Genomic DNA, 144,179 nt, shown 5'->3' with positions numbered 1-144,179 from the left:
ATTATGTCTCCTTTAAACTTCTATCAGCAAAACGAAATTTCTTTTACCAAATGTACAATTTTCCTGACTGAATGACAAAAAGCTAATTCAAACGAACTATTATACCAATTGCCTTATAATTTAGTTTCATTGGGCGGCACTTGAGATTTTTATCTATTAGAGAGGGGTCTTAAAATCAAATAGCATCAATTAAATCAAGGATAATTGACAAATTCGCCTTTTACCGATAGCTAGGAATTAACTCAAGGATAGTTAATGCGAATTTAGCCTCCGTATCTCTGTCAGAAAAATGATATATTTCTTGAGTACCCATCACACCATAATTTGTTGTCTCTCCCTAGTCCCCAGTATTAATCCAAAAGAGAAAACTCTTTAAGAGAAAAAATAGCACTGAACGATATGAACTATTGCACGTAATATGGTAAAATAAAAATAGATAATTTTAAGTCAACTGCAATTAATTCAGTTCCAGATTTCAATCAAGTTTCCAAAATAGCTCATCCTAGAAACTCAATATTCCTCAAACGTTATCTAAGAAATAATACAAATCTATTTTCCTGATCTATGTCTACTACCTTATATTTTGTTTTGCCATTAGCCATTGCTATCAAATTGAGTGTCGCTGAGTCTCTTCTTTTCTCTTAAATAACATTCTGTAGCCATTTCCAATTTCTAATAAGTTTCTATAGAAGTTGTTCTTTTTTTTTGAAGTTGTTCTTCTTTTTTTGAAGTTGCTCTTCTTTCAAATTAGGGTGGGGGGTTTTCACGCCTGAAAAAGCACATAATTTATGGTAAGTAAACAGTCACATTTTACTATCGTGCTTATCGTGCTTCAGTATGGCGATCATCGAATCAGTTTCTTTTTAAATCGATGAAAGACGATCCCGGGAAGGTAGGCAGGAGACATGGGCATTCAATCCAAAACTCTAGCTTTTATCTTTTTTAACTAAGTGTTTCGCAACTTCACGAAAAACTTGAAACAAAACTTGAAAAATACACCTAAACAAAAAATCGCACTAAATTGAAGTGCTAAAAACAAAACAAATATTAAAATGGACCTCATTGACAGGGTATCCAGTTGCTTTAAGTAAAGATTACATAAAAAAAACTAGTTTTTTTAACTGAAAGTAAGGAGCGACATTAAAACTTAAAACGAACAGAAATTACTCCGTATATGAAATGGGTTGTCCCCTCCTCAACGCCTCGCTCTTTACGCTAAAGCTTTTAATTGTTTTAAAAAGTAGAATTGTGGCAAAGAGTCAAACTTTAGCGTAAAGAGCGAGAGATTGCGGAGGGGACAACCCATTTCATATACGGAGAAATTTCTGTTCGTTTTAAGTTTTAATGTCGCTCCTTACTTTCAGTTAAAAAAACTAGTTTTTTAATGTAATTTCTGAACGTTTTTGAATTAATGCATGTTTGATTTTGGCTCTCCACACATAAATTATTAAAATGAAATTTGCATATTAATTCCTTTTTTGGCTAAATGGCTTTCTCTTAGTTTTGATCAGACGATTTTGAGAAATAAGCGATGGGGAAGGAAGCCTAGTTGCCATTCAATTTTTCGGTTACATAAAAAAGCAATTATAAATTTTAATTTTTAACTAATTTTTTTATTAGTAAAATATATACGTAACTTAAGAATTAACTTACGTAACAAATTTTATATTCTTAAATTTCTATTATGTATATGAGGGGATTTGTACCCTCGTTAATACCTCGCTCTTTACACTAAATCGTAAGTTTTGTCCCAATTCTTTAAGAATGACCCCTGAATCAGAAAGGCTGTAGAATAAATAGCTGAAATTACTAAAAATACTATAGCATAAAGAGCAAGGTATTTATCTCCTCCTAAATACCTCGCTCTTTATGCTAAAGTATTTTTAGAACCCCTCATATGCGTAATAATCTCTGTTCGTTTTAAGTTTCAATGCTACTCCTTACTTTCAATTGAAAAAACTTTTCCATGTTTATTTTTTCATTGTTTTTTTTTTATAGTAATTTTAGAGAATCCTGCACCCTTTTCATTGAATTTCTGTTCCCCCATGACATATTTCTCCAAGGAAAGATCCTCCCACATATCCCCCTCCCCTCAACCCCACCCCCAAAACAAAAAAAAAATCCCCTGTAAACGTCTGTACACTTCCCGATAACCATTATTATATGTAAACACTGGCCGAAGTTTGTAACTTGCAGTCCCTCCCCCAGGGACTGTGGGGGAGTAAGTCATTCCCAAAGATATAGTTGTTATGGTTTACGACTATGCGGAACAAAATGGTTATCTCAAAATTTTGATCCGTTGACTTTGGAGAAAAAATGAGCGTGGGAGGGGGCCTAGGTGCCCTCCAATTTTTTGGGTCACTTAAAAAGAGCACTAGAACTTTTCATTTCCGTTAGAATGAGCCTTCTTTCGACATTCTAGTACCATTTGGTCGATACGATGACCCCTGGGGAAAAGAAAAAACAAAACAAAAAAATACAACAAATAAACACGCACCCGTGATTTGTCTTCTGGTAAAAAAATACGAAATTCGACTTTTTTGTAGATAGGAGCTTGAAAATTTTTCTATAGGGTTCTCTGATACGCCGAATGCGATGGTGTGATTTTTGTTAAGATTCTGACTTTTAGGGGGTGTTTTCCCCTATTTTCTAAAATAAGGCAAATTTTCTCAGGCTCGTAACTTTTGATGACAAAGACTAAATTTGATGAAACTTATATATTTAAAATCAGCATGAAAATCCAATTCTTTTTATGTATATTTTAGCATCGAAATTCCGCTTTTTAGAGTTTCGTTTACTATTGAGCCAGGTCGCTCCTTACTCGTTACCACGAACTGTTTGAAAGTAAGCAAGAAGACATGTTTGCCACAACCTAAGCCGTTACAAGATATTAAAGGCCTAATTAAGTGTTGCATAAAGATACTATCGAGAGGATTATCCGGGGCATACAAACAAATATTAGCCTAATTAGTGGTCAAATAAAAATTCCTAGAAACTGCTCCACCGTCTTTAATAATTATGCTACCTGGGTAAGTAACGCTGCTTTATTGACTCGAGTTTTCTTAAAAATAATTTTTCAAACGTATTCTAACCCCTTGAACTCGCAAAATCTCTAAAAGTTCATTCATTTTACCAACGTTTTAATTTTAGATGCTTAAATCATAATCATGCCTAAAGTCAAGAGGACTTATAATTCCGCTCTCTCACATTACCTTTGCTGTGCTCCTTAGGACAAAGTCCACCAGAATCATTCGTACTAATGGTGATAGAACGCCACTCCGTTGAACTCCTGATTTAATATGAAACCAGCTTCTAACCTCATATTCTATCTTGACCGCAGCAATGTTATCAAACAGTTCGTGGTAACAAACTGAAGTACGGAGGGACACGGCTAAATAGTAACCGAAACTGTAAAAACGGAATTTTGATACCAATAGATAGGCCTACATCAACTGAACCGAACTTTTATGCTGATTTTGAATATATAAGTTTCATCCAAATAAATCGTACCCAACAAAAGTTACGAGCCTGGGAAAATTTGCCTTATTTTCAAAAAAGAGGTAAACACGACCTAAAAGTCATACAATCTTAATGGAAAGCACGCAATCAGATTCAGCATATCAGAGAACCCTACTGTAGAGGTTTCAAGCTCCTGTCTGCAAAAATGTTGAATTTCGTATTTTTTACCAGAAAAATCACGGTGTTTAGGTTATTTGTTTTTTTTTGTTTGTTTTTTCCCCTAGGGGTGATCCTGTCGACCAAATTTTCAAAGAATGTTTTGAAAGAGCTCATTCTAACAGAGTTTAAAAGTTCTTGCGCCCTTTTTAAATGACCACAAAAAATGAAGGAAAACTGGGCCCCCTCCTGCGCTCATCCCATCAGGGGAGGGGAATACGAGGGAGGATATCTCCATAGAGGAATGTATCATGAGAGAAGAGAGTTTCCATGAAGGGATCGCTGGATTTTCTGGCATTATTTAAAAAAAAAAAAACAATCAGGAAAGTTTTTTCAACTGAAAGTAAGTAAGTACATTAAAACAAACGAAAATTATTAGGCATAAAAGGAGGTTGGTCCCCTCCTCAATACCTCGCTTTTTACGCTAAATTATTTTTTGGTAATTTCAAAAGAGCTATTTATTCTAATTAAACGGCCTTTGTGATTCAGGGGTCATTCTTAAAGAATTGGAACAGAATTCGAAATTTAGTGTAATGAACGAGGTATTGACGAGGGGACAAACCCTCTCATATACGTAATAAAAATGTACGAATAGAGAAGTACTAATAAAATCGTCCGTGATTAAAATTAGAAGTTCTAGTGTCCCTTTTTAGTAACCAAAAAATATGGAGGGCAACTAGACCCCTCCCCATCCCCTTTTTTCTCAACATCGTTCGATTAAAAGTTTGAGAATGCCATTTAGCCAAAAAAAAAATAATGTGCAAATTTCGTTTTAATTATCCATGTACGGTGAGACAAAATCTAAACCGGCCTTAATTAAAAAACGTTAAGAAACTAAATAAAAAAATAATTTTTTCTAACTGAAAGTAAGAAACGACATTAAAACTTAAAACGAACAGAAATTACTCTGTATATGAAAGAGGCTGTCCCCTCCTCAACGCCCCGCTCTTTACGCTGAATTTCAACTCTTTTTCACAGCTCTACTTTTAAAACAATAGAAAACTTTAGCGTAAAGAGTGGGGTGTTGAGGAAGGGACAGCTCCTTTCACGTATGGAATAATTTCTGTTCATTTTAAGTTTTAATATTGCTCCTTATTTTAAATTAAAAAAACTTGTTTTTCTTACTAAATTCTCGTACACAGCTCTAATTACTTTATTGTATTTGTCTGGTATACCATACAAGGACAAGACCTTTGCTCTTCTATCAACAGAATTGAACGCTTGTTCATCATCTATAAAACTAAGGAATAAAGGTGTTTTATCACCGAGGCACCTCTCAATTATTAACCTAAAAGGGAAAATTTGGCCATTTGTCATCCTCAGTACGTTCAAAGACCACACTGTTTTTCTCTCATAAACTTGTCTACAGCATCTCTCAGTTTAAAGATCATAATGTTACTAAGTAGTTTGCTGCCTACAAAGACCAGGCTAATGCCTACATGAATACAACACTCACTCTTACCATCTTTATTATACAGTGGTTTAATTAAGCTTTTTTCCTGAAATCGCTAGGTACTTCCCCTTTTCCGTAATTCATATTAACAATCTTCAGTAATTTATTTCTAACCTCAGGACCACCATGCTTAAGCAACTCATCTTATAGTGTCTAATCCGGCTGAAACATTTTCCCCTTTCTTCCAGTGATTTTCGCATTAGAAATTGAAAGAAGAATTAGGAAGCTAAGAAAAGCAACTGCCTGTCCTTTAGATACCCCATTTCCCCTTATTGTGTTGCGGAGCAACACTACTGCTTTCGTAGGTTTTTTTTTTTTTTTTTTTTTTTTTTCACCATGATCAGCGACCAGTAGCTCCGAAGTGGTAAGAGTTAAAAATTTGAGATTTTTCAGAGGGAAGGGAAACGTGAAACAGAGTAAAAAAGTTCCAGAGAAGCTCCTAAAATTTCTAACAGTTTTCCATAAAAAAAATAAAACCGTTTTTTTCTTAGAAACTGTGCGTTCGATGTTTGGCGTCAAGTTAAGACGACCCTAGCTTCGGAAATAAACTTGTTAGAAATACAGTTATGCTGAACTCATGCAGAACTTTCATTTGTCTCTTCGAGAACCGGAGCACAAAATTCCGTTGCTCTTACAGATTTCCCGGAAATAATTCCGGAAAAGTCCATCTCGTTCCGATTTTTTTTTGGAATTTTCTCAAATTTTCGATTTTGATGTTTCTTATATTTTTATCGAGTAGTGCTATGAAAAGTATGCAAGAAGAAGTGAAGTGTTCTATATACCAAGTTGCTTCGTTCTCTAAGAAATAATTTCCGAAGTTTCGACGTTCTAGAGGTAACTTCTGTTCTGGACCAGCTAGAATTTTTTTTCCAACGCGGTTCGACAGGTCTCGATCTCCTAACAACTGGAGCTTACAATAGTTTCTCCGAAATAAAATTCCTTCTTTGGGTTTTTCTATTTGGAAGTTTTGTCATGCCCTCGGGGCAATTTAAATTTTTTGGTGAATTTGGTTTGTTTTATATTTTCCTAGTTTAGACCATCAAAAGTTAAGCAGAAAACTATAAGACGTTATTTCCGTATCTCTTTCAGATTTCCCGGAAATAATTCCCGAAATGTGCATCTCGAAACATAATACTTCGAATTGGCGTCAAGTTAAGACGGCCCTAGTTTCGGAAGTAAACGTTTTAGAGATAAAATAATTCTCGTTTATTTCTGGACCAGCTAAACATTTTACCAAACTCAGTTTAGTAGGAGCTCGAAATAAAACCATATCAAAGATGCTTCAAGATAACAATCGAAGCCGCATTAGAAAAATGTCCTCTGAAGGACATAATGGAGACTGTTGCTCCGCAACTGTATCCCGTAGGGCACAGTTGCTGCAACACTTCCCGTTGCACAGGCAACGGAGGTCTAGTTTGAATACTGGTTTAGAAGGTGTTTATCCAATCTCGTTTTTTCTCCTAACTCTACAAAGAATTTTTTGTTGATTGGCAGAGAGAAAAAATCCTTCCTCCTCTTATAGACCTGGGATTATTCGGGAACCTCAGTTCCACATCTACCTATAATCCTATTGCTTATCTTGTCAATTTAACTGACAAAATTCCACAAAAGTCTAATACCTGACTTAAATTAATTTCCATTTAAAATCCAAAAATAGCATTTTAATTGGTTAATTACAATGCATTAGTTCAAAACTTATCACTGAATTCAATATTGACCTTTTCCTAGTGAAATTGGTTGCCTCTTTTATATCAAATAAATCACAAGCAGTCAAATACCATATTCATTGCTTACCCTCCCTGTTCCCAATGGAATAACCCAACGTACTTTCCAAGTTCGACTCCACAGTCTCGCTAAGGAGTTTTCCATGAATTGAAATATATTGATGAGCTTATGGTTTTTGAAACCTTCTAAAAAAAATTAATGAGTATCCTTATTAACATTGCACAAGATACCTTCCTCAATAATGCCAATATGTTTCCTTAACACTAGAAGGGTAAGCATTCGTAAATTTTACGACACCAAAACACGTTTTGGCAGTTACCATGGAAACGGAAGCTTTGCACGAACCCACCTCCCATATATGCTAATGCAATGATTAGTCAATTCTTGTGCTGTAACCAGGGTTTTATTATCTGAACTGATTGGGGAGATATTAAGGAAAAGTAGCAAAATTTACGAAAGCTTTACCATCTACGTAACTTTTTCACCTGTTCAGGAAAACTGATATTTTTATTAAAACTGTGTTATTACAAAGCTTTTTCGAACGATGAGGTCCGATCAGTTTTCAAACGTTGTTTACAAGCTTCATCGCAAATTTCGTCAGGTATAGCATAGGAAGATGCTGAATTTAGCTATTTTCTGATTTAACATTATTGTTCCCCTATCTGGGGAACAAATAGAAACGTCACGCTTGACAGCAGCTTTACATCGGTTACATTTGCAGCAGAACTTCTGAAACAAGAGCTAAAAACTCATATGGCACTTTTGACGAGGTCGGAAGAGCCAAGACCAAGGACCTCATATGGCATGAGCTCTAGCAAAATTCTAAGAATCAACAGATTGCTTTAAAGGGAAAATCAGAGGCTTAATGCCGGTCGGGATTAAAATAAGAACTCTGAGTCACGAGGTCCTTCTAAATGTCAAAATCCATTAAGATCCGATCACCTCAATTTTTCTAAGTTTTCCTCTCCCTTCAGCCCCCCAGATGGTCGAATCAGGGAAAACGACTTGATCAAGTCAATTTGTGCAGCTCCCTGACACACCTACCAATTTTCATCACCCTAGCACGTTCAAAAGCACCAAACTCGTCAAAGTACAGTCTCTCCACCACAAGATATACTGCTTGACTTCAAGATACCAAAAAAAATATATCCATTGTGTCCGGGGAAAATTATCACAAAAAATTCCTGTTTTTTACGCTTGTACTGACCTCTTTTCAACTTCAGAGTCTTTTTTTCATATTATCACAAATATTATATGGCCCAAAGTTTATTTAGGCGTTTTCAAATTTTTATTGATTGTTTTTATAAAATGACAGTACATTCATTTGTCAGTTTTATATAAGGAATTGTTTATAAGCCTTTTATTTGTTGTTCTGCTTTTGTTTTTACTTCAGAATAGAAATTCGGCCCATCCAAGCGTTTGAGTTATTTTAAAAATAAATTTTATCTTACCTTTTGCATTTGATGGCGTTTGCATTTGCTTAAATCTTCTTTTTAATAAAACAATATTTTTTTTTTAATTTGAAAATTTGAACCGTAAGCAGTTACATTATTCAGCTCTAACTTATTGACTATCAAATTTTAAAATTGCCACTAATGTAACAAACTTAGTATATGTCCCCTTTCAATTCCCCTTCTTAAAATTCTCCTTTAAATTTCTATCAGCAAAACGAAATTTCGTTTATTGAATATACAATTTTCCTGACTGGAAGACAAAGAGTGGATTCACATAAACGATTATGGTAGTAATTGCAAATTCCCAAGAACTATTATACTAGTTGTTTTACATTTTAGTTTTAATGGGTACCTTTTGAGATTTCTATCCCTTAGACAGAGGGGGTCTTGAAATCAAATAGCATCAGTTAACTCAAGGATAAACGGTGAATTCACCCTTTATCGATATTAGGATTTAGCTCAAGAATAGTTTGTGCATATTTGCCCTGAGTCTCTAAGTAAGAAAAATCTCCTAAGTAAAAAATTATAAATAAGAAATATTTGCTAAACACCCGTCACAGCAAAACTGGCAGCCTCTCCCTAATCCCTAGTAGAACTCCAAAAGAAAAAAACCCTTTAGAGAGAGAATAGCAGAGAACGATGCTAACAAGTGCAAATAATATGCTGATATAGAAATAGATAATTGCCAGTCAACCACATTTAATTTAGTTTCAGCCTTCAATCAAGTTTCCAAAAATATCATCCTCCGAACAGATCCAACATTCCTCAACCGTTATCAAAGAAATAGTCCAAATTTTTTTTCCAGATTTTCCAGATGTCTACTACCTTGTATCCAATTTCGTCATTAGCCATCGGTATCAAATTGGGTGTCTGAGTCTCTTCTTCTCTCCTAAATAGCATCCAACTGCAAGGTTTTATAGACATTGTTCTTCATTATTTTAAGTTGCGATTCTTTCGTATTACGGTGAGAATTCTGCGCCTGAAAAAGCACATATTTTATGTGAAGAAAACAGACACATTTTACTACCGTGCTTGCCTCATAACATTGTGCTTTGGTATGGCGATTAGCGGATCAGTATTTTTTTTTAAGCAGGTGAAACACTATTCCGAAATGGTGAATAGGAGACATGGGCGGGAACCAACACAGGGGGTGGCACCCCCTCCCCCAAAATCCCACGATTTGTCTTAATTTTAACACAATTTTCTGATAGCTCTCATAGAACAAGGGATTGGAACAATTTGTGCCCCCCGAAACACATTCCTGCGTACGTGCCTGGACAGGGGCATTCAATCCCACCACCCCTTCACCGCAAAAAAACGTAGTTTTTTATTGTTTGACTATAGACCACTAAGATTGTTTCGCAACGAAAGACTCGAAACAGAACTTGATAAACATCTAACCGAGAAATCGAACAAAATTAAAGTACAATAAACGAAACAAAAATAGAAATAGGTTAAATTAACCAGAGGGTATCCAGTAGCTTTATAAATGCAGAGTAAAGAAGGTAAGCAAGAAGACATAATTCAGTGTTTAGTATAGATAGCATTGAGAGGATTATCCGGGCAGATAGATAAATAGTAGCCTAATTAGTGATTAAATAAAAAAAAATTCAAAAAAAGTTCCATCTAGCGTTTGACAGATCTAGCAAATTTGTTAGTTTCAGAAGTTGAGATCCAGTACTTAAATACTATGGTAATATTGCTTTACAATTACACCAAAAGAACTGAAGAAACATCAAATACCAGACATGGCGATGGTCACTTTTTCTTCGACAATAGCGCAAAATTTAACTGTTTTAAGTTACAAAGATCTCATCGAGATTTTCTTCATTCAAAATTACGCAAGCATTACAACTTATAGTTTAGGAAAGAAAAAATAAACAGGAAAAAAAAAGTATACAGTTAGTTTACCCATCAGATACATTTTCAAAATTTGATAATCTCCGCTGTCACAGTTACATACTACTCAAATCCTCCTAAAAGACACCCTCAAAACCTAAAAAACACCCTCCTAAAACCTTACCTAACCTTCTAAAAGAATGACACGCAGTCCCTAACTATAGGCAAAATGAATTGGAAAACGACTGTTTGCATATTGGGATTTACAAAAAATATTTGCAATTGCAAAATGACTTAGTGTTTGCTTTTAGACGGAGAACTCGCAAAAAGACATGTTAGAAGACCAAGCTTTGTGCTCAAAAAGCCAAGTTGAAAAGAAATTATCTTTCTCATCGAAAAAAAATAAAAATTCGTGGATTAGTGTATCCTGACACAGTACTGTATATTTTGAAGATATATTACTAACTATATTAGGGCTCTTGTAAACATCGCATGAGCAATGGTTTTATTTAGCCTTGCCAGTCTTTTTTTTTAGTTTTATGAACGGTTTGATGGTGACAGGTTTATATAGGTTAGATTTTTAACCCATTTGTAAGATTAATAAATTAATTTAACCTAACTTTTACCATCAAAGCTTGCATAAGACTGAAATTGCTGATTCGCAAAGCTAATTGAATCGAAGCAGAGAAACGGGAATTTCAGACAGTCAACTGTCAATGATGAAGTTAACCAGACTTCGGAAATTCGAAGTAACAACTTTACTGCAATGACTATCCTTTCTTCTGAAAAAGAAAGATGGAAGTTCGGGTCGCTCTCTAGATACAAACCAAAGGAGACTGTTAGGTGTGAAGACTTTTTGAATCACCTTTTTTTGTGCATTCTGTACAACTACAAGAATTCACTGCGGCACCAAGCTGCCTATCACCAACATAGCTAACCACGCTTCTCCTCCGTACCAACTTATCTAGAGCTACCCTCTTTACACCCTTCAAATAATTTCTAATTTCCCTTAAATCCTCCCAAATGAATTTGGCTGCCTAATTCGGAGACGACTTGCATTCCCTTTGGTTCTGGATAGATGGCTAAAAAGTAGAATATTTGATTGTCTGCCATTTTTCATTCGCAGCACGTCTCCTAGCCATCTCAACTTTTCTCTCATTCTAACACTTTAAAGCAGTGTCGAATCCAATTTTCCCTAAGACTTTTGGTTTGAAACACGATTAGTCCGGCGGGCTCACTTAAAAGAGTATTTATCTTTAAATGAGTTCCACCGGTTGGGGCCAGGGATGTGACCCCCTCCCTTTTCCAGGAAAACTCCGAACAATTATCAAAGTATGAAAATGAGAAATCAAGTTCTCCCGTTTTTGGAATTTCTAGTTTCCCTCCTTGTCTGAACTCGCCCATCCAAAATAAATGAGGTAGGTAAAGAAAAAGGTAAAGAATACGCCGTTGGACTTTACAGTCCCTATCGGTGGTGCTCCTCTCCGTTTCTTGGCCCATCAGCCAGGAAGTGCGATGGGGGTGGGGGGCCAACCATCCTGTGCTTTCGTGCACCTTTCCTGTTAACCTTCAACAGCTTTCTTCAGGTACCCATATACAAATGGGTTGACTCTGGCTGAGCCTACAGAGTCACAACACTGACCCCGTCCCAAACTAAATAATTGGGTCCGTTCAAAATAAATACGACAAAATAAATCATGCATAATGGCGCTTTTCCCGGCCTGTCAGTTTTACTGGTAGAATAGACTTTTTTTTAATATTGAAGTTAATTTTCTAAATTTTTAATTGATCAAAAAAAAAAGTAACAATAATAAAATGGGGCTCCAATTACCTGTCAATCCTTCATAAGACCCCTTCCCTGTTGTTTCATTAGAATAATAACCTTTTAGAATATTAACCTTTTTTAAAGGTTCTAAAAAAAAGAGTGCATGGAGGAGGAAACGACCCCCCTCATATAAGTCATAATTTCTGTTTGTTTAATTTTTAATGAATCTCCGTAATTTCAGCTGATAAGACTTGTTGTTTTTTATTGAATTCTGATGGTTTTTAAATAATGCCAAGAAATCAAAGGGAAAATTCCTTTTCCCAAAGGCAAATAAATTGATGGAAAGATCCGCCCAAGAAGCCTATATGATCACTTTGTTCAAAATGAAATCCCCAAGGCCGTATCCAGGACTTTTGTTTGGGGGGTTATTTTTTTGGTGAGGGACAAAAATCTTTGAACATCAAAAATGTGAAACTGATATTTAATCTCTCTTGATTTCTGGCCCACGCTGTTATTATGAGAATAAAGATGATATTAAACCCCAAAACAAACAGAACTCATTCCGTATAGAAGGGGGACTCATCCTTTCTCATCTCCACCTCCGTCTAATGGTTTTAGTAACTTCAGAGGATTCTCATTCGATCAGAAATTAAGGCTTCTAGTCCTTTTTATAAGTCAAAAGTGAGTTGAAACTAACCTGCTAAAGGGAGGGGTGGTTATGGGTATTTTCGAGGGAAGGGGCATTTTTGTACAATGACAGGGTGGAGACATAAAATATAAAAAAGATAAAATAAATCTGGCTTTAATGGTTTGCAACGTCTGATTTTCTATGTTTTTGTGACAAAAAAAAAACAGAGCTTGTTTGTGAATCATCTTGACAGGGTTCTATTTAATGACTTTAAAACAAATAACTCCAATGAGGTTGAACATGTAAAGATTCTAACTTGTGTTATACCCAATACTATTGCCTCATATTTATAGAATGTTGAAAAACTGAGTACGGTGGTTCAGTTGAACGAGGGTTCAGTCAAACGAGGGTTCATTTGCACGGGGTAAAGTGGAACTTTGGTTCAGTTACACGGTGGTCAGTTACAGGGAAGATTCAATTATACGGGGGTTCAGCTTCCCGGAGTTCGGATGCACGGCGGTTCAGTTAAACAGGGGTTCAGTTAAATAGTATTGAGCTGCATGGTAGTTTAGTTTCAATGAGTTTAGTAGCAAGGGGGTTCAGTTTCAGGGTGGTTCAGTTATAGGGGTTCAGTTGCTTGGGGTTTAGTTACACGGTACTTAAGTTACACGCATACCGTTTATCTCTCTGAGACTAAGCTAATTATCTCCAAATGCAGACAGACTCCAGTTTTACTAGGATCAAGAACTTGATTGTGGTTGCTGTAACGCGTAAGTACCGGTATCTTAAATAAATATAATTAAAATAATTAGATCATGATAATTAACAATAATTAAATAATTTTAATGGAGAATTAATAACATTCAAAAAATAAATATTAATTAACTAATAAATTTAAAACAATTATATGAGAATTTTGTAAAAATTTTGCCAGGAAATTTTGTGAGAGAGGGGGGGGGAGAGGAAAAATTGTGAATTCTCGATTTTTATGGTTTCCATGGTCTTGAATGCATACTATTGTTCATGTAAGAATTGTTCATATAAAAATTCACTGCGAATAAAAATGTCTTGAAAGCACTACATAAATATAGTCCAACGATTTAAGTGGGAACCTGAGTTAAGTTGGCAATTGATCTTGAGAAAATTTCAAAGACATTTTTCTCAAAGAGAAGACACTTTCTCTTTCCGTGATAATTTAATAAAAATTTAAAGCACCTGTATCTTTTACTACGAAACTAAATATAAATAAAGCAATCAAAAGAATGCACCGGCCTAATTCAACATGTATAGCGTGATGTTCCATCTCTGATGTTCCATTTGTACGATAATAACAGTAATTGCCCTATCAAACGTAATCTAACTTTTCTAACCTTGTCCAAATATGTAGCCCATATTAGGCTATATATTTCTAATCAGATTCAGCGTATCAGAGAGTCCTACTTTGGAGGTTTCAAGCTCATATCTGTTGATTTTTGTATTTTCGGCCAGAAAAATGATAACGGATGCGCGTTTATTTGTTAGTTTTTGTTTCCTCTTTTTTATCAGTGGTTATCGTATCGACACAGTGGCCCTAAAATATCGAGAGAGGGCTCATTTGAACAGAAATTAAAAGTTTGAGTGATATTTTTTAGAGGCCAAAAAGATTAGAGGGCAACAAGGCCCCCTTCGACACCCCTTTTCTCAAAATCGTCCGATCAAAATTTTGGGTACTTTCGCGTTAGTCCGGCAACACTCAAGAATTTTGCGGCTACAAACCGGTTTATCATACTGTATACGGAAACGATTAGCTGATTGGTTCACTGAAATAAACTGCGTTGAAGCTATTTTCATTTAATATTTGAAATATAGAAATGGTATTTTGGTAGGGTTAGGTATTTAATATAATGTGTTCTGGTCTCGGCGGTCCCCTTTCCATAATTATTTGTTGTAGTTTCCATGATTTTGTTAATAAAGTATTATATTTTCATCACATTTTAGGATATTTGATTAGAATTAACCTAACTTCATTTCTTGAGTGTTGTCGGGCTAACATATAAGTACCGAGTTTTGAGATAGCCATTTTGTTCAGTATAGTTGAAAAGGAGAATTTATATGCCTTTAGAGATAACACGACCTCCAATAGCCCCTGGGGAAGGGTCTACGCTATAAGATTTGCCGATTGCTCACGTAGAGTATTTGTTATTGGGAAGTATGCATACATTTTCGGGTAAGGGGTGAATTTTCTCCAGAGGATTTTTCCACATAGAGAATTTTCCATAGGGAGGGAAGTTTCCAGTAGGTGAAGTTTACACTGAGGGAAATTGCCAGAATTCCTATGTGAAATTTTTCTCATGTCTTGCTTTCTCTTTGTTGACTCACTTTTACGTGAAGAGATGTTATGGATACTTGTTCAGGGTAAATTTTCCCCAGGATTGAATTGTCTAAAGGATATATCCGTTGGTGGGATATTTCCGTGGAGGTCGAGCCAGACTTCTTGACATTATTTTTTTTAAATCAGAAATTAAATAACAAAATAAGTTTTTTCAACTGGAAGTAAGGAGTAACATTAAAATTTAAAACGAGCATAAATTATTAGGTAAATGAAGGGGTAGCCCCCTCAACAACACCTCGCACTTTATGCTAAAGTTTGAATTTGGTCCCAATTCTTTCAGAACGAATCCTGAAACACACACTTCGTTTAATTAGAACAGTAAGAAGCTGTTTTAAAAGTTCTCGAAAATTTTAGTGTAAAAAGCGCTGTAAAAACATTTACAGCACTACCTCCCGTCTCGAATGTAAACAAAAAGAGCCGAATAGAAGAGAAAAATTGGATCAAAATGGGCAGTTCCCCAGCCACGGCACCCGAAGTACTTACGACAGTACCCGCCCACCATCTACCAAGGAACGGTTCTTGTTGGGGTAGAGTAGAGTCGAAGTGCCTTCAAATGTGTTGTTAACTAGGCTAAAAATGTTCTGCATAATATGAAGCATGAATTATTCTCTTAACACTTTTCCTTTTTGGTAAATTTATGACAGTATATGTCATTGAATTACCAATAAAGTGAACATAACACTCGATGTCTTTTTTAACGCTCTTTACGAATATAATAATTGTTTCTACTGTAAATTCAAATTTAAGCACTTTTTGACCTAACCTAAACTAACCTTATCATATATAATTTCGGCTCTGAGAAAATGTAGCATTATTTTGTCGAAAACGACCAAGAAAACAGAGCTGGGAAAAAGCAGTATTATTTTGTCGCAAAATGACCGATAACTCATACTGTAATTGAAAATTTGTCATTTTTTAGAGCTAAAAAAGTGGTTAAATTTGAATTTGCAATAGAAGCGATTATTATATTCGTAAAGAGCATAAAAGCGACATTGAACTGTATGTTCACATTATTGGTAAGTCAAAAATATGAATTTTTATAAATTTATCTCCTTTTTAATCAAAACAGTTCCATTTGAAAGTTAGCCTAATATCTTCATTAATGATTCTAAACGATTTTTAGATAGCCTATTATAATTTCTTTCATGTGATTTCGAGGGGAATAAATTTTTACAAAAGAAAATTTAAACATAAAAAAAGTAATTTAAAAATATTGCTCTTTTTTTTCTTGTGGAGAGAATCAAATCTAGTGTTACCAATATCAGTCCTTTCACTATGAATCAATACTGCTTTTATTCCTATTTAAATACTGCATAGAAAACAAACAACACGGAAACTCAAAAAAAAAAAAAAAAAATCAAATCATTCCACTTTGACTCATTCAGAATGTGTGAATCAACTTGATTGATCACAGCAGTATATGAAGATATTGCCAGACATTGAATAAAAGAGGCCAGAATTTGACGCACAACTGTCTTCATGCATAAATCATGTCTATATATATATATATATATATATATATATATATATATATATATATATATATATATATATATATATATATATATATATATATATATATATATATATATATATATATATATATATATATATATATATATATATATATATATATATATATATATATATATATATATATATATATATATATATATATATATATATATATATATATATATATATATATATATATATATATATATATATATATATATATATATATATATATATATATATATATATATATATATATATATATATATATATATAATTTATCTCTTTTTATTTAATTTCTGATCGTTTTCAAATAATGCCAGGAAATCTAGCTCCCCTTCCTTGGAAAATTCCTCCTCCCCAAGGACAATCCCTCAATCGAAAGTTTCCCACGTAAAAAAAACCGGCCCTCTCCCACCAGGAAAATTGCTCACAGACAACTCCATTTTAGCTGAAAATTTCCCTTGAAATGTTTCTTGTGGACGGTTCCAGGAAAAAAAGGTCCTTAGCGCACTTTGATTTGAAAAGGTTGAATTAAAAACATACCTGAAATCCCTCCTCCACAAAAGATATCGCACAAATAACCTGCCCTCTAGTAGAAAGTTGCTCCTACAGAAAATTCCCTCCGGAGAATTTATTCCGTAGAAAATTCTGCCATGACGAATTTCTCTCGTGAAAAATTTCCTCTCCTACGGAGATTTATTCTAAATAACTTCAACCCTTTCTGACAACCTTCCTGGCTTTCATGGGGATTTATCATTACGAACTAGTGAATATGTTTTGTGTGTGTGTGTTTTTTTTTAGCATCTGTTTCATTTTCGTTTCTCCTCTGTTTTTTTCCTGGCCATAGAGCCTTACGGGGGAGTCTATGTTGAAGCGGTTTTGTTGTAAAATTTATTGGTTGAAGAAAAATGGTTGATTGATTTCAATTTATAATGAACTGTGACACTTTATACTGAAAAATTGCCGATGCATGGAAACATGGGGGAAGGGGAAGAGGGAGGGGTGTATTAAGTGAAGACACGAAATAGATTGAAAATTCTGAGGTATTAGGAGGACATATGAATTCCTTTAAATTAAATCACCCAAACAGGCTTAAGGGCAAAAATCTAAATGTCTAACTCTAGCGAAAATTTCCATCACTCACTTATTCAATTACTTCTTCTTATTGGTAATTCCAGGCTAATTTATATAAAGAAAGAAAACGATCAAAAACGGGTTTTTTGAGGGCCAAACGAGAGTATTAAAAAAATAAAACACACAAGCAAATATTTCGAGAGGACAACCGCCTCTCTTCTTCAGCGCGAATAAAATAGTATATTCAAGGAACATTTCTTTATATTATGTAAAATTTCCTTATATAATTTTTTTTCTTTAGATTATGGCAGGCCAGTGTGGCTTAAGAAATTATTTTCCCGGCAAAGTTAAGGGAGCGTCATGTCCTCAATGAATCAATGTAGATAGTTATGTATTTATTTAGTTTCACAGTAATACCTTTAATAGCTTGTTTATTTCTTGAGAAGCATCATCTTTATCAGGCTTTGAACTCGTTCTAGAAAAAAATCAGAATCGCCACAAAGCCACTGGAGGTGGCATGCATTTAGGAATGAGACACAACTTCATAAACGAGGAGACAGAACTAGACTTCTATTAAGTAATGTAAATAATTCTATAAAGTAATGCAGATATATTATTCAAACTGTGGTACCGGAATACACTTCCAGAGCTCAGCCGATATTACATGGTAGGTAGGCTACACCTTAGAAATCAAAAAGCTATTTAAACATCTTGATATCTCCTATGATTTGAAGCGTTGAATTGCGTTGAACTATTAACGAAACTGCCCTTTCTCGCGGAACCATCTCTTGTACACGCTCATTTCAATCGCTTTTGCTTTTTCAAAGACACTTTTTTGAAGAATATGATACAAAATTTTAGCACAAATTACCGCGAACTCAACACCAAGTTCCTGCCTGGGATCTGGGTCGTGTCCTAAAGTTTTTTTAAATCTAATCGATTTCTTCACTTGTTGAATATCGGTATGAAAGATCTTACTCTTAAGACGGTATTCATTCCTGCTATAGCATCGGGTCGTCAAAGGAGTGAAATTCATGCCTTACCTTCAGTGCAACACAATTTTCTGATAATTAAACAACGCTCAAATGTCTTCCTTTGTTTAGACCCAAGACCTTAAAACCTCATGAGATATCATCACCTATTTTTCTACCAGCATTACACGTAGATTCAAACCTGTGTCCCCTGAGGATATTATTGACCTACGTAAAATAAAATGCAAACATGGCGATCAGAAATTAGAGAAAGAGATTCATCATTCCCTTTTCTAAGTTTTCATCAAGAGAAGTTGCGGCGGGAACTATTTCTTCTTGGATAAATCAGGCTATAAATATGGCATTCGACACAGAATAAGAAGATCGTAAAAAAAGGAAAGCACAAGTTACAAGATCAACGCGGCGTCATGGACGCTATCAAAATTTGTACCTCTTGCTGATATAATGAGTGCTGCTGGCTGGTCTTCGGAGTCTACTCCTAAATGACATTACCTTCATGCAATAGAAGGTGAAACCGATGCTTTAAATTTTATCGCGGTTTAGACATTTATATAATTACTTGCGCATGGAACTATTTGAGTTTATAATAAATAATATATTAGCTGATTTAGGAACCCATCACCAATTCGGTTGGAATTTAGGCTGTTCGCCGTGGAGTCTTCGCAAAATTTGTGGTACCTATGTTCGTCTTTGTATTACAAAACCAAAAAAAGTTTTTGTTAATACTGTATCAATGTGTGAGGTAAGTATAGGCTAGCCAAACTGAAAATTCATTTGAAGGTTCGGCTTTTGACTGCTTTGGCTCTCCATGCGTTTGAATATCTAAATCATTTAGTTTTGCTTGATAAATCAACTTCAATTTCCACAACTACTGGCCTAAAACAGTCTTTCAGGGAGGCAACTGAAAATTAAAATAAATATATGAACAATCCGGTATAAACAGAGATAATAAGAAAATTTTTATAAACCAATTGCATAATAATTTAATGTAACAAGAAAAAACTAGCAGTCCTTTTCATCAAACAGTTTATAGTACGAACTATAAGTAGAGAGCGACTCGGCCCAAAAGTAACCGAAGCTGTAAAAAGGGAATTTTGATTATAATTGATAGATCAAAAGAATTGGACTTTTTTACAGAATCCAAATAAAAAAAAACATTAATTTTAATGGTGCCAATCAAAAGGTACGACTCGGAGAAAATTTACATATTTTCCGAAAAGGGGATTCCCCAAAAGTTCGAATGATCTTAATAAAGATTAATCATTAGATTCAGCGAGTCACAGAATACTCTTATAAAAGTTTCAACGTCATATCTACAAAAATGGGGAACTTTGTATTGTTTGCCTAAACAAAGATCACAGATCCGAGTTGAATTTTTTCATGGATGATCGTATAAAGCCAATGGTCCTCAAACGTCAGAACAGGGCTCGTTTCAACAAACATTAGAAGTTCTAGCGCCACTTTTACGTGACAAAAGAGATTGGAGAAAAACTAGCCCCCACCCAAGCCCTCCCCCCAAGTCACCTGATAAAAATTTGGAGAACCATTTGAGTCAGCATAGTAGAAAGATCCAATAACTATGTTTTTGGGAATGACAAGACTCCCCACAGCCCTTAGAAATTTGTTTTCTTAGATGGGGGAGGGTATTCAACTGAAAGAATTTTCATGGAAATCGAAGTTTTCCAGGGATTTTTCCAGGAAAATTTTACAATGGGATGGGGGATTCTATAGTAAGATTTTAAAAAGGTCAGATATTAAGGATACAAGTTTTTTTCAGTCGAAAGTACGGAACACCATTTCATTGCTTTGACTTGATTGTTGTTTCTTCCATTTTATTTTTTTTAGTTTTCCCTTCCCTTTTTCTAGCGCTAAGGACACCATACCAAAGGTAGGCTACTTGCCGAAATATGAACTTTACTATTTTCAAAACCAACAGTTACAAAGTACCTTTTAATTTACTTTTATTTCAGCATAAACGTTCTCGAAAGTTTCTACTTTATTAAAAAATTCCCTCCCCTTACGGAAAACTTATCCGTGGAAGTTATTTCCATGTAAAATACACCCCGTCCACCATAAAATTACCCGGAAAAATTGTCCTTAACATACTTCCATATAAAAAAGAATTGAATTTCATATCGTCTTTCCAATCACTCCAGAAATCCCCCCTTTCGTGGAAATATTTTCCGGGGAATCCAAACCTGCCGAAAATTCCCTTTGGGCCATTCCCCCAGAACATATTCACATGCGAACTTCAGTTGGCAAAGAAAAAGTAAGACAAATTTAAAGAATTTCGTATAGGAATTCTGTCAAAGCCCCCAGTTTGAAATTTCCTCCGAAAAGTTCATCCTAAAAACCCTACTCCTGACGGGAAATTTTCCACATGGAAACCAACAACAGTTCTTGCCCGGTGGACTGTGGGGAGGTTGACATCCTCAAACACATAATTACAGGACCTTTCAACTATGCTGAACAAAATAGCTCTCTTAAAATTTTTATCAGGAGTGCTTTGGGAATGATAGGCTAGGGTGGGGGATTGCTGGTTACCTTCTATTCACTTTTGACTCAAAAGGGAACTTCAAATTAAACGAGGCCCATCCGATCCGAGGTTTATAAGACCGTCCGTTCCAAAAATACCATATATGTCCTGGGGGATTACTTACAACCCATGCCCCTGGGCTCTAGGTAGTTGTGTCCAGCCTGAAGACATTTTTATATGCTCTTTGGACTATTGTGAACAAAAGTCTATCTCACACTTTGGATCGGATATGTTTTGGGAATATAGAATCTCAAGGAGGGGATTCTATTTCCCCTCCATCATTTTTACTCTTTAAAGGGAACTAGAATTATACCTTTGCGATTCAATGAACCTCCTCTTAAGTTTACACGATCATTCCTTCCATAAAAGCCTTATAACCCTAGGAACATAACGTACAACCCTACCCCCAGACTCTGGAAGGTTGTGTCAACCCCAGAGGCCTTGCAACGTGATCTTTGGACAATTTTTCGGACGAATGGCTATTCCAAATCTCTATCGGATTCATTTGGGAAAAATACGACGTGGAGGAAGGAGGATAGCTGGCCTCCGATCACTTTGTCTCTTAAAAAGGGCACTGAACTTTTAGGATTTCCAATCCAGTGATTCCCCTCCAAAGTTTACAAGACCATCTTTTTAAAGAACTTATATGCCCCCAGGGAATAACGTAAAATTCTTGTCCTGAGGGCTATAGGAGGGAGGGGTTGTCATCCAACAAAACAATTTCTGTTCCTTTCAACAAAGCTGAACAAAATGGTTATTTCAAGATTTTGATTGGGTGTGTTTGGAGCAATGAAGGGCTTGGAAGGGGGGAGTGGTTACCCTCTAATAACTGGACTATCAAAAAGGGCTTTCAATTTTGAATTTACCAAACCCGTTTTGAAGTTTTTACGACAATCTACATATACGAAAAGCCCTAGTCTAAAATAAAATAAATAAACAACACATTGTACACACACTGCTTTTTACATAGGCTAATGTCTATATTAACGGACTGTTCAGGTAACTAAGAAATAAACTTACCCCTACGGACAGAATTACATCATGAATACAAATTTGATATTCATTTGCACTGGAAATGAACTTTACCCCCACCCCTAATGTGCAAGTATATACCCTGAAATGGTAAATACAGGAGTGGGTGAAGTTTATTTCCGATGCAAACGAATGCTAAATTTGGATTTAGGATGCAGTGCTGACTAAAGAGGTAAGTTTACTTCTTAGCTAACTGAATAGTTCATTTATATATAGAAACATTACCCCTTAAGCTGCACTATTGCGCTGCCTATGATAACAATAACATAGGCCATGTAATCTTGAAAAATAGTTCCTATTGGTTCATGGACCACTTTCAGAGGCCCGTTTTCCGCGGATGAACAAACATCCTAATGATAAATTAAATGGTACTTGTGTCTTATAACCACCGCTCGCAAGCAATGAAGTTAGGTTAGTCCTAATGAAACAATTCTTGCTTCATAATACGCAGAAGAATTGTAGCCAACGCATTTTGAATGCAGATCCACTATGCTTTACCCCACCCCCTATCTGTAAATAAATAGCCCAAATTATATATTTTCCAGCTATTCTTGCAATGCGTCTCTCTTTGTTTCAACCCGTGTTAATTTATATTGAATCAAAAACTGGAAATTCAAAACTGGAAATAGATGCATTTTGACTTTTTGAACATCTTTTATCACTTGCAAAACTACCGCAAACTCACAGTTATGGAGTTATTCCAGCCCAAATATTCTTGTATTTACACATATAGAATTGCAATCATTTCTGTTTTCGTTGATTGGATATTTGAAATCACGAATCTATAATAGTTTAGAAACAAATTTGGGCTATGTATTTGCACATCAGGGGGATGGGGGTAAAGCATAGCTTATATTAAATACGTAAACTAACCATTACTGTATTTAATATATGCTATGCTTTACCCCCCCCCCCCCCTAATATGCAAATATATAATAACTCCATAACGGTGAGTTTGCGGTAATCTTACAACAGAGAAAAGATGTTCCAGAAGTCAAAATGCATCTATTAACAATAGTTTCATGACCCTAAACAATTGTTCAGGTAATAGGAACATTAACCAAGTTTATTTCCAATGCCGACGAAGGTTAAATCTGGATTCAGGATACAATTCTGACTAGCCTATAGAAGCAAGTTTAGCCTATTTCTTGGCAACCTGAATAGCCCGTTAATTGTACATTCCACCCAATACCAGTCTTTTCACTAGGACCCAAAGCTGTGTTTATTCCAATTTCAATGCTAACAAAACAGAAACTCGCATCTAAAAAAGTAAAATCACATTCCACATTTACAGACATTCGTCCAAAATGCATCATGCAAATGTATTAAACGAATGAACCCAAAAATTCTTTCAAACCTGTCAAATTCTTACAAAATCTTTCAAACCTGTTTATTTGTATCAATAAAAGTTGAAGTACTAACAAGCAGTGTCCTTCCACTTTGGTGATTTCCCATCTAAAATTCTAAAATTATATTCTGTTTTGGAGCGTGTTTAGCGGGTGGACTGTTTCATTGTGTTGCGAGAGCAACACTTTGGTTTTGTCCCGTTTTTTTTTTCCTATGCCGCCGATCTCGGCTTATTCCTGGAAACTGGTAATGGTCTAACCTGTGCGGTTTTTACGGAAAGTGCGGACCTCAGGCCGGATTGATGAATATGACATTACATTTTGGAAAGCTCCGCAGAACTCTTGCCTGGGGCCAAAAAGGATGGTTTTTGCTTGTCCACGAGCCAGAGCCTATGGTGTGCGAAGTGAAGTGGAGTTATATACCCTATGTCAGAGATGAATATCTGAAGTTGTGCAGTCAAGCTTTCGTTTCATCCAACCATGTTTCTGCTTTCGAGTGGAATGCTCCGTTCTAGCAGGCACCACTTTCAAATTGAAGATGGACTAAAATCTATAAGTGTTAAATATATGCGGCAGATACCCGGCCCCACAGCCAATATATCTTCTTTGAGTGATAAATAGGAAAATTTACAGAAGCAAAAAAGCGGCATTTTCCCACGGGTCCGAAAGTGCTGCCGTGATTTCGGCTGGGTTTATCATTTGTTTTTTCGGACTTGGGATTGAGGTAGAGAAATGTTATTAGATATACCTCTTAAACTTTAAAAGTTCTGTCATTGCTAAAGAAATTGGAGCTTACCCATTGCTCCTTTGTAAGTGGTGACGTTAAAATTTGGCCTACGGCAAAAAAATCAACTTTTGAACTAAGACAGATAGAATTTTGTTTTCGACAGCAATCGTTGAGCTGATCAAAGTATATGTCATCCATTTTTTGGTACAAAAATTCTATCATGAGATATACTAGTTTGAAAGTTTCAAGGGGTTGACAACTTCAATAGTAGGTTACACCGAAACCAAAAATAGGTCAATACCAATTGTAAGACAAGTAGAGGACTGGTAAGCAACAGTCGGCTGTCAGACCATAATCATCTTCAGCAATAAGGGGTTTCCAACTTTGGCTAGTTGGTGTACCTATTATTTGTTTCCCGTGTATTTGATGGTAAGACCAATTTGGCTCCAGTGGTAAGACATGCAGGGGACTTGTAAGTAATAATCGTCTGTTATGCTAAAATCATCTTCAGTGAAGATGGGTTTGTAGCTTTTGCTAGTTGGTGTAGCCTACCCATACTCACTATAACCTAGAATTAAGTGTTTACGCAACAGGGACAAACGATAACGTAAAACAATGAGGTAGTTTCGTAATAATTAGTGTCACCTATGGTATTTTAATCCTAAAACGTTACGGATAGCTTTATAATACCAACTAGATTATATAAGATATTGTTCCAAGTTTTCATCCTTCAAGATGTCTACGATTGAAAAGGATAAAGTTCAACTGGCTGCAAAGTCAATTTAGTCCCTTCTTTCTATATTCTTTTGTTATTGTTGTTTTTTCAACGCTGAGGAATAGCCTTTGATCTTGTGATTACTGATCGCGTTCTTCTTTGAACATAACGTTTTAAAAGCTTCGATAGCCTGACAACTTCAGCGTTTAACCGATAGCAAATAAACAAAACCAAAGCGTTGCTCTTGCAACACTTTATTCGGCAAACCCGGAGAAAGGTTGCTGCAGCACTTCACGCTGCTCAGGCAACGTAGGTCTAGTTTAGATTTATACAAATCTTCTGGATTTTCTGAGGGAATTATCATTTTGAATTTGAACTTGTGAAGACATTCCTAACTACTTCATAATGCAGGGGTGCTAATCCATGGGAACATGGGAGAGGGTAAGGATTTTATCAAGTTACAAAAAGCTATTAAAAACCTTGAAGCATGGGGGGGGGGTATTTGAATTTGTTTAAATTATAATACCCAAAAAGGGTATATGACGGAAACCCCTTTGTCCAATTCTTGCTAAAATTTCAATCACTCCCCCTCCTCTTATCTACGCTGCCGTGCTTGGCTAAGGGAGTACCACTTCCTCAGTCAATCAATAAAATTAGGGTAGGCTACTTATCTATTATAGCGACAACACTCAAGAAGTGGAGTTAGGTTAATCCTAAAGAAATATACCTAAGCATGATGAAAATACAATACTTTAGATATAAAATTGAGCTATATATTTGCAAATTAGAAGAGGTGAGGGAAAAGCATAGAATTGTTTTCTAAGGTCATACTGTCCAAATAATTTACCCCACCTCACTAATGTGCTATCCTTGCGTTGCGGTTTTGTTGTTTCTCTGGAATCTTGAGAAAATACTCAAGATTCCAGATATACCAGACCAACTTCTGTTCACTCTTCACATTAGTAATGAAAAGCGGATAACTGACGAGTTACTCTCAGCAGCTAAGAGACTAAAGACTGGGAAGGCCCCTGGTAGAGACTGCATTTCATCAGAAATGATCAAGTTCAGCCTACATCGAGCCCTGGCCATCTGGCTATCCTTCTTCTCGTTCCTCTGGCAGACCGCAAAATTCCCCAAAGACTGGAAAGCAGGAGCCTTTGACAAACTCTTCAAGAAAAGAGACACTAAAGAATTCAGCAATTATAGAAGAATCAATCATCTCTCGATCCCTGCAATGCTCTTCACAACGATAATATTAGGAAAACTCCAAGCTGTCCTTGATCCTCACTTCCATACGCTCCATGCTGGAAGTACCTAACAAATGGAGACAGTGCTTATATATATTATTTGTGGACTTCGAAACGGCGTTTGATTCAGTAGATCGTCAAACCCTGTGGAGAGCATAAGTAAAATTAGAACTGAATATCTGTGGGTTGCGTGAAAGAATTGTAGTAGCCCTGTCATTAATTGTGTTGCGCTGTACTCCTGTAAATAGCTACCAAAGCAACTGAAGGTATAACGTCTATTAACCAGCTATGTGTCAACTGACTATCCTCCTTAGTGCAAAAAAATCAATTTTTTTTAACTTCTTATACAGGGTTCAATGACTTGATTGTCTTCACTTTGCCTCCTTTTCTATTTTAATTTTATCTATTTCGATAGTAAATACTTTAGCAATTAAGAATAAAATAAAAATTCCAAACAATGTAAAAACAAATACAAGTTAAAATTTTGCATCATTTTGTATTAATAATAAAAGATCTTATTCATTCATAATGGAAAAAATTTCAATCTTAATAAGATTTTATCCCAGCCAAAGAGGATTCTTGTCGGCAAACTGTTTAGGACCAAATGAAAAGCAGGTCGTCCTAGAATTGGACGGGGGAATATCATAGGGACAAATTTGACAAGTAGAGCTGTGTTGGCCTCAAGCGCCTAAATATTCAGGGTTTCTATTAAATTCAGTTCATTTTCGAAATTCTCAAAAAATATTTATCATTTATTTGTAAGTTTTTTTTCTCCTTTAACACCAAACCCTATTTAGACAAGCTCCCCATCGTCAAATAATAAAAATTTTAAAGACTTTTATCCAAAACATAGACGATGTCAATTTTTATAGCTTTTTCCTTATATTCCAAATTCCCCACTTGCATACCCAAAATTATCATCAAAATGAAGTTATTTTTAAAGTAAATCTGGAAAACTAGAAAAAATTCCTTAAAGTTCCTTAAGTTTTGCTTTATAGTGCAACTTCTGGTATGAGAAAGTAGTGAATATTTGAAAATTTGAAAACGTTGCTTCGACGGAAGATAGCAAATGAAACAAAAAGGCAAGATCAATAGATGTGTTTTGGAAACAAAATAAGCTTTTTATTGAACTTCTGATATATTTTGCTCGTGGGTTTTCTTGTGTCGCATCCTCGCTACCTTGCAGATTTCAAAAAACACAAAAATCAAGAAGACAGGAGAGAGTATTACTACTCATTGATAAAAAGTGATTTTCGTGTTAAAAATACTAATCCAAAACGTTGGAATAAGGTTCAAGAATAATTTGGTACAAAAATAATAACTAGTGCTATTTTTTTATATTTTTTTTCTCATGTTGTGCTTTAGTTTTTGAACTTTACTTATTAAGAAGCCAAAGCATCAGCTACAGCTGATGAATGTGAGGACAAATTTTTTCTGTGATTTTATACACTCATTTCTTATGAGTTCCCACTGTATTTGTCCTTTTTTGTGCCAAAAAAATAAATTAGGTTCTACTCTTCCTGGCGTTGAAATTTCAAAAATTTCAGTCAGCTAGAATCTTCAAACTCTCTTATTGCCAAGTTTGGTTTAAGACGTCATATTGCAATATTGAAAAATGAGTATATGTTAGCAAAAATTCAAATCTAAGCAGCCTGTGCTTGCCAGAAAATTTTTTGGATTTTTTACTGTTACATAAAGATTTATTCACGATTTTTTACCGAATATAACAGATTTTTTATTTTCTAGTGTGAAAACACGTCTTCACTTGCATAAAGAGGGTCGCATAGAGGATCTTATGTCAGGAACGGGTAGCATAGAATTATGGCAGTATTGGAATAAAAACAGACAATTAGAAATTAATCAAAATAAATCGTTTTTTAATCAAGAAGATAATGAGCTTTTATAAATTTTGTTGGCTTCAAGGAGTACTTCAAGCAATAATCTCTAAAAAAAAATCATTTTATATTAAACATTAGTTCTTTTTTCATTACTTCTTTCAAGTCATCTTAAGAATTGGAATAATTTTAGCGTACTTATCGGTCATATAATAGACACTCGATAAGTGAAGTTCGATTAATGCTAATGAAATCAAACAAAATATGATAAATATATAATAGTTTAGAAACAAATATGGGCTATATATTTGCTCATTAGGGGGTGGGGGTTTAAATATATTAAATTGCTGTATTTAATATATGCTATGCTTTACCCCCCCACCCACCCCCCTAATTTGTAAATATATAGCCCAAACTTTTGATAAAGCAAATGAAATAAAACTAACCGTTTATTATCCCATCTGATCTTCGCCATCCAAAGGAATTACAGTATAAAGAAGTTACTTGACCAGTTTCTTGTGTCGAAATGTTATAGTGTCTATTATATAACCGATAACTTCAAATTTTAGTTATAGTTTCTGTCAAAATTTGAAGAACTAAGCACATTGTCCAGCATCTGCACATTTCTTGATATCCAAACACGAGGAAATAGGCCTTAGATTTCATGCAGAGCCATTTGGACTCTGCTTGAACTCAGACTTTGTAGAGAGATGTTCAGCTTCTCAAATTTTGTCAAATAGTCTTGCAGAGTCACTTTGTCATGGCACTTCCAGAGAATCCGACTTACTTTTTGTAGATTAAAACAGGAAAAACTGCTGGTTTCTTTTCTGCTGCTTCCCAGCCACCTTTCTTTTCTCTCTCTTCTGTTTTGATTCTAAGAATTTTATCTTGAATGAAATTTAACAGGTTCACCTACTGGTCTGACAGAATTAAACAACGCCAGAATCAATCAAGTTTTGGGTTTTGTGGATGTCATTAACCTTAAAATATGCTGTTTAAACAGCATTTACAAGCAAAGGTCACTTTTAGACACCTTGGTACATCATAACGAATCTACCCCGGATATTGTTTCCTAACGCCAGATTTTGCCATTCCACGGGACGGAAAAATGCAAACAGAAAACTGGTGAAGATTGCACATCTCAGAAGCTGCCAAAAGAGAGGCAAATAATAAGAGGGTTGAACAAATTTAACAGCTTTTCTAATATTCATAATTAAGCATAGGTGTTCATACAAAAATTCATCAAAATTCTCACTTTTTGATTGATTGCTTGATGATATAACATTAATCTGGAGAATTAGGTAAATTTCAACTATGTGTTGCCAGTCCACGCAAAAGGCAATCCTCTAAAAAGAGCATGACTTAAAATGATTAAAATGGTCAATAGCGTTGTGCCTATATTTTCAATATATGTGGTGAAAACCCTCTGGGGGTTCGGAGCCGGTAACTCACTGCAGCTTCCATGCCAAAATCTTTTCAGCAAGGTTGCCAATTTACTGCCATCTAACGATAGGCATTGAAGCATGATAGTTTATGAAGGCTAATAAAGGTAATTTCTAAGCACAGTGTTCCATTTAACATATTTCAAAAGTATAGACATGAGGGTACTAAAACCTTTGGAGCCTACGACATGTATGCATGGTTCGTTCTTTATATAGTCATAAGGAATTCTTTTGTGAAACCCCTCAGAGTGGCTGCCACGATGAGAGATAATTAACGAATCATTTTGGATGCCCTGAGGGACTCTGGATGCACATGAGTATGTAATTTCTAAGGTGAAATAAATGGGTACAGAAAAATTGCAGAGCCCTTCATTTCAAATTGGTCTGTTGCCGCCGTCAAACACAAACAGAAAAATAAAATAAAAGCATGACAATGCGTAGAAAGCCAAAAAAAGTAGTATCGCTGAGTGACAGTGAGTTTCTAGGTTTATTTGCTCTTCGAGATCTGGATTTAAAGTAGCCCAGAAGGGAAAAGTGTATCACGTTGGTGGATATTCGCTTCTGCTTCGGATCTGAGTAGGAGTACTTGTCTCTACTGCCGTTTTTTTTTTAAATTTATTAAATTTTTGTTCATGGGATTTTCAAAATGTAAAATTGCCTTTCTATTTTAGAAAAGCAAACTTGTTATTGAGAAGGAAAAAAAATCCTAATAAGGTTCTGTTAGAAGTTTAATTTTTCTTCTGTAGCTGAATTTAAAGTCACTCTAAAAAAACGTCTTTGTTTGGTCAAATATTTGGTTCGCTTTTTTAACAAATCAGAGTAGGGGAATTTATAAACAGCTGGCAAAATTTTCCATTGAATAAATCAATTTCTTATGTCTAAAAAATCATAAAAATGTGCTGTTTGAACTCTTTTTCAGGGAAGTATTCAAAAACGTTTTTTTGGAATTTCTTTTGTGAGACTTTCCATCTTTTCAACTTTCCCTTGTGGTACTTGTCTTCTATTTGTCTCACATTAATATTATACCACTCTCGTAATTGAACTAAGCTCTATTCTAATAATCCCAGGTATTGTGCTGCTCATTTGCTCATAATTTTGAATGTATTTTGACTCTCTAAGATTTAATTTGTTGTGCTAAGCTTTTAATATACATGATTTATTGAAACATTATTCATGATTTTTATAAAATTGATTCGTTAGTGGGTTTGCTAATTCGTATTGATAAATAGCATTGGTATTAGCAAACCACATAAAGCCGAAACCAAAATTATAGGTAGGGCAATAGTGCTTTCTAAGTAAAGATGCCGGATAAGTCAAAGTATTACCAGAGATTGTCTAACATTATATTATGTAATATTCCCCACTTTCTAAATAGCGACTGTATTTTAAATTTTTCTAACGTATTCAAAAATAAAGTTAGGATTATTAACATATCTACTTAGCATTGTATGACAAGGAATATCCAAGAAATTTTAACAGTTCTTGGAAATTATTGCAACAGAAACTTTAAATAAATAAAAAACTGTCACGTATGGTAATTGGAAGGGAAATTTGACTCCTAGGGTTTGAAATTACCTTTCCCTTGGTCTGTTTGTTTAAGAAAACGAATCCTATAAAAATTACACAAAATTTGTTCTTGTGTAAATTAGGGTATAGGGGTATACATTTCCAAAGGGTTTACACTGAATATCGGCTTTGTGTCTATAATTCCCTTCACAGCCAAAACCCGATCTCCTACTGCTGCATGAGGAAACTGATGACAATTGAAAAAGGGAATGGGTTAGTACAGCTTATACGTGCGGGCAAAATTGGCAAATTGTGAAAAAAATATACGTATTTTGATTAAATTCACTTTATCCTACTTCCAGTAGACATTTTGTACAATATGCTTATACAGAGATATATGTCACACAAGTAGTGCTGGTGTTACATAAAATGCGACTAATACCAACAATAATCCTCGTTACATTTACGTCAATTCTGTTTTTGGAACTGGTTAAAGGAGATATCTAGAAAAGTGAAAATAGCAAGAAGTCATGGTTTTGTGCATGGAGGCAGTTCTACATTTATGGGCTATTATGTAATCTGGAATGTTGTCATTGCTTATTAGACATTTCAATGACAAATAGGAGAATTGGAGTTTCAATTAAATACCGGAAATAAAATCAGAACTATTGCATAATTCCTCGAGCGGATCCCCCCTACCAAATTTCATAACCAAACTACAACTGAATTGACCTTTCTAGATATAGTACAAATACCATTATAAAAAGCACTAATTTTCATTTTCTTTTTCAGTTATCTCTTTTTAATTCAGTAAAATATATTTACTGCATATTTACCTTTTTGTTCTTCGGTTATTCGATTTCTGTCTTATTTGCAGATGTAAAGGGTCTATTCATTTACACTTTTGAAAGTTTTAAAAAATGAGAATCTAATCTTGAACGGATAGATTTTACGAAGTAAAAGCACCTTAAATTATCATGGAAAAATTTGACCTTAGAAAATATGGCGAAACAAGAAAAATAGGACATTGTTAAATTAACGTTTTTCCTGACAGTTTCAGATGCCTACCCTTATCTGCTCTTGAGCTACTACACATATGCCATTTTGACAACCATGATGCACCTAGTTTCTTTTGATTTCCCCTGTTTTTTTTTTTTATTTGAATTACAACATTCCCTTGATATTATCTGAAAACTTGAGCTTGATGCCGTTGCCATTCCAGAGATATTACAAATGCTCCCTTCTTACAACCGAGATGCACTTAGTGTCTTTTGTTTTTTATGTCATTTTTTTATCTCCAGTCTAGCCACACTAGATATATAAACGATAGAATTCTCCGAGACACATACTGCAGCATTGATATTGAAATGAAATCCAAGATAAGGTGGGGTTTATCCCCCTCCCCCTCCAAAGTTCTAAATATACACGAGAACATGCACTTTTCGAATTAGGATTTCAAATTTTCATGTCAAACATCGAGAAGACGAAACCTAAAATGGTACCAACTATCAAAAACAACAAATTAAAGTTCTCTGTCAGAAAGAATGCTTTAATGTGACCGAATGCTATCTAGATCTGCTGTTTTCTCTAAATTTAGCGACGGTTTTCCATGCAAAATAAAGTACTCTGTGATAATTTAGCCTGTATGTACATTTGAAGGAAAAAATGACCTTTGGAAGATTGAGCACAACACCTGTGGTCCATTGGTGAACAAAACAAAAACAAATTGAGAATCAATTTACATTGCTTATTTTTAAAGTAACAAAATAATGTGATGAATAATTTTGTTGGCTTAGGGAATAGGCCAATTAAAATTGAAAATGGTAACTCAAACGCATGGCAAGAAAATTCAAAAAACCAATTAAAAAGAAAATACAATATTTTTTATAGTGATGCTATAAAACTGTGCAAGTTAACTTACAGGTAGCTAAGCAAGTTTCAATATTAAAACATTCTCTACTTTTCTAAAAAATTTTGAGTTTTAGGAATTTATGAAAAACGACATTTTTGACAACGGCAGTGACGACATTGGTACTAAAAAGGAAAATGAATGCCGCCTACTTTCTGAATAAGATATTTTTGTTAAGACCTCTGTTCATGATGCTTCTACGTGTCTACTTTTTTGTTCCAACCCAAGTAGATAAATTAATCTCAAATTATTGACCTACCAACTGCAGAAGCTGCTGATGTGATGGTTGGCAATTTTGTTCATCAGAATTATTCCAGCAGTCATTTTGTCCATGACATAACCAGCTAGGAAGAATGTATACTGTTTTATTAACAAAACTCATTAGCTCACTTGGATTTACGTTGGCAGACACAGAATTAGCTAACAATCAACAGAGGCAAAATCAAACATTTAGCAACACGTAACCACTACTACTACTAACAAGTCGCCTACGCAAAAAATTACTCAAGATGAGAACCGTCTAAGGCCACATCAGCTAATCAGGTATATTCACTCCAACAGCCTCCAAGAATCTTAGCCCAAATCTTGACAAAAAAGGTCCTTGTCTTTTTGGAATGTAAATTTCAAACATGTATAACTTTTTCATATACAATATATGACTAACGAACGAATTGCCGAACTCCCCCTGAGGACTGTGGGGAAGTCAGCATCCTCAAGGATATGATTACTGGATTTTTCAACAATGCTGAACAAAATAACACTCTTAAAATTTTGTGTTATGGGGAATGAAGGGTTTAGAGGGAGGAAGCTGGTTGCCTTCTATTCACTTTGGTCTCTTAAAAAAGGACACTTAAATTTCAGACTTCCAATCAAATCAACCCAATCCGAAATTTATACGACAGCCCGTTCCGTAAAAGCCTTATATGCCTCGGGCATAGCTTACAATCATTGACACTGGGCTCTGGCAGGTTTCGTGCACCCTGGAGACATTGTTATATGCTATAACATTGTTATATCTGGTACTAAAAAGGGGCTTTCCTCCCCTGTTTATTGTTTTGTTGCTTGAAATTGTTTATTGTTTGAAAAAGTAGAGTTGTGAGAAAGAGTCAAACTTTAGCGTAAAGAGCGGAGCGTTAAGGAGGGGACAGTTCCTTTCATATACGGACTAATTTCTGATCGTTTTAAGTTTTAATGTAACTCCTTACTTTCAGTTGAAAAAACTTGTTTTTTTAAATGAAAGTAAGATTTTAGCTCACTTAACACTGGTTTTGATTTTATCTCACTATATATGAATAATTAAAACAAAATTTTCATATTAATTTGTTCTTGCTAAATGGCTTTCTCAAAGTTTTGATCGGACAATTTTGAGAGAAAAGAGGTGGGGAGGGGTCATAGTTCCCCTCCAATTTATTTGGTTACTTAAAAAGGCCACTAAAACTTTCAGTTTTATTTATGACCGTTTTTATTAGTAATAAATATACGTAACTTACAAATTAACTTACATATCAAACACCTATATTTGTATATTTTTATTACGTATATCAGAGGGTTCGCCCCCTTGTCAATACCTTCCCTTTTACACTATAGTTTGAATTTTTTTTGCCAATTCTTTAAGAATTACCCCTGAATCATAAGACCGTTTAATTAGAACAAATAACTCTTTTGAAATTGCTAAAAACACTTCAGCGTGAAGAGGGAGGTATTGAGGAGGGGACGAATATCTTTATATACGTAATAATTTCTGTTCGTTTTAAGTTTTAAGGTTGCTCCTTACTTTAAGTTAAAAAAACTTTTTAAATAACGTTTTTTTAAATAATGCTGGAAAATCCAGCGCTCCATTCATGAAAATTCTCTTCCCCATGATAAATTCCTCCATGGAAGGATCCCCACACGTAATCCCCTCCTACCGACCCCTCACCACTAGAAAAATCTTCCCTGAACATATTCGTGTACTTCCCAATAACCAATACTATATATGAACAATGGGCTAAGTTCATAACTTACAGCCCTTCTCGCTGGGGCTGTGGGGGATTAGGTTGTACTCAAAGACATAGTTATTACATTTTTCGACTATGCTGAACAAAATGGCTATCTGAAATTCTGATCTAGTAACTTTTGGAAATAAATGAGCGCGGGAGGGGTCTAGGTGCCCTCGTTTTTTTGTTCAATTAGAAAAGAGCGCTAGAACTTTTAATTTTCATTAAAATGAGCCCTCTTGCGACGTTCTAGGACCACTTGCTTGATACAATTATCCCTGGAAAAAAAAAGTATCCATGATCTTTCTACTGGCAAAAATACAAAATTCCATTATTTTGTAGATAGAAACCTCTACAGTAGGGTTCTCTAATACGTTGAATCTGATGGTGTATTTTTATGAGAATTCTATGAGTTTTAGGGGGGTGTTTCTTTCTTTTTTGAAAATAAGAGAATTTTTGCAGGCACGTAACTTTTAATGGGTAAGACTCAACTTGATAAAACCTATATATTTAAAATCAACATAAAATGCAATTCTTTTGATGCAACTATTTTTCAAAGTTACGATTTCTATTGAGCCGGATTGCTCCTTACTGCAGTTCGTTACCACGAACTGTTTGATTCTTATCGGTCAGTCATAGCGTTTGGAGTGTATATCTGATGTTTAGCATTGCTCAACTCATCAAAAAATACTCAAAACATTGCCATTTTCCTGCGTTGTTTTCTGTTTTATCCACAGGAGTGGCCATGTGACATTATGTTACTCTTTGGAAAAATGTTATGAGTTTTATTTTTGTTCATGGTTTTTAAGGTAATACTTTTACAATTATAGTACTTTTTTAAAAGCCTAAGTTGCCACTGATTCAGTTCAAAAAGTGAGATCTTACTTTACTGTTTTTACTAATTCAAGATGGTGGGGAAGCGGTGTTTATCCATCCTCTTGCGACAAACTGGAAAATACCTTCCCTAATTCGCTTGATTTTCGAAAGAAAGGTGAAAACACCACCTTAAGTCACGAAAAATATCCTAGCCCTTCCCTCCCCAAAAGATTTACCCTCGTCCTCTATATAGCCCCCCCCCCCAAAAAAAATTGTATTAAAAATGTTGGATACGGCCCTTGAGGCAAAGATTCTTAGACTTGTAGCTTTTGATGTGTCAGCTTAAATCTGGCGATACACCTTCAAATAGATTGTCTTGATGCCTATGTTTTTCGATAAAACTTTTCTATCATTTTCGGTTAATATTTTCCCAAGGTGCTCCTTACCTACAGTTAGTTTTTGTTACCACGAGATGGTTTTTTTTTTTTTTTCCTCAATTTGATTACACGTTTGAAGAGATACATCAGTGCAACTAACTAAAGTATTTGGCATATTGGGGATATACTCAAATTAATTCATTCATAATTTTAGTTCTGCTCTAAGGTTCTTAGATCATTCAGGAAGATGTATCAGAAAATTGTTCATGCATAAGAGCAAACCTTTTGTGCATATGATGCTGTGGATAGATCAATTAAGATAACACTTAAATAAGTCAAAGAGTTCATTAAGTTAATTAATAATAGAACTGTGACAATAAAATGCAAACATAAACTAAAGTGAAAACAAATTTAAATGCAAAGAAGCTTTTCAGACAAAATCAGAGATCGAAAATTAAAACTAAAGAGGAGAAAAATAAAGCCTTGTAATGATTCAAACTTAGAAGGGCCAGAAATAACTAGCTTATCAAAGAATAAACAAAACTAAAGCTAAAACAAATTATAGAAAATAGAGTGAATACAAAACATGCTGAGAATGAAGATGAAATAAATTATAAAATGTTTCAATTAAAATATATACTCATGTCGAACTTAATACAAACAAACATTATTACCAACATGATTTTGGGAACTGAGCTCCCCCTACCCCTTAAATCTGCTGAATATTTGATTTATTTCCAATTTATTTTAAAAAAATTTCAATTTTAAGACACAAAATTCTATTAGATGAAATCTGGAACATTGAATTGCAGAAATTGTCTAGAATTAAAATAATTATAATTATATATATATACTAAATACAATTATAATTACAAAAATAGTTATAGACTAAAAATAAGTATTGACTAAACATTCAATTTTTGTCATTACTTTTTCCAAGTCATCATTGTCAATCATTGGAGTTATTTCATTTTTTAATTTTTATCGAAATTTCGAAGAGCTAAACACACTGTCGAAAATCCACACAATTTCTTCATAGCCAAAAAGAACGAAATATTTGAGTCGGGAGGGAGGGATGATGTAATTCAATTGTCCCCGAGCAGCAACAACAATATGAGTGGTTTTGGGTTTACAGGTAGCGAGAACAAGTAGCCCGAACTCCTGTTCGTTATAATTTTTGTTGTACTTGGTATGCATTTCGACTTTCGCTCGTTTTATGATTTTTTTTTTTGTATTTGTATAAGCATCTGTTATATGATTGCTTCATATGACTATGTATTTTAATTTCTGTTCGTTTTTTTATTGATTCTTAGATATTATCTTTATTTTGTAATCAAAAGAAACAAGGTTTTTTTTTCAACTGAAATTCTGGGGGAGTATTAAAACTTAAAATGAACAGAAATTTTACCGTATAGGAGGGTCTTGGAACAATCTTGGAAATTACAGTAAAATTAATCTAAAAAAAAATTATATAATGCTATAATAACTTTATTTTCAATGTTGTAACAAGTACAAAAGAAAATATTTCTACTAGTATTCGTAGTCATTAAAAGACCAATGACAGAGTAGGCTTTTGAATTTTACAGTTAGGGAAAGGGGTAGCTGCCAAACTGCTGCTTGTAGTGAAAATTATATGTGAAGAGTACCCACAAGCTGACATCTGAATTCACTACAATCGGAAATGCTTTCTCTGAGTGGAATGCTGGGAATTTCTGTATTTTTCCCCTTAAAAGACATGTTTTTGTGTTTTATTATCATTTATATTTATTCCAGGAGTGGTTTTACTTATCTAGCTGTCACTTTGAAAGAAAAATTAATTTCTTACAGTTATGAAGCATAGAGGTGTCAAATATATTGGTTTTTGGCATTCAAAATAAAAATATTAAATTAAAATTTTGTATTTGATCTTCTTAATCATAGTTCTAATGTTTTACTTTGAACAAACTACTTTAATAATGCGTTACTTTTTATAAATACTGAGTCTAAAGGTCTTGAATATTTTTGTGTTTGATAACGAAGTTCAAAATTTTCGGTATTTTTAAAAAATACCCGAGAAACGCTTCGGCATTACTCAACAGAACTGAATGCACGGGGTTTATATATTGTTTTTTTAATAGGCTATTGTTTCGTGTACTTCTTGTAAATACTTTTTTTTCATTTTTATACACTTTTATTTTAATCAACATGCTCTTCAATTGCCATTAAAAAAAATTTGTCTCTAACTCTCGTTAAATAAAAAAAAAAGTTTTTTCAACTGAAAGTAAGTAACAACATTAAAACTTAAAACAAACAGAAATTATTAGGTATATGAGGGGTTCGTCCCCTCCTCAACCCCTCGCCTTTACGCTATAGTTTTTCGAAACTTTAAAAAGGTTATTCATTGTTCTAATCAAAAGACCCTTGTATTTCAGGACTTGTTTTTTAGGAATTGGGAAGAAAAAAATAAACTTTAGCGTATCAAGTGAAACGTCGAAGAGGGGGTGGGCCTTTCATATACGTAATAATTTCTATTCGTTTTAAGGTTTAATGTTGCTCCTTAATTTCAGTTGAAAAAAAACATGTTTTTCTATTTGATTTTTATCCTTTTATAAATAAAGCCAAGATACCTGGTTCCACCTCAATGGAAAAATCCCCCTCCTCGCAGAAATATCGTCTGGACAAATCAATCCTGATGCAAATTCACCCGGGACAATTACCCTTAACATCTCTACGCTTAAAAGTGAATTGGAAAAGATAAAACAAGAAATATAAAGAAATTTCGTAAAGGAATTCTAAGAAATTCATCCAGTGTAAAATTTCCCCTGAAAAGTTCACCCCCTGAAATTTCCCTTTCCATAGAAAATTGTCAAAGTGCAAAATCATCCCATCAGAAAATTTGTCATCTCCTCCTCATGCGAGAAATGTATGTATATTTCCCAATAACAAATACTATGTGTAAACAATGGGGAAATTTTTAACTCAAAACCCTTTCCCCAGAGGTTTTAGGGGGTCATTTTATCACCAAAGACATAATTATCGTGCCTTTCAAGTAGACTAAACAAAAATGCTATCACAAAATTTTGACCGGAATATTTTGGGAGAAAATTAGTGTAAGAGGGGGCCTAGTTGATCCACAATTTTACTGGCCACTTAAAAAGAGCACTAAAGTTCTTCTTTTCCATTAAAATGGGCCCTCTCCCGTCATTTTAGGTCCAACAGGTTAATACAATTATCCTGGAAAGAAAAAAAAATTTGCCCCGACGATGCTTCTTTTTAAGAAAAAAGAATTCGAAATTCCATATTTTTAAGATTGCAGTTTGAAACCTCTTCGGTGGGGTTCTCTGATATGTCTACTACCACTATTACTATCAGCTCACCGCAGCACCAAGCCACATGAGGCCAACACAGCTACGCACGCTCCTCTCATATCTCAATCTATTCAAACCCTTCCTCTTTACACCCTCTCGGGAAGTTCCCATTTCTTTTAAATCTTTCTTTATGAGTATCTCCCATCACAAACGGGGACGACCTGCTTTTTCTTTAGCCCTAGACGGTTCGCTGAAAAGAATAATCTTCGGCAATATATCGTCCTTCATCTGCAGAACGTACACTAGCTGTCTCAACCTTTTTTCCATTATAGCCCTAGAAAGCGGAAATGAACAATATTTTTGGTAAAGCCTACTATTTGAATTACGGTCAGTCAGCCGGGTACCCAGAAAAATCATTAGACAATTTTTCTGGAAAACATTTGGAAAATGTTCATCCACTTTTCGAAAAGCCCATGCTTCAGCCATATTTGACCACTCTCATCACTGTACCTTCCAATATTCTAATCTTGGTTTGCAATTATTTCAAACTTGTTTTGACTTTGAAAAAATACCCTGAGCATCGGCTGTTCTACATTTAACATCTTCACTGCTCATAACGTCTTTACAATAAAACTACCTAGGCAAGTGAAGCTGCCCACCAAATCAATCTTTTCGTTACACAACTTCACCTTTTCGTCTTCGCTTTCTCCTAGCCTTGGTAACTTAGTCTTCTTAACATTAATTTTCAAACTTATTCTAGCACCCTATACTCGAAAAACCTCTAAAAGTTAATTCATTTTTCTCACACTTTCGTCTAGGATTCTTAAATCAACAGCATAATCTAAGTTCAGGAGAGTTTTTCCTCCCCATTTGATTGCATGGTCTCCCATTGCCTTTCCTGTGCTCCTTAAGGCAGAGTTCATCAGAATGATGTGCATAAAGGGGAATAGAACACCACCCTGCTTAACTCCTGATTTAATACAAAACCAGCTGCTAACCGCATTTCCTGCTTTAACCACGAAAGTATAATTCTCGTATATAGTACTAATCACTCTAATGTATTTATCTGGTATACCATATAAGGATAAGACCTTTGCTAAAGCTCTTCTATCATTAGAATCAAACGCTTATTCATGATCTATAAAACAGAGAACCAGAGGTTCTTGAAAACTAAGGCACCTCTCAATTATTAACCTAAAAGTGAAAATTTGGTCGACGCATCTTCTAACTTTTCTAAAACCACACTGTTCGTCTCTTAAAACTTTGTCTACAGCATCTCTCATTCTAAAACGTATTATATTACTAAGTAATTTGCTACCTACAGAGACCAGACTAATGCCTCGATAATTAAGACACTCACTCCTATCACCTTTCTTACGTAGTGGTTTAATTAAGGTTTTCCTAAAATTGTTGGGTACTTCTGCTTTTTCAAAAATCATAATAATCTTCAGTAACTTATTTCTAATCTTAGAGCCACCATATTTAAGAAACTCATTTACCACACTATCAACACCTGGGACCTTATTATTTTCTATTCCTTTTAGTACTGTCGCTAATTCATCCTCATAAAACAAATTTTCCTTCACATCCAAAGTATCAAAAACTATTTTATTTTCCTCTGTATCTTTTCCTGCAACTGTATCTCGGTTTAGCATATTCTCAAAATGTACCGCTCATCTCTCTTTAGCTTTTTCCTTATCACTTATTGTTGCCCCGTTCCTATATTTAACTGTGTCAGGTCCAGATTTAATACTTCCTCTCAATTTTTTAACATGCCAGTACAATGTTTTACTATTATTCCGTCTAGCTGCATCTTCCAGATCTTCGGAACCGACCTGGTTACCGACCAGGGTGTTAAAATCTCATGGTAAAAACACCACATTTCTACCTGAGATTCTGTCTATTTGCTCCTTTAACTGTAAGTAAAATTCATCTGAGTCACTAGTTTCTCCGCCAGTCGGTCTAATAGGGGAATATACCACTATAACTAATATCCTGAACTTTTAGTCATGAAATAAGCAATTAGTATTCTATTAATACCTTCCAAGCCTAAATAAGACTTAGTCGCTTACTTATTCATCATAACCCCTACTCCCTGTCTATGCACCCCATTCTTCCTGCCTCAGTAAACAAATTCTATATCACCTAATTTCATGCTTCCTACCCCAGGGATATGAGTTTCCGAAACTCCTAATAAGTCCATTTCAAATCGCCTGAATTCGTCAGTCAAAATGTCTATACGATAGTCATTTTTTAATGTCGTAGCGTTTCAAGTTCCAATTTTCATGTTCTTTAAATCATTGTAATTATTTTGGTCTCAGGAACAAGAATGATCCCGTATACCAGTGCAGAACGGGGATCAACACGTTTTCTCAAGCCTACACCGAAGCGCTTAAGCCGGCTTAGAACCGGACAGCAAGAAGACCCTAGGACCTCTGGAGTAAATGTTGGTTTTGTGGAATCCCGGGTTCACCTTTGTCACATCACGGTTTTCAGCACTTGGCGATGCTCTTCTATCAACAAGAGTCAAAACCTTGCACAGACAGTTCCAAGTCTATTACCTTCAACTCATTATATATCCATCCCTACAAATATTAAGCTAATACGGGGAGGCAACCCATGGTAGATAAATTAGCTAGGAAGAGGATTTTATTCCCAAGAAACCCATGAAAGCATACCAAACCATGAACAATTATCCATTAATCAGAATCCCGTGCGAATGCCGTGTTGTTTACTTGGCTATAATTTGCTCAAGGGGCGCCACTCCTCAAGTGAGAATAGAGTTGACTGTAAGATCCCCAGTCTTGCAGATATCCCAAAAGGGTCGAGGCAGCTCTTTGCAGAGGCCGTTATTCAAAGATCTGGATCTTACACCCCGCTGCAATTATCTTCCTATAGTGGATCCTCCTACGATTGTGTTCTGTGTCACTATACAATTTAACCCGTTACTGGGAGAGTGTTTGTAGCTCTCGGGACATCTGGACACGTCAGTGAGCCCTGTTGACTGTACATTGGAAGGGCCTTCTTCTTCCTCCACTTGTATCTATGGCCCCGGGCGAGGGTGTCCCAGTTTCTATTATGGACCCCCAGGGACAAGGTCCACCCTTGCTCTGTGCTTCCTATTTAGGTACCGTAGATATCTGCAGGGCCTTGCACTACATTTTTACTTGTCTTGAATATTAGTCCAAGTCGCTTTTTACTTCCAGTTTCTTATCCAAAAACTTTTCGATTAGATTTTCTGGTGATGAAACTGTTTTGGGTTTGTTCATTTTATTTAGTTGAATGGGATAATAAAATGAAAGACGGTCAATTTGACAGCTGGGTAGTAAGTTTAAATTTTGGTTTTCTTTCGGTATTCTATTTTTTATTAATATCTGAATATATAGGGATTTAAGTTCGAGGGGGAGAATAGTCCTGTTACAAAAGAGGTACATTTTAGATTGCTCGTATAAAATAAAACCTGATATCTTTGCAGGCAGGATGATTTTTGAGCATCTCTATTCTTTCTTTAAACTATTCTAAGGTGTAGGGAATTACATAATGACGAGTCTGCATCTGTTATAATCTATAGAAGCAATAGATCTTTATGTAATTTTGTGTTTGATTTTCTTTTAAGATAAATTGCATAATAATTAAATATATTATTGATTAAATAAATTAATCCCTTTATAAACTGATGATCTTACCCTATGTTTGTAAGATTACAGAAAACTAGTGCTTCACTGAAAATACAAAACAGCATAGGCTGTTTATGGCTTTTTACACAGTAAGTTTTTGTAATCCTAGTAACAGAGAGAAATATCAACTCTTGATACATTTACACTTGTTTAATTGATGTTTGCTATATAGGCTATTAAAAAATAATTTTTTTCGTTTTAAGTTTCAACTTCGCTCTATACGTCCCTCGAAAAAACATTGTTTTTTCAAATTAATCTTTCCTCGTTTTTGATTAAAAATTTATGGAGAAAAGATACTTCTACGGTCTTTTTTATTTATACAGAACAGTTTCTGCTCGTTTTTAGTTTTATTATTGCCCCTTAGTTTCCGTTGAAAAATTAATTTCTTATATAACTTCTAATCAGCTCCAATCTAGGGCAGATAAGACACTTTAACCATCATTAAGGAGCTGAAGGAGAAAGTCTTGCAAAAATTGAAGGAAAAAATGAGACTAGAGTGAAAGCGAAAATCAAAACATAGGGTCGTCACTTTTAGTAAAAAAAAAAAAAAATCTTTAAGTATTTGTTTGAAAAAAAACGTAAATTTTGTAGCACACGACCAAGTGGCTCCACACGAGTAGCTTCGACACAAGAGATAAGCTAAGCGCACAGGTTTTTATATCGACATGCTTGTGGAAAATTTTGCTAGGTCAATAGAAATGGGCCTTTAGGCTTAGGAAGCTATTTGACCTGTCTCCGAATAGAAAATCCACTCATTACTTAGAAATGACTCAAAATTAAAAAATGGATCATTTCTTGTGTAGGTACGATAACTGGTATTACGAACTAAGTTTGTTTTCATTTCAAAAATTTTGGAAAGAATTATCTGAATTCTCCTACACAACTGCTGTCATTTGTATTTCTTCCTCTTTGGATGCACTATCCTACTTATGGAGAGAATATTACGGTGGAACCGTCAAGTAAATAATTTGAATAAGTAAGTATAACATTTCAATTTTGAATGGCTCCAGAACCAGTTTGCTATGGGGCAGAGTGGGCAAATGCCCCTCCCAGACCCCAGTCCCCCCCCCCTCCAGCTGAAATTTATTTTCTCAGAAATTGTTGTTAAAACTAAGATAAGCGTGCATAATTCAAGCATCTACTGAAACAGGTCAGTTTTCTTTAGTACATCTTTACCTTTTTCATAACTATACGGCTCTTTTTTCTGTTTTCCCTGTCATTTTTACTTGATTTGGGAAACTTCGCTCCAACTTTGACCCCCACCCCCCACAATATTTTGACAAGATTACGCCATTCTTCGGGGTATAGAGTTTGTTACAATCTGCTCAATTTTATCATTCATTCCTTAGTCCCTACTCAAAACTTGCATTCAAAGAGCTAAAATAAGCTTAAGGCAATGCCTTAAAATACAGTTTTTTCATAAGGAATTTATTTTAGTTTCTGTTGGTCGGCCCAAGGACCCCCGGCTCCACTCCCACCGTAATTATTTTTTGAGTACGTCACCGCCTTAAATAGTATCCTCCCGGGACATGCTTTGAAAATTACTGCATTGCTTTTACAAAAACAGCAAAATTATCTGAAAAATACTCATATGGAAGAGACAAAATCTTGATAGAAAAAAAAAAAAAAAACAAGCAGGAATGGAACTTAATACACTCTAATTGGAAGTCTGATGCTGTAGTAACAGAGCCACACCTAGAACAGTCTAAATTTATATATTTGATGTTGGTATCTTAATTGTGTAGCTTGTTAATGGGGCTTGGGGGAGGAACATACGGAAGCTGTTTTTGCGAACCTCCAGTTAAGGGTGTTTAGGGTTTTGGACAATAATTATAACAATAAGGATATGGTTTATATTTCCAAGGTTTTCTACTTAGTAATTGACACCAAAAGTTTTGTTTTTAGTGCTAAATAACACTTACGGATGGTAGAATTGAAAAAAATCACATGGATATTAGCAATAGCTTTCGAATGAGCAATCAAACATCACCCTTAAAATTTCTAGTAGCTCACTAAACCCAGCTATTCCACTTTAGACATGGTGCCGAAAGTGCCGTTTTCAGTGGCATTTGGAACTTCTTGATGGTGGAATTTATAGGAAGGACATAGATATGAGCAATATCTTTTATAAAAGGTCTGAAAAATCTGTTTAATATACCTGTGATACCAGTACGCCCGATAACAATACGGCCATACCGTTATCCGTGATATCGATACCTCCGATACCGATACAACGTACAGCCCTTTCTTTAGGGATTATGGAAGGCTATATCATTACCAAAACTATAGATATTGGAACTGTGAACTATTTTGAACAAAATGGCAATCTCAAAATTTTGCTTGGATGACTTTTTGGGGATGGAGCCATTGGGGAGGGGAACTAGTTGCCCTCCAGTGTTTTGGTCACTTAAAAGGGCACAAGAAAATTTGACTTCCTTTATAATGAGCTATTACACATCTCTTTCTGGTCACCCCCTAGCCATGCTAGAAAAAGAAACCAAAGAAAAAACAGGGGACGGATCAGTGCTACCCATCAAAAAAGTGATTTTCCTTGTTGTTCAAGGAGGGGGACTGTAATCTCGTTTCTTAGGTTTTCGATTATGCTAACTCCAATGGTACACTTTATTCTGATCTGACACCATTTTCGAGGGGTTTCAGCCTTTTTTCGAAGTCACCACACATTTGTTTTCGCAATTAACTTTTACTTTTAAGACGAAACGAAATCATAGTTACCATTTCTGAATCAGTGTCAGATTGCATTTTTTTTAACAAGGTAATTTTCTTCTAAGACCCTTTTTTAACTTTTGGTTACTATGGGCTATGGCTCGCTCTTTACTACGTTACAACTGCCGCTGAAGCCATGATTCTTCCTTAAGCAATTGCACAGTTAAATATACCCAAGCACAAGGCGGAATTATTGTTTAAGAACAACAAGCAAGGTCAGGGAAAATGAACAGTTCGGACGAATTGCAAGCAATGAGCGATGCGGCTCAATTAACCGAAACCCTAGGAAACAGAGTCTTGATAACAATAGATACATCAAAAGAACAAAATTTTGATCTTAAATCAAAATTCATATAATTCATCGAGTTTAATTCTACCCATAAAAAATACACGTCTTATTAAAATTGCCCAACTTTTGAGAAAAGGGGGGACACCCCAAATCACCAAATGATCCTAATGAAGATCACACCATCATATTCAGCATTTCAAATAACCCTCTTGTAGATGTTTCACGCTCCTAGATAAAAAAAAAATGTGGAATTTTCCGTTTCTTGCCAAAAGAAAGATTAATGATGTGTATTTAATTGCTTTTTTTTGTAATTAAAATTTCAAATTTGCCCAAGTGTTACGTGATGGTTTTTACTATTTTAAGAAGTAGAGTTGCGAGAAAGAGTCAAACCTTTTCGCAAAGAGCAGGGCGTTGAAGAGGGAACAGCCCCTTTCGTATACGGGGTAATTTCTGTTCGTTTTAAGTTTTAATGTTGCTCCTTACTATCAGTTAAAAAAAATAGTTTTTTTTAATTTAATAGCTTATAAGCAGATCAATGAAAATAAAATTGATAACATCTTAATCACTTTTCCAAAGAGTAAAATAATGTCACTTGGCCACATCTTTGGATGTCATGAGTATTTTTTGATGAATTGAATAATGCTAATTATTAAATATATACTGGAATGCTATGACTGACCAATTAGAATATAGAAATATATAGCAAGAGTTTTTTAACAAGGCTAACAAGGAACACACCAGAGCTGATATAGGCTTTTCAAACTTAAAGTAATTTCACTTCATTCCTTTAGGACAAGTGAGACACTAAAGCAAGGAAATTACATATCATTCAAATAGCTTGCCTAATTATCGAGAAGTTTGGCGATATCCGGTCGATATTCATCCTCCCCATGGAGCCCCATCCCCTGAGGACAAATCTCTCAGCAGACAAATGCTCCCTAGAAAATCACCCTCGCATAAAATCCGGCTAGCAAAGTGAAAGAAAAACAAGTAAAAATAATGAAGGAAAGATACGACCGATGAATATTGTGTTAAAAAAAAATGGAATGCACGGTGTAAAACATTCAAAGGTGTTTTAAATATTTATTTTAATATTGTTATTTTTTTATAAATTTAATGTTATCTTTTGATTTTGATTTTTGGAGGCATGTTTTGAGTTGCCAGAGAAGGATAGGAAAAAGTTTAAAGAATGTAGTTTGTAAGCTTACTTAAATAAACTTACAACTAGGGTGTAGAGATGGAGGCTGTGAATAGAGTGGGATGGAGGAGAAGCTTGCGTAGCTGTGGTGGTCTCAGGTGGCTTGTTGCTGTTCTGAGTTGTTAGTTGTAGCAGTTATTTGAAATAAGGACTTTGGTTAATTTTAGAGCTGTTTGGTAAAAAAAAAAAAATCCCCAAAAAGGAACTTCAGATGTCAAAAGCTTCAGATGTACGGCTTGTGGACAGTTCTCAGTCATAAGGGGTGAAATGACATTATTTAAAATAGATGGGGATACCAGACCCAGCACATGGTAAGTATCTACTCTTGAGTTTTAGTCCAAGGCTGTTTCTCCGTGTACATGTATCATATATTACCTTCCATGAGGTATATCACAAACACTCTAAAGGTGTACATTACCTAAATATTTCAATTCAACTTTATCTTATCCCACTATGATAAGTCAATTCCCAAAAAACACGAAGAAAAGTATAAAAGAAACAAAAAGAAAAAAAATCTTTGCTATAGGACGTCCTATATAATATATCCTATACAATAAGTATGTTAATAAAATATATTTATTTAGGTAGAATATATAAGCAGAATATTTTTGCCTTGGCTACTCAATCTTTAATATGTAGGGAATTTTTCGGGGGGTAACTGTCTAAAGGGAAATTGCTCACCAGGGAATTTTCCCGGAGGAAATTACCACGGGAGAGGGGGATTTTCAGAAAGAGAATTACTTGTTGGGTAAATTTCCCGGTAAACTCCCCCAAACATCCCAACCCCAAAAACTCACATGTCCAGGTGGTTCTTTTTCAAATCAAACTTATCCTTTTATAAATAACCATCCTATTTCTTAATTCATCCAACCCTCCCTAAGAAAAATACGGGTCCGCTCCTAGAGCGTGAATGCTCAGAGCTTTAAGACTTTTCAATAATTAGGAACGACTTTTGGATCAAAATTCTGTGTACATACATCGTGTCTTGTAAAGAGCAAGAAGGGTGCAGCAAGATCTCGAAAATTGAATCAATTACGTGTAATTTTATTGTAAATCGCACTAAACGAGAATAATTTTGTCACAGAGAAAGGTGAGTCACACATATTATAGACTGCCGATAAATTGACTTGGATGCAATAATTATAAGAATGTTTGGGTCTATTCTGTTGCATAATGAGGGATGTATAGACAATTTTATGTCAGGATTCTGGAACAGGCAGCAGAGAGGGGAGTATCGGGACAAATATAACAATTAGACAATTATCCATTATAAATCGTTTCTCTAATCAAGTAGATAATGAACATTCATAGCTTTTATCAAACAGTTCGTGGTGTTGAACTGTAAGTAAGTGGTGATGCAGCTCAATAGTGACTAAAACTCTAAAAAACGGAATGATACTCCCATACAATCGAGAACACACTCGAGAAGCTTGCTAAATGTAGTATCAAAGAATACCGGTTACAAAGCTACAAAGATAAATGACGCGTCACAGAATGCATTGGAAACTTTCCAGTGGAAACTTCAGGCTGAGGGAATTTGGAAGGATTCCTAAACAAAATACTTTTTATTTGTCTTATTTTATTTTTGCCAATTTTACATGTGGAGATGTTAAGGAGAATTGATCGGAGGGGGGGATTTTTACCAGATTGGAATTTTCTAGAGTATCTTTCTTTAGGAGTGGGGGAATTCTCCATGGGAAGTTTTTCACGGGATAATTCCACCAGAGGCAATTTTTAGACAGGCGCAATTTTGTACTAGGTGGGGGAGGGGGTGTTCTGCGGTAAAAGTTTTCCATGGAGGAGGAGATTAACGGCATGATTTAAAAGCAATCAGAAATTAAAGTCTCTTTGAATTGAAAGTTTCCTAAGAGAATATTTTCACCCAAAATTAGCAGCAAGAAATTTTCTTGGGGGAATTTTCAGCTAGAAGCTTCAGGTAGGGAAAGAGAATTTCGAGTCAGAAGAACTTTCTATGGAGGGATTTTCCCTGGGATAGGAAATTATTTTCAATTGAGGAGGAGCCAGATTCTCTGCACTATTTAAACATGATCGGAAATTAAATATAAAAAAAACAAACTAGATCGGAAATTAAATATTTTCAACCAAAACTAGGGAGCAACATCAACACTTAAAACAAGCAGAAAATATTACGCATTTGAGGGGGAACGCCCTTCCACAATACTTTATTCTTTATTGTAAAGTTTGAATTTCTTGGCCCCATTCTCTAGAAACGACTCCTGAAACACAGGGACCGTTTAATCAGAATAATATATATATTTTTTTATTTCTAAAACCAACTTTAGCATAAAGAGCGAGGTATTGAGGATGGGGAATTTTTACTATTTTATTTTAACTAAAAGGAGTGAATTTCAGAAAAATTTCTCCAAAAACTGAAATCAACTCTATCAAAATGCGCTAATATTTCATACCTCTGTTAACAGATAATTTTTATTTCCTGATACTATAACCCAGAAAGTATGTACTATATAGCCATCATAGCAAGGATTATTGTCTATGTGTGTGCGCAGACTAGTGTACATGGTTGTGAACAGTTCAAATAAAATACAGAACGTTCAGGGCATGTTTTTTTCTAATAGTTCATTTAAAAAAAAAACGTTTATTTTAATAAATGTTTGCCGGGTATTGTCCGTATTTTTTAAGTTTTTACTTCTCTGTGTCTTATAATCACGGCAATAAAAATTAATAGGATTTTCCCTTTCCCAGCACTACATACTACTTTTTACAAATGATTTGACAATGTTTTGAGGACACTAAAGTTTGACTCTTTCTCTCAACTCTACTTTTTAAAACAGTAAAAACTTTAGCGTAAAGAGCAGGGCGTTGAAGAAGGAGCAGCCCCTTTCATATACGGGGTAATTTCTGTTCGTTTTAAGTTTTAATGTCGCTCCTTACTTTCAGTTAAAAAAACTTGTTTTTTTAATTTAATTTCTGAGCGTTATTTAGTTAATCCATGCTTTGATTTCGGCTCTCCGCAGATGAATAATTAAAGCGAAATTTGTATATTTATTTATTTGGCTAAATGGCTTTTCCATAGTTTTGATCGAATGCTTTTGCGAAAAAAGGAGGGGAAGGAGGCCCAGTTGCTCTATAATTTTTTGGGTACTTAAAAAGGCAACTAGAGCTTTTAGTTTTTACGAATGTTTTCATTAGTAAAAGATATACGTAACTTACGAATTAGCCTACGTAACAAACTTCTATGTTCGTATGTTTTTATTACGTATATGAGAAGGTTCTCCCACTCGTCAATACTTCGTCAATAACTCTTTGCATTAAAGCTTAAATTTTGTCCCCTGAATCACAAAGGCCGTAGAATAAATAGTTGAAATTACTAAGAATCCTTTAGCATAAAGAGTGAGGTATTAGGAGGAGGTGAACCCCTTATATGCGTAATATTTTCTGTTCGTTTTAAGTTTTAATGCTACTCCCTACTTCCAGTTGAAAAAAACTTTTTCATGTTTATTTTCTCATTGGTTTTTTTAATAATGCTAGAAAATGCTGCGCCCCCTTTATGGAAATCTTCTTCCCCATGACAAATTCCTCCATGGAAATTGCTCCCACATAGCCCCCTCTTCTCAACCCCCTCCCCACCTCCTAACCAAAAAATTCCCCTGAAAACGTCTCTACATTTGCCAATAACCATTAATATATGCAAACACTGGTCAAAATTTGCAAATTACAGCCCCTCCCACTGGGACTGTGGGGGAGTAAGTCGTCCCCAAAGACATAGTTTTAAGGTTTTTCGACTATTCTGAATAAAATGGCTATCTCAAAATTTTGATCCGACTACTTTGGGAAAAAAATGAGCGTTGGAGGGGGCCTAGGTGCCCTCCAATTTTTTTGGTCACTTAAAAAGGGCACTAAAACTTTTCATTTTCGTTTGAATGAGCCCTCTCACAAAATTCTAGGACTACTGGGTCGATACAATCGCCCCTGGGAAAAAGAAAAAAAAAAAAAAAAAAAAAAAAAACAACAAATAAACACGCATCCGTGATTTGTCTTCTGGCAAAAACTACAAAATTCCACATTTTTGTAGATAGGATCTTGGAACTTGTATAAAAAGGGTTCTCTGATACGCTGAATCTGATGGTGTGATTTTCATAAGGATTCTATGACTTTAAGGGGGTGTTTCACCCTATTTTCTAAAATAGGGCAGATTTTTCTCAGGCTCGTAACTTTTGATGGGTAAGACTAACTTGATGAATTTTATATATTTAAAATCATCATTAAAATGTGATTCTTTTGATGTAACTATTGGTATCAAAATTCCGTTTTTTAGAGTTTTGGTTACTATTGAGCCGGGTCGCTCCTTACTACAGTTCGTTACCACGTCAACAGTTCATTGATTAAATAATAAAATAAAGTTTTTTTTAACTGAAAGTAAGGAGCGACATTACAACTTAAAACGAACAGAAATTACTTCGTATATGAAAGGGGCTGCTTCCTCATCAACGCCCCGCTCTTTGCGCTAAAGTTTGACTCTTTCTATCAACTCTACTTTTTAAAACAGTAAAAAACTTTAGCGTAAAGAGCGGGGCGTTGATGAGGAAGCAGCCCCTATTCATATACGAAGTAATTTCTGTTCGTTTTAAGCTTTAATGTCGCTCCTTACTTTCAGTTAAAAAAACTTAATTTTTTTTTAAATTTCTGAACCTTTTTGGAAATTTGGATATTTATTTTTTTGGCTAAATGGCTTTCTCAGAGTTTTGATCGAATGATTTTGAGAAAATAGAGCGGGGGAGGAGTTCTAGTTCCCCTCCGATTTCCTGGTTACTTAAAAAAGGCAACTAGAACTTTTAATGTTTTACGAACGGTTTTATTAGTAAAAGATATACGTAACTTACAAATTAATTTCCGCAACAAACTTCTGTATTCTTATGTTTTTATTACGTATATGAGGGGGTTCTTCCCTCTTCAGTACCTCGCTCTTTACACTAAAGCTTAAATTTTGTCCCAATTCCTTAAGAATGACCCCTGAATCACATAAGCCGTAGAATAAAAGTTGAAATTACTAAATTACTTTAGCGTAAAGAGCGAGGTATTAGGAGGAGGTGAACACCTCATATGCATAATAATTTCTGTTAGTTTTAAGTTTTAATGCTGCTCCTTATTTCCAGTTGAAAAACTTTTTCATATTTATTTTTTCATTGTTTTTTTTTAGATAATGTTAGAAAATCCTGCGCTCCCATATGGACATTTTCTTCCCCAATGATAAATTCCTATATGAAAAGTTCCCCCAACATATTCCCCTCTTCTCAACCCCTCCCCCAACCAAATAATCCCCCTGAAAACGTCTGTACACTTCCCCATAACCATTACTATATGTAATCACTGGTCAAAGCTTGTAACTTGTAGCCCCTCCCACGGGGATAGTGGGGGAGTAAATCATCCCCAAAGACATAGTTATAAGGTTTTTCGACTATGTTGAATAAAATGGCTATCTCAGAATTTGATCCGGCGACTTTAGGGAAAAACGAGCGTGGGAGGGGGCCTAGGTGCCCTCCAATTTTTTGGGTCACTTAAAAAGAGCACTAGAACTTTTCATTTCCGTTAGAAGGAGCCCTCTTGCAACATTCTAGGACCACCATGTCGATACGATCACCCCTGGGAAAAAAAAAACAAATAAAAAAAAACAAATAAACACGCATCCGTGATCTGCCTTCTGGCAAAAAATACAAAATTCCACATTTTTGTATATAGGAGCTTGAAACTTCTACAATAGGGTTCTCGGATACGCTGAATCTGATGGTGTGATTTTCGTTAAGATTCTATGACTTTTAGGGGTTGTTTTCCCCCTATTTTCTAGAATAATGCAAATATTCTCAGGATCGTAACTTTTGACGGGTAAGTTTTGACTTGACTTTTAATGGTTTTGATGGGCTATATATTTAAAATCAGCATTAAAATGTGATTCTTTTGATGTAGCTATTGGTATCAAAATTCCATTTTTTAGAGTTTTGGTTACTTTTGAGCCAGGTCGCTCTTCACTACAGTTCGTTTCCACGAATTGTTTGATCATGGTTGCTGCAATAGCTGCAACCTAGCAGAGAGCATCAAAAAGTAACTAAAATCTTACAAACAAGTATTTCGAAATAAATTTTCTAGTGACTAAAAAAGGTCATTTGTAGCGGATTAAAGTTTGGTAAGTGTTAATTCGCTTAATAATTTTCTTAAAATATTATTCTGAAAATTAATTTACAAAAAATTAAAAAAGAGCAAGAAACACTTCCAAAATCACATCGGAGCCCTTTATTCAGTGAACTTGGTTAAACCATCTACATTATGCACCACTGAGATCAATCTTAACCTTAAAATACCGAGCATTGAGGCCATCATTCAGGGATAAACGCTCCTCAGACGAGACCATGAACGCATTAGCGGCGCTAAATAAGGTGGAGGAGGTGTTGACGTTATCAATAGACCAATATACCATATTCATGCTTAATTATACCAGATATCAGCAGGAGTTCCGTCATTGCACGTGGAAACCTTCTTATTCCGTCTTTAATAAAGCATGAACAATCTGGCAATACAATAAAAGTGATTGGAACGGTTTGAGAAACACTCTTCGTTCTCAGCAGTAGAGAACCTCCCCCTTCGAAGGTCTAGAGATAGATACAGAGAGGCACCAGTGGGCCATAGTTGACTTTGTAGAAAAAAATACAGATCCCTTCAAAAAAAATACACATGTCCAGAAAGGACAAGCTTTGGTTCAACACCTAGTGAAAAGATGCTAACCGAGTAAAGCAAAAGGAACACAAGTGATGCCTACTTTCAAAGAGCGAAGAGGACAGAATTCTGGACAACGACGGAGGAGAAGTGCCAAATTTTTCCTACTGAACCATTACTGTCCTGGATCGAACAAATTAATATTCAAATGGGGATAAATCCATTTATCTAGACGGTAAATTAAAATCTGAAAAATATCAAAATACCTGGACTATTTTTTTTTTACTTTCTAAATAAATGGATTTATCTTCACTTGAAAATTTATTTGTTCGTCATAGAACGGCAATGTATTCTAAGAAAAGAATACCTAGTTTAAGGTGTTACGTCGTATACATGGGGAAATGAGACCATCCAAGTGAACAAATATAAACTCAACGTTTCGTTTGAATTTAGAAGACAGGGAAGGCATTGCCATCTTCATAGGAAATTTGTTTTACTTTTGGGCAAGATTAAAGAAGAGAATTTACATCAGGAATTTGAATTAACTTTGTCAGTGAACTCTCCCCGAAAATCTAATGAATAATCCGGAAGCTCACTATTTTCTGAATGAACCGAAAAGTAATTTATTTCTTGTGTATATAAATACTAGTTTCAATTATATCATTTTATTATCATATTATCAAATATATTATTTTAGCTTGCTGTATATTTGATCGAAATATCTAGACTTTTGTATATGTTTTTATCACTGTCTAAGTAAATGGATTTATCCCCGTTTGAAAATTAACTTGTTCATCATAGAACGGTATTGTGGTCTAAGACAAGAATACCTATTTTAACGCGTTACATCGAAAATGTGTCCTGGATCGTATGAATTTTCCTGCTCTTAATATCCTCCCATTTTGCAGCTTCTTGATGTGGCCAAACCCATTGGTCCCGACAACATACGAAATTTTGTCTTCAAATCCTGCAGTACTGAAATAGCGGGACCTTTGTCATTGGTTTTCCGGATCTGGAATTGGTTTCACTCTGGAAGTTTCCCATAGTCACGGAAGTCCGTCCATGTTAGTCCTACCCTAAGGCCAGACGGTGATTCAACTAGCGTGGGTTCTTAAAGGTCTATTAGTCTCCACTCCTGTGTTGACAAAATATATAAAAGCGTCTCCAATAAAACATTTTATCTATTCCTGCATTAATCTGACCTTTTAGGCAATCGCCGATATAGATTCCACCGGAAATGCTCAAAATTAGATTAGCTAGTGGCCTAGCATAAAAAGTGGATCGAACTTCTAGCAATGGGTACAACGTCAGGCTATTGTCATTCGACGTTCCAAGAATTTTGATAGAGTATGGCACCGTGGTCTGATAAAAAAAAACTCCATGCGTACAATGTTTGTGGATTTCTGTTAAAAGTAATCAAGAATTTTCTTTTTGACTGTTCACTGTGGGTCGTCCTCGACAGGTCTATTTCTAACGAATTTTCAGTGAAAGCACAGATTTCCCAGGGTAGCGTCTATGCACCTACACTTTTCCTCATCTACATAAACGAAATGGGAGACAACCCTGCAAGCCCTCTGCTCTGCTGACGATATCACGACACAGTAATCAGTATCAAAACACGAAGACCCAGTACAAGCCTTCATTTCACTACAGGTGGACCTCTTTAAAATTGAAAAGTGGTTTGATGCATGGATAATCCACTTCAATGCATCGAAAACAAAGGGGCTTCTTATTACGCAATCAAACGTGTCACGTCAACATCCTAGCTTCATCTTCAAAAACGGAACTATTAAGAGAGTCGACGAGTTTCTTCTATTGGGGATTTATTCCTCCGCTGATCCCTCTTGGAATAGCCACCTTGATAGGGTGGGAAACTCCTGCATAGTAAAGCTGGGCGTTGCTCAGCGCTTCAAAAACCTTCTTCCATCCAGCTGAATAATCCTACTATAAAAGTCCTGCATTAGACAAACAACTGAATATGGATACCTTATGCTACCACTCCAAAAAACCTCTTGGTACCTCTCCAGAATAGGTCGGGCTTTACCTCTAAACTTGGTTCGCTTCAGTACCTAAATGAAAGGTTTATCGTTGCGTTGATGACAAATTATATAAGTAAAAGAATTCACCTCCCCCAGACTAGCTCTCACGTATTATGCACCTTTCCCCCCTCCTTTGTCCAGCCATCAAGGCAGACACGAAGGCTAATATCTCGGTCAAAATACCTTTAAGACATGTCAATAACCAAGTTGTTGAGGAATAGCTTCATGTGCCGTTGGTAAATTTGTCAAAAGGAGGTAAATTAATAGCGGCATGTCAAAAACTTTTATGCACCTGGTGCTGTAAATAAATAAAAAATGTATTCAATATTATCTCAAACACAAGCGGGCTTGTTTTGACCCCAGCACTTCATACTGCTAACAAACGATATCATGATGTTTCTACAATACAGGCTTACTTAAGCGTTTTTTTGTTCCACAGTAAACCACTTTTTAGATGAAAGCAGGAAGGGAGGGAGGGGGTGGTATCTAGACGAATGAAACTCAACGCAAAAATCCTTTTTTTCTTTTCCCAATGTTTCGCTATGTTAAATTGAATGAAAAGGTACAGATAAAAAAAGTCATGCAAATTAAACCAAAAGCTTATCCTTATTTTGGCAGAAAGATAATATTTTCAGCAAGAGTTGTAATATAGTTCAATTTGGGCAGCCTCACAAGGAACCAAAACTTACAAATATTTTTTCAAACCAAACTTTCTAATGAGAAGAATGGCCATTTGCAGTTGGTTCAGGAATGGCACATATTATTTCAATTAATATTTTCTTAAAGCGTTATTTAGAAAATAATTGCAGAAATTTTTATAAAGACCCAGAAACCCCTCTAAAATTATACTGGACCAAAACAAGATGTATCCCATTGGTATTACAATTTTTGAAAATTGCATGGGAAAATTACTGAGCCTTACCTTGAAAAAAGGAAACTATATTCTGTATGAGAAAAACTGATTTATCCTTTTTTTCCATTTTTTTCTTACTTTTACTGAGGTATTGGAACAACAAAGAGAGCTGTTTAATGACACCATCAGAAAGTTCGATCTGTCACCCAAAAATTGCGGTTTAGTACCATCCCCCCTCCGATTTTAATTGCCACCAATAGAACTAGGACACAGGAAACAATACATTGTATTAAGATGTTATAAGGCTCAATTCAAAGCTACTTATTTTTCAGTTTAATTATTGTAGAGTTATTGCAGAAGAGGGCATTCAAAGCCAAATCATCAAGTGAGAATATTTTAAGATCTAGGTTACAAGATTGTTATAAATTTTTTCCAAACAATAAACTTGTGACTTGAAAAAACAAATAATAAAACTAAATAAAATTTAAAAGACGATTTGTTATGCTGTGCTTGCTCAGAAATATTAAAGGTAAATGCTCCAAAGACTTATTTTATGACAAACACTGGATTTTTAAATGCCAATTTAAGGAAAGGTTGGATAAAATTGAAAAGAGACATTACAAAAAAACTAGTTGCATATTCATCAGTCTCATTCCTTTCGTAAGTTGGAATAAGGATTTTATAAATATTATTGTCAGTATTTTTAACCAAAAAATAAGCAGAGTTGAAATTTAAAATGAAAAACAACTTTTATTTATTAAAACCTGTTATGGTTTATCCGACATATTTAAAAACTATTAAAAACAAACTCGTTCGTGAAACTATTCTTTCTTAAAGTTTTTAGAAAGGTGAAATAGCATTGAAAAATTATTTACTTTAATAACCAGTAAATAACTACCAAGAGGTCTTATTTTTTTATTTTCCAAACACCCCTTTCAGTTTTCTATTTCTATATTTGTGCCGGTTTTGTGTTTTCAAAAAATCACTATTTTTCTAAATACTCCTAACACAGGCAAATATCGGGAGCTAGTTTGTCAATAATAGGTTGCATAAACCACAAGACAGGTTGTGGGTTGTGAGCTATTTCCCACGAATAAAAAAAAAGACGAAATGAAAACTGCTTGAAACAAGTCCCTTGGAAGAACTAAACTAACCCACTGACTGCAATAGTGTCTTGTAATCTGGGTTCCTTTTCAAACGAGTCCTTGTTTAGCAAAACCCCATGTATCCGAACCCTTTAACCAGAACCATTTCTTTTAAGTCAATCCCCATTTAACATAACCCCAATTTAGCTAAGCCTTCAAATAAATCAACTACGATTACACTCATACCCATTGCAATTCACACTTCCTCAACTTAAGTTAGGTTGAGTTACCTAAACTGGGGCTCAGTTAAATGGGGATTAATTTAAGGTAAAGTTAAGCAGGATTTAGTTTTAAAATGGGTTGTGTTGCACGGAGATTGTGATACATAGGAGTTGAGTTAAATATATTGGATGGAAAGGGACTTAGTTAAGCACACACCGAATGGAGCTCCTTCGAGTGATGCTTGACTAATTGATTTTTGATGCCACCTATATAGAATTAACTTTATAATGTTTTCAGAAAGAAAGGAAGATAATGTATTTGGCTTTTTATCCTAGGCTAATAAACGCCTTGTCTGTACTGTTATCGAGTTTCAATATGAAAAGTAGGTCTAAAAGCCCATTTTTCATTTTCTATGGGCAGACTATAATGTTCCTAATAAAACGTATTTCTTGATTAAGTTCTAGGCTAGCATAAATTAATAGATGTTAATTAGTTAATAAAGTAGACTAGGTCTATCTGGTAGAACTCTAGTTTAAAGGTTCCTTTCTGGCTTAGAAATTAGGTGAATGAATTTAAGGCCAAGAATGTGCCCGGGAAGGTATTTTTAATCTACAGAATCAAAACTTTTATTATATCCTGTGTTTCAAAGATTAAATAGGCCACATGTCAGAATGATGCCTAGCCTAGGTTACCTGAATTTTGAAGAAAAAAACTTTTGGGTAAAATTCTAGTTAATTGACTTCTTGCTATCTCAGAAAGGGTTTAGGTTAGGAAAATGAAACTTTCAGGGATAAATCTTCAGACTAAAGTATGTCCTGGGAAGGTATTTTGAAGCAACTACCTCCACTCCTTCTCCCTCTAGAGGGCCCTGACCTTTGATGACCTTTAGAAATATGTATGTTATTAAAGTGAAACCTTGCAAAATAGATCTTCTGCTTAATTGAAATACAACAAAATTGTTTTCAGCTTCATAACTTTGCTCAATTCCATTTCATAAGGTTTTAAAGATATGCAAATACATTTCCTAAATTTTGAAAAAACACATTGATATGGCTCAAAATTCTACTCAAATAACAGGAATTGCATTTTCAGAACTAAAGGCAGAGAAAAAGCAACTAGTAACTGAAAATTAAGGTAAAATGTTGTTTTGTCAAAATTTCAATAAGTATAGACCTGTCATGTAGGCAAATTTCAGGGCCCTCTAGAGGGAGAAGGAGTGGAGGTGGTTACCTTAAAATACCTTCCTTGGACATACTTTTGCCTGTAGACCCATCCCTGAAAGTTTCATTTTCCTAACCTAAACCCTTTCTAAGATAGCAAGAAGTCAATTAACTAGAATTTTACCAACTTTTGTCTTCTTTTTTCTGTTTCAATCTTTGTTAAATGTTTCTGTTTTAATCATAGCTAGCCTAAGTCTATAGCCTACACCTAATTGAAATTTGATCTTAAATTCAAGTTTTACATTCATTGAAATTTCAAATGGAATTCATCCTCCTTCCCTAATGGTTAAATACAGGCTACAGCCCAAATTGTAGCCTAAATATATATGAAAACTTTGGTTCTTTTGGCAGATTATTAACCAATATGAAATAAAATGAAAAGTATAAAAAATTTAATGCACAAATAGGCTATTTTTCATTTTGGTAGAATTTTTCTCCATTTAAGGGGTGGTTTTCTAAATAAAAAAGAGATAATTTTCTAGTTTATCTACTTTTGATATCTTTGTAAGATGTTTGATTAGGAAAATGAACCTTTCAATAATGAAACCATGGCCAAAAATAAACACTTGGATGGTATTGCCAAGCCTCCATGTTAACCATCTTCTGATTTCTAAGTCTTAGAAATTTGCTTACTTAACAAGCTACTTAACCTATTAAAATTTTAACTAGCCTACTTAACTAATTGACATTTTGACAACAAAAATTTAACCTTAATTTTCAGTTATAATTTATGTTTAACCCACTAAAATACAAGATGAGTAGAGTAAATAAAAGATAATGAAAGAAAAATAACACAACTATATGAGACATAAAATATATACAACACAACCATAACTTATCTAAAAAAGGAATCTCTAAAAAATCAACACAATTACAAAGTGAAAACTAACAAATAAATAAACAAACTAAATAGTGGAATGGGCCAAGAGAATCAACATAATCCACTTTAAATTTTGAGCCTAACTTCTGCAAAGAAGTAATAATGACAAATCCCAAAATACCAAATTGTTTTCTTGTTCCTACAAGACTGGGGTAAATAAAGCCAAAACTTACAATGACAGAAATATAATATACACAATTTAGCCCAATTCTTTTATTTTCAGTATAGGTGAAATACCAGACAGGAAAAGTATTGAATGATTACAAAAGCTACTATATAGTAATGCAAGCAATTTTGAGAATAATGACAACAATTAGCCACTATTTTACCATAACCTACTTTAAGTTTTTTTTTAACATCCCATACAATATTGGTCCTAAAAGCTAATAGATTCAAAAAAATATGAATGCCTAACCACTGCAATTCAGAGACACAACAGACAGAGAAGTTAGAACATGGAAGACAAATTAGCATAGACCTTGCATTAAAGACTAGGTATTCACAAATATCAATATTCAATGACAGACTTTGGAAATACTTTGAAATAGATGAAACAGAATTCAAGAGCCTAGATCTAGAACAGCTTAAACAAAATATATCATCTGCAAATGCAATATAGGCAAAATTTCCAAAATTAAAAGAAAAAGAGTGTATAATTCTGGGTAGCATAATGTGTATACAAATACTGAAAAGATATGGTGAAAGAACACCATCTTGACACACTCCAGAATGGACTGGAATATTCCCATAAAAAATAGAGTGAAACTTTAACAATGCATGGGAATTCCTATACCAAAACTGAAGTACCCAAACAGTTGTATGCAATGAGAAGGTTTGATTAATTCAGTTTATTTAGAAGCCAACCAACCTGCAATAAAACATGACACACATAAACAGCAAGTAAAGCTTTACAGACAGCACAAAAGGCAATAACGAAAAAACAAGCACTAAGCATACAGCATCTTCCTCTGCATAAACAACAAAAATAGCAAAATTCTTCTGAAATATTGTAATAACATAAACCATAATTATGTCTCTCACACATCATTTTGTGATTCACAGATCAAAAGTTTGTCTTTGTTTTATGGGCCTTCCATATCTTAATAGGCATGGACCAAGTAGAGCCCTTATTGTATTGGTATTATTGTTATTGTTCACTGGAGCTGGATACAGAGTTGCAAACAGTGTGGCTGGGACATCACTAGTTTTGTCAACTCTAAACCTTACTGGGGTAGTAATGGGTGGCCTGGTAGTGTATGGCTTTTTAGGGGACTCTGTATCCTCGAGTAATGGATCTGGTGCAATAGGCTGGTTCTCATCCAGGACTACTACCAGTTTGTGTGGAATGTTGATTTGGTTTCTGTTGGAGTACAGAATCTGGGTTTTAAATGCAAACAATTTCTTCTTTAAGTACTTTTGTTTTCAGCTTGTACAAAGTAAGATCTAGGCTCAGGCATTGACAGAACTGTCCCCTTCTTCCACTGTTTTTCTTCTATTGACAGTTTCATCCAAACTGTTTGTTTGGGCTTTTCTCAGGTAAGTCTCCTGCATGCTGGTTATAGTGAGTTTTGTTCCTATACTGATTTCTTTCATGAACACTGATGATCTCTTTTCTTGGTATTACCTTTGGATGCAGCTGAATGGTTGGTAGAATTGACCTTGGAGTCCTGCTCATGAGCTGTTGTGCTGGTGATGCAGATCCACTGATAGGAGTACTCATGTACTCTAGGAGACCAAGATATGGATCTGCCTTGGAGTCAACTGTCTTCTGTATGATCCTTTTTGCCATGTCTACTGCCTTTTCTATGTGTCCATTTGACTTTGGGAAATTTGGGCTTGATGTACAGAGCTGTATGTCATACAGTTGCAGAAATGTAATGAACTCACTGGGTGAGAACTGTGGTCCATTGTTTGACCAGATCTTCAAAGGTATGCCATATCTGGCAAAATGGGACTTGAGTTTGGTGATGATTACCAATGAGGTTTTGCAGTTCAGCTTGTCAATCTGTTTGAGAAATGGCTATAGTAATTGCTAGTAATAAGGTAATTTCTTCCCTCCGACTGATAGAGGTCAATACCAATGATTTCCCATGAGCCTTGAGATAGTGGGGGGATAACATTGTCTCTTTGGTATTGCTTGGTCTGTATTTCCCACAAGATTCACAGCTTTTTAAACCTTTCTATTTTCTGGTTCATTCCAGGCCAGAATTTCAGTTTTATTAGATTTTCAGTTTTATTACATTGTCTGACCAGAATTCATTACAGTTTGTGCTTTCCATTTGGTTTTTTCCATTTCCATGTGGGGTACATGCAGGTGCTGTAGAATGTTTGGCTGGATGGTTGAAGCAATGACAATTTGGTCAGCCTTCAATATGATGCCATTGACAACTGCTAGCTCTTCTCTGAAATTCTAGTACAGAATAATGGATCTTGGACAAGACTTCCTGACAGCAGGCCACTCTTCCTGGATAGCCTTGGTGAGGGTTTGCATTACTGAATCTTGCAGATTTTCTTTTCAGATTTGCTCCATTTTTGTATTGCTGACCAGAATATGTTTAACAAATGAGTTTACATGAAATTCTATCTCATTTTGAAATTCGTCATTTTCTTCAGATGGGTGCAGACTTGACAGGGCATCAGCTACCAGGATGTTTTTGCCTATAATGCTGTGAACCTCCAAATCATAGGCCTGTATCTGATAAATCATCCTTTGCAACCTTGGTGGTGCCTAAGAGTAGCACTGTTTCATCTCATTCAATGCTTTTGTGGCAAATGCTACTATCTTTCCATGAGTTAGGAGTTCTGCCCCAAGGCTGTGCTTTGATGAATCTGTTTTTAATTCTACTTCTTTGCTTTGAGCATCAAATGCTTCTAGGTTATGACAAATAGAAACCTTGATCTTTTCCATCTCTGATTTGTGAACACCTGTCCACTGGAATGTAGCCTGCTTTCCTAACTCTGAATGAGTGGTTTAAGGCGGAGAGATTTGGAGCATAATAGGATAGAGAATTGACCAATCCTAAGAACATCATGAGCTCTTCCTTGCTTGTTGGATATAGCATGTCCTTTATAGCTTGAAATTTCCTTGGATTAGGTTTTATACATTCAGCTGTGATGATGTGGAGGTTTTGGCTGGGTGTGTCTTTTGTAGATACATGGGAATCAGCACATCTTGGACATTTTATAGCTTGGTCACATTTTTATTCTTAGTTTCTAATTTAACATTAGCATTTTTGTGTGTTGTGAGGTTTATTGCCAGATATACTAAAGCACAGTAAGGACTTGTATGCATATCAAAACGTATAGGAACGTCTACAAGTAACATTCGTTTTTGATTGTAGCAATGTCTGTGCATTTACATCAAACAGATTGATTAGGCTACTCTTATTGCATTTCGCTGCTTTCGCAACCCTGAAACGATATGATTTAAAATGATAACTTTAATGGCATGCAAAATTTGACATAAATTTTTTTCAAATAGAATTTATTCTGCTGTAATTTGGAATATTTCCCTAGAACATTGCAACGATGAGAAATATTTTGTTGTTTACTGTGGGAAACACAACCCAAAGGAAAATTCATTCTCCAATCATTTTAGTATGGAGTAAAATAAATTTAGCTGTACTATCTTAAAGACTAACCATCAAAATTACCTCTTTCATTATTTCAGGACCCAAAGGTAGCGGCAACGGGTAACCTGAAGTATCTGTAGGTTATGGAACGACCAGTGGAAGGTACTCTTGATTTGCCTTTGTTATAAAAACAACAGATGCGAACAAGCAAGGTATGTCTTTGTATTTTAAGAGATTCTGCATGGAAAAGTTTGTCTTTGGGTCTTGTAGCCTTTTCTGAACGTTTAATTTAGTTGAATTTTTAGGTCATTTTCTCCTGGTAAACATCTTGGTGAATGAGCATTAACCACGTACTTCTATGAAACAAAAATATATTTTTAGGTAATTAGAAAATGTTTATATTTCAATAAAATTAGATTCTATAATCTTTACTTTTAATGGAATGGAAAATTGACTGTGTTTTTACTATATTAAATAAAAAATAAGTTTTTTCAACTTAAAGGTTTTTCAACTGTGTTAAAGTTAAAGTTTTAAAAGTTTTTCAACTTGAGTATTTTCAACAACGCTAAACGCTTAAGTTTGGCTCTTTCTCTCAATTCTACTTTTTAAAACAGTTAAAAAACTTTAGCGTAAAGAACAGGACGTTGATGAGGAAGCAGCCCCTTTCATATACGAAGTAATTTCTGTTCGTTTTAAGTTTTAATGTCGCTCCTTACTTTCAGTAAAAAACCCTGTTTTTTTTAAGTTAATTTCCGAACGTTTTGAATCAATGCATGTTTTGATTTTGGCTCTCTGAGAGGAATAATTAAAACCAAATTAGCATTTTTATATATTTTTTTTGGCTAAATGGCTTTCTCATAGTTTTGATCGAATGATTTTGAGAAAACAAAGGAGTGGGGAAGGAAGCCTAGTTGCCCTCCGATTTTTTAACTTAAAAAGGAAACTAGAACTTTTAATTTTTTGCGAATGTTTTTGTTAGTAAAAGATATACGTAACTTATAAACTAGCTTACGTAACGAACTTTTGTATTCTGATGTTTTTATTACATATATGAGGGGGTTCACCCCCTCGTCAGTACCTCGCTCTTTACACTAAAGCTTAAATTTTGTCCCAATTCATTAAGAATGACCCCTGAATCACAAAAGCCGTAGAATAAATAGTTAAAATTACTAGAAATAGTTTAGCGTAAAGAGCGAAGTATTAGGAGGAGGTGAACCCCTCAAATGCATAATAATTTCTGTTTGTTTTAAGCTTTAATGCTGCTCCTTACTTCCAGTTGAAAAAAACTTTTTCATATTTATTTTTTCATTGTGTTTTTTTTTAAAATAATGCTAGATAGTCCTGCGCTCCCTTCATGGAAATTTTCTTCTCCAAACATATCCCCCAACATATTCCCCTCTTCTCAACCCCTCCCCCCAAACAAAAAATCCCAATAACCATTACTATATGTAAGCACTGGTCAAAGTTTGTAACTTGTAGCCCCTCCCACGGGGACTGTGGGGGAGTAAGTGGTCCCCAAAGACATAGTTGTAAGGTTTTTCGACTACTCTGAATAAAATGGCTATCTCAGAATTTTGATCCGTTGACTTTGGGAAAATAATTAGCGTGGGAGGGGGCCTAGGTGCCCTCCAATTTTTTTGGTCACTTAAAAAGGGGACATAGTACTTTTCATTTCCGTTAGAATGAGCCCTCTCGCAACATTCTAGGACCACTGGATCGATACGATCACCCCTGGAAAAAAAACAAACTAAAAAACAAAACAAAAAAACAAACAAACAAATAAACACACATCCGTGATCTGCATTCTGGCAAAAAATGCAAAATTCCACATTTTTGTCGATAGGAGCTTGAAACTTCTACAATTGGGTTCTCTGATACACTGAATCTGATGGTGTGATTTTCGTTAAGATTCTATGACTTTTAGGGGGTGTTTCCCCCTATTTTCTAAAATAAGGCAAATTTTCTCAGGCTTGTAACTTATGATGGGTAAGACTAAACTTGATGAAACTTATATATATAAAATCAGCATTAAAATACGATTCTTTTGATGTAGCTATTGGTATCAAAATTTCATTTTTTAGAGTTTTGGTTATTTTTGAGCCGGGTCGCTCCTTACTACAGTTTGTTACCACGAACTGTTTGATTCTGCTAGGAAAAGTTTGTTTTTGGGTCTTGTAGCCTTTTCTGAACGTTTAATTTAGTTGAATTTTTTAGGTAATTTTCTCATGTTAAACATCTTGGTTAATGAGCATTAACCACTTACTTCTATGAAACAAAAATATGTTTTTAGGTAATAGAAAACGTTTATATTTAAATAAAATTAGCTTATATAATCTTTACTTTAAATGGAATGGAAAATTGACTCTGTGTTTTGATTAAATAAAAAAATAAGTTTTTTCAACTTAAAGTAAGGAGCAATATTAAAAAACGAAACGAACAGAAATTATTCCGTGTATGAAGGGGTTGCCCCCCTTCTCAATATCTTGCTCTTCACGCTAAAGTTTTTAGCACTTTAAAAAAACTCCATATTCAAATTCAATAGCCCTCGTGGTTCAGGAGTTGTTCTTAATAAATTAGACAAATCAAAGTTTAGTGTAAAGAGTAAGGCATCGAAGAGGGGCAACCCCTTCTTATACAGAATAATATCTGTTTTCTTGAGTCTTAATATTGCTCCTTACTTTCAGTTTGAATTTTTTTTTATATTTAATTTTCTTTGTTTTTCATATAATGCCGATAAATCTGGCTCATCCTCCATCTGACCATCCTCTCCTCACGAGAAACTCCTCCGTGGAAAGTTCCTCCCAGTTAATAAAATCCTTCTGATCAATTCTATTCTTGCTGAAATTTCCCCTTCTCGCTCCGTAATATTTTTTTCAGTGTAGTCAGTTCAAAAATTCTCTGTAGCGTTCTTTTATTTGCAAAAAAGGTTTTAATCGTTTTTACGATCACTTCGGAAATCATCCGTCCATACAAATTATTTCCCAGTAATTCAAACATGCTGAAAGTTTCCCCTGAAACATATTCGCATATTAAAGTGAGTAGGCAAAGAAAGCATAGGACAAATAAAAATAATTTCGTAAGGGTATTTGGTCAAAGTACCTCAGTGTAAAATTTCCCCTGGAAAGGTCACCCCAGGAAATTTACCTCTGAACGGAAAATTTGTCTGATAGAAACCAACACAAAGCACAAGTCCCCCCCTCTCTCCCAAAAAATCCGTATCCTTCCTAATAACAAACTATACGTAAAGATAAAGGCGAACTTTATAAGTTCAAGAACTCTCTCCTGGGGCTGGGAGGGGGTCATGTTGTCTTCAAAGGCATTTTTTTTGGGCCTTTTTAAGTATGCTGAAGCAAATGGCTATTTCAAAATTTTTATCAGGAGATTTCGGGGAAAAATGAGCTTGGGAGAGGGTCTAGTTACCCTCCAATCTTTGGTTACTTAAAAAGGACGCTATAACTTTTAATTTCCGTTCAAATGAGCCTTTTCCCATTTTTTGGTCTGATTATCCCCCCAAAAAAAAACAAAAAATAAGCACGTATCCATAATCTTTCTTCTGATAAAAATATATAGTTCTTACTATATATTTTTCACTATAAATATAAATATATAGTTCACTTACCTTGGTAGTATTACACAGTGTTACCTGGTATGTTTTTTCACAGTTAAAAAAATATAGAAGATTAGGAATAAGTTCGCAAACAAGGATTAGAATATTGGAAAACTATGACAGAGGTCAAATATAGTTCTGAACATTGGGCGCTCAGAAAAGCGGAGGAAGATTAGCTAGTTGTTTCCCAGAGAAATCACCTGCGAATTGTTTTGGACATCCCACCAACTGACCGTATATCAAACACAAGATTGCACAAAAATGTAGTTCGTTCCCGCTTTCTAGGGCTATAATGAGAGAAAGGTTGAGATTGCTAGGCCACCTTTTGCAGATGAAGGATGACAGATTGCCAAAACTTCATTTTCTATCTTAATTGCAGCAGTGTTATTCTCATACATGCATTAATCACCGTAACACATTTGTCTGGTATAACATACAAGATTAATATCTTCGTGTATTCTCTTCATTCAGCTGAATCGAACGCATGCTTGTAATCTATAAGACTGAAGACTAAACGTGTTTCGTGTCTGAGGACTTAAACTTCTCTTAAAACTTTATCAATAGCATCTCTCAAGAGTATCATCATGCTAAATAATTCGCCAACTATAGAAACCACGCTAATGCCTCTACAATTACCGCACTTACTCTTATTACCTTTCTTATACAGGGTTATATTCAGGCTTTTCCTAATATACTGAGGCACTTCCTTTTTTTTAATATTCATAATCTTTCGTAGCTTATTTCTGACCTCGTAGCCACCATTCTCCACGCCTTTCCCCTATTCAAAACATATTCTCGAAATTTTCTGGCCATCTCTCTTTAACTCTTTTCTTATTACTGATTTTAAGCTCTCCTCTTTAGCATTCAACTGTTCCCGGAAAGCTTCTCTAAAATTTTCATTCTTGAGTTTATCAACCTTATAGCCTCCCGAGGGGTATGTTACCTTTCAAACATTTAAGCTTTTAAATTAGCACTAAAAACTACTTAATGGTCACCTTTACTTTTACCATCAATGTCCTATCATCTTTTATTGATCCAGCCAGTCTTTGGTTTACAATAGCATAGTAAAGATTAGCTATCTTACCATCTTATGAATACCATGTTAACTTATGGGCTATTTTATGACAAAATTCTGTATTTGTTAATGCTAGATTGTTGTACCTGGACAAGCTTGGTGCAGTATGTAGCCATTACTGTTTTATTTTCCTACACCAAGTTTTTCCTTAGCTTGAATACCAACTATCCCTATTCCTACTGACCCAGGCCTTAAAATATCCTAAAAAACATCATACTTCTGCCTGGTACCCTGTCTATTTGTTCTTATAATTGTATGTAAGTTCAATCTGATTCAGTACTATATCTATTAGTGGATAATTATAAATTGAATTTACCAATTAATGAATCAAGTCAATTTAATAACCTTTAATATAGTTAAATTCATTTAAACAAAGGAATCGATTAAAAGTAATGTTACCTGATGGAATTTAAAACAGAAGTTAATTTTTTGAAAAGTATTCTGACTTTTGGGTCTAAAGATTTGTTCTTTGAACTCTTCTTTGTCGTTTGGCGTAGCTAACTAGTTCGTTCCCCTTTGTTACGGTTAGACTTTTAAACACTTCGGGGCTAAGAGAACTTATTTTTAAGGTTTATTCAAGAGATGAGATGACATGTAGGAGTGAAAATTGGCTCTAATCTTGACACAGAAATTGTGTCAAGATTACCTTGTGTCAACACTAACGATTTTTTTGCAAATTCGAAAAACTGTCAAAAAACACCAAAGGCTAGATGATGGTAGTGCTTTTTTCGTTCGACCGAATAAACTAACCGAATAGGCTAATTGTCCGGGGTAAATTTTCACCAGGATTGAATTGTCTAGAGAATAAATCCATGAAGAAGAGGGATTTATCTGTGGTGTTGCCAGATTTCGGGGGATTACTTAGAAAACGATCAGAAATAAAAAATTAAGTTGTTTCAACTGAAAGTATGAGCCACATTAAAACTTGAAACAAATAGAAATTATTACGTATATGAGGGGTTGCTCCTCCTCAACATCTAGCTCTTTACGCTGATGTTTGAATTCTTTCCCAATTCCTTAGGAACGATTCCTGACACAGTGTTCATTTAATTAGAAAATAATTTTTTTTTAGTACTAGAAACTTTAGCGTAAAGAGCGGGGTGTTGAGGAGGACCAATCACATCATATATGTAATAATATCTGTTCATTTAATGTTGCTCTTTAATTTCTGATGATTTTTTTTTATTCAATTGAATTTTGGACCTGCGAGCCAACTGTCGACGGGAAGGCGACCAAAAAAAAAGCAAACCTTCGAAATCAGCTAAAATTGTGCATACCCTGCAACACATCCGGTTGGAATCAGCGTTAACATACGCATCGACTCTCACTTTTTTTCTGTGACTTACCTAACGAATTTATTGTAAAAATTATAATTTTATCGAATATATAAATTTTTTATCCTTCATTATATTGCATTATTTGATTTTTATTTATCTGCTGAAAATGGTCCTTGGGAAGTGGCCCGTGGGTTGATGGTAAAGACATTTCAAGATTACTAACACAATATGGCCTATGCTATTAGTTTCGTGAAAATGGCACATCAAAAGTGGGAGCGCTACATGTTTAATTTGACCTGTGCTTTCTATTGGTTGCTTTATTGTGTTGCGAGAGCAACACTTTGGTTTTGTCCTGTTTTTGTTTTGTTTTTTGTTTTCCTATGCCGCCGATGTCGGCTTATTCCTGGAAACTGGTAAGGGTCTAACCTGTGCGGTTTTTATGGAAAGTGTAGACCTCAGGCCGGATTGATGAATATGGCACTACATTTTGGAAAGCTCCGCAGAACTCTTGCCTGGGGCCAAAAAGCTATCCCTTACAGATAGCTCCCTTCTTTCGATATTCTTTTGTTATTTTTGTTTTTTCAACGCTGAGGAATAGCCTTTGATCATGTGATTACTGATCGCGTTCTTCTTTGAACATAACGTTTTAAAAGCTTCGATAGGCTTTTGCAACACATATGTTGCTTTCGCAACACTTTATTTGGCGAAGCCGGACAAAGGTTGCCGCAACACTTCACGTTGCTCAGGCAACGTAGGTCTAATTTAATTTTAGTTTCGTATTTCATAGTGCTATTAGTGCTTTTAAGGCCACTTTATTCTCGGTGATTTTTTGTAGGGAAAATGCTCGAGTTATGGTGGAGATAATTTAAAGACCATGAAAACCAGAATAACCAAGTATTGACTGCTATAAAAAAAAACAAACAAACAAAACAAAACTTCAAAATTCAAAATTTTCTTACTATTTAAAAGAGGGAAGTGATTACTGTCATTGTATATATTAAAATAAAAATTTGGTTTAGGTAAAAAGACGTTAACTTATAACTTATAAAACAAGCGGTTCTTTTGTATCAGCCAGTACACACTCGAGAAGTGAAGTTAGGTCGCAATGAAATATAGCCTTGATGTAACCTTTGGTTTATATCACAACATCTGCTACATAGTTGCATATTTAAGGGAGGGGGGTAAAATGTTTGAGCAGCGCCCTCAACTTAGACCCTCTCCCCTCTCATATGCAAATATATAGCCGGAAAAAACGATTAGAAATTAAAGTTTTTCAAATGAAAACGAGCCAAGGAAAAATTTGTAGGCTGAGTCGTCTGAAAGAAATCTTACTGGGGGGGATTACAGCAAGGAGGGGTTTGCTGTTAGAAGGGGGATATTTTTCTTGGAGAGTGAGCCAGATATAACGGTATTATTTGAAAACCGGTCAGAAATTAATTGAAAAATACATGTTTTTCAACTGAAAGTAAGGAGCAACATAAAAATCAAAACGAACGAAATTATGCCGTCTATAAAAGAGAAATTATGCCGTCCTCAATACCTTACTCTTTAAGTTAAAGTTTGACTGATCGTCTAAATTTTATAAGAACAGTTACTCAAACACAGGGGCCGTTTATTTAGAATACGAAGTTTTTTTTTTAAAGGGTGTAAAGTTTTTAGGGTAAAGAGCAAAGTGCTGAGGAGGAGGTAACCCCTTCATATACAAAAGAATTTCTGTTCATTTTGAGTTTTAATGATCTTCCTTACTTTCAGTTAAAAAACGTCAGTTAAAAAACGCTTGTTTATTTATTAATTATCTAATTAAATCACCATTGTGTTTCAGGAGTCATTCTTAAATAATTATAACACAAAGTTAAACTGTAGCATTAAAAACTTAGCATTGAGAAGGGGGAAATTCATTTCGTGTAAGGAATAGTCTCTGTTCGTCTTATGTGGTTATGCTACTCCTTATTTTCATTTGCAAAAACTTTTTTTTATTTCCCTGTAACTTAACGTGTTTTGTTCAAGAAATGGGAACCTCCTGGGAAGGTGTAAAGAGGGGGGCTTTGAATAGATGAAGGAGGATCGTGTGTAGCTGTGTTATCCTCAGGAGGATTGGTGCTGTGGTGAGTTGTTAGTAGTAGTAGTAATTTTAATATGGTCGGCGCTGTCCTTCCCATTTAGAGTTATGCATAGGCCTATATTATGGAGTGGGTGATGTGTGAAAATGTATTAGATGTGGAAGGGCGGGGTCTCTGATGCTTGAGCCTCAAACGAACCCAGCTTAATAATTTATTATTATTATACAATATTTGAATTCTCTTTACAGCTACAAAAGTTTGTCATTCTACCACCCAAACACCTGTCCAAAGACTAAGAATTAAAAAAAAAAAAAAATATTCTTAATTGTATTCTTGTTCAAGATCTCTGTAAATATTTCTCAAGTGGCCTATGGATGGGTCTTTCGAGAGATTACATAAAAAAACTATTTTTTTTAACTTTAAGTAAGGAGCGACATTAAAACTTAAAACGAACAGAAATTACTCCGTATATGAAATGGGTTGTCCCCTCTGCGATCCCTCGCTCTTTACGCTAAAGTTTTTAATTGTTTTAAAAAGCAGAATTGTGGCAAAGAGTCAAACGTTAGCGTAAAGAGCGAGGGATTGCGGAGGGGACAACCCATTTCATATACGGAATAATTTCTGTTCGTTTTAAGTTTTAATGTCGCTCCTTACTTTCAGTTAAAAAAACTAGTTTTTTTTATATAATTTCTGAACGTTTTTGAATTAATGCGTGTTTGATTTTGGCTCTCCACACATAAATTATTAAAATGAAATTTGCATATTAATTCCTTTTTTGGCTAAATGGCTTTCTCTTAGTTTTGATCAGACGATTTTGAGAAATAAGGGGTGGGGAAAGCCTAGTTGCCCTGCAATTTTTCGGTTACATAAAAAGGCAACTATAAATTTTAATTTTTAACGAATGTTTTTATTAGTAAAAAATATACGTAACTTAAGAATTAGCTTACGTAACAAACTTTTATATTCTTAAATTTTTATCATGTATATGAGGGGGTTTGTACCCTCGTTAATACCTCGCTCTTTGCACTAAATCGTAAGTTTTGTCCCAATTCTTTAAGAATGACCCCCTAGTCCGAAAGGCCATTGAATAAATAGTTGAAATTACTAAAAATACTATAGCATAAAGAGCGAGGTATTTATCTCCTCCTAAATACCTCGCTCTTTATGCTAAAGTATTTTTAGAACCCCTCATATGCGTAATAATCTCTGTTCATTTTAAGTTTCAATGCTACTCCTTACTTTCAATTGAAAAAACTTTTCCATGTTTATTTTTTCATTTTTTTTTATTGTAATTTTAGAAAATCCTGCGCCCTTTTCATTGAATTTCTGTTCCCCCATGACATATTTTTCCAAGGAGAGATCCTCCCACATAGCTCCCTCCCCTCAACCCCACCCCCAAAACCAAAAAAAATCCCCTGAAAACGCTGTACACTTCCCAATAACCATTATTAAATGTAAACACTGGCCCAAGTTTGTAACTTGCAGCCCCTCCCCCTGGGACTGTAGGGGAGTAAGTCATTCCCAAAGACATAGTTATTATGGTTTTTGACTATGCGGAACAAAATGGCTATCTCAAAATTATGATCCGTTGACTTTGGAGAAAAAATGAGTGTGGGAGGGGGCCAAGGTGCCCTCCAATTTTTTTGTCACTTGAAAAGGGCACTAGAACTTTTCATTTCCGTTAGAATGAGCCCTCTTGCGACATTCTAGGACCACTTGGTCGATACGATGACCCCTGGAAAAAAAAAACAAAAAAAAAACAAAAAACAAACAAATAAACACGCACCCGTGATTCCACATTTTTGTAGATAGGAGCTTGAAACTTGTACAATAGGGTTCTCTGATACGCTGAATCTGATGGTGTGATTTTCGTTAAGATTCTATGACTTTTAGGGGTTGTTTTCCCCTATTTTTTAAAATAAGGCAAATTTTCTCAGGCTCGTAACTTTTGATGGGTAAGACTAAACTTGATTAAACTTATATATTTAAAATCAACATTAAAATGCAACTCTTTTGATGTAGCTATTGATATCAAAACTCCATTTTTTAGAGTTTTGGTTGCTATTGAGCCGGGTCGCTCCTTACTACAGTTCGTTACCACGAACTGTTTGATTGACAGCAATTGGAACCCTTTTTTTATTTTGTTACTTTCCTTTTTTTTGATTTTTCTTTTATTTTTTCTTATTTATTCAGAATAAGAAGAGAAAGAGGGTAGACTAGACATTCCAAAAAAAAAAAATCTTGTCTCAACTGGTGGAGGTCATTTAAAGGTAAACACTCCCTTAAGTGAGTTTAATGTCTCTAAAATACATCCTAGCTAAGAAAAATCATTTACGTTTCCTCATTTTGTTTTTCATATTAAAAAAAAAACCCATCAGACTAACCATGTTTCAAACAAAATGCTGTAGAAAAATTGGATTTACAGCTTTAAAGTGTTACAATGGAGAAAAGTTGATGGCTAGGAGACATGCTGCGAATGGATGATGGCAGATATTCACAGATTCTCCTTTTCTGTCAATCATCTGGGGCCTTCCCAAAAGCAGGCCGCCCCCAATTTAGTTGGGAGAGGTCATATGGAAGGATTTTAGGGAAAATAGAAATTTTTGGATGGGAGTAAAGAAGGATGCTTCAGATATGCTTGTACGAAGGAGGAGCGTGCCAAGCTATGTTGGTGTTAGGCAGCCTGGTGCTACAACAAGTTTTAGTATATGTAAAGAATCCACAAAAAGATGTGATTCAAAATGGCTTCTCACCTAACAGTCTCCCTTATTTTTTATTTATAGTGCTGAATCAAATTAAAGTAAAAAAGGGCTAAAGTCAAACTAAGCGCTAGTTTTCTATAATCCTAGAAACATGGGGAAACATAAGTTGGTTTATATATACTAGTTTTATTGGTATATATTTGATAGCTGTGAAGTAATAAATGTTTCCGTTTTAATTTTCAACTTCGCTCTTTGCCTCCCTCGGAAAAATTTTGCTTTTTTATGGCACTTGATATTAACCAAGGGACATATAGCAATCGCAAATTCTGTCGGTCTGTCAGTCCCAGTTTTGCTACTTTATGCACTTCCAGGTTAGCTAGGAATATGAAATTTGGTAGGCGTATCAGGGACCGGACCAGATTAAATTACAATCGTTTTCCGATTTGACCATTTGGGGGGGGGGGGGCTGGTTAATTTGGAAAAAATTGAAAAAATGAAGTATTTTTAACTTACGAATGGTTGATCAGATCTTAATAAAATTTGATTTTTGGAAGGATATCGTGTCTCAAAGCTCTTATTTTAAATCCCAACCGGATATGGTGACATTGGGGGGGGGGAGTTGGGAGGGGGAAACCTAAAATCTTGGAAAACACTTAGAGTGGAGGGATCGGGATGAAACTTGGTGGAAAAAATAAGCACAAGTCCTAGATGCATGATTGACATAAGTGGAACGGATCCGATATCTTAGGGGTAGTTGGGGGGAGGGTTAATTCTGACAAATTAAAAAACATGAGGTATTTTCAACTTACGAACGGTTGATCGGATCTCAATGAAATTTGATATTTAGAAGCATATCTGTCTCAAAGCTCTATTTTTAAATCCTGACCGGATCTGGTGACGCGGGGGGGGGGGAGTTTGGGGAGGGGGAACTAAAATAATGGAAAACGCTTAGAGTAGAGGGATCTGGATGAAGCTTGGTGGGAAAAATACGCAGAAGTCTTAGATACATGATTGATATAATTTAAACGGATCCCCTCAAATTTGGGGGGGGGGGGTTAATTCTGAAAAATTAGAAAAATGAGGTATTTTAACTTACGAAGGAGTAATCGGATCTTCATGAAACCTCATATTTAGAAGGACCTCGTAACTCAGATCTCTTATTTTAAATCTCAACCGGACCCAGCGTCATTGGGGGGGGGGGGGGGGGTGGAAATCTGAAAAAATAGGTGAGATCAGTATGAAACTGGATGGAAAGAATAAAAAAAGTCCTAGATACTGGATTGGCATAACCTGAACGGATCTGCTATCTTTGGGGGAGTTGAGAGGGAGGGTTAATTCTAAAAAATTTGTAAAAATGAGGTATTTTTAACTTTCGAAAGAGTTATCGTATCTTAATGAAATTTCGTATTTAGAAGGACCTCGAAACTCAGATCTCTTATTTGAAATCCCGACCGGATCCAGTGTTATTGGGTGGGGGGGGGGCGGAAATCTTGGAAAACGCTTAAAGCGGAGAGATCAGGGTGAATCTTGGTGGAAAGAATAAGCACAAGTCCAACATAGGTGATTGACGTAACCAGACCGGATCCGATCTCTTTGGTGGAGTTTGGGGGGAGTAATTAGGAAAAATTAGAAAAAATCAGGTATTTTTAACTTACGAACGGGTGATCAGATCTTAATGAAATTTGATATCTAGAAGGATCTTGTGCTTTAGAACTTATTTTAAATCCCGACCAGATCCGGTGACATTGAAGGTAGTTGGGGGGGGGGGGCAAACCAGAATTCTTGGAAAACGTGAAAATCGAGGTATCTTACGAATGGGTGATCGGATCTTAATGAAACCCGAAATAAAGACGAATCTTATGTCTCAAATGCTCCATTTTCAATTTGAATTGGGTTTGGGGACATAGAGAGTTGGAGGGGGGGAAACAAAAATCTTAGAAACCGAAAATCTTGGAAAGCGCTTAGAGTGGAGAGATCAGGCTGAAACTTGATGTATAGAATAAGCACAAGTTATAGATACGAGATTGACATAATTGGTACGGATCCGTTCTCTTTGGGGAAGCTGGGGTTGTTAATTTGGAAAAATTAGAAAAATTGAAGTATTTTTAACTAAAGAACGGGCGACCGGATCTCAATGAAATTTGATATTTAGAAGGAACTCGTGTCTTAGATTTCTTGTATCAAATCATAACCAGATCTGTTGACATTGTGGGGGGGGGGGTTGGAGGGGGAAACCGAAAATCTTGGAAAACGCTTATAAATATAGTAGATACGTGGTTGACGTAACCGGACCGGACCCGCTCTATTTGGGGGATTTAGGTGGTGGGGTTCAGTGCTTTGGCGAGTTTGGTGCTTCTGGACGTGCTAGGACGATAAAAATAGGTAGGCGTGTCAGGTAGCTGCACAAATTGACTTGATAAAATTGTTTTCCCCGATTCGACCCTCTGGGGGGCTGAAAGGAGAGGAAAAATTAGAAAAATTAAGGTATTTTTAACTTAGAGTGAGTGATCGGATCTTAATGAATTTTTATATTTAGAAGAACCTTGTGACTCAGAGGTCTTATTTTAAGTCCCGACCGGCATTAAGCCTCTGATTTTCCTTTTAAAGCAATCTATTGATTCTTAGAATTTTGCTAGAGCTCATGCCACATGAGCTCTTGGCTGTTCCAACCTCGTCACAAGTGTCATATGAGCTCCTAGCTCTTGTTTACGTATAAATTCGTTTTTGCGACAATCCACTCCCCTCTAAATATTATGGAAGAAGTACTAACATTATTTATTTCATACAATATTAAAATACCCCCGGGTATTTTCCATACATTTTGCCAACATTTACTCCTGTTTAAATCCGTTTACTCATAAACTTATGGTGCTTATAGTCACAGAGTACACTTTGAGTATTTTCTTTTGTAGTAAAAAACCCTAATTGAGTGTTTGTTAAATATTGAGCCGTCCACTATTCAGCCGTCTCTACGAATAAAGTGATGCCTTTTCTGTGTTCTTACCGGATATATTAATCGTTGTTTGTCACAAATCCAATATGGACCTTCAAAGGTATTTTCCAACTGAATGTAAGGAGCTAAAACTTGTAGCGAATAGAATTTTTTTTTGATAATGCCAGGGAATCTGACTCCACTTTCACGAAAAAATCCTATCGACGGATATATCCTCTAGACAATTCCATCCTTGTGAAAACTTCCCCGGACCACTACCCTTAAGATCTCTTCGTGCGAAATTCAGCAAAGACAAAGCAAGACATAAGAAGAATGTCTTATAGGAATTCTGGCAAAATCCCCCAGTGTAAAATGTCCACTGAAAATTAACCCCCTGGAAACGTCCCTCCCCATGGAAAATTCTCCCTGTGGAAAATTTCCTGCAGAAAATTCACCCCCCAACCAGAAATAAAGTATATATACTTCCCAAGAACAAATACTAAACTTAAACAATGGGCAAATACTATAACTTAAAAGACCTTTTCCCAGGGATTGTGATGGGTTATGTTATCTTTAAAGGCATAGTTATTCGGCCTTTCAGCTATGCTGAAAAAAAATGGCTATCTCAAATTTTAAATGACCAATTTTGAGAAAAAAGGGCGTCGGAGGGGACCTAGTTGGCCTCCAATCTTTTTGGTCACCGGTCGAATGAGCCCTCTCCCGATATTCTTGGACCACTGGGTCGATACGATCACCGTTGGAAAATGAAACAGCAAAAACAAAGAAATAGCACGCATTCGTAATATTTCTTCTGGCAAAACATACAAAATTCTACATTTTGGAGAAAGGAGCTTGAAACCTCTCCTGTATGGTTCTCTGATACGCTGAATCTGATGATGTGGTTTTCACTAAGATTCTATGACTTCTGGGGTGTTCCCTTTTTTAAAAATCAGGCAAATTTTATCAGGCCAAAAGCCTTTGTTGGGTAAAACTAAACTTAATGAAACTGATATATTTGGAATCAGCAGAAGTCGATTCTTTGAATATATCTGTTGGTATCAAACTTCTGTTTTTTGTTAATGTTTCGGTTACTATTGAGCTTACTGACTTACAGCTCGTTGTCACGATATTTTAGATACGGTTTATACTCTGTTAGCGTCACCCTTGTTAAAACCGGTTTACCTGTAAATTTACCTGCGTTCACCTGCGGTTGGTTTGTACCCAGTCACTTTTGATTTATTTGAACGGACGAGAGATCTCAATTACTAGTAAAATGAGCATCCTCCAAAGTTTCTAAAACCATGAGGCATAAGTGGGGATGACTAAGGGGCAGTCCCCCTCCTATACGGAATGAGTTTTGCTCATTATGGAGTGTAATGTCTCTCTTTACTCTCATAATAACAGCGTAAACCAGAAATATTCCCAGAAATCAAGAGAGATTAAATATCAGTTTCACTGAAAGCCCCCCCCCCCACCAAAACTATCCCCCCAAACAAAAGTCTTGGATACAGCCCTGTGGATTTTATATCAATATATACCTTCACTCTTTCACCGCCTCTCCCTTAGAGCTAATTATGTGTTTATCCGAAGGTTCATTAAGAGTTTGGATGTTTGATATTAAAATACACCCTTTGAGGCATCTCCCTTTCTACCTAGCTACAAAACAATCATAGAACCCCATTGGAGAGTCTTAAAGCCCTCATACGCAAATGTTTGGAATCGTAAAACAACAGGAGATCTACCTTACACAGTGAAATTTGTATAAACCAAAAAATATTTTGACTTGTTTGGAAGGGATGAAAATGCCTCAAAGGGCGCATTTTAATACCAACACATCAAAACTCTTATGGACCCTTCAAATAATACAGAATTAGTTCTAAGAAAGAAACAAGAGGATGGTGGAGGTAGAAATTGATGTGTAATTCCCAGGACCATATTCAGGACTTTTGTTCGGGGGCTGTTTTCTTCGGGGGAGGGGAACAAAGCTTAAAAAACACATCAAAAATGTGAAATATATATTTAATCCCTCTTAGTTTCTGGGAATATTTCTTGTCTATCCTGTTACTATAAAGTAAACAGCTTCATTATCAATTTGAACGGAACTTATTCTGTATAAGAGGGAAACTGCTCCTTCCTCATCCCCACCTCTGCCTTATGGCCATGGAAACTTCGGAGGATGCTCGTTTGATCAGAAATAGAGAGGTCAGAGAACCCTTTTGTAGAAGTTTCAATATACTAAATATCGTTTCAAATATACTAAAAATTTGAATTTTACATTTTTTGGCAAATAAAAGATCCCAGATGCGTGTTGTTTGTTTCTTCTTTTTGTTTGTTTTCCCCAGGGATAATCATACCAAACCAGTTATCCAAGAAGATCGGAAGAGGGCTCATATGATCGAAAATAAAAAGTCCTATTGTTCTTTTTAAGTGATTTTCTTTTGTAAGAAAATATTGGTTGGCAGCTAACCCCCACTCATGCCCTCTTTGTCTCTAAGGTCTTCCGATCAAAATTTTGAGACAAACCGTCCATTCAGCATAGTCAAAATATCTAATAAATATGTCCGAGCATTACTTAACCCCCAATTCCCCTTGCGAGGGTGAAAGCTATGAATTTTGCTCTGTGTATACACTTAGTGTTGGTGATTGGGAAGTGTACTTATATTTTTCGGGCAGGGGGAAGGGTTGGAGGCTTCGTGGGAGGACTTTTTATCGAGGAATTTTCGTGGGTAAAAGAAATTTTCTATGGAGAGGGAAATGGATTTTTTTGGCATTACTAAAAAAACGATCAGAAATTCAAAAAATTAGCAAGTCTTTTCTACTGAAATTAAGGAGCAATATTAAAACTTAAACAAACAGAAATTATCATGTATATGAGGAGTGCTGCCCCTTTCTCAAAGCGGTCTTTACCCTTAATTCTTTTTTAGAACTTAAAAAAGTTCATTATTCTAATAAAACTAGGGTCTCTCTTAAATAATGGAGCCAAAATTCTATTTTTTTGCAATGAGCATGGTATTGAGGATGCGGCAATCCTATTCATATACAGAATAGCTTCTGTTCGTTTTATTGTTTTATGCTACTCCGTACTTTCAGTTTAAAAATCTTGTTTTTTTTAATATTCATGTACGTGTACGCATCTTGTTCTGGAATTTTAATATGGACGGTACAGTCTATCCCATGTGGAATTATGCACATATTAAGGGATGGATGATGTTGGGGTTGTTGGAGGTGAAGGTGTTGGAGGTGGAATTCCTGATGCTTGACCCCCATAGGATCCCAGTTTGATGGTTTACTATCTTTCTATAATATTTGAATTTTCTTCATAGCTTCAAAAGTTTGTCATCCTACCATTTAAACATCTATCCGAAGACTATGCTTTCATTCCATCCATCCAAAGGACCAAAGGAAGAGCAGGTTGCTCCCAAGTTGCCTAGGAAGGGGTCCTGCGAGGGATTGACAGGTAGTTGGAACTCCTTTTTTATTGTTACTTTTCTTCTTGTTTTTTTGATATATTGAAAATCCGGAAAAGGACTGTAATGATTAGAAAAAGCTATTCTACTAGTAAAATCGACAGACTGGGGTCAGCACCTTTATGCCTGATTTATTTTTTCGTATTTATTTTGGATGGCCAAGGTCCGAGAAGGAGGGAAACTAGAAATCCCTAAAAGCCGAAGAACCTTATTTCTCATTTTCATACTTTAATAATTGTTCAGAGTTATTAGAGAAGGGGGGGGGGAGTTGCATCCCTGGCCACAACCGGTGGAGTTCATTTAAAGATAAATACCTCCTTAACTGAGTGAAATACCTCTAAAACAGATCTAAGCAAAAAAAAAGATGATTTTACGTACCCTTCATAATTTTTTGTATTAAAAGAATTGTAGCCCATCATGATGGGCTAGCCCATCAGACTAACCGTGTTTCAAACAATAAGCTATAGGAAAAATTGGTATTAACAAATTCTCCTTTTCAGCCAATCATCCGGGGCCAAACGGGAAGCAAATCGTCCTCAGATTAGGCAGGGGAGTTAAGGAAGGATTTAAGGAAAATTAGAAATTGTTGGGTGTGTGTAAAGAGGGAGGCTTTAGATATGTTGGAACGGAAGAGGAGCATGCTTAGCTGTGTTGGTGTTAGGCATCTTGGTGCTGCAGCCAGTTTTAGTATATGTAAAGAATCCATAAAAAGTAGTGATTCAAAAAGGATTCACACCTAACACTCCTTATTTTGTCTGTAAAGAAGCACTCGAACTTCGATCTTCCTTTTCAAGAAGAGAAGATAGTCATTGTAGGATAGTTGTGACTGTGAATGTCCAAAATCTGATTAATGTTGACATTCGCCGGTGTCAAATATAATCATGTCAAAATTAAGATAAGCCTGCATAATTCAAGCATCCAGAGAAACATGGCATAGCTTTCATTAGTATATTTTTCCGTTATGGCACTCTATGGCTAATTTTTCACTGTCATTTTCACTTGAATAGGGAAAATTAGCTACACCTTCACCCCCCTCCCCCTATCCCTGGATTTTGACGAACATACGCCTCTGAATTTTGGTTTCAGATTGGCTACTTATAAACAAAATACTATACAACTATTAAATTCGCATTTCTCTTGGGACCTCATTTGTGGGAGGAGGATTTGTCCCCTAAATTGTTGCCCTTCCCTTAGATTTTGACAGTTGCATACTTTCGGTGTTTTCATTGAAAGAAATGAAATACACCCCTTTTATATTTAGAATGATTACGCTTTGGTAAATTTAAGAACCGATTCTTTACTTAAAAGGTGGACCATACCTAATGTCTTTTTATGCTCTTTCCAGATATTTTATCTTCTCAATTGCAAATCCTCCCCCTCGTATATGTCATTATATTGTCAATTTTCTCCGTGATATTCCATCTTCTCCTTAAAGTTTTACCACTCTAGTCGTCCTTATTAAATCTCGAATGGATCCTATCTTTTCTGTGTTTTTTTTTATCGTCCCTCCTGTGAAACTTCAGAATACGAAACTGGTAGAAAAACGTCCATATTTCAACACCAATTGTTTTAACAACACAATGATAATTGAGAAGGCTGGTCTTTGAAAGAAAATAAAACAGGTTTGACCAGGCTATCCAAGAACTTATTTTAGTTTTACGATAAAGCTATTAAAGTTATGTTGGAAAATCCAATATAAAAAAACAGTAAAAAAAATTGGAGTCATTCGCGCAATTTTAGGATCAATACTTGGTTATACAAAATAATTCTTTTTTATTTATGAGAGGGAAAGGGGAAACCAGACTGAAAAAATACATCTGTTCCAAAAGCAGGCTTAAATATATAATATTCTTCCAGAACAAGAAATTAAAATTTTGGAACACCCATCGCATGAGCCATATAGACAAGAACGATGATGACTTTATACATATAAGACAAGGATTTCTAAAAAAGTCGGAAAGTTTAAAATAATATCGTTCTTAGTTTTTCGTACGATTTATATATATTATGGTAAGTATTTATGGTACTTATCGGTTATATAATAGACATTATAAAATTTCGACACAAGAAACTTGTCAAGTAACTTCTTTATACTGTCGATCATTTGGATGGAAAAGATCAGATGGGATAATAACCGGTTAGGCGGCAGCTAAGACAGAAGGAAGACCTCTTTTTAACGCGATTCTTAACGACATTTCGGCGTTCTTGGCATATAATTCTAGGTCGTAATTTTACAATTTTCCTAATAAAGTATTATATTTACATCATATTTTTTATTTTATTTCATTTGTTTTATCAAAAGTTTGGGCCATACATTTGCGCATTAGGGGCTGGGGCTGGTGTAAACATAGCATATATTAAATACAACAATGGTTAGTTTTCACATTTAATAAATAATTTCTTAGACCACACTGGTTTTCCATTTACGAAAAATTGAGTAAAAAAGCAAAAAACGGGTTTAATTTCTATAAAGCAGTGAACAAAAATAAAATATATAAACTATACCTTAAATAAAAAAATTAAAAATATCTTTTTTTATTAAAAAAGTAATAACCTTGCGAACGAAAGTCAAAGCAAGGTCAATGCTGTAAGATGTCAACAGACTTCAGCTAAACTAGCAAAAGAAAAAATCCATTCAATTTATAATTCATAACTTTGTTTCATTAACCTGTAAGATTTTGATTGAATTTGGGGTTGACTGGAGTTTTGGGTGACCTGCTTTTGTTTTGTTGCAAGTATTTAAAATTTTCATTTTTAATAGATTCCTATTTATACACCGAATGTGGCAGAGGAAAGTTTCATTATATACAGTTGCTATAGTTTTATTCTAAGGTTATTACCGTCAATGCAGGAGTTTTGTTTTATAATGTGAGTTGTTCTTATTTATTTTATTGTTTATATATTTTTTGTGTGGTGTTTTATTTGTCGTGGTACTTTTTTACGATGTCTTAAAAAAGTCTTAAATTGTCGGTTTGTAATCTTTTTAATTTTTTTCCCCGTTGAGAAAGGCTCCCGGACATGGGGCCGAAATATTCGGAGTATTTTTATTTTTTTAGTTAAAGTGTAGTTTATATATTTTATTTTTGTTCACTGCTTTATAGAAATTAAACCGGTTTTTTCTTTGCTCAATTTTTCATTTATACATTTAATATATGCTTTACTTTACCCCGCCTTCGAATGTGCAACTATATAGCCCAAATTTGTTTCTAAACTATTATATATTCATCAAGTTTTGTTTCATTAGCATTAATCGAACTTCACTTCTCGAGTGTCTATTATATAACTGATAAGTACCGTATTTATTTATATATGTGTTGGTATGAGTAATCAAAACCGAGATTTGAACACTGCAAAAGACGGCGGAAAATTTATTGGGTAATTTTCCTAGGAATTGAAAGATGACAGGTTACCAAAGATCGTCCTTTTGGGCCTACCATCCAGGGCCGACCAAGTAGCTAGTCGTCATTAAATTGGTCGGGAGGCTATAAAGAAAAATATCGTGAAAATTATAAGTCTTATGGCTACGACACCCAAGAAGTGAAATTAGGTCAAAACCAATTGAAACAATATTTACTTCATAATATGCAGAATAATTGCTGCTGAAACAATTTTGTATGCAGGCCGCAATGCTTTATCCCCAACCCCCTCCACTAATGTGCGATATTTTCCAGGTATTCTTGCAATGCGTCTCTTGTTTGAACCTGTTTACCTGTAAATAGAATCAACTGACGATAAAGCTATTAACCTAAGTTGGAAAAAATCCCATATAACAAAAACTGTAAAAAATAAATTCAAAAAAAAATTCCCGCAGTTTTAGGATTACAACTTGGTTATAAAAAAATCGTTGCTTCAATTATGAGTGAGACAAAAGAGACCAACCCTGAAAAATACAATTTTTCGAAAAGCGGTTTCTCCAGGATAACAAGAGCCAAGAGGTATTTTCCCCTCCAACTCCCCCCACTGTCACTAGATCCGATCGAGATTTAAAGTAAGAGTTCTTATACACAAGATCCTTCTAAATATGAAATTTCATTAAGATCCGATAACCCGTTCATAAGTTAAAAATACCTCATTTTTTCTAATTTCTCCAAATTAACCGTCCTTCCACTACCCCCCCCCCCCCTCCCAGATGGTCAAGTCGGGGAAGTATCTATTTCTAATAGTGATAGGGACACAAATTTTTTTCAGGAGCTTAAGCAAAGGGATAGGTGCTTTAGGATACTACTTTTTATATGGATATCCATTTTAAATTAGAAGAAACCGTGACAACGTGTAATCTCATTGAAGACTCAGAAATTTTAGGAGGTATATGATTAAGGAAAGAGAGGGAATTAAAGGAAATATATTGGCATTATCGTGGATTTTGAAGGGTTTACTATCGTGTCTTATTCCAAGGCATCATAAAATTTCTTTAGAAGGTTTTATCTGCCGTGAAATCATCAAACAATTTCTATACATCGGGAAATTCCTTATCGATACTGTTGATTATAACTGAAAAAGGAAGAAGACCTCGGAGAGTACCCTGGGATACTCCAGTGGAGACAGGCAGGGAAATAGAATGATGGATCTTGTGCTAAATAACTTGTGATCCATTTGATTTGAAAGATAAAGCCCAACTCCCCCAGGGGGAGGCCACCATCGAGAGATCTTAAAGGGAGATCCTTTTGAGGAATATTTAAAGGAGATTTTCAGGTTTGGACCCCTTCAAATCTACTGCGATTCTAATTTGCCCCTTTTCATTCTTTTTTTTAATAGCTATGATTTTTCTGATTCTAATTAATTTTAAGAAGTTATTAATACCTATTTACCTATTTTTGGGGTTATTAATATTCGAAGTTTTTTTTTGCCATAAATAACCTCCTATTTGAGATTTATTCCTTTTTGAATTTGCCAGTCTAATCTGTTTTAATTTTCATGACATGCTATGTCCTGTACATGTGTATATATGTTTTTTAATTTTTTTATTTAACTGTTACTTTTTTTTGCTAGAAGAAAAAAAAATGTATGTTTAAACCATTATTATGGTTTTAACCTTTTTAAACTTTACTATTTTCTGTTTTGACCCCAAAATACGAGTTAGGCTCAGCTAGGCTTTTGATAGTTATTCAAAAAATGATAGACCTTATCTAGATGATATTTGCATTTATTAAAAAGTTTCTGTTTTGAAATGAAAATTTTTGAATGTTTAAAAACAAGACCTATAAGTTACAGTACTATGCTTCAACTAATGGATTACCTATGATTGCGCAGACACATCCTGTGAACGCAAAACGGCAGTCCTAGTTTTCTCCTTTAAATTTCTTTCAATAAAACAAAATTCTTTTAGTATGTGCATTATTTTTCTGACTGAAAACAAAGGGCAAATTCGCACGAACTATTTCACTGGCAATTTTATATTTTATTCTAATGTATATTTTGGACTTTCCTCCATTAGGCATAAAAATGAAAAATTAGTTTAATTCAAGGATACAAGGTTAAAGATCATTCCTGATTCTATCGCTATTTCCCCTTCGTCTGCAATCTGTCTGTGCAAGCCCTTAAACGCTTTTACTTTCAATTCAAGCTGTAATTACATGCAATATCTATTTTTACAGATAATCCACCCTCTGCTAACGTTTCTTTTAAATAAGAAAACTTCTAAATTGTGATTGATTCTCTGAGTTGCAAGTGCGTGTACCTGTTACACCAAGACTAATAGCCTCCCCCTATTGCCTAGTTCAAACGGAAATAGTGGAACTTCTTTTGAGAGAAAATATGGGAGGGGGGGGGGGGTTAAACTGTAGTGGATCTGCATGCAAAATGTGTTACCTACAATTCTTTTGCGTATAATGAAGTAAGAATTGTTTCATTAGCATTAACCCAACTTCAGAGCTTGGGTGTAGTGGCTATGAGATACAAGTACGCATTGTTTATATGGATATCCTATTTTAAATTGAAGAAATTGTGACAACAATTTGTTTCAAGGCGACGCAGAAATTTTAGGAGGTATATGATTAAAGAAAAGAGAGGAAGGAAAAAATATAAATTTCATTTAAGTTTTATTTTACCTATCAAAGGCTATGAGCCTGCTAAGATTTGCCAGATTTTTGAAAAAAGGGAATAAAATCTCAATAAAAATCACATCATAAGATTCAGCGTATCAAAGAACCATATTATTCAGGTTTCAAGCTCATATCTGCAAAAATGCGGAATTTTATATTTTTTTTTTGCCAGAAGAAAGGTCATGTATGCGTGTTTATTTGTGTCCTTTTGTTCTTATTTTATTTTTGTTTTTCCCACGAGTAATCGTATCGACCAATTGGTCTTGGAACATCATGAGATGGCTCATTTGAACGGAAATTAAAAGTTCAAGTTTCGTTTTTAAGTGACCGAAATAAATGTAGGGCCACTAGGCCCCCTGCCACGCACCTATTCCCCCAAATATCCCGATTAAAATTTTTAGATAGTCGTTTTGTTCATTATAGTTGAAAAACCCAATAGCTATAACTTTGGATACAAAAATATGCCTTTTTAGTCCTTTAACTTCTATTTTTGGATTTTCTAAAGGGCTTAATATTTCTATTTGAAACTGTATCTTCAAGGATACCACTGCATTAATTCTAAGTAACTAAAAAATTGAGCACAGTCAACCACGGCTTTTCGAATTATTTGTTTGCATAGATTTAATACTTTGATCATTGGTTTACATGGATTTAATTACAAATTTTACAAAATTATTTTATGTTTTCAGGGGTGTCAAAACCAGAACCCCCCCCCCCCCCTGCCTGGACGCAGCTAAGATTTGATTATATCATAGATACACATTCCTGTCTTTAATTGCAACAAGTCTGAACTCTACATTTTGTATTTAAGTAATTCATTTTTCTTAAAAAGCTAAAATATTAAACAGACTGTAAAGGAGAGAAATACATGTATATCCCCTTCCATCTTTCTTAGCTAGTTAGATTCCATTGTCTCAAGGGGAAATGGTGTGGAAGGGAATTGAGTGCTGTAAAAAGTAGTTTGTTTTATTTATATTTAGAATAAAGCTTTGAGTACACCCTATGGCGGTACACTGTTTTATAGAAGGGTAAACACGAGTGTGAATTTTGAAAATTGATTCTGCCGAAATATTATCTTGCCTCCTACATAATATTGATATAATATTATACGCTGATCTAATTTACTTTTGAATTACTTGCGTGGAAAATTAAGGGAAAAATAAGAAAATAATTAGAGTGTAACCTCCATATAATTGAGCCACCTTATCCTTCGTGGAACAACTCACTTTGAATTCAACCCCTAAAAACGAACTCTCATTTTACTCAACTTCTGTGCAATTCAGCCCTCATTTAAATCTGTCCTTTTTAATGAGCAATTCAAACATATTTTGACTCAACCCCCATGCAACTTAATCCCTGGTAACACTGCCTTTTTTTAACTCAACCACTGTTTTACCAACCCCTATTTGGATTAGCTTCTGTTCCTTCCAATGAGAATAGGGACCTGGTGTATTTGGGACCTGGGCATTAAAATTTCCATAATTTCAAATTAATGAGACAGAAAGATAGTTATAAAAAATCATAAGAATTTGACTGATTAAAAATCATTTCTTTTGAGTCAACTTTTATCGCTTCAGCTAAAACGGTTGAATTACATTTTCTAAGCTATGTTGTTGGTTTCAGGTGGGCTAAGTTGGAAAAAAAGTTTTTTTCTGTAATTTTGGCAAACATGAAATGCACCCTAAGGATGTTGTCATTTCGAAAAAAAAAACGTAGAAAAATATACCATCCAGGACCAAACAAAAGCAAACTACGTTTTTTCCCGTGGAGTTTTAAGCCAGATTTACCGGCATTATTTTAAAAACAATGAGAAATTAATTTAAATAATTTTTTCAACTGAAAGTAAAGCAACATTAACATTCGAGATGAACGTATATAATTCCGTTTAAAAGGGGTTCCTTCCTCCTCAATGCCTTTATCTTTATGCTAAAATTTGAACGTTTGTCCGAATTTTTATGGCATTTGGTATTAACCAAGTGACATATAGCAATCGCAAATTCTGTCTGTCGGTCTGTCCCGGTTTCGCTACTTTAGGCACTTCCAGGTAAGCTAGGACGATGAAATTTGGCAGGCGTATCAGGGACCGGACCAGATTAAATTAGAAATAGTCGTTTGTTATCCGGTGGATAACAAATTATCCATCGGGATGAAACTTGGTGGGAAAAATAAGCACAAGTCCTAGATTTGGGATTGACATCATGGGAACGGATCTGCTCTGTTTGGGGGAGTTAGGGGAGGGGAAGGAGGGTTAATTATGAAGAAATAGAAAAAATTAGGTATTTCAACTTACGAAAGAGTGAACGTATCTTAATGAAATTTAATTTTTAGAAGTACCTCGAAACTTGGATCTCTTATTTTAAATCCCGACGGGATCCAGTGTCATTAACGGGGGGGGGGGGATCTTCGAAAACGCTTAACACGGAGAGATCAGGATGAAATTTGGTGGAAAGAATAAGCACAAGTCCAAGATAGGTGACTGACATAACCGGACCGGACCCGCTCTCTTTGGTGGAGTTGGGGGTGGGAGTAAATTGGAAAAACTAGAAGAAATGAGGTGTTTGTATCTTACGAACGGTTGACCAGATCTTAATGAAATTTGATATCTAGAAGGATCTTGTGCTTTAAAACTCTCATTTTAAATCCCGACCAAATCCAGCACCATTGAAGGGAGTCGGAAGGGGAAGCCGGAATTCTTAGAAAACGTGAAAATCGAGGTATCTTACGAATGGGTGATCGGATCTTAATGAAACTTGATATACAGAAGAATATTGTGTCTCAGATGCTCCATGTTCAATTCGAATCAGATCCGGGGACATAGAGGGTTGGAGGGGGGAAACAGAAATCTTGGAAACCGGAAATCTCAGAAAACGCTTAGAGTGGGGTGATCGGAATAAAACTTAATGGGAAGAATAAGCAAGTTGTAGATACGATATTGACATAATTGGTACGGATAAATTTTCTTTGGGAGAGCTGGGGGTTGGAAAAATTAGATAAATTAGAAAAATTGAGGTATTTTTAACTTGGGAACGGGTGACCGGATTTTAATGAAATTTGATATTTAGAAGGAATTTATGTCTCAGAGCTCTTATTTCAAATCCTGACCAGACTTAATGACATTGGGGGGAGTTGGAGAGGGAAACTGGAAATCTTGGAAAACGCTTATAAATGTCGTAGATACGTGATTGACGTAACCGGACTGGATCCGTTCTCTTTGAGAGAGTTAGGTGGTAGGGTTCAGTGCTTTGGCGAGTTTGGTGCTTCTGGACGTGCTAGGACGATGAAAATTGGTAGGTGTGTCAGGGAGCTGTATAGATTGACTTGATAATCGTTATTCTAGATTCGACCAGCTGGGGGCTGAAGGAAGTGGAAAAATTAGAAAAAATAATGTATTTGTAGCTTACGAGTGGGTGATCCAATCTTAAGGAATTTTGATATTTTGAAGGACCTCGTGGTTCAGAGCTCTTATTTTAAATCCCGATCGGCATTAAGCTTCTGATTTTCCTTTTAAAGCAATCTATTAATTCTTAGAATTTTGCTAGAGCTCATACCATATGAGCTCTTGGCTCTTCTGACCTCGTGACAAGTGCCATATGAGCTCTTAGCTCTTGTTTCAAGATTGATTCTTGAAAGACAAGGGCAGTTTTATTTGAATATTCAGCTTTTCTAAAAGAGATCAAATTTTAACGTGAAAAGAAATGGTACTGAGCAGGGGGGGGGGGCAACTCCCTCGTATGTGGAATAATTTCGGTTTGTTTTGAGTTTTAATGCTGCTCCTTACTTTCAGTTGAAAAAAACCTTTTTTTCATTAAACTAGATATTGAATCTTATTTTGATGAAATATAAAATATGTAGAGCAATGCCGGGGGAAGGGGGAGGAGCTAATTTATTGAGTACACTTTACTATGACTGTACTTTAGGTGAGCCCCCACTAAGGTGTAAATGTCCATTGATATATATTTTGTGAACCGGTAAGACAGGACTGTTTACAACATTTTTGTGTTTTTTTCAGTCATGGAAAAGGGTCGCACCGTACATTGAAAATAAATTTAAATTTCAAAGAAGAAGAACAGCGTCTATTGAGAAAGTCGGAAATGGAGAGCAGTGATGCTAGCAGTATTTTATTAGGAGAGAAGAAGAGACTCACCAAAACCCACTGTAATGACATTGCCGATGTAGAATATGAGGTAGCTGACATAAGTCGGGTAGATAATTATTTTTTTTTAGATAACTTAGGATTATTAGGCGTCTTCGACATAAAAGGGGTATGATCTTGTTGGGTAACTTGATTAAAAGCCGAAAGTTAGACGTTCTCGGCTGGTGATTTCTCTTTTTTTTTAATTTACCATATTATTTTGCGTAGCATCTGGTATCGCTTTAGTGACTCCTTATGCATAAGGGAGTGAAAATTGACTGCAGAGACTAGTATCTGAACTAATGCATTCGAATTCACAGTGCAAAACACTTTTGGGAGATGGAGATTTGAGGTGAATGGAAATTAAATTCAGCCAGATATAAATTTCTTTTTATGAATTTTCTAGTCGAGAAGGTTCCTGAATCTCCTCAGGTGTGTAAGAAGAAGGATTATTTCCTTCAGCATATCGGCAGTGAATCCTTCCCATAGTTTTTAGGAGTGAGGGAGACGGGACGAAGCTTCGCTTTTTTTCTTAGCTTCCCGATTCTTCTTCAAATCTTTAATGGAGAAATAATGGGAACGAAAACGGAAATCGTATCAGCTGGTATTTAATTGGATAAAGCTAACAAGTCGTCCAGTAGGCCCATCAACTCCCATAGACAGGTCTCAAGTCCCCTTTTGCAAAGAAGTTTTCTAATTGTGTTAGTGAGATTTATAGTCCTGAAGACTGCATAATCCTTTCAGCGTCTTCGTCTAATTAATAATAATGGACGAAAAGATTTGACTCTCTTTGCCCCTGGAGTCGCTTAAGCTCCAAGTCTTTTGATTTTCGTTGCTTGAGATTTGTATTGCTGGGGATTCGGCGTTGAATCTCAGCTTCATCTTAGTGGACTAATAAGTTTACTAAAGTAGCCATTGATGTGAATGCTCTTCGGCCTGTTGTAACTTAAAAAAAGATTTGAAAATAATAGTGCTAAATAAATACTCATTTTAACAAAAATCTAGTAGAAGTAATTGTTTACCACAACAGTCTCAAAATTTATCTTTCAGAACAAATTATTTGGGAGTTGCTGATACCCTCTTATATACTGGATAGTGACCAAAAAATGGTCAGTAACTGAATTGGTAACCTTTGATTTTGTCCTATTTTGGTAACTTGATAGATGAACATCAAGGAAAAAAGAAACATCAGAAGATCCACATGGAAAGCTAACTAGTCAGATTCTCTTGATATTACCCATGTGCTTCTAGAAGAGGATGACACTACAGGCGCTTGTTGACATCTGTCCTCGCTTTACATTTTTGTGAAGTTGGTGTGAATATCGAGTATGGCGTTGATTTTGTCATTTATATAAAAAACAATAACTGGATCATGTCTCCATTGACCTTTTCTTTGTGTCAGGAAGGTTCTGAAAGATCCTTTTTTTACGCAAAAAAGTCCCTAAACTTCCTATTATTGACTCCTTTAACCTTTGGAAGCCCTGTAATATAGTTGGAGGCTTTCTACAATAGGAGCAGGGAACCTGTTAAGGTTATTGACGGTAATTTTGGGTGGTTCAAGGTAGACATAAATTTTATAATAAAATTGGTTTAAAATTTAAGAAATTTTCTTTGCATACCGTATTCCGTTAGTTTCATCAATATCTAATTCCTAAAAAAAACTTGAATTTCTTCCTAGGTAGTATTTTAGCGGATTGATTGATTTCTTTATCACTAGAGCAGTTATTGATGTTTTTCTTTTCCTGGAAAATAATAAGTTTTTTAATATTTAACTTTTTGTAGATAACAGTATTTTTGAATCACGATTTTGTAAATGAAATTATCGGACTTTAAACTACGTAACAAAAAGATGAGGGGAGATAATACTTAAAAAGTGTAAATAAGCTTAAATTAAGGTGTACCCCCTTGTTTTTGGTATTTGAAATATTTACAAATAAAATTCTCCAATAGAAAGAGAAAGTAATTTTGTATGGCAAGTGAAACAAAACTCAACAAAATTTTAAATGGCAAAGATTTCTGGAAAGGGTACCAATCCATTTAATCTATAATATATTTAATTAATATGCATTATTATGTGTTTATCATTCATTTTGTCCAAAAACCAGAGTAAAAGAAAATCAAACCTAAACCGAATATACGGAAAGATTTAGGCAATATCTTAAGCCTGTGATCAAGCTACAGAAGAAGTGGAGATAGGAACATAGATATGCTTCAAAATGGATAGTTCAGTCTCTGATCTTTTTCCAGTAGGCTTCATTTAACAGCCTAAGATTAACAGTCCTGAACAGACTTTACAACCGGGGTGGTTTTGTAAATATCATATGTTTTGGCATAATGACTGAGTGGAAAAAAATTATCCAGAGCATTTAGCTTTGAACTTGGTCAGTGACTGACTGAAGACTGAAAAAGGACGAACTATTTTCCCTAACCTGGTCTCTTATTCATTCTCAAAATAACCTAGATAATTTCTTAAATTTCACAAAAAAAAGATATTTCAGCCACACATGCAGTAAACTTCATCAGTAGTATTATTACTGCTATTACTTACTACTTCAATCAGTATTACTATTAACGGCGGTCACTCCATATGTTCCCGGAATATTTAGTATTTTTCTGAAATTTGTTACTCTGTTAAGAGTATTTATCCCTATTCGAACTTTTTATTTATCAAGAAAAAAAATTTATTGATTCAATCGAATTTGGAATGACCATACTGAAAGAATCAAACAAAGCAAGAGCCAGTGCCATCTACGAATATAGAAACTACGAATAACGTTATATCTACGAATACGAATATAGAGGGAAGGAAATATAGGAGGTAAATGAAGAATTAAACGTTAAACTGGAGAGTTTGAAGTTCTACAATGTAGAAAATAGGTGGAATCATTTTATTTTATCCAAAAGGCTCAAGAGAGTTAAGGTTAAGATAGCCAAAAGATCAAATAACTAGACTTGTAGGGGAAAACTCCTCACATCTTTGGAAAAAGATTCTGAAGATAATCAACTGATTCTGGGTGTTTTCGGAGCGGTTGAGGTTAATTAGTTAAAACAATTTGAAATATTGAAGGACATGTCAAACTAAATCAAAAGATACTACGTGTACCCAGCTTATCAAAAAGGTGTGTGTAATCTGTCATGAACCGCTGATAGTATTAAGTTCGAACCATCGAGTCATGTTGAGGGGGATGTTAAAAGTGGGTTGGAGGGCAACAAGACCCTTTCTTATTCCTTTTTAGCAGTCCTCCTTTATAACTTCGTATTAAGATTTGAAACAACTATCTTGTTCAAAATAGTCAAAAAGTCCAATAATTTTGCCACTGGTAATGGCATAACCCCCTCAAAGTCCCTGGGATAGGTCTCAAAAATGGCTGAGGGTATGATATACTATTTGTAACAATTTTTATTCGTTTTACGTTCAACTTGAATAATTACTTTATTTTTTACTCGTTTTAAAATCTATTTATTCTTTTATATTCAATTTTTATCAATTTACTAATACTAAAAAAAAAACTATTTCAAACGTCAAGTGGTTACTAAGCCCAAGAAGCTTTGCTTGTAGATTAGTACCTATATCTCTCTGTTTGCTGTTATTGTTTACTTAATTTCGGTTCGTTTTGGTTTTAATTTATTCTTTAATAGTAGTTTCCGGTTGTTCTGAGTTTGAATTGTTACAAAAAGTTTTCTCTAATGGTCTTTAGTTTAATAGGGCTTTTTTCTTTTCTTTGAAAAAATAATTTTCGGAAAGTCGTTTTCTCAATTAATTGGAAAAATAATAGGTGATTATAGAGGCATTAATAGGTGATTATAGAGGCATTAACTTAGTTATTCTAGGAAATAACCTGCTTAGTATGATGATACTTTTTTTTTTAATTTGAGATACTGGAGATCATGTTGTAAGAGAAGAACAGTTTGGTTTTAGGTTTGGGAAACCTACTCGGCTGTTAATTTTGTCTTTTTTTTTCCTTTTACCATATCATTATGAGTTGCAGCTTGTGGCTCCTTAGGAATTTGAGTGTCAATATTGAATTCAGCATCAAGTTTCTGAACAATGGCCTTGGAATTCACAGGGTAAAATACCTTTGGGAGATACTAATTGGAAATTAAATTGAGCCAGGTATCAGTTTTTCCAAGACATTTTCTAGTGGCTTTGATTAATAAGGCAATAGGAGTTAGAAGTGGATTTGCGGCTCCAAAATCACCTCATCCTTATTTGAAGAAGGATTATTTCCTTCAGCATATCGGCAGTGATTCCTTTATTTTGTTTTAGGAATAGATTTTAGGAGTCAGGAAAACGGGACGAAGGATCCCATTTTTCTTAGCTTCCTGATTTTTCTTTCAAACTCTAATGGGTAAATATTGGGAACAAAATGCAAATTGTATTAGATGGTATTTGATTAGATATCTGAAGTCCCCTTTTGCAAGATTAAGCCATGTCATCACTTCAACAAAAAAATCTGCTTAGTGTGTCAGTGAAATATTCAGTCCTGAAGACTGCATAATACTTTTAGTGTCTTAGTCTAATTAATATTAATGGACGAAAAGGTTTGATGCTCTTTGCCTTTGGAGTCATTTAAACTGTCTGACATTTTTATTTTCGTTGGTTTAGATATGCATTGCTTGGGTTGGCATTAAATCTCAGCTTGATCTTAGTAGACTAATAAATTCGCCCAAGTAGCTACTGACATCGAATCCTTACGTACCTAGACCTTCTATCATTGTTGCAGTGGTATTTGTAATTCAGGTTGTTTTGTAATAGACGATCTTCAGTCCACAGTGCATTGAGAAAGATTTGAAAAAATAATGCTAAAAAAGCTCAGTTTAAAAAAATATATCCAGGAGTAGTAACTGTACTTCAGAGCAGTAACTTTGGGTGGTTCAGGAAGATTGAAATTAAGCTGGTCTGGTTTCCTACCAAACAACTTCTTATTCTCAGAATATAATTTCTTTGGTGCGCTATTGGCCAATTTATGACATTTTCATAATAAAATCGGCTTGATGTACGAATTTCTTTCTTAATTTTCATATTCTGTTAGCTTCAGCAATTTATATTTCCTAAAAACTTGAATTTCTTTCTAAGCAGTGCTTAGGCGGATGGATTCATGTTATATGATGTAAAAAGGTTATATGAATTATAGAATTTAATAAACTGTGAATAACTTTTCAAAGGTAGGGATCCCTGGTCTGGGCTGTTCTTCTGTAACAGCTATAACTTCTATTTGGTTTAATTCCGATAATGCCTCAAGTTCCACTTGGCTGTGAAAATACAGACTTCAGCTTTGGTATTAAGGATTTTAGGGAATTTGAAACGAATTGAGAAACTTGACCCTAAATGGGTCTGGGGCACTGAGAAAAAAGGGCCACAGAGGAATCAACCCCAGTTAAAGCATACTTATTACCACGATAACTAGCACAAGGGAATTTTAGAGAAACTGATATAGGAGTAACACAATAAGGTATGACCAAGTTGAAAGAAACGAAACAAAATACGGACCAGCGCCATCTGTTTAGTAGATGAATTAAGAGGGGAGGGAGAGTTGATATATGTTGAATTTTGATTATCCAATTTGTCTTTCAGATGCTTTCTTTATTTTTTTTTTATTGAATTTATGAATCAAAGGTATGTGTCAACCTTAAATAAATGTTGATGGCTGATTTGAAAACCTTTGAGTAAATTTTGATCACGTTAGAGCGAATTTAAGAGTGTCTTGGCCTTGATCTTTAAAAGTCAAAATCCCATAAATAATTTAGTATTTTATAATTTCAAGGTAAACTGGGCCCCTCATTCTTGCACTCCTTTTCATGGTCAGCCCTAATGCAGTGAGTCTTAGTACACTCATTTTGACCAATGTGATGCTAGAATTTCCAATCTTTTTCAATTTTTAATGTAAAAACAAGTTTCTAATAGAAGATTACAAGGCAGACAAAAGTCTTGTACGGTTTCCAAAACAATTCGAGTAGATTTTCTGAAATCTTGTAATATGGCTGAAAATTAACTCGGGACAGCGCCTGCATCCTGGCTCGGTTCCAAGAACAGACTTTAAAATAAAGCAAAGCTCAAGCTGCCGCTAATCCCTTTCCAGTTTAAAATTCATAGGAGATTGAAGATGCTGGATAAATTTTCAAGACGTCTGCTAACATTAATTAAAACATGCAGAATAATTTTAATTGAAACTGACATTGCAATGGGAAATGGGTCAATTGAAACTCGAATTCTAGAAAGTTTCATCGTTTCTGGCAGAAGTTTTCCTTCTGTTTAAAATGGTTTTTATGGTAGAAACAACAGGTGTTACTTAATAAAGAACAAATCTGGCCCATAATGGCCTGGATTCTGAAAATGTAAGAGGTATTTTGTGAAAAAAATTAGAATTGTTGCTGATTCAGAAATGGTAATTGTGTTTTGGCTAGTTGTAGTAGTAAAATATTATTTTGAGGAGTAAATTAATATAAAGTTTATAAAAAGTTAGCTGTCGTCCGAATTAAATCTAAAAATAAACTTATGTGTTATGTTATAATAATAAAAATTTTGTACTTTGTAGGTAAAAGAAAGACAATGGAGAAAAGTTTAAAGATAGTCAAATTTCGAGTCGCCTTTGGAATTTCATCTCGAGAAATGCTGATGCCAATTTTGGAAATTTCATAGAGAAGGTTCAGGTAATAAGTGTAGAGAATCTTGACTTTGGTGTCGATAACATCGCATTACAGAACTGACTCAAACGGTTTTCAGTGTTAAGCCCTTGCACGCAGGTTATTATGATGTCAGAATTACAGTAGGTTTTTATTTTATATTTATTGTGATGATTGCAAAACTGGACCGTATCAAAGGTGATCACTCAAAAATATTTAAGATTAACAAAAGCTTATCTATTGTGCTGGAAGTGGACTGGAGGAGGGAAGGGGAGTTGAAATAATTTCAAATACGTTTGTTTCTGTTATAAGGGTGTGCTTAACAGGGGCTTATTCGATTTAAAGTAGAAAGTTATAATGTCTTTTTAAAAACTGAATGGGATTGGAGGTTAACCAGCCAACTCTGAATTATATACACTTTTTTTTTTGCAATTGTGCGTGGAAACTAAACTTTATCAGTTCTGTTATGTATGAATTTCTTCAGTAGAAAACTCCTTTCCTTACAAATTTTAAGCGGTTGGTAGCCCAACCCTTGCTTATGATAATATCTTCTCATATAAAGATATAATTGACGGTTTTCTTCATTTCTGTTCGTTACAAGTTTCATTGTTTCTCTCATAGTAACCTTTGCTATTCTTAATTTGACTTACTTTTAATTTTTCTTTATATATTTAACCATAATGGGCTAGTTAATCTACGTCTGAAGGTTGATTCGCTATACGTCTAAATTTATGTATGTTTTAAGTTTTCTATTACTCCTTTCCTTTTTTTGAACTCTATTTTATTAATTATATAATAAATATATAATAGAACTCTTTATTAATACTCTCGAAGAAAGTTGATAGTCTCATAAGCTTAAATTCTTTTTTCGATCGTCTTTACTCGCCTTAAAAAACAAGACAAATGAGATAAATCAGAATATACAAAATGTATTGTAATCAAAATAGTTATATGCGTTATTTGGGCTGCCTCTATCAACATTAGGGTAATATTTGTAGGCATGAGTATATAATCAATCAGAGGTAATATACTCCGAGTTTGCTTGTGGACGATTTTGTTATTAATTCTGCGGAAGGCGCAGAAAGCCTTCATTCAACTGGAGGTCCCAGGGACTTCTTTATTTCCGGTACCAAGCCGGCTTAAGTGATTTGCGTCTACTTGAGAAGAAGGCTTAGTCGCTCATTTCTATTGGTTAGTCCCAATTACTTTTCGTGATGCCATTAAAATTCTACTGATTTAAATTATACGAAACTTGCAGCTTGGAATTTTACAATGCTAATAAACTTCTATAATTTCAAGTTTTTGGTTAACAAATTCACACGTTTTCAGCCTGACTTTATAGACGTCTTAGAAACTCATATTTCTGGGGTAGACGGATGAAATTAAGTTTTTTTTTTATTTTGGCATGGATGATAAATGCATAGGCAGGGAATAGGACTCGATGACGAAAATCAAACTGCCAAGTCTTGCTCAAGTCGGACAGGGGTTAATAAAAGAATTCTAGTATTATATGTTTCTGTAGAAATGACTTATGGAGATAGTAGTGACTCAAATGAAGTTTACATACAGCTGCTTGGATAAATAAACAGAATCCAGGGTTGAAATATTCTGTTTTTATTAGGAGATGTTCGAAATGGGAATATATTATAGCTTTGGTAAATTTGGCTTTGGAAAGGTAATCAGAAACGATATAAGACTGCTGGAATTTTGCGGTTATAACGGTCTTCTTAAAAGTAGTACATTGTTTGTTCGTAAAATGACACTAAAAGTAACATGGTAATCCCAATATAGTAAGGCAGCCAACCTTTTTCATTTTATTACTGTTATCTGTAGATTGGGAGAATCAGTACAAGAAAGAATGTATAGGGGTGCTGTTTTTATATGAAAAGTAAAAATCATCTTGCAATAGTGTCTGGGGTAAATCTAAAGCTGAAATATGGAAAGGGTGATCACCTTCGAGGAAGTTATGACATTGATAGACTCAAGGATGAGAATTTAAGAGAAACTCTTTAGGGAGAGTCAAATATCAAACTGTAGGGTTTGAAATTCTAGAGTGTACAAGATAAGTGGAATAATTTGAGGAAAAATGTTGGCGAAGCTGCTGATTGTTTCTTGGCAAGGATGGTTGGAAATACAACTAGGATTAATAGTGTAGTCGCCTGTGTTTAGTAGGAAAGAAGAAGGTTTTACAAAAATTATTTGAGTGATAGATTATATGAAAATAAAAGGGACTGTAAGGAAAGTGAAGAGAGCTTGAAAATATAAACTAAGGAGGAATGGAGGCCTTTGATAAAATTATGGAAGTTGTGGAAGATTCAGCCTGAATTGATAACTGCCCATTATTATACTGAGTCATAAATATGTAATTAGCCGCAATAAGTATAATTTTACAGTATGTAATAAAATTGACAGGGAACCGTCAGTCTGGACATGTCCCAATTAGAGATTGAAACGGGGATTCATTTAGTGACAAAGAAAGAGTTAAAGAGAAATATTCAGTACAGTATCAGAATGCTAAACCTGATAAATTACTGTACATTAAAGTGATTAGTGCTATGTACGAGAATAACATTTCTGCGGTTCAGGCAGTAAATTAGGTCAACAACTGCTTTCGTATTAAGTAAGGAGTTAAGCAGGATTGTGTTTTATCGCACTTTATATGGACTATTTTAATGGATTTTGTTCTAAGAAGCACAGGAAAGGCAATGGGAGACTACGGAATCCAATGGGAAGGAAAAACTCTCCTGGACTTAGATTATGCTGACGATTTACGCATCCTAGATGAAGATTTGAGCAAATTGAATGAACTCCTTGAGGTTTTGCGAGGTTAGATTGCTAGAATAGGTTTAAAAATAAATGTTAAGAAGACTAACTTACTATGGCTAGGAATAAGCGCAGATGAAAAGATGACTTGGGGCAACAAAATGATGGGTCAGGTGGGCAGCTTCATTTACCTTGCTAGTAAAAGACAGTGTGAGCAGCGAAGGTGTTCGAATAGCCGAGGCTCAGGGTGTTTTTTTTCACTAAAAATAGTTTGTAAATCGAGACGTTTGCAAATATATATATATATATATATATATATATATATATATATATATATATATATATATATATATATATATATATAAATGTTTCTTTGTTAGCCAATCATTAAAGAGCATCGCGACAGTCGACCTCTTGTGGACAAACTAGTGGAAGCTGGCAATGCTTGTGATGACATGGTCCAGGCTGAAAGAAGTAATGCCCTTCGCCGTCGGTCAAATGTCACTCCGCTTAAGAGATCGCCCTTAACTGGAAACTGTAAGTAAATTGATTGCTTACTAATTATTAAGTATTCATACGTCAAATTTTAAAATGTCTAAAGGTTGTATCTGACAATTTTAACTTATAAGCTAAAAGTCAAAAACTGGTTTTTCAAAAACTGGGCTCATTCTAACGAAAATAAAAGTTTTAGTGACCTTTTTAAGTGACCAAAAAAATTAGAGGGTAACTAGGCCCCCTCCCACGCCAATTATTTTCCCAAAGTCAGCAGATAAAAATTTTGAGATTGCCCTTTTGTTGAAAACTGAATGAAAAGTTGAAAAATGAATAAATACGTATTTGAGGACGACTTAATCTCCCACAGCCTCCGGAGGAAGGGCTGCAAGTTATGAACTTTGCCCCTTGTTTACATATAGTTTTGGTTATAGACGAAGCATACTGACGTTTTCAGGTGTTAATTTTTTTTGGGGGAAGGGGGAAGGGGGGTGGAGGTTACATGAGAGGATCTTTCCATTGATGAATTTTTCATAGGGGAAGAAAATTTTCATGAAGGGGGGGGGGGCTGGATTTTCGAGCATTATTTAAATAAAACAATGAGAAATTAAATTAAAAAATAATAAGTTTTTCAACTGAAAGTAAGGAGTAACATTAAAACTAGGCCCCCTCCTACGCTCATTTTATTCCCAAAGTCATCGGATACAAATTTTAAGACAGCCATTTTGTTCAGCATAGTCGAAAAATCTAGTAAATATGTCTTTGGGGACGTATTAACCCCCACAGCTCCTGGGGGAAGGGCTGTAAGTTATGAACTTTGTCCATTGCTTACATATAGTATTGTTATTTTGAAGTATACTGAAATTTTCAGGAAAAAAAAAAAACCTCAAACGAGACTACTGCCAGTAGAGAGAAAAGAGATAAACGACTAAAATAACGCGGATATTTCGCCTGTATCTAAACTAGTCCTCAGCACAAGACAAGAAGAATTAACACAAAGCCAAAAACAAATAAAACCCCCACCAATAATAAAAAATACAACTGTCGCTACAATAGACCTCATCAGACATCATAGTCGATGACTTGGACCATTTTGTTTTGACAGCCGAATTCAGAGTCAATGTATCATTTCTATAGACAAGATTTCAGAATCCTGCTGAAAAGATTGATTACAATGATGAAAGATAATCTCAGAGCTCACCTTATCAACTTTCAGTCATATTACTGCTTACTTCAGCTTTCTTAAAAAAAGGGTTTTGGTTACTGATATCTAATTAGCAACAATATTGTTTCCAAAACCAAGAAAGAACTTCGGTCTGCACTGCTCTTAAGTAGAGTTTGAAGTTCTGTTCCAATATTGCCACAGCACAATTTGCTTCCGAGACTTTGTAGGTGAAGGAAATCACCAGTAAATGTCAACTTAAGCAATCTAATCGTCTTTACAAATTGGCCGTGACAACACATGTTCTAGCTGCTACTGCCAAAAGAACATGTAGCAAGCTAAGGTTTGTTAATAATTTGCTAAGAACTGTCATGGTTCATTCTTGACTAGATTCACTCGAGTTTTTGGCGAATGAGAAAGACCTCACCGTTGCCTCTGACTTCCTCTGACTCTGATTGACTGAAAAAACATGATTGTTCAGCGCTACTTCAGTTTGAACAAGAGGCGAATACAATTTTTGCTGTTTTTATTACACATTTATGCATGAGGTATTCCGGTTTAGTTTCTGTTTTGTCTCTATAGATGAGCATAAATGATAAAGGATTAATATATAATAATTTTTTTTATGTGTTAGGTGTTTTTTTCTTATAATAAACTGCTGCAAAATACCGTATTAAACACTTAATACCTTTAACTAATTTAAAACAATTTAATTACTAATTTAAGAACTTAAAAACGGTGTTTCTGGCGCACCCTGTCAACAAGTGCATTGATTGGCTTTGATATTGACGATAATAATAATTATCAACAGGATAATAATAAAACAGGCGATAATAATTACTAATTTAAAACAATTCTTGCTTCATAACCTGCAGAATAATCATGGTTAAAACATTTTGCATACAGCCTCCCTATACTTTGCCCCTCCCCTTTAATGTGTAAATATAGCCCGAATTATGTATTTTAAATGCATTCGGCTACCAAAACTTATTTTTTCAGTTTTTATTTCTTCACAGTTGATACAATTTAAAGGCACACTCACAGCCTATATAGACGTTGTCTATATAGGCTGTGTCTATATAGGCTTTGGGTACACAGGTTGAAACAAGAGTGACGCACTACGAGAACAGCCGGAAAATATATTCGGGTTATATATTTGCACATCGTCGGGGGGGGGGGGGGCTGTGGGTAAAGTATAGCGAGGCTGAATGCAAAATGCGTTAAACTATTCTTATTTTGTATATTGTGAGGTAATAAGTGTTTTCTTAGCATGTTTCCACCTCTCCAGTTAGTTCTCTAGGAAAATACCGTCTGGGTATTTCCCATATATTTGGCCACGATTCTCTACTGTTTCAACCCATGTACTCCAAATCTATGGTTGCCAGTGTTTCGGAAACAATTTAAAAATGTAGTTGGGACTAAGTCAAACTTTAGCGTAAGGAGAGTTACTCTGAGGAGGGGACAGCCCCTTTCATATACGAAATAATTTCTGGTCGTTTTAAGTTTTAATGCTGCTCCTTACTTTTAGTTAAAAATTATTTATGTTTAAAAAAATTATTTCCTGAAAGTTTTTTAACTAATGCAGGTTTGAATTTGGCTCAACTGACATGAAAAATTAAGACAGAATTTGCATATTAATTTTGGCAAAATATCCCCCATGTAAAGTTTTATTTGGAAAGCTCACCTCCAAAAACTACCCTATCAATGTGAAAATCTTCCCGTATAAAATAACCGCTCCCCAACCGAAAATAATTCCCTCGAAAAAATATCTATGCTTTCCAATAACCAATAAACTATAAACACTAGCCAAAGTTCAAAGCTTTTAGCCTTTGCCTCGTGGGTGTTGAGGGGTCAAGTTATCTTCAAAAACGCAACTATTTAATCTTTTAACTATTTTTAACCAAAATTGGCTAAAAGACCTTTCCTCAGGGTCTGTTGGTGATCGTCTTATTTCAAGAGCCATAGTTATTTGGCCTTTCAACTATGCTGAACGAAATGGCCATCTCTAAATTTTCACCGGATGATCCTAAGAAAAAGGGGGGAGACCTCTAAGAAAAAGGGGGTGTATTTGCCCTCTAATCCTTTTGGCCCCTTAAAAATAGCACCAGAACTTCAATTTTCATTCAGACAATCCCTCTCCCGATATTTAACGACTACTGGGTCGATATGATCACCCCTGAGAATAAACAAATCACAACAAAAATAAACACGCATCCAAGATCTTTCCTCTGGCAAAAAAAAAGTTATTTTCATTAAAATTCTTTCACTTATAGGGGGTCATCCCCCCTTGTTTTGCATATCAGGCAAATTTTCCCAGGCTGGTAGCTTTTGATGGGTAGACGAAAACTTAATTAGACTCATATTTTTGAAATCACCAGAATAAACCGGTTCTTTTATGTATCCATTGTTGTCAAAATACCGTTATTCTTAGTTTTGGTTACTATTGAGCCGGGTCGCTCCTTATTTACATTCCATCACCACAAACTGTTTGACTTATTCAAAGTAACAAAATTCACCTTGTCTCCTTGGCTACTTTCATTGTGATTTGATAATATTCAAAATGCGAAGTTTTGTTAACTTTTTTAATCTGAGTTTGTAATAAGGATGCATTTCTGGCTTTTAGAAGCTGGATGAGAAACAAGAAGGGGATAACCGCACAAGAAGGGGACAAGACACGGATTATAATGTTTTTGTGGTCCGAGACTCCAAAGAAGGTAAATGACCAAATAGGTATAATAAAGTAGTCGCAATATGGTTGTAAAAAAGATAGATTAGGAACGCTAAGAGCGTTAAGTTGAAACTCAGGACTACTGCTACTACTACAATTATTATATTCACTAATAGAATATAAAGTAAAAACTTTCGAGAAATTTTAGATTGAAAAAATAAAGGAATGAAAATGCACAATGTAACTGCTGGTTTTTAAAGTGGTATAGCGCATATTTCGGTAAGTGCCATTACAAAGCCGTCCTTAGCGCTCAAAAAATAAAAAAATAAAAGTAAAGTGAAATGCCAGTAACAATAACCAAAGCCGAAGCAGTGAAAAGATTATTCAGAAATTAGATCATGCAAACAGTCTTTTGCTAGCGATTGATGCAGTCTGTCTAATGACCACATTTGGGTTCTTATTAGTTATAGCAACCACGCCAGTGTTGGGAGAGCGTGAAGTTAGTAAACAATTCTTGCTTCATGATATTCAGAATTATTGTAGCTAATCCCTTTTTTCATGTAGACCCGCTGTATTTTACCCCCTCCCCCTTAATGTACAAAAACGAAGCCCAAGTTATATAAGTCAAATGCATTCTGTCACCTGTCACTTGTTTTTTGGTTCTTGTTTCGTCACAGTGATTCAGTTTACAGGAACACTGGTTGAATTAAGAGAACCGCATTGGGACAATATCTGGGAAATATACAATGAAGGCTATATATTTGCACATTAGGGGGCTGGGGGTAAAGTATAGCGGGTCTGCATGCAAAATATGTTAGCTATAATTATTCTGTTTTCGGTTTTCTAGCTTCACTTCATGAGTGTGGTCGCTATAATTAACTTCTTAAGTGTGGTCGCTATAATTATCAAGTACCCAGATTTGTTTTTAAATTGTAAGTTGGCATTGTTTTCAAATTGTATAATTTTTTCCATCAGAAAGTAAGGAGTGACATTAAAGCTTGAAAGGAACATAAATTATTGCTTATCAGACAAGAGGGGAACTATCTGTTACTCATCCCTCGATCTTTACGCTGAATTTTTAAGTTTTGTCCCAATTCTATAAGAGCTACTTCTGAATAAAAAAAAGCTGCTGACTTGTAATAAGAAAATTCTAAAAGTATTGAAAAAATTTAGTGTCTGAAAAATATTTTATGCTCAATATCAGACCTTTTTAAAATCCTGCTGTGGAATCCCCATCTCAGTGTAAAATTTGCCTGCAAAATTCCCTTGAAAACCTTACTTTCCAAAATTAATTCTGTGGAATATCCTCCCCCCCCCCCTCACATAAAAAAATTCCTATGGACTGTGGGATGTTTTGTCATTCCCACAGACATAGGTATTGGATGTTTCCGCAATGCTGAATCAAATGGCTCTTCCAAATATTTTATCAGATGACTTTGGGGGAAAAGGAGCTTGGGCGGAGGCTAGTCTTCCTCCAATCTCTTTGGTCACTAAAAACAGGCCCTAGAACTTCCGGTGTTTGTTCGAACAAGCCCTATTCCGACATTCCAGGACCATTGACTTTATACGATTATCACTGGGGAAAATTCAACTTGGATCCATAATCGTTGTTCTGGCAAACAACACAAAACTTCCTTTGTAGATATGACCTTGAGACTTTTATAAGAATTTTCTCTGACATGCTGAATCTAATGGCGTTACGTTCATTAAGATCATTTGAACTTTTCTCTTTTCTGAAAATAAGGCAAATTTTCTCAGAGTTGTGGCTTTTTGATTGGCAACATTAAAGTTAACACATTTTTGGTTATTTGGATTCAGCATTGAAGCCAATTCTTTTGTTCTATCAATTCTTATCAAAATTCCCTTTTTTACAGCTTCGATTACTTTCGAGCCGAGTTGCTCCTTTCTCACAGTTCGTACCATGAATTGTTTGATAAAAAAGAATGCTAGTTTATTCTCGTTGCATTAAAGTATAAAACATAGGGCTGATAAAAAATTTCTCATTATCTCTTTTATACCTAAGTTTTCATATATTTATTTTTAAATTTCAGTTGCCTCCTTTAAAGGTTGTTTTAAGCCATTTACCATGGAAATTGAGGTTGGGTTTGTCAATCAAAACAAAATGATTTAGGTATTCAAAGGCATGGAAAGCCAAAGTAGTCAAAATTTTCATTTTATTTTTAGACGTTAGAGAATTATCGGCGTTTTCGTGTTAGCCCAGCAACACTCAAGAAGTTTGCTCTGTTTGAGAAAAACCGGTCAACCGTCTGAGAATAAATTAGCTAATTATGCTGAAAAATAATTAGCTTTATCTCAATAAATAAACTACGATGCTAGTATTCCACCACAAACATAAAAAACAAGAAGAACAACAGGGAATTCTTTTCGTAAGACAGTGGATATCTAATTTTAATGAATATCTTGGCCCTATATCCCAGGGACGTCCTCAGAAAAATATAAACATATAAAAGAAGATATACTTACAATAGCTAACGACCAATTAAACTAACATGGAATTTTTTTCAAACAGTCCCAGTATCCTTACTTCAGTGAAGTTCAACCAGGACTCACCCTCAAACAAAACTGCCTGAAAGGGGAGAAAGGACATGAATAGGCATGAAACAAGCTTATGTCAAACGTAGGCCAATGCTATTTGAGGAATTTGGTAAGAGGGGGACAGGGAGCCTGATGATATTGTTTAAAATCAATCAGGGATCTGAATATAACAATTATTTTTGTGCAGACAAACTGTCGTTGATGCCATGCTTAAAGGTTTATCTTTTAGTTTCATACTGTCGAAGCAAATGCAAAAAGAGTGTACCAAGCCGTTCTCGAGGGTAGAATCAGCAGGAATTTGGACGATCAAAGTATCTTTGAATACATTTGCAATGTATTTTCGATATGCTTCGCTGTGTTGGTCGACAATGGACGACCACTGTATATAAACAGGGCCTCATTTAGTACTTGTCAGTTATTCGAAACACATTCAAGAATTATGTAGTGTAATATCTAACAATAACGATTTTGCCCTTCTGGAATTGGTTACCATATGCTTATTTTGAATGATAAAATAAACGATGTGGCTATATTTTGACAAATTATTTAATATATAGTTTTGATTAGGGGTTAGGTTCGGTTGGGTTTCCCTAATTTCGTTTCTAAAGTGTTATTTTATCATAATTTTTGCTATATTTCAATACGATTAACCTTTTTTTACTTCTTAGGTGTGTTTCAAATAACCGACAAGTATTTTGAATTAAATAAAATTTGTTCATCTGTTGCCATTTTTTAATTCCAAAAATATTTACATAAAGTTTTTAGGAATGTTAGGAATGGCTACGATAGAATATCTGTCTTGGGGCCAAATGTGACTTTACTTAGTTTTAAAATTCTTAGCTTTTAAAAATCAGTCTTAGCTTTAAAAATCAGAGCAGTTTGGCCTGAGATCAGTGGTATTTGTCTTCATATTCATGTTTTATGTTGACATTGCTTCTACATTAAAATGGTTTTGCCAATAACTCATTAAAAGGAAGAAAAGAAGAAGAAATACCAAGAAGCCAATACCCCATCGAAATTATGCATAGTTTAAATTTCAACTTTATTTATATCAAATTAATCAATCATTGTATCCCTTTTAACATCCCTACAAAAGGCTCCATGGGCTGTGAACGTAGAGATAAACATTAAATCATATCTATCAAGATTCATAATACAAGAGAAGGGAAATAAACGCAAAAAAAAAAAAAAAAAAAATGCAAATAGTTATATCAAACCTTTTTTTTCAATTATTTACACTCAACTGAACTCATATATATATATATATATATATATATATATATATATATATATATATATATATATATATATATATATATATATATATATATATATATATATATATATATATATATATATATATATATATATATATATATATATATATATATATATATATATATATATATATATATATATATATATATATATATATATATATATATATATATATATATATATATATATATATATATATATATATATATATATATATATATATATATATATATATATATATATATATATATATATATATATATATATATATATATATATATATATATATATATATATATATATATATATATATATATATATATATATATATATATATATATATATATATATATATATATATATATATATATATATATATACTATAAATACAATACTAGAAATACAAATTAAAAAAATTAAATTATTCCTGGAGCAGATCCCCTTCTACCAAATTCCTAGACCAAACCACAACCAATTCGACCTATCTAGTTATTGTGTAAATATCATTATAAAAGTACTAAGATCTATTTTCTTTTCCAATGATTTCCTTTTCATTCAGGAAATTATATTCACTGTAGTTATTTTTGTAGTTATATTCACTTGTAGTTATTATATTCACCTTAGTTATTTTTCAATGATTTCATTTTTGTCCTTTCTGCAGATGTATAGAATGTATTCATTTCCGCTTTTGACGTTTTCAAAACAAGAGAATCGTCTTGAACAGATAGATTTGAGAAAGTAAAAGCTCCTTATATATCAGGGAAAAAAATTGACCTAAGCAAATGTCGTGAAACAGGATGGACAGAACATTTTTTCAATTTTGCTATAAACTAGGCTCCTAGTTTTACTTGATGATAAGGTTTCAAAATCAGTTTATTTAGAAAAATATTAATGTGGAACGCATTATAAAGTGTAATGGACCGCTATTTTTTTCGCTTTCCTTACGTTAAAAAAGAGCATAGAATAATTAAAAAAAATTATCTGCTCAAAATAAAAAGCAAATTTGACACTTAAAATGAGCAATTGTTTTAAAGCTACTTAATAAATTATAGTTTTTTTTCCAAATTATTCGAGAGGGACAACTGCCGACCTTAGCTCCATCCCCCTCGATGATGCCACTACTCAGAGGAAACAGCTAGAAAAAGACTCTTGCGAGGTTAATGTCAAATCTGAGCAGGGTATGACGGAAAATATGATAGAAACATTATCAAGGAGAGGAATCTCTCTGGATAAACTAGCTTTCCAGTTTTTTGATTATGCAAGTATCATGTTTGGTAAATTTAAGGGAGCCCAGCTGAAAGTATCTGAAATTTTTGATTGATGTTTGCCTCACATTCCCTGCCAGGCCTACAGATTAAACACTATTATCCAGCATAGTGCAATTCATGTCTCGGTGGACTGCAAGGCTTGAAACCATACAAGCTGTAGTTAATTTGTTTTAAGCAATTGTTTCAACAATTGACGAACCTAAACAGATAAAGAACGCCGATGTGAAGACGAAGGCACAAGCTATGAGCTTTCTGAAAATGATTCTAAACTTAAGATTTTACTACCTGCGTCAAGTTTATGAAGACTATCATGTATAAGATCAGGATAGTAAGAGAAATTATTGAAGAAAAGGAGATAAACATCAACGAGGCAATCAAGATGCTTGAAGCTGTGAAGAAATTTTTTAAAAGAATATTGAAGGATGACATCAACGCTTTAGTTGACAGTGTAGCAGTGTTTACCGGATGGAGGGAAGTCGATTCAGAGGCAGACCTCATCAGACATCATAGTGGATGACTTGGACCATTTTTTTTTGACAGCCGAATTCAGAGTCAACCTGATATCTCAATGTATCATTTTTATAGACAACATTTCAGAATTCTGCTGAAAAGATTGATTACAATGATGAAAGATAATCTCAGAGCTTACCTTATCAACTTTCAGTCATTTTACTGCTTACTTCAGCTTTCTTAAAAAAAGGGTTTTGGTTGCAGATATCTAATTAGCAACAATATTGTATCCAAAACCAAGAAAGAACTTCGGACTGCACTGCTCTTTAAGTAGAGCTTGAAGTTCTGTTCCAATATTGCCACAGCATAATTTGCTTCCGAGACTTTGTAGGTGAAGGAAATCACCAGTAAATGTCAGCTTTAGCAATCCAATCGTCTTTACAAATTGGCCGTGACAACACATGTCCTAGCTGCTACTGCCAAAGGAACATGTAGCAAGCTAAGGTTTGTTAATAATTTGCTAAGAACTGTCATGGTTCATTCTTGACTAGGTTCATTCGAGTTTTTGGCGAATGAGAAAGACACCACCGATGCCTCTGACTTGCCTCTGACTCTGATTGACTGAAAAAACATGATTGTTCAGCACTACTCCACTTTGAACAAGAGGCGATTACAATTTTTGCTGTTTTTTATTACACATTTACGCATGAGGTTTTCCGCTTTAGTTTCTGTTTTGTCTCCACAGATAAGTATAAATGATAAAGGATTAATGTATAATAAATGTTCATGAGTCGTATAATATGATCTTAGAGTCGTTTAAATGAGGGAATCTCATCCCCCAGAGCCTGGATACTTTGAGTCACCCTTGCGCGCATGAATACTCTTAGGTCCAATGCATATTGCATTTTACATTATCTTGCCTATAGAAAAAGGGCCTAAAAGTTTGGGAAACTTATCAGACTAGAAATTTGCACTAGTGCTGAAAATAAATCATTGTCGCCATCTTGCGTTAGGTGTTTTTTTCTTATAAGAAACTGCTGCAAAATACTGTATTAGACACTTTACAGTGTTGGGAAGCATAAAAAAGTAGTACTAGGTCATCAGTAGGCATAGCAGCTCAAAGATAACCCACCTAAGTTATTCAGGTAGCCCTTGCTTTGACATCCTTTTTATAGTTTACATATTCTTTACTATTTTTAGTTGTAAAAAAAAAAAAAAAATAATAGTAATTGCCCTGTTTTGGGATAGAACGAATTTCGTTCTTCATACCCGGTAGGCAGGCCCTACTTTAAAATAAAGGTGACCACCAACAGCACTAAAAACCAAGAGCTGCCTGGGTGACAGACGTAGGGTTGCCAACTGGAAACTTTTTAAGTTAAAACGAGACATTTCCTCGTGCCCAGACACAATGGTATAAAAGGGAAAAATGTGACACATATTAGAAATTTGGAATATAAGATGGCAAAAGAAAACAAATTTTTTAAATTTTAGACATAAAACGAAACATTTCCCAACCTACCATTTTGTAAAAAAGATATGTCATTCTTTACTATAGCTCTGATTTTTCTCGGTATTTAATTTTTTTACATCCTGATTTTGCCAGAAATGTTGGAAGCAAGGAATTATCTTCATAGTAAGGGATTTTCATGTTTATATGAGTTTCATCCTTATACAACTAAGTCATTTTGCATGAATGCTTTTATGGATTTTTTTCGTTTTCATCGCATTTGATGTGAACTGGCCGCTTTGAAAGAGGTTTGTTTGCAAGGCGTCTTCGGTTATAACTGGCAAAAAATTAATCTTTAGTTTTTGAGATTTCGAGATTGAAATATTTTAGTTAAAAATGACATATTTTAAGATGCTCAGGGCTCTTGAGATAACCTGTAATAATGAAAAAAAAAAAAAAATTCTCAATTAACAATGCAATGCGAATAGAGTGCAAAATTTATATATTCATTCAATTAGCCAAGGCTATGCTTGGCAAAAATGGGCTTTTACCTTAAGAAAACGTCATCCATCGACGCACTGTAACACCGGTTTCTTTCGTTAGTTTCTTTCAGCTTAGCGAAAGACAAGACAAAGACAAGTGACAATAGATGGGATATATATAATTTGGGCTATATATTTGCATGTTGGGGTAGGTAGGGGTAAATAATTGGACAGTCTGAACATCTGGCGCAATTTCGAAAAAATACTGGATGAAGGCAGGGGGAGGGGGGCAAAGTTTATAGCCAACTTTCTCAAATCAAGGGAAATGACAGTAAAAACTAAAAAAAAGCCATTTGAAGGTACTATTTAGTACTATAAAAGTGCTATAAAGGTAAATGTATATTTAAGAAAACTGATATGTTTCTGTTGATGCTTAAATTATGCAGGATAATCTTAGTTTTGACAAGATTTTGGAAGGAACAAAATTTAAGCCTGGGGGGGCAACTGGGTCTGGGAGGAAACTGAGGTCTGGGAGGGACAGTTCCTTTCTTCTCCATAGCAAATCGCGCCTCTGATTGTGAAATTAGAAAACAATTTTTACTTCAAAATATGCAGATTAAATGTACCTAGCACATTTTGTATTCAGACCCACTATAATTTACCCCCACCCCCCTAGTGTGCAAATATATAGCCCGAATTTGTTTCTAAAGTGTAATATTTTTATCTTACTTAGGGATATTTATTAGTATTAACCTAAATTCCTTTCTTGAGTGTTGTTGCTATAACATAAGTGCCCTGGATAAATATATCACCCTAACTTCATTGATTGACTGAGGACATGGTGCTCTCTTAGCTAAGTTTGGCATTGTTAATAAGAGGAGGGGGAATGATTGAAATTTTAGATAGAATTAGGAAAGTAAATTTTCGTTATAAACCCTTTTTGGGTAATGTTATTCAAAGAAATTTAAATAACCCCCATACCTCAACATTTTAATACCTTTTTCCCATCTTCATAACAAAATCCTAACCCTCCCCCAAAGTTTCCATATTTTGGCACCCCTGTTTTATGAAGTAGTGAGGATTATCTTTAAAGTTCTAAATAGTAAATCTCTCAGAAAATCCAGTTGAATTTTATAATTCTAAATGAAACAGTCCACCCGATAAAGAAACCCTAAAACAAAACACCATTTTAGAAGGGAAATCCCCTAAGTGGAAGCACACTGCTTATTAGTAGTTCAATTTCTCACTGATACAAATAAATAGGTTAGACAAGCTTCGCATGAAAAAGTCTGAGTCGGAGTCTGCGCGTCAGAGTCTGGACTCTTTCCAACACGAATTCTCTGGTTGGGAATATTTTGTCTGATATACAGATATCTAAGCTGTGGTCTGTTTAGACGTAGTCAGAATTGCATCCTTAATCCAGATTTAACATTCATTTAGGCTATATCGGAAATAAACTTTACCCCTGCCTTATATATACCAATTCAGGGTAGGCTATTTTCCAATTCAGAGTATATATTTGTACATTAGGGGTGGGGGCGGGGGAACCTAAAAAAATATTAACCTACAAACGGAACTATCGAGAATAAAGTGTAATAGGAAACCAATTCTTACTTCATAATATGCCGACAAATTTTAGTTAACACATTTTAAGGGGCTTCCACTATATTTCAACCTAACCTATTCCGTTCCGAGGGGAATGGAGCAACTGGGGTGGTTGCTCCGAGTGTCGTGGCTTAGAAGGCGTCGCGGCGGGAGAATTGACTATTTTAATCTAATTTATCACTTTAATTTGGCTTTATTTTTCTTGTTTTTGAGCTGGGGAGCAAGGGGAGGGGTCTATAATTAATTTTTCTCCAGACACCATCAACCCCAGGACCGGTTCTGCCCCCTATTTTTCCTAATGTGCATATATTTAGCATAAATTATTGCTTGGGTCATTCCCTAGAAGAGTGGTTTTCAAACTTATTTAGACACTGTACCCCTTATTACCCAAAAAAACATTTAAGGTAGCCTATACCTCAGTTACCGCTACCTAGTAAACTATGGCTATAATTTAGACCGAATTGAATTTGCCAGTCCTAGAATTTGTTTATTTTTTGTTAACCGGCCGCGTACCCCCTAAAAATTTTGTGTATTCTCAAGGGGTGTGCGTACAAAGTTTGAGAACCATTAGCCTAGAGAACCAACTGTAGAGAAGGGAACAGGCTTAGAAAACAATTCTTGCTTCATAACCTGCAGAATAATCATGGTTAACACATTTTGCAAACAGCCTACCTATACTTTGCCCATCCCCTTTAATATGTAAATATAGCCCAAATCATGTATTTTAAATTCATTCGGCTACCAAAACTTATTTTTTCTGTTTTTATTTTGTCACAGTTGATACAATTTAAAGGCATACTCAGAGCCTATATAAACATTGTCTATATAGGCTGTGTTTATATGGGCTTTGGGAACACGGGTTGAAACAAGATTGACGCATTGTGATAACAGCTGAAAAATATATTCGGGTTATATATTTGCACATTGTCGGGGGGGGGGGGGGCTGGGGTTGAAGTATAGCGAGGCTGAATGCAAAATGCGTTAAACTATTCTTATTCTGTATATTGTGAAGTAATAATCGCTTTCTTAGCATGTTTCCACCTCTCCAGTTAGTTCTCTAGGAAAATACCGTCTGAGTATTTCCCATGTATTTGGCCACGATTCTCTACTGTTTCAACCCATGTACTCCAAATCTATGGTTGCCAGTGTTTCGACGGAAACAATTTAAAAATGAAGTTTGGACTAAGTCAAACTTTAGCGTAAGGAGAGTTACTCAAAGGAGGGGACTGCCCCTTTCATATACGAAATAATTCCTGTTCGTTTTAAGTTTTAATATTGCTCCTTACTTTTAGTTAAAAATTATTTATGTTTAAAAAAATTATTTCCTGAAAGTTTTTTTGCTAATGCAGGTTTGAATTTGGCTCAACGTACATGAAAAATTAAAACATAATTTGCATATTAATTTTGTCAAAGTTTCCCCCCATGTAAAGTTTTATTTGGAAAGCTCACCTCCAGAAACTACCCCACCAATGTGAAAATCTTCCCGTATAAAATAACCGCTCCCCCACCGAAAGTAATTCCCTCAAAAACATCTATGCTTTCCAATAACAAATAAACTATAAATAAAGTTCAAAGCTTTTAGTCATTGCCTTGTGGGTGTTGAGAGGTCAAGTTATCTTCAAAAATAAAGCTATTAAATCTTTTAACTATTTTTAGCCAAAACTGGCTAAAAGACGTTTCCCCAGGTTCTGTTGGTGATCGTGTTATCTCCAGAGCCATAGTTACTTGGCCCTTCAACTATGCTGAACGAAATGGCCATCTCCAAATTTTCACCGGATGATTCTAAGAAAAAGGGGGGAGGGGTGTTTGTGCCTTCTAATCATTTTGGTCTCTTAAAAAGAGCACTAGAACTAATTTTCATTTTCACAACCCTTAAGTAAATCAGCTTTGTTGGCTACTTTTCCTGCAGGAAATTGGTGGGCTCCACAGTGAATACATATAACGTTGAAGGGTCCCATTGACTTGTAACAAATACTTGCGTAGTTTACGGCATCTTAGTAGGTTTTCACTGGGTATTGTTGGTTTTTACTGGGCTTTGTAGGTTTTTACTGGGTAGTTTTTTGCTCTACAGTTTGTTGGCGTCGAAGATAGCAATCGTGTTCTTCTTCCAACATAATATCTCTTTCTTCTTTAGTTTGATTTTTGACTCAATCTGATTCTCGTTCTCGCTTGTCTTCTAACAGCATGATTCTTTGTCCTTTAATGTCATTTTTGAAATTTTCTGATTCTCGTTGTCGAGTGTCTGCTAACCCTACAATTCTCTGGTCCTCACTTTGATTTTTTACACATTCTGATTCCCGCTGTTGACTGTAATTCTCTCTGTCAATTATCTCCTAACCGCACATTTCTTTGTTATTTCTGTCATATATCTTCTAACCACATTTTTCTTTGCTCTTTGTTTTCATTTTTGATTAGTTATAGTTCTCGCTGCCACTTAGGCAAATCCCTTGAGAAGGATGCTTCGCTTTTGAGATCGTCGCTCGAAGAACTTTTGTCAAAAGCACAAGAGACGTCGTCTTGGAGAAACACTTGTCACCTTATGTGGCAAGCGGCGTGGGAAGATGCAAGTCTAAGTATGCAGTACCGTATCAAGGTGCACTAATCCAAGAATTTTTTTTTTTATCTTGGAAGAGATCTTCCATAGGACACCTTTTTATAATAGAATTTTCGGCTATTTCTCCACGATATTAAAGAAAAGTAAATTTTTGGACGTTTACAGACATGCGGAAAGAAGCAAAGAAAAAGAAAAGAAACGAAGTGTAAAACATAAAAGAAAAGATCCACCTTTAAACAATAAAAACGTGCAAATTAAATTCGTAAATAATAGAAAATGGCAGAAAAAGAAACATTTGAGTTGTATTTGTATTAAACTCATTGCCATTAAAATACCTAACGACATTTTAAGTGCTGGGAACAGACGGGGAACGCGACCAAACCTTAAAGTACCATTAAAATCCCCAAAGAAGCTTTAAATTGTTCGTGGAAACGCACCGTAAGTAAGGAGCAGTTCCGCTCAATAGAAACTAAAATTGAAAAAAAAAACTTTTGGTTTGACTTATAAATACTGATTCGAAAGATATAAGATTCAATAAGCTTAGTGTCACCATAAAAGGTTAAGACCCTCGAAGAATTTGCCTGATTTTGAAAAGTGGTGGGAGGAACTAAGAGTTAAAGAATGCTAGTGAAAATCACACCATCAGATTCAGAGTATCAGAAAACAGTACTTCAAAGGTTTGAAGGTCCTCTCTTTAAAAATGTGGAATTTTATATTTTTTGCCAGAGGAAAACCATAAAATCGCGTTAGTTTGATTTTGTTTGTTTTTGTTTTGCTGAGGGATATTTGTATCAAATCAATGGTCCTAGAACGTCGAGAGAGGGCACATTTAACAGAATTTAGAAATTCTAGGGCCCTTTTTAAGTAACTTGAAAGATTAGAGGGCAACTAGCCCCCTTCCCGTGCTCATTTCCCCCCAAAATCACCGGATCGAAGTTTTGAGACAGTCGTTGAGTTCGACAAGGTTGAAAAATCAAAAAGTATGCCCTGAGAGATAACATGACCCACCCAGCACCAGGGGATTGGTTTTTGAGCAATAAACTGACCCTATTGCTTAGGTATAGGATTTGATATAGGAAAGTCTATGGGTGGGTTTTCATGGGTATAATTGGTTTGTGATGGGAAATTTATGGGGTAAAATATACAGGAACAATTTTATACTGGGGTTATTTGACAGAATTATGCTACGAAATTCCTTCTATTTGTCATACTTTCTCTTTGCCTGCTCAATTTTATAGGTGGAGATGTTCCAGTGGAATCTGCCAGGAAAAATTTTCAGTATGTTTGGATTACCGGGAAATAATGTCCGTGGAAGGGAGGATTTTTCAGTGATTAGTACAATTATTAGAGCTCAATCTTTCAGCTGAAAGTAGGGGAGAGGTGGGTAAAGTGGCGCACTTTCAGGTCAAAGCATCGTAACTTTGGCAAATATTAACATTTTTGGACGATTTTTAAACTGTTGTGCAGGCAGTTTATTATTCTACACTGGTGATTTATTTCACACTTCTTCTTTGAACCAGTTTTTGATGGAGTCATGTTTTCTGACAGCCATTTTTTGCGCCATTGTTGCCGACTAGGCGGGAACTATGGCGCACCCCATCTCGAACAGTGGCGCACCCATCTGGAACAGTGGCGCAATCAAACTGCTAAGATGAATACTTCGTTTAATGAGTAAGGAAGTACAAAATAATGAACTGAAAATACTTAAAAGATGAATACTTCGTATAATGAGTAAGGAAATAAAAAATAATGAACTGAAAATTAAAGAAGAAGGCACACTAGTATATTGTAAGCAGTCAGGTCAATGGGGAAGACCAGTTGCTCCGCCTGTCTTTCTGTGCCACCAGAAATATTCGGAGCAGGTAGCTTCATTTCGACACTCGACTTGCTGAAAGTGTAATTTTCACTAGTCCTGATGAACTTGCAGAAAGGAACCATTCTCTTAATACACATTAGCTCAATGTCAAAGCTGGACTCAGAGAGGACTTCGCCCACGGAGTAAATTTTGTTCTTTTTGATCCCCCCCTCGCAAACAAGAACATAATCTCCAACACGGACTTCATCGTCACACAAAAAATCGTTTTGGTCTTCAAGGCCACAGTGGAGGCTTTCATCACTATCACAGCTACTATTGCCTTTTGTGGCAGAGTCACCAAAGTCATCATCAGACGAAGAATCAGAAAACAGGGTCTTTACATGACTGTTTCTCTTGAAATTGTGGTCAAATTTAGCAAAGTATCCAACAGCACTGCCCTTTTTCTTAGGTTGGACATCCTGTTTTTTTTGGCACTGGCTTTTGGACAACGGCTTTCTTTGTCTTGGGGTTAATCTTAGAAGTCTTGGCCTTTTTCTTTGCCTCCCTTTCCATGAATTCTTTCTCTAAAGCATCTTTCACTGGGGTATCCGTGGCAATGATGGTTTTCTTCCTCTTCCGAGCTCCTTCTGGCAGCTTCCTGGGGGGGGGGGGCTCTTGGATAGGGCCTTACAGCTTCGGGTGTAACGGCGGTAGGGGAGGCAGCGCTTGGGGAGGCAGAGCTTGGACCCGCTTCGTTATGACTATTCAATTCTTGCTCGACTTCTTCGGCCTCTGGAGCTGCGCTGGGATTAGGGTCTGGTCTGTCGGTCACAGCTGATGCAAGAAAATCGTCGTCTGTGAAAAGTAGGCGGTTGAAGGGGAAAATCCCAGTAGCAGCAAAGCCACTGACTATGTTTTTCTGTGTGAAGGAGAGTTGGAAGGCCTTTCCAACAAGTTGAGCGATGATGGAGATGCCAATCGTCTGTCCGGGGTTGCTGACCATCCAGTCATTGCAGGCGATGTTGTAGTAGTTTTTGAATGATTTGTAGACTGTTCTGTCCAGTGGCTGTAGCTTTCCGCTGGTGTGGGGTGGCAAAGTCAGAACCACTATCCCGTTATCTTTGCAGTACTGAATGGCCTGGATCGACACATGAGAAGAGTGGTTGTCTTCTATCAGCAATATGGGTCTCTCTTTTGTACAACGGGCATGTTTCACAACGTGTTCGAGGACAAGCAGGAAGATGTCAGATGTCATCCATTCTTTGGCAGAACCGCTACCGCCACTGCCTGGTGGTGCACCATTCATCAACTGGGAGCCAAATCTTTTCCTTGGGAAGACGAAATAAGGTGGCAAGAAATTACCTTGAGCATTGATGGTGCAGCAGACTGTGGTCAGTTCGCCTCGCTCAGCAGAAGTCACTTGACCCACCTTTTTGTGCCCCTTGGGTGCTATCACATTTGGTGGTCTGTGCACTGTTGTTGCCCCCGTCTCATCTAAGTTTTAAATATCACTAGGCTGGAACTTAAACTTATTCATAACAGTCTCCAAGTTGTCATAGAACTCGTTTACAGTTGTTCTGCTGAATGCCGTGGCTCTGGCCAAGCTTGTTCCCTCCGCTTTGCGGAAAGACAGGTCTGGGAAGCGTTTCATGTAACTGTAATACCAGTCTTTCCCCGTCATCTTTTTCTCATGCCATGTTGATGGCACCTTCAATTGGTTCATCTTTGCAATTTCGAAAGCGAATTGGCGGACGTTGAGCCGTGTCTAACCATGGTGCATTTTGCATGCCTTTATCAAATAATCGTGAAGTTTCTGTTCAAGTTCATCAGTTAACACTTGACGGAACTTGTAATTCGGCTCAAATTTTAAAGTCAGCTTTTTATCGTCCGACGCGTTGCGAGCCTTATTTACATATCGACAGAGTGTTGTCTCTGGGATCTCGTATTTTTTGGCAGCAGCCCGTTGTGAAAGCTTTAATTCCAGTACCGCGTGCACTGCAAGCTTCATACGCTCTGCTTCATTAGGCATTCTGCAAAAGACCAATATTTAATGTTTAGCGGATGTAGCCTTTGTTACTGAGCTTCTAGAACTTGTAGCCTAACCTGAACCGAGCTTAACCTAGAACCCCAGCCTAACCTGGGCGATCGAATTCCTTGATTAGTTCTACTTAGTGGTCTGAAGGGGGGGACAGGATGTCCCACGTTAGACTGGGACGAGATCATAAGAAATTACCCAAAATCTTTGGGGGCAGAAGCCTTAAACAGGGTGGTATGGAGGAGAAGTGTTAGCCAGTATGTCGGTCTCAGGCGGCTTAAGGCTACGACGAGTTTGTAGTAGTAGTAGTCGTAGAAGTCAAAACTATCATATAGGCTACCTAGCGTGTGAAGTTTATGAATTTAAAAAATTTCGGGGTGCGCCACTATACCCTCCACCAAAATGCGCCACTGTAGCCGAAATGCCCTCTTTTATCCATTTTGTGAACCAAAATTTGAAATAATGACCGAGAGACAAACAGATGGCTGCACTATGTTTAGAAATGTTGGAGCTTCCAGATGAACTAATATTCGCCAGAATTCGACACTATTTGTAGCCTACAAACCTTAGCAAAGTCAAAAAATATTTTCCATTTGTCCAAGATTTTATTTTTCAAAGCACTTAATCACTTACCTCAAAAACTGCAATCGCCCCAAAAAATTGAAAATGGCTGACGATCATAGACCATGTGACTGCCCTCCTAGTGCGTATTTTTTTAGAATTTAATCTAATTACAGGTGGCAGTGGTATCAAGTGCGCCACTGTAGCAGACTGCGCCACTGTACCCACCTCTCCCCTATGCTGTGTTTTGTATGATGGTTTTTCAATGAGGGTGAGCCAGATTTACCGGCATTATTTTAAAAATAATCGGAAATTAAATTCAGAAAATAATTTTTTCAACTGAAACTAGAGTAATATTAAAATTCAAAACTAACATAAATTATTTTGTGCAGAGATTACGTCCCTCCTCATTGCCTGGCCCTTAATGCTAAAGTTTAAATGCCGTCCCAATTTTTTTAGAATGATTCATGAAACACAAAGATGGTTTTATTAGAATATTCAGCCTTTTAAAAAAATGATCAAAATTTTAGTATGAAGAGTAATGGTACTGTTCAGGGGGGGGGGGCCTTTATATATTGAATAATTGATGTTCATTTTATGTTTTAATGTTGCTCTTTACTTTCAGTTGATAAAAATACAGTTTTTTCCTTATTCAGACGTTGAATCCAAGTGTGAAATTTGTTAAGTGCACTTTTGTAATAACTGCATTTTATTGGAGCCCCCATTGAGCTGTAAATGTCTATTCATGTATATTTCGTGAACCAGTTAAAGGGGACTGCTAAATTAAAAACAATTTTATAACCTTTCAGTCGAGGAAGTCTCACCTCACATTAAAAAGAGTCCAATAGTGACAAAGAAATAAAACCGAACTGATCTGATGTATTTACAAACTAGAATAAACTCGACTTTGAAACTAAACTAACATCACTTACAGCATCTATCAATGGAAGGCAATGAAGCTCTGCAACCTATATAAGACGGTTGCAATCCTTTTACTCAACTGAAAAGATTCTTTTAATGACATATTTTGTCTCTCTTTTAGGAATCTAAATAAACCAGCCAGTTTAAGCTCAGGAAGATTATCTGAGCAGCTTCGGGAACAACGTCTCCTATCAGCTGACATATCCTCTCACCTTTCTTCTTTTGAAAGCGTGAATTTATCACCAGTCCAGAAAACGCCCGAATAACCAGAAAAATTGATACACGAATTGAAGATTAAATTCAAGATTTGAGAAGCTACAAGATAAAACAGGGAAGAGGTCGGTGTTCTCGGAAGAGGTTTCTCTTTCCCTTGAAGTTTATGTAAAGGCTCAAACCAAATATTAGGAGTGGTATGCCAAGGTAAGTCCTTTTGCTGAGGTATCGTATGCTAACATAATACTTTAGTAACTACAACCCTGATGGTGCTGGACTAGAATAAGGTCAATATAAAAAAAATATAATTATCAGAAATTTATGAACTGCAAGTACAGAATGGCTGGCTCTTGTCCAAATTATAAGATTACAAAATTGATCACTCAACATGGCGTCTGATTCATATATGTCTGAAATACAGTTTATATGAAATTCTAAATGTCAAAGAACCTTCCTTTTGACAGACAAAAAGTTTTTTTTTTTAATGAACAAAAGAAAGTCACTGAAAATGTGTAGCAACCATAGCCCTTTTATTTGCTTTATTATTGCGTAGATCTGCTTTATATTACATATAATCTGCTTATATTTAACCTGCTTTATAAGTAATAAATAGTAATAAAAGATTATACAAATATGAAGAGTTTAATCACGAAGGTCACGAATTTACTAATACAGTGCCTTAGAATATAGTATTTTTTTTTGGCGAATTTTTCTAAAGTGAAAAAAATCTTTGAAACTGAGGTCTGGGAGGGACAGTTCCTTTCTTCTCCATAGCAAATCGCGCCTCTGATTGTGAAATTAGAAAACAATTTTTACTTCAAAATATGCAGATTAAATGTACCTAGCACATTTTGTATTCAGACCCACTATAATTTACCCCTACCCCCCTAGTGTGCAAATATATAGCCCGAATTTGTTTCTAAAGTGTAATATTTTTATCTTACTTAGGGATATTTATTAGTATTAACCTAAATTCCTTTCTTGAGTGTTGTTGCTATAACATAAGTGCCCTGGATAAATATATCACCCTAACTTCATTGATTGACTGAGGACATGGTGCTCTCTTAGCTTAGTTTGGCATTGTTAATAAGAGGAGGGGGAATGATTGAAATTTTAGATAGAATTAGGGAAGTAAATTTTCGTTATAAACCCTTTTTGGGCAATGTTATTCAAAGAAATTTAAATAACCCCCATACCTCAACATTTTAATACCCTTTTTCCATCTTCATAACAAAATCCTAACCCTCCCCCAAAGTTTCCATATTTTGGCACCCCTGTTTTATGAAGTAGTGAGGATTATCTTTAAAGTTCTAAATAGTAAATCTCTCAGAAAATCCAGTTGAATTTTATAATTCTAAATGAAACAGTCCACCCGATAAAGAAACCCTAAAACAAAACACCATTTTAGAAGGGAAATCCCCTAAGTGGAAGCACACTGCTTATTAGTAGTTCAATTTCTCACGGATACAAATAAATAGGTTAGACAAGCTTCGGATGAAAAAGTCTGAGTCGGAGTCTGCGCGTCAGAGTCTGGAGTCTTTCAACACGAATTCTCTGGTTGGGAATATTTTGTCTGATATACAGATATCTAAGCTGTGGTCTGTTTAGACGTAGTCAGAATTGCATCCTTAATCCAGATTTAACATTCATTTAGGCTATATCGGAAATAAACTTTACCCCTGCCTTATATATACCAATTCAGGGTAGGCTATTTTCCAATTCAGAGTATATATTTATACATTAGGGGTGGGGGCGGGGGAACCTAAAAAAATATTAACCTACAAACGGAACTATCGAGAATAAAGTGTAATAGGAAACCAATTCTTACTTCATAATATGCCGACAAATTTTAGTTAACACATTTTAAGGGGCTTCCACTATATTTCAACCTAGCCTATTCCGTTCCGAGGGGAATGGAGCAACTGGGGTGGTTGCTCCGAGTGTCGTGGCTTAGAAGGCGTCGCGGCGGGAGAAATGACAATTTTAATCTAATTTATCACTTTAATTTGGCTTTATTTTTCTTGTTTTTGAGTTGGGGAGCAAGGGGAGGGGGCTATAATTAATTTTTCTCCAGACACCATCAACCCCAGGACCGGCTCTGCCCCCTATTTTTCCTAATGTGCATATATTTAGCATAAATTATTGCTTGGGTCATTCCCTAGAAGAGTGGTTTTCAAACTTATTTAGACACTGTACCCCTTATTACCCAAAAAAACATTTAAGGTAGCCTATACCTCAGTTACCGCTACCTAGTAAACTATGGCTATAATTTAGACCGAATTGAATTTGCCAGTCCTAGAATTTGTTTATTTTTTGTTAGCCGGCCGCGTACCCCCTAAAAATTTTGTGTATTCTCAAGGGGTGTGCGTACAAAGTTTGAGAACCATTAGCCTAGAGAACCAACTGTAGAGAAAGGAACAGGCTTAGAAAACAATTCTTGCTTCATAACCTGCAGAATAATCATGGTTAACACATTTTGCATACAGCCTACCTATACTTTGCCCATCCCCTTTAATATGTAAATATAGCCCAAATCATGTATTTTAAATTCATTCGGCTACCAAAACTTATTTTTTCTGTTTTTATTTTGTCACACTAAGGGGGGAAGGGGGTTGTAAAGTCATTTCTGTGGTTAATGAATTACTTAATGTATGCTAGTTTTAAAAATAAAACATCTTACCCTGACAGTGTACTCCCTTCTCCTGATAAACTCATTTATTGCTTTAATAACATATTTTTCTGTTATTTTTTACATTGTTTAATCCGTTCTAATGCTACTTGTGTTAATTAGCCTGGAATATATCCAGTTTAAAATTAGTGACTGTGATGAATATTCGCTAAAAAAGCACTTTCAAATGTTAAAAATTTGAATAACAATCCTACATGGAGTGTAGCTCTTGTGTATGTAATACTTTTCATTTGATTCATTTTTCAGGGTAAACATTTTACCAATGATAAACTTGAATTTCCACTTTATGTTGTATCTGATTTTTGCAAGCAGAAACCCCTATGCTCCACAGGCAAAAGATAGATTGATGTCTGCGTATACTCTGATATAATTTTAATGACCCGTAATTACCATTTTTTTTTTTTAATATTTATCCACTGATTGATTACTGTCTTTTTTGAAGTGATTGAACTTAACGAGTCAGTTTTGTTAATAATCAATAGCCTAGAATCTATTTTATCCATCTATCAAATTATATTTTCACAATTTGTTTACCGTTTTTTTAGATTAAAGCTGTATGAATCATAAGAAAGTCCAAAGTATATCATAAATTTGACGCATAAAATGTAGGGTTTTGTTGACATTACTATTTTCAAAAAAAGAGAAAAGAGTTTCTCTTGAAATTTCACATGAAACATCTGTCAAAGTGCAGCTTTTTGTATAGGTAGGACTTTTGATAGGAAATATATCTACTTCTAGAAATAAATTGGCTTTTGTAAAAAAAAATGTTTTGTTTTGACATAAAAGCTGCATGACGGTTGACAAAAAAAAGGAATTATAATCTAGAAATCGAGGGCGATTTTACGCATTTGTGAAATAAAGTATAGTTAAAATAAAAACAGATTTTACGACAGGGATCTCCACCAACCTGCAGTAAAAAAAAAGAAAAAAAAAAAAGCTTTGGAAAGACTCCTAGATAAAGAAGAATATAAAAAATTGATGGTTCGGTTTCCTTTTTGATAATTAAACTAAACAGAAAATCATACTAAAATGCTAAATGAATATTTTGCAAAAATATGATCCAAATAAACGCAAGTATCTTCTATTCTATCTCTTACATTATCCCTCTGTTTTTATGGCACTTGGTATTAACCAAGTGACATATAGTGACAATCGCAAATTCTGTCGGTCTGTCTGTCGGTCCCGGTTTTGCTACTTTAGGCACTTCCAGGTAATCTAGGACGATGAAATTTGGCACGCGTATCAGGGACCGGACCATATTAAATTAGAAATAGTCGTTTTCCCGATTTGACCATCTTGGGGGAGTGGGGGGCCCGTTAATTCGAAAAAAAAATAGAAAAATAGAAGTATTTTTAACTTATGAACAGTTGATCAGATCTTAATGAAATTTGATGTTTGGAAGGATATCGTGTCTCAGAGCTGTTATTTTAAATCTTGACCGGATTTGGTGACATTGGGGGTGGGGGGCATTTGGGAGGGGGAAACCTAATATCTAGGAAAACACTTAGAGTGGAGGGATCGGGATGAAACTTGGTTGGAAAATAAGCACAAGTCCTAGATACATGATTGACATAACCGGAACGGATCCGCTCTCTTTGGGGTAGTTGGGGGGTGGGGGTTAATTCTGAAAAATTAGAAAAAATGACGTATTTTTAACTTACGGACGGGTGATTGGATTTCAATGAAATTTGATATTTAGAAGGATATCATGTCTCAGAGCTCTTATTTTAAATCTCGACCAGATCTAGTGACATTGGGGGTATGGGAGGGGGTTGGGATGGGGGAAACCTAAAATCTTGGAAAACACTTAGAGTGGAGGGATCGGGATGGAACTTGGTGGGAAAAATAATCTGCACAAGTCCTAGATACATGATTGACATAACAGGAACGGATCCGCTCTCTTTGGGGAAGTGGGGGGGGGGGGGTTATATCTGAAAAATTAGAAAACATGAGGTACTTTTAACTTACGAATGGGTGATCGGATCTCAATGAAATTTGATATTTAGAAGGATATCGTGTCTCAAAGCTCTCATTTTAAATCCCGACAGGATCTGGTGATATTTGGGGGAGTTTGGGGTGGGGGAACCTAAAATCATGTAAAACGCTTAGATTGGAGGGATCGGGATGAAACTTGGTGGGTAAAATTAGCAGAAGTCTTAGATACGTGATTTACATAATTTGAACGGATCCATTCTATTGGGGGGGGGGTTAATTCTTAAAAATAAGAAAAAATGACGTATTTTTAACTTACGAAGGAGTGATCAGATTTTTATGAAACTTCATATTTAGAAGGACCTCGTAACTCAGATCTCTTATTTTAAATCTCAACCGGATCCAGCGTGATTGGGGGGGGGGGCTGTTGGAGGGGGGGGGGGCAGAAATCTTAGAAAATACTTAAAGCGGAGAGATCAGTATGAAACTGGATGGAAAGAATAAAAACCTGTCTAAGATACGTGACTGACATAACTGGACCGGATCTGCTCTCTTTGGTGGAGTTTGGGGGGGGGGGTTAATTTTGAAAATTGAGGTATTTGTTACTTACGAAAGGGTGACCAGATCCTAATAAAATTTGATATTTAGAAGCATCATGTGATTTAAAGCTCTAATTTAAAATTCTGACCAGATCCTGTGGCATTGGGGGGAGTTGGAGGGGGAAACTGAAATTCTTGAAATACATGAAAATTGGGGTATTTTTATCTTACGAATAGGTGATCGGATCTTAATGAAATTTGATATTTAGAAGGAATTCATGTCTCAGAGCTCTTATTTCAAATCCCGACCAGATCTTTTGACATTGGGGGGAGTTGCAGGGGGAAATCTTGGAAAACACTTGGAGTGGAGGAATCGGGATGAAGTTTGGTGGATAGAATAAGCAAATGTCCTTGATACGTGATTGACGTAACTGTACTGGATTCGCTCTCTTTGGGGGGAGGGGTTCAGTGATTTGGCGAGTTTGGTGCTTCTGGATGTGCTAGGACGATGAAAATTGGTAGGCGTGTCAGGGAGCTGCACAAATTGACTTGATAAAGTCGTTTTCCCAGATTCGTCCATATGGGGGGCTAAAGCGAGAAGAAAAATTAAAAAAAATCAGGTATTTATAACTTACGAGTAGGTGATCGGGTCTTATTGAATTTTGATATTTAGAAGGACATCGTGACTCAGAGCTCTTATTTTAAATCCTGACCGGCATTAAGCCTCTGATTTTCCTTTTAAATCAATATATTGATTCTTAGAATTTGTTCGAGCTCATACTATATGAGCTCTTGGCTCTTAGCTCTTCTTGCCTCGTCACAAGTGCCATATGAGCTCTTAGCTCTTGTTCTCTCTATTTCTAGCCTCCTCTCCACCTGGTTCCCCTTTCATTTACCACCTCTATTAGTAAATTTATTTTTTAACCTTTTACTTGGGTGTATCTCTTCGTTCTGGACAATGCTTTCATATTCCCTTTGACAAAGATAAGTCTAGTTTTATCTTATTTTTTAAAGTTGTCAAAGTTTATTTTTACATCTGGTTTTATGTTCATAGCTGTCAACTACTTAATTCAGTGTCAGAAATCATTCTTTATTTCAAAACAGAGTTCGCAGTCTTTAAATTGTGATAATGTGTACCATAGCTTCATATATCTCAATCCATTGGGAGAATTATTAGAACTGCAAAGAAAACATCTCGGTCATACAATTTACAAGGTATTTTAAAGTTTATTTTTTCAGTCACGGTTTTCATGGGAGTGAGGTCCATTGAGCCATTCACTTACTTACAAAGTTTCAGAGATACTGATGGATACTATACTCCTTTTATTTGTGGGATTCAGAATGTTCCCATCAAGAAAAAAGGCTCTGTAAAAAACAGAAGTTAACGTAGGAAAAACCAGATTTTGACTCAGTGAAACTTATGTTTACAGTATCCAGATCAAAATTAATGTTCCAGAAAGTATTACCAAACCTAGTTAATTGTCTAATTTTTGAAAAAATGATGTTTTGAAATAATAGAAATTTTAAGGGGTGTTTTATGCGTTCGCTTAACGAGACCTGAAATTACTTACAGGGTTTGGTAGCGTAATATATGTTTTGTCAGATATTTTGTTAACAACTCTTTACAACACATATTGTTCTGACATTATAATAGAAAATCTATTGCATAAATACAATTCAGGGTATATATTTGCACACTACAGGGGGGTAGTTTTAAAGTAATTTTTGTGGTTAATGAATCACTTAGTGTATGCTCGTTTTCAAAATAAAACTTCTTACCTTTACAGTGTTCTCCCTTCTCCTGATAAGCCCATTTATTGCTTTAATAACATAGTTTTCGTTTTTTTCTGTAGTTTAATTCATTCTAGTACTGATTGTATTAATTAGCCTCGAATTTATCCATTTAAAATGAGTGACTGTGATAAATATTCACAAATTTTTTTTCAAATGTGTTAAAAATCTGACTAATAACCCTACGTGGAGAGTAGCTCTTGTATATGTAATACTTTTTACTCGATTCATTTTTCAGGGTAAAGATTTTATCAATGATAAACTTTACTTTCCACTTTTTGCTGTGTCTGATTTTTGCAACAAGAAACCCGTATACTCCACAGACAAAAGATAGATCGATGAAAAGTTTTGCTAAAATAGTTTTTAAGTGGAACAGGAGGTTGAGGCGTACCACGGTTTAGCAACAGCCACACTTTTCTCTTTTATATTGCACTTGATTACTCAATTTTGTCTTAAAAATCAGAAAACACATTGACTTAAAAAGGAAAAAAAATTCCACAACATATGAAGAAGGCTGTAACTTTTGATTGTTCTTACTGTTCGTCTGAGCCCTTGTAAAAAAAAAGAAAGAAAGGAGTTTGAAATGTTTTAGATTTAAGCTACAGCTAAATTTAATTATTCCAGTTTAATTTTTTAGAGGTAAAGTTTATTGGAGGGTTACAGGCACCCTTGCCCTCCTTCCCGCAAATTGTCTATGTGTTATATAAACATGCCTCTTGGGCTAACAAAGCCCCCGCCAGAGCCTTGGAGATAGGGTTGCCAGTTGTGGCCTGGGAGCCTACAGAGTTACTCGGAAGAGGGGGTCATGTCAACTTTGGATGACGCCCATATTACTGATAATTTAAAATTCTAGTTTTGTCTTTAAGAGTCAAAAGGGATTGGGGGCAATAGGCCCCTGTAGCTTGGGGACTATGGTTGTAAGTTGTGCCCCGGGGGTATATAAGCTTATTTTTGAAGGGGTGGTCATATATACTTTGGAAGCGTCTGATTTAATATTAAAAGTTTTCTTTTTAAATTTATTAAAGGGGAACTAGCCCCTAACATCCTTTCCCCCCAAGTGCATCTGATACAAATTTTGAGATGGATTTTTTTGTTAAAAATCGTCCACTTGTCATATAACTGTGCCTCTGGGGTTAACACTGGCCCTTAGAGCTTACGGGAAAGATCCGTAAATTTTGCCATAGGGGTATATTAGTTTATTTTAGAAGGGGTGGTCGTATCAACTATGGAGGAGGCTTATTTTGTAAGCAATCGAAAGTTCTAGTTCCCTATCTTATGAGTCAATAGTGAATGGAGGGCAACATCCCCTCCATGCCCTCTTTTTCTCAAGTATATCCAATTGAAATTTTGCGATAGTGACTTTGTTCAAAATAATCCTTGTGTCAAATAAAACTGCCTTTGGGGCTGACATAGCTCCCAAAAGCTAGGGGGCAAGAGTTGTAAGTTGTGACCTACGGGCATATAGTTATTTTTGATGGGGTGGTCATATCAACTTTCATAGATGCTCATTTGATTTGAATTTTCTAGTTGTATAAAAGTGATCAGAAAGCAACTAGCCCCCCTAACGGCCTTTCCTCCGAAATGTATCTCAAAATTTTGAGATAGCCCTTTGTTAAATGAAATCGACGTCTTATAACACAATGCCTCTGGGGTTGACACAGTCCCCTAAGCTTTGGGAAAGGGTTATAATTTGTGTCCTGGGGCATATAAGGCTATTGTGGATGGGGGTTGTTAAATCAATTTAGGAGGAGGCTCATTTGATTGGAAATTCTAAGATTTATTTTCTTTAGAGTTCAAATTTATTGGAGTTTTACAGGCCTCCTTGCCCCAGCTAGTCTATGTGTTTTATGACAGTGACTCTTGGATTGACAGAGCCCCCGAGCTTGGGGGAGAGTTTTAAGTTGTGCTCTTGGGATATGTAAGTAAGATTATTTTGGATGGGGTGGTCACATCAAATTTGAAAAAGTCTGATTTGATATGGAAAATTGTAGATTTTTTTAAAGACTCGAAAGTGATCAGAGGCCAACAGACCTCCGGAATTTGGGGGCAAGTGTCGTAAGTTGTGTCCTGAGGGTATATAAGGTTATTTTTGAAGGGGCATTTATATCAACTTTTGAAGAGGATGACACTCCCCCCTCGCCCCCTAGATCTTAGGGGAAAGGGCTGTAAATTATGTCCTGGGGGAATGTAAGGTTATTGTGGAATTCATTATTGTCAAACAATGGGAAAATCTAAAATTGGTGACACATTTTAATTCTTTAGAAATGTGTAATTCTATCTATTTTTTTTTTCAAAATAGTAATGTCTACAAAGACCAACATTTTGTGAGTCAAATTCTTTTATACTATATTGGATTTTCTCTTGATTCATACAACTTTAATCCAAAGAAAAGAAAAAAATATTGCGAAAAATATAATTCGGTAGATAGAATATTGATTATATGGATAATGTAAGAGATAGAATATTAGATATTTGAGATTATTTGGATGTTGCTTTTGAAAAATATTCATTTAGCATTCTAGTGTAATAATCTAATTAGTTTGCCTATCAGAAAGGAAAGCTCACCATTAATTTACTATATTTATCCGGGTTTTCGAAAAAGAGTGTTTTGTATATCTCAGGAACTTCTAAGAGTATTAAGTAGAAACTTTCAGGTAATTGCGAAGATGTTGCTGGACAACATCAAAGCTACTATGTATATCAAGTATAAAAAAAGATACATTGGTAAAATTTGCAATTGGTAAAAAATTGTATATCAAGTATTAAAAAAGATACATTGGTAAAATTTGCAATCTACTGAAAACTGGATATATCTTAAACATTTTTCCTCTCACACGGCTCATAAATCCAAAATTGCCTGAGCTTTCAAGAGATGACATCAATATATGATAAACTATTTATCTACATTGCTTATTATTCTCAGTAATTTTGCTTAATGTGATGATTTTAATTTTATTTTCATGTTGTGACACATAAAAACATATTAATCACAATAAAAATTGAGTGCATGATTTATTTTGGTGTAAAGCTTAAATTGTTGTTGTACTTTATTTATGCACTTTTTTTATTTAATGTAGCTGTACTTTACTGTAAAAGTTTCTTTATTTGTAGAATTAAAAAAAAACTATTTTGCGAAGAACTAAATGGATGCTGCCTTGTCACTGTAAATGTTGTAGCATTCATCCCCAGGTTTTTCTTTAATATCCTTTTTGTGAAACCAATTTCGCCCCTGTTGACTATCGCTAAACATGAGAGCAGATTAAAATTTTTCATGTGTTTGTTTGTTACAGCTTTTGTAATTTCTTCATCTAAAAATGAACACAAAGGCTGCCTCAAATGGCCTCCTCCTTTGTACAAAAGAAACATGGACAATTCGAACACACTACTTGATAACTGTTGTAATCAAGATTGATTAGAGTTGATTACATTGGAAGGAAGCATCATAATATGCCTTATGTCTTTTTGTCTTTGTGTTAGTGTTACTCTCCATGGGTCTATACTGTATAACCAGCATGTGTAATTAACTCACATTTGTTTGATGGGTGTTGGGTGTGATTGGGGGAGCTTATAGTTGAGTCGGGAGTGGGGGTGCTGTAATTGTTTTTTCTCAGGATCACCCAACCCTTAGGAACGGCTCTGCTCCCAGCCAACCCCTTCCTCTTTTTAATGTGCAAATATTCAGTTAGGTCCCACACATTTTGCCATAATGCACTACTGTTCCGACCTGTAAGTCTGTGGTGCTTTTTCCTGTGGCTTTATGTGATTGACTCGTCGTTTATTCTGTCGCAGAGTGCATTTTGAGTTGTTTTCTTTATAAGAACATCCTGATTTAATGTTACTCCTGTGACCCAACTGTCAACAGGAAAGTAGCCGGTAAGAACATATTAATTGCCAGACTAACAAAATTGACAGTTTTTGTGTAGCCTAGAGCTACATCCGGAACATTGAAGGGTGAGGGAGGTACATTTTATTGGAATCAATGTTAAAAAGTGCATCGACTCTCACGTTTTTTTGTTTTTTGTAGCATAGCTCACGAATTAATTGGGAAAATAGAGAATCTTCTGAATATTTTTTTTACTAAGGGTACTTTTGTCTTATCGCCACCACACTTAAGACTTGAAGTTAGGTTAATCATAATGAAATTTACCAAAATATGATGAAAATATAATCGTTTAGTGACAAAACTATGGAAACTAAACCAAAGAACAATGGAAGGTGGCCGCCAAGGCTGCATTAGGCTATATTAAATACGTCCTAAACTACCCTAACCTAACCAAAATTCCAACTAAATATTTAATTATGTACTTATGTATTATATAATACACACTCGAGAACTTTTGTCGTGAACATGAGACAATACCTGGTTTCTACGGTGTTTATACCAGACAATTTGCTTCGACTTGGTGGGAAACTACATTGTACATATATTTTCATTAAATATTTAGTTGGTTTTAGGTTACGTATTTAATATACTGCGCCTGAATGCAATGGTATTTTAAAATATTCTTTTGAGATGTTTTAGATAAGTAAAACTGAAAAGAAAAACTCACAGCAATTATATTCTTTCACAAAAAAATCGCTAATTTGTGCCACTAGGTGTTTCTGTGGCTACCCTATTACAGGCTCAATACTCCGTACCAGGCACTGTATCCAGCTTGGCCCAGAATCCATTTAATTCTGATTGGCCATAGTGCAGTAGGCTACAGGAGAGCTATGATGGCTCTTTGTGCTTCATAGCCTCAATTTTAGGTAACATGTCTGCTGCAGCCTAATCTCTATTAGAATGAAATTTTTACTTCAAAGAGAGGTACAGGTTTATCAATCTTTTATTACTGTACTCTACATACAAGGGCCCAGACCCAATTGCTTTTTTCTTTTTGGTGGGCTATTCCTTCAAATTTTTCAACATTTTGGACCTGTGGCTGTGAGTAGCCATAGTAGAACCATACTAGCCTAGCTCTACTTTACTTTGTTGACAATAGCAAACCAAGTTATTTGATCATTCCTTTCTAATCCTATCCTGACAAAAAGTCTTACTTTAACTTTTCTAAAATCCCAAATTGGCAGGAGCAGCAAACACACATGTGTGAATTTTCAAAAATTTTGCCTTTCTCAAACTAGTGGTAAAAGGCTTTTGAAAATCACTAACAGAACGGCCCACGAATGTTGCTAGTTTGAAAATCCTTCTCTAGTATAAAAAAAAACAAAAAACAAACAAACAAACTAGAACCATTCAGAATAGGAAACATATCTGTTCCTTATTGAAAATCCTAAAAAATTCCGAAGTCCGACACTATTTTTTTTTCCCGTCGAGAGGGCCAAAAATCCGACATAGTGGAAGCACTGGTTCGGATAATCCTTCAGTACTATCTAAATAAAACACTGAATTATATCTTCTTGCTTACTTTGCGTACTCTACATTTTTAAAGCAACTGTGGTTAATTTCGCCTATTTTTATTCTTGTTTCGCTTTTAGTACTTTATTTTTGTTTGTCTTCTCGGTTAGATATATTTCAAGTTTTGTTTCGAGTCTTTTGTTGCGAAACGATCTTAGTGGTCTATAGTCAAACAATAAAAAACTACGTTTTTTTGGTGAAAGGATGGTGGGATTGAATTCCCCTGCCCAGGCACGTACGCAGGAATGTATTTCGTGGGTCTTTCAAATCCTTCAAAATCCTTGTTCTGTGAGATGTGTCAGAAAAACATGTAAAAATAAACACAAATTTGGGGATTTTTTTTGGGGGGGGGGGAAGGCTGGGCCCCACCCCCTGCGTACGTGCCAGCCCATTTCCTCTGCTCACCATTTTGGAATTGTTTCATCTGTTGAAAAATAGATAATGATTTGCTTATTGCCGTACCAAAGCACGGTGTTATGAGTCAAGTACGGTAGGAAAATGTGTTAGTTTACTTCACACAAATTATGTACCTTTTTAGGCGCAGGATTCTCACCGTACTATAGAAGAAGCACAACTTCAAAAAAGAAGAACAATGTCAATAGAAGTTGGAAATGGTAGTTGGATTTTATTTAAGAGAGAAGAAGAGACTCAGCGACATCCAATGTGGTACCAATGGCTGACAAAATAGGATACAAGCTAATAGCCATTAATCTGGAAACTAAATTTGCATTATTTCTTTGATAACGGTTGAGGAATATTGGGTCTCTTGGATATAAACAGAGGTATGAAATTTTTGGAAACTTGATTGAATGCTGAAACTAAATTAAATATCGTTTTCTGGCAATTGTTTATTTCTATTTTAGCATACTATTTGCAGTTGTTAGCAACGTTCTGTGCTATTCTCCCTTTAAGGAGTCTTTTCTTTTGGAGTTATACCTACCAGGGATTAGGGAGAGGCTACAAATTTTGGTGTCACGGGTATTTAGCAAATATTACTTACTTAGAATTTTATACTTAGAAAATTTTTCTTACTTACAGACTGAGGACAAATTTGTACAAGCTATTCTTGAGTTAAATCCTAATATCGGAAAAAGGGTGAATTCGCCGTTTATCCTTGAGTTAACTGGTGGATTTCCAGACCCTTGACCTACCTTCGTTAGATTTCTCTAACGAATGGAAATCTCAAAAGCCGCCCATTAAAACTAAAATGTAAAACAACTAGTATAATAGTTCTTGGGAATTTGCAATTACTAGCGTAATGCGAACTCGTTCTTTGTCTTTCAGTCAGGAAAATTATATATTTAATAGAAGAAATTTCTTTTTGCTGATAGAAGTTTAAAGGAGAATTTTAAGAAGTGGAATTTAAAGGAGGCATAAGCTAAATTTGTTACATTAGTGGCAATTTGAAAATTTGATTACGTGTTTGTTCATCTATAGATAGTTGATCAGTTAGAGCAGAATAATGTAACTTTGCTTACGCTTCAAATTTTCAAATGTTTAAAATTTCTTCTTTAACTAGAGAGAAAGAGAAAGATGGGTTTATTAATATAAATAACAAAACAAAACAATCAAATGGCCCGAAGCAAAGCTTGTTTGGGCTTACAACCCCAATACACATACAAATAAAACGATACGAAAAAGAAGAAGAAAATAAAAAGAAAAGAAAAGGAAAAAAAAAAAAAATTTAATTACCCTGCATTTCAATCGAAACGGAATTACACTTCAAGAGAGACAAATCAAAAAGAAACTAAAACCACTTGACCAGTATCGCCAAAAACAAACCAACATTTTGGCACCACTTGAGGTCCACTCAACTATCAAAACCATAACTTAAAAGAAGATTTAAGCAAATGCAAACGTCAACATAAAATTTCTTTTAGATATAACTCACAAGCTTGGATGAGCCGACTTTTTATTCAAAAGTAAAACCAAAACCAGAACAACATGTAAAAGGCTTATAATCGCTTCCATATGTAAACAGGCAAGGGAATGCAACTTCATTTGATAAAAACAATCAGTAAAAAGTTTGAGAACACCTATTTAAATTTTGGGTCATATTATATGGGGCAAATAATTTCTTTAATGAAAAAGAAAAGACTATAAACTTGAAAAGGGGTCAGTACAAGCGTAAAAAGGAGGAATCTTTTTTGATAATTTTCTCCCTGACACAAGGGACACTTCTTTTCGTATCTTGAAGTCAAGCAGCTTATTAAAGTCAAGCAGCATATCTTGAGGTGGAGAGACTATTCTTTGAATAAAATTAATTTGATTGGATTTCTTATGAAATTTGTTGGTGCCCCAACTGGAGGAGCATATTCAAGATACAGATGGACAAAGGGGTATCTCTAGTGAATAAATATGTTTTATTCAAAATTAATAAGCGACTAGACTAAAGAAAATGGTCCTTATGAACTCGATAACTCTCCCAACTCCTTAAGCTCCATATAGCTTATCATTTAATATAACTTCCATCCATTCCTTCCTCATATACCACACCCAAAAATATCCTTCCTCTGTCGAATGAATTCCTTACAAACAAACATTTAATTATTCTACGGAATTCCTTCTGTTACTTTCTTACATTCGGTTCACTATTTTGTGCTTCTTCTTCAATCCTTTTATTTCCTGCCACAAAAGAAAGAAAATCAATGGCAGTCAGTGTAAGATGTTTTGAGCTCGTTTCCTTTAGCAGTGTGTTGTTTATTTGTCTACATTTGTTGTTTTTGGGCATCAAAGTAACCGGCACTTTGCCTTCCTTACACAAATGACAATATAATTTCGTAGTTTTCTCTGAGGTGGCTCGCGACATACATCAAAATTTTCATGTTGAAAGACACCGGAGATGCTGTTCTTCACAGATTCCAAGCCCTATTTTGCAAGAGTATCTGCATAGTGCTTGTCCTTCCTTTGCTTCATGTTGACTGTCAGCTTATCATACTGAAATTCTTGCTATAGATTAAAGTATCCTATGGATTCAAGTCTATTTTGAATCTCTAGACGAGTAAGAGAAATAAAAGGTGGATTTACTGACACGGGCCTTAATTGAAGAAAATATCCAAAGAGAACAAAGTTTGAATTTCCCATTGGGAAACTATTAGATTTAATCACGTCCATTGCAAATAAATATACATCAGAATCAGAGACGAAACCTTGCTAATTTCATCTATAATGAAAATTTGTTTTCGTCCAAGTTTTTTTTCTTAATTATCAGCAATTGTTTGGTGGATAACGATGCATACTTTGCAGTTCTCTGCTGGTCAACTGGCAGACTTAAACACCGATGAATGGTAACACCCTTTATACTCTGAGCGGCAAATCCAGTTGGGACCATAACAAAAACAGGAAAATCCCTCTCGCGAATTCCTGACAAATGGACCTTCTAAGTACACTAATTACTCATGACTTCACAGTTCCTCCAAATCCAGAAACTATCAGTGTGATGAGCTTGTCATTATTGTATTTTTTAGGTTGCCTATAATTCTGTCAACAATTATATTCGGATCTAAATTAAGGGAATTTAAGTCATTTGACAACTGACTTTAATAGAAATGACGTATTCCATCTGCCCAGACCTTCGTACGCATTATTCACTTCTTCCCATGTCTCATCAATTTCTAACTTTTCACCTTTCGTCATGCAGTCTGTTATATAGTTTGGCAACTTGGAGCCGATATGACCAATTATTGAACATCATTATTGCCTTTTTAGGTTGCCTATAATTCTGTCAACAATTATCTTCTGATCTAAATTAAGGGAATTGAAGTCATTTGACAACTGACTTTAATATAAATGACGTAGAACATCTGCCCAGACCTTTGTCCAGATTATTCACTTCTTCCCATGTCTCACCAATTTCTAACTTTTCACCTTTCGTCATGCAGTCTGTTATATAGTTTGGCAACTTGGAGCCGATATGACCAATAATTGAATTCTTAAAAGAGTGAGGAATGCCGAATCTGTAATCACTAATCAATTAGCCTCAATTTCTTTTGAATTTCCGTTGGCAGTATTTGCTGCAGCGGTGCATCTGGTGATTAACAATAAGTTTGTGCAGGGTCGGACTCGATAGTTTATAAGGAAAATGGCATGTGGTAAAGCTATCAATGTACCGTGCAACTTCATCCAGTGATGATTTTCCAGCGACTCGTACAGATTCTACCCAGAGATTGTAATGCACATGTGGTGCACCAGTCGTTCGGTATTCAATTCGTCAATAGTTGTCCTTGATTTTACCAAAGACGGGATTCAACTTTACACAGGAAATGTCGTTGAATACGGCTCTCCATTTTTTGTAAAAATGTATGACCACAGACACAGGGACCATTGCTGTTAATTCAGCTGGTGTCATTTTATCGACGCCAACCACATGACTGTTGATGTCACTTAAGTGTTTTATGAATTCTGGAGAACACCATTCCGCACAAGAGGGTTTAATAAATAACTGTAATATCATAGACTTGACTTTTCCCACCAAAGCATGAAAATACTGTCGAGATCCTCTCACGTTTGACTGGAGCTCTGTGTTGAAGTCGATCCAGAAAATATTTTGCACTTTGATTAACCTAACAGCCCTAATCTTGTGTGCAGCACTGTTACAAAAGTAAGAAAGGTTTTGATGCTGAAAGTTGTGAAATAGATAGTTTTGTCTAAGCGGAACTCTCAGTGTCTACAAAAAAGACGCCTCTTGATGTAGTCTGCATTTCTCATTGATAAATGACGGGACGTGTCCCACATATGGTCTTTGCCATAAGGGAAGAGATTTGAAAATGCTTTGATGTCCAATTCCTCTTGAAATTGATCCTCCCCTAAATCATGTAATCTTTTCAATTGAAATTGGCCATTCTCAAGGTTTTTATAGTTCTTGAAGTTATGAATATAGTCTTTTGGTACTGACGAGTCAAGTTTTTGTATAGAGAAATGCTTTACTAAGGGTGTTTGGCATCATTTGTAAGTTTTTCCTATATTGCTCCCTCTGGTGCTTCATAAGTTTGCTCTTGTCCCTTTTCTTTTTCTAATAAGTGACTCAATAGTCTCTCAACTCTTCTATTGTGTATGCTTTAATGTACCTATGCACAATACTATTTTCTTTCATCCAAAGTAGTGCTTTGTGTATTTTTCTTAAATCAATAAGTGCTGCCCAAACATTCTTGTTATAGGTTGGTTGTCCATTGACAAGTATCACAAAACCGTCAATGTTTAGCAATTTTTCTGGTTGTACATCTACATTTGCTTGAACATCTACAGGTAGATGAACAATTCTTCCTTAAAGAGCCTCTGTCAATTCGTTTGCAAATCTTTATGATCCCATGACTTGTCCAAGCCTAACAACTGTTAGATATGGTGTGACACATCTTATCATTAACTGTTCAAATTGATTCAAATTCTTAATGCAACCTGGAGTTTCATAAGTTTTTCCTCATCTGGCAGTTTTAACTGCTCGCAACAATCATAAGGAACTGATGGGTATTCGTCTCTTATCTCAGTTACTTTTATTTGCTTTTTCCCAAAGATATTCATAACTTCCGATTCTTCTCTAGATACCTGAGGACGCATAGGCTCCTGAAAGCTTGTAAAGTTTTTCATCAACAGTTTTGAAATAGCAGCTTCTACAACGGCTCTTAATTGTGCAATACTATCTTTGCTCCTAATTGTTTTCACATCACTAATGAGTCTGCATCTTTCTACAGCCTTTTACAAGCTTTTAACAAAGTTTACTAGAAGAGGAAATTGAGGCGCTTATGCTCGTAGAGCACGAAAGAAGCTGTAACTTCCTTTGCATGGGTGACAATAAAGTGAATGCCCATTTTTTCAAGTTTAATTGACTGGTTTGTGCAGCAATTGGATTTATCCAAATACAATTCCACAAGGGAATGCATTAATGAATCTTCTTTTTTATGTTGGAAACTGTCCAAAAGAGAATGACTCATTTCAATGTCAATTGGCTCATATTTGCAGAGATCTCGATGGCATTTCAATTTAATTTGGTGATTTTTGTTGCACACCAACTTTTGAGAGTTGAATGTATTTCGGTGGTCCTTCTCTCTAATTTTTTTTATTTAAATCCTGTATCATATATCTTTGACAAATATCAATAAGAATTTTACTTTGTTAGAATTTCAGTCTTCATCATCAAATTTGGTAGAAGATTTGTGTTTTTAAATCCTTCAACTAACCTTTTGAGAAAAGGAGGTATAAAATTTGGAAAGCTATTCTCAGTGTCATTATCTTGCTGGTTTTGTGTTGTTGTCTCGCACAAGTATCTATTACTAACTTCTACAGCTTTGTTATTACTATAGTAAAAAAAAAAATTTCCTCTTCCTTCCTCATCAGTTGGAATTGCAGCGTAAAGATCACCAGTGTGACCACTTCTCAAACAATGGTTGACATCAAAGATTTTGTACACTTACTCGAGATGATAAGCTTCATTATGCACAAAATGTTCAATGGCATTTCCCATTGCAAGGATAAATTCTTCAACATCCGAGAAAAAATCTCCTTTTTGTAGATGCTCCAAGGTTTTTGAACACTGCTTTTGGATGTTTGCATGTAGCTTTGCTAAAGAGTTTGAATCTGTGTTAATGACTACGTTAGCCTTTGCAAGCAGTAGCTTAATTTCAATGGTTGAATACGTTCTTTCATTTTTTTTTTGCACATATCAAAGATAGTATTTAAATTTTCTGACTTCATATTTGCTACAGTCCTGGACCTATATGCCCACCTTTGTGTATAATTTCTTACAAATAAACTGGATTGCACGTTTTTAGCCAGAGCTGAATTGTGCGTGGACTGGTTTATGAAGTAGGACATATCAAAAGACTAGGCGCTGGTTTGTGCTCGGTTCTGACTTTTCTTTATCATTTTAGAAAGATAACTTTTCACTCTATTTTATGTAGATCTCATTGCATGCTTAGGCAGAGTTGAGTTATATGAGAATGTTTTGTTATTTTTTTTTCGTCAACCTGCGGCTTCTGTAAAAATTCTTATAGAGTTTGATGACTATTTTTGATGTTTTCTTCCTTTATTCCTTACTAGAAAAGTCAATCCCTCTCTGTGTTTTCAATAAATTGTAAACAGTAACCTTTTCAATGTGATTCCTTTGATACAAATCATCTCTCCTGTATTTGGTGTTTGGTTTCCAAGAGACTTATTTGATGTAATTTTGACGATACTCTTCATTATATCTATAGATGATCTGTCTCTGGATAGATGTAGGCTTGATGATCTTCAGGCGATAAGTCGTCCTTTTTATATTTATCCTTCACACGTTGTGATGCTAACTTGATAGTCTTCAGGCGATAAGTCTCTTCTTTTTTGTAACTATCCTTCACACTTTCTGATGCCAACTTGATACTGCTCAGGTGATAAGCTTTATCATTTTTGTATTAGTCCTTAACATGCTCTGATGATTAATTGATAAAATTCTGGAGATTAAAAAATTTCCCGGGAACACGCTGAAAAATTTCCCTAACTATTGCCCCAGAATATCTCCACTTGCAAAATTGAGTAGACTAAGTACCTTGGTGAAAAAAAAACATTATGCAAACTTCGCGCTTTACTTAGGCAGCGGTATTGCGCTACCTATGATATATATTTTAATCGGGGGTGTTAATAAGATTTAATTGAAAAATTCTTACGATTTTTTTTTAAAGAAATGTAAAGGGCCATGTTAAAACTTGTGTGTGTTTGTGGTTCAGACTCTGTCTAAAAATTAGTTTAATTATATTCTATTCTTTCTATACTACTGATAAAATGTAATAATTTATTATATTTTAATTTTTAGTGGACAGTTCAACATTGATACATAAATAACTTATATTATCTTTTTTTTCTTTCAATAACCTTTAAAACCATACCTTTATCTAATTTTTTTAATTTATTTTCAAGATCATCTGCTTTAGAATCAAAACGCTTAGGTGCAAATAGATCAATCATTTCACCTTTAAAATCAATAATAATAGTGATTTTCTTTCCATGTTTAGCTGCAACCCATTTGATTCCTGTAATCGTGTATTCCATCCCAATATCTAAATCTTCTTTCTTTCCTAATAATTCTATTATATTTATTTTCTATTGTCGTTTCGTTTAAAAGCTTCTCTATTTATTAGTTTTTAATTTAATTAAACAATTTTCCAAATCGAAAACGATACTTGTGGTTATGATCTTGAATCGGATTTCGGATGTAGCAGAAGGTGAAAATAGTAGTATGGGGCATATGGGCCCATGAGGACATAATTTTTATAGTCAGTTAACATAGCAACTAAATCCGGTCATGACCCTCCTTAGCAACCAAATTGCCTATATTGTCAGCTAGATAAATTGCCAGATTACCTCATTTGCATGTTCTAGTGGGGATATAATTTGCATATTCCTAACAGCCCCTAGCAACAAGACCCAGTCATGAACCTCCCTAGTAACGAAGTTTCCTATGGAGCCAGCCGGTACATATTGCCTGTACTCCAGAGGGGATATAATTTGCATATTCATATAAGCACCATGATTTGTATACTCCGCTTATACTATTTAAGACAGCGGACCCAAAGAACTTAATTTAAACATTCCGTTTTACTTTAATTCGAATGGACTCATGGAGGGAACTTATGGTCATCCATGTCCCACCTCAAGGAGCCTCCAGGAAAGAATTTCACTTGTAATATTTTCAAAATACGAATTGAAGATTATATACATATGTAAATCATGATTTTTTCTATAAGAAAAATATATTTTTAGTAAACGTTACGTGTGCGTATATCTTGAAGGAGAACTTTAAAATTAGAATTTCTTTTATTGAAAAAAAACACAATATAAAATAACGTGATTTTTGATGCATTTATTGCTATGTAACTGGATATTCCATCGGTTTCGGTAACTCTTGGGCCGATCTGGTCATTACTCACACCTCATTACCACCCCGACTTATGGGAATCACCCTGACTTATGGGAACGATATTATACCACAAGTTATTACGGTGAAATTTCATGGTGTGCATCTTGACTGTTTTCATTCTTTTAAACCGCATATAACTTACCCTTTTGCCAGCAACCTGTTTAGCTTGGCTTTCATATCTTTCCTTCTCCCTAAGTTTCTTCTCTCGTTCTTGTGATACCATTGCAATTGCTGTCTAATTCCCTGTCGACTTAGAGGCACTGTCTTCTTTCTCAAAATACTTGTAAGCTAAAAACTCTAAAAAAATTACTGAAAAACTGCAAACGTGGAAAGTGATTAGTAAGATTGTCCCAACCTAGAACTGAAAACTGTCAATATCACTTTAGATGAAGCACCTGAAAAAAGATATGAAACTTAATTGGTATTATTAGAATAAGGTGAAACAAAGAAAAAGGGTTTGTATATAAATTAAAACATGAAATCCAAATAAACATGAAATCTAACATACTTGCCATTCTGCCAAAGAAAAAATTTAAAATAAAAACTATTGTCTTAAAGTATTTTTTTCTGAATTCAAAGATGAAACGGACTACTTCTACTACTGTAGTTTTAATAGTAGTAGTAGTAGTACATCAACGATTTCTGACACTTCCTATATCGACGATAGCATATTCCAAGCTTAGGCCTTGGGGCCTGAGAGTAGTAATTGCAAATGCTAGTTGCAATGGAAACTGTTTTCTAGTAGAATAAACTTCTTTGAGCACTTCAAGATTGAACTGTACCATGGCTTATGCTTCTCAACCGTTCTTGACCGTCAAATTAAACAAAAACGTTTAACTATTTCAACAGATGGGATACTTTTAAACCCTTTGACGTACCTCATAGATCCGTTTACTAAGTCTCTATCCATAGCAATGATTCTTTGAAGCATTACTCTTGCATCATTAAAAAGTACCAATTTTGTTAATGCACCAGCTCTTCGTTTGCTGTCATCTGCAAAGCTTAAAAACTTTTTGCTGCTTCTTCTTCAATCCTTTTATTTCTTGCCACAGAAGAAAGAAAATCCACGGCATTCAGTGTAAGATGTTTTG

At 35.1% G+C, this 144,179-nt stretch overlaps 1 long non-coding RNA gene across 3 annotated transcripts; it reads left to right on the top strand.

Annotated features, from left to right (window-relative positions):
• Positions 1 to 58,314: 58,314 nt before the first annotated feature.
• Positions 58,315 to 135,048, top strand: LOC136025259 (uncharacterized). 3 transcript variants are annotated; one of them, XR_010617046.1, is made up of 8 exons: positions 58,315 to 58,401; positions 63,790 to 63,903; positions 80,668 to 80,801; positions 90,862 to 91,054; positions 97,521 to 97,635; positions 100,752 to 100,908; positions 121,767 to 122,065; positions 134,743 to 135,048. It is a non-coding gene; the product is annotated as an uncharacterized LOC136025259 (long non-coding RNA). The 3 variants fall into 3 exon arrangements; XR_010617047.1 differs by having other exon boundaries at positions 58,321 to 58,401; positions 90,862 to 91,036; XR_010617048.1 differs by lacking the exon at positions 90,862 to 91,054 and having other exon boundaries at positions 58,321 to 58,401.
• Positions 135,049 to 144,179: the final 9,131 nt, after the last annotated feature.

The sequence above is a fragment of the Artemia franciscana genome, chromosome 3 (assembly GCF_032884065.1).
Source record: "Artemia franciscana chromosome 3, ASM3288406v1, whole genome shotgun sequence".
NCBI lineage: Eukaryota > Metazoa > Arthropoda > Branchiopoda > Anostraca > Artemiidae > Artemia > Artemia franciscana.
Note: the sequence above shows the minus strand (reverse complement) of the source record. Positions and strands in the feature narration are given on the sequence as shown.